This window comes from Struthio camelus, chromosome 9 (genome assembly GCF_040807025.1).
Source record: "Struthio camelus isolate bStrCam1 chromosome 9, bStrCam1.hap1, whole genome shotgun sequence".
Taxonomy (NCBI): domain Eukaryota; kingdom Metazoa; phylum Chordata; class Aves; order Struthioniformes; family Struthionidae; genus Struthio; species Struthio camelus.
Window position 1 is genome coordinate 19838980 of NC_090950.1, and position 141787 is coordinate 19980766.

Below are 141787 nucleotides of genomic sequence, written 5' to 3' on the forward strand. Positions count from 1 at the left end.
GCTCCTTGAATACTTGGAGATTTTTTTTAAATCATATTTCCCTAGATTGGGAATGTTTTTCTTTTTTGCTGTGTGAAAAGCCATACAACTAACAGAGCAAATTTATCCTCTGGGGAAGCAGTGTGGCAGACCAAGCTCAGGAGCTCTCTGAAAGCACTGGGAACAGGGAGGTACCTTGTTCAGATTAAGCAAATCACCTCCCCAAGTGCTGTCTGGTGAACAAGGCTTCTAGCTCCAACATTTACCAACTCCAAAGACTGTACGTGTCACTTATAACAACAGCAAGTTAAAGAACTCAGTTTTATTTAGAGAGAAAGGAGTTATTTTAAAAGTTTTGACCAAGTTCTTTTAAACCACAGTGGATAAAGCTCCATCCTGCACAGCACTGTCCTGCGCTGGCAGGGGTTCCTGTTGAACTCATCAGCAAAGTTTCACTCTTTACAAAATGGAGAGGTACAGGCTTGCAGGCCTCACACTTTTCCAGATGTTACTGCAAGGTGCGTTGCTTCTCTCTTCTGTGCCTTCCTCCCAATTCCCCATCAGGGGCACCTGCCCTCCCACACACAATCCCAGCAGCAAACATGCGGCAAACACAGCTGCAGCTGGGAAAAAGAACCGCCAGGGAGATACTCGTGTTTTCGGCTCCACTTTGCAATTTAAATTAAGGAGAAGGACTCGACAGCACACATGAACCAGAAGCTCTCAGCCACTGCTCTGTGTGTTACTGCATGTCCTCGGTGGTACTCTGTGGCATTGCTGCAGTCCTTCTGGCTGCTCCTGTGGGCCTGAGGATGAATGACACAACGTAGAAAGACACTAAGTCAGCCTGTGATATCATAAAAACATCTTAGCTGAGGCTCCAGTGAATTTCTTTTGCAGGCCTACCTCCTGCAGCGCTTTCAAATGCAGCCTGCAGCCTGTGGGCTTGGCTAGAGAACATAGAAGTCATTGTTGTTCGATAAATCACTGTAATGGCAGAGGGCAAGAGTGGGGACTTGCGCAGGCAAAGGCTCTGGCCGACTCCTGTCCTGAAACCCTGGTTCCTCAGGCCTGCCTGAGCCCGGCTTGCAGAGGTGAGTCTCCCATCTGGACTCAGCCACAGCCCGATGTTTGCGCTGGAGTCTGCTGTCACCATTGCAATAGGTCACACAGCACCGGCAGGCCAAGAAGTGCTTGGCTCGGTGTTTGGCTTTTGACCTGGGGACTGGGGCTGGCCCTCTGGGAGCAAGAGCTCCTGCTGTAGCACCCTGTGGGTCAGGCTGCCCTTTCAAACGGCTCCGCCGCCTCTGGATGGGGTCGAGGCTGATGTCTGACTGGGAGGAGCAGCTCTCATTCCAGCCGGAGCCAGCGTTCAGGCTCCGCAGTGGCAGGGCGAGACGCAACGCCTTCCAGAACTGAGAGCCGGACCTCTTGGACTTCTCCCCCTTCCAGGTGACAAAGGAGACAGACTCCTTCAGCTGGAGGATGCTGGGGTGGGTGCACTGCAGCGGCCTGTATTCCACCACAATGAGCTTGGTGGCGATGGCATTTTGGCACATGATGCCGAGCTTGAACTCCAGCAGGCTGATGCTCTTCTCTGTCAAGTAATCAGGACTCAGGACCACGATCATCCTACGGCTCCGCTGAATGAAGTCAAAAACTGCTTCAGTGGTATCTATGAATGCAAGGGCAGAGGGATTGGGGTGCACAAAAGGAAAGGAGCAGGGAGAGAAAGGCCAAGAGAAGCTGTTTCATGGCATACCTATGCAGATACCCCTTCCCAGAGAAGAAGGGAAATTGGTGGAAGCCCAGTGAATTTTAACTTGCCCACAATCCTGACTGCAGAAGCAATAGCAACACTTTTGTTTTGCAGCTGGTTTTTGAGAAGGCTGAAGTGGTAAATCAGAGGCCAGGACGACAGGATAGACATGTGGTCTGGCAGCAAAGTAATCTCACTTCAGCCCTGCATGTTATCACCTCCTGCACAGAGAAATGCAGGAGTTTCATAAAGGGCAGGTCTTGTTCAAGAACCATCTGCTGCAGCTCTGGCAGCCCTCTGCACCAGAACAAAGTGAAGCAATCACGTAATCAGGCCCCAGCTCACACTAGCTAGGCTAAAATCCACCTCCCTCCCTCTCATGCTGCTTATCCAGAAATGGAAGCCTCCAAACTTAGAAATCTGTAAATGTCAGGCTCAAACCTCTCCATCAGTTCCCCTAACTGTGACGTGGGGTGAAATTACTGTCCTTCAAAACATTTCTTATGGTTAATTGAAGTTTGCAAAGCACAGCAAGATGCTTAGCTGGAATGGTGCCAGGCAAGGGCAGCATCTCTTTTATTATGAGCACTGAAAAGCAGCAAACCTGAAGGGTGTCCTTGGACTTCTATGACTTGTGATGCAGTAAGCATATTGAAGGTGTTATGGCTAGTGGGTGAGCAGTGCAAAGGATGGGAATTAATAAAGCTGTGGGCACTTAGCCAATTAACTCAAACTGATTAACAGAATGGTTGTGAAAACTTGAACGTGTAAAAGCTGCCCACTTGCTGAGTGCTGGTGCCTGGTACAGGGGGACCTGAGGACAAGGTGGCGTACAACCAGGACAGGGAGAGCTGGAGTGGCAGCTCTTGCAGACTCGGTGAGAAAATCCCCTTCTAGGATATGGCTGGTAAAGAACTTTCCTGGGGAAGAAGAGCTAACTGCTGTTTCCATATCCTTTTGCATTGCTAAAGCCAAGAGGGGGGCTAAGCAATGGGAAGTGGAGGTGTTGCAGCAGCTTCCAGGTCTTTTATGCAATTTCAATGCCACTTTTGTTTACCTTATTTGTGATGAAGGGTTGGGGGCTGTTCCATGCAGTGAGAGTGGTGGGAAGGAAGAGGAGAGCTCTTTGAAACTGCCTCAGAGCAGGACTTCCACCCTGGCACATTGTCCTTGTTGGTATCAGTGAGAGCTGATACATGGGCAGATCACCACAAAAAAATCTGTAAGCCCTCTCTGATGCCCCATTTTGGAGACTCTCTGCCAGTGGAACGGTGGTGTTTTATGTAATAAAAATACCGTTCCTTCCATGCAGTGCCTTCTATTCTTCCAACACTTGGCTGTTTCTATTTCCTTTCCTCACAGTGGAAAGTGCACTGTGTTGCACCTGAATGCATCTTATTTTAAAACCACACAAAGAAATATTTTTTTCAAAGACATAAAAAAACTCATTGTCGCTAGATTACTTGGGGATCAAATACTTGGGATAAAAGAAAAGGCGAAACAATAACATCCTAATAGAGAAAGTAAGGCACTGTTTGGTTGTATAACGTAATATTGGAATTTAAGTAAAACTATTTGGAGTATTTTTTTCTTGTATGCGAGCTTTTTAGGGATTTCCTCCCCCTTCCCCCACAAGCACAGAGGAAAACACTGATTCATTGAAATCAAAAGCAGATGATGAAGTCAATTCTGTCAAAATCAGCACTTAAAGCTGTGAAACATTCTAACCACCCTATTTCAAAGGCACAAAGGATTGGCAGCAATCTCCCAACTTACTGAGTCCAGACCTCATACAAACCCTTCTATAACTGATTGAGATCTATTCTGAAATCAGCCAGGCTTTAGCATTTTGTAAAAGAAAAAGCTCCTTTGCTGGTTTGAAAGACCTTTCTTTTTGAAACTGAAATCACAGAATCATAGAAAAATGTAAGCAGGAACAATCCCTGGGAGGTCACCTTTTCCACCCTCCTGCTCAAAAGAACAGATTAAATTAATGTGAATGATTCAAAAATTGTTGAAATGAAATGTTTTAGACTGAGCTGACAATGATGGTTTTATCAGATTTTGAGTTTGCAATATTTTTAGAGACTCAGCATTTTTTCATCAGGGAAAATGTATGAATGCTCAAAGATACATTTTACTCCTGGGAATGGGATGCCCTTAGACTTGGCTGATCAGAACAACTTAGGTTTACAATCAGATGTCCAGATTAGTCATAACTCCACCTCACAAAAAATCCCAGGTGGCCATTTCACAGTGCGCAGGCAGGATGGTTCCTGCCAGTGATGCCAACAGAACAAGATGGGACAGGCAGGAACAACCCTGCTGGGGTCCGGGTAGCAACAGATTTGGAAATTAGATACTCTTGGATATCTGCCCTTCACTAAAAAACGTCCATCTTTATTACACAATTATCATGAAGGACTCTGCATATTTTTGTTGCGTTTCTTGGGTCTGTCCTAATGCACCCTGGAGATAGAACAAAGACATTTAAAAGCTGTGCATTTGTCTTAGCCCAATAAAATCTGTGGGGTTAAATCCACAGCGTCTCAAGTCTCTATCAACCAATCTCCTAGGACACAGTCACAGGAAAGTCAAACAATTATGGGTTGGAGGGGAAAAATGAAGATGAATGAACCTTTTTTTAGCCAACTACCTGGAAGGTGATAGGAGAAGCAGTGTAAGAAAGAGGCTGATTTCTGTGATTAAGACAGATTCCCAAGCTCTGCCAAAAACTCTGGCTAGTTGCTCGGTCTCTCAAGCAAAGGGATGGTGTTTCCTTCCCATTTTTCTATCCTGTGATTGTAGAGTGAGTGCTCCCCAGGTCAGAGACTTTCTGTGTGTTCATGTACAACTGCTAGGTGACATTTGGCTGCTGCATGTCTCCGCATTTTTGCCTTCATGGCCCAGGTGGCAGGAACGGTATCAAAGGCTTGTCCTGGGTCTATGCAGCTGGGAAAATCCCATCCTCTAAGGAGGTATCCCCAAATGATCTTGATGCCTGGACTACACAGTCATCTTTCTTTAACACCCTTTTGCAGATGTAATGGTCAGGAAAATGATACTCATGAGAAATGCACAAGGACTGAAATGCAAAAGTGAAAATGTTTTATTGAAAAGCAAAATAAAATAACACTGACACTTCACAGACCAAATAACAGAAAGGCAACATACAGAAAAGAGAAGGGAACACTGCAGAACAGCTGTAAAACATCAAGCAGCACGGGGGAAAATATCCTTTCCAATTTGTGCAGAGCTGTTTCCCCATGAAATAACAACGAGGAACTTTGTATGAGCTGCATATTGATAAATGCACAGAGACTCCAATGAATCAACTGAACTAGACAGACACTGTGACAGGATCCTATAATGGAAACCACAAGTGGCACAGGAAGTAATGGAAGGTTTATTTGAGGAGCTTTGCAGAGCTGCATTGCAGCTGGCATTTGGGTTTGCCCCTGGTCTGGCTGCTCTCACTGAAGCCAGTGGGCAAGCTCCAGTCCACTCCTTCCACACCGCTCCCTTTGGACCTCTCATGCCCCTTTTAGACCAGCTCACCCACCTTTTGCCTTGTGGGTGCTCTACTGAGCTCTTGCTTTGCGTCTCTCGGTAAACTTGTTCTGGGATTGCAATGGCACCACAGGCCACTGCACTGTATGCCAGAGAAACACCAGGCCCCTTATTTATTTGGAAAACTTTTAGAATAAAATCAGCAAAGTAAATGAGGAGGCTTTAAGTTCCTAAATAATTAGACTTAGTAAAATATGAGAAGAAACTGGTGCCTCAGACCAAAGTGAGATGTGATGTGGAGAGGTCTGAGATGTTAATTGAATTTATGCATATTTCCAAGACAATTTTTTAAAAATCAAATTGGAATCTAACACAGTTCTGCTTTGGCCTCAAGGCCTTCCCTCTGCCTGCAGATCTGGCAGCTGCTCACAGAGATGCTGAAAACATGAACAAAAAGATGTAGTTGGGCAGAATGATGCAGTTGCAATGGCTTCACAAAGCCTAACATATTTTGGGATGCTATCTCATACAAATGAAGCTTCATGGAGTTTAGGAATCTGCTCTGTCTTTCTGCAGATAGCCACAGCAGAAAGGCTCAATAAGAGCAAAACTTTTAAGCACCTCTGAGCAGATGAGAAGCTCCACTGCCTTCACTGATGCTGACTACAATTTTTCACCTGCTTAAAACAAAGCTTATCTCGGGGAAGGGGGGATGAAGAAGAAGGTGAGAAAGAAGAAAGCTCTTTGTTCCACATTTCTACAGTACCTGCACAGTGGTGCGGGTGGCTGAGTCCCCAGCTCCCCTGGAATACTATTAGTAATCATAAGATTATAAGATCAGAAGAGCAAGGGGGCTTTGCTGACACCAGGGATCAGCCCCACACCTTTAAAGCCGGGCTGTTTGCTGGGACGCCCGCAAACCTCACAGCCCAGTTGAGCGAATAGTGCATATATTCCAACTTGTAGTGGTTTTTTAATGCCATTATGGATGGCTACACCTCAGCCACTGGACACCAGCAGAGTGAAAGCATGAGTCAGAGCTGACTCAAGAGTAATCATTGTCTACAAAAACTAAAACATGCACTTAGTGCGTGTAACATCGAATTCCACAATTACATGAGAAGGCCCTTGCACAGGTAGCTACGGGAATATGGAGGCACCCCCCTATAACTTGTAGTATTATGTGAAAACATTGTGAACAACAGTACCAGCCAAGGCCTGCTGTGCTTTGGTCTGTCCTACAAGGGAAGGGACACTCCCCCTTCATGTGAAAGGCCTGTCTGCAGGTGCATTAACACACAGGCCCTTTCCTACGCTTGCTGCCTCCCATTTAAGCAAGGACTGGTACTCTGTGGCTTTTGTGAAAGGCTGCGGAAGCTGAGAAAGACCTTCTGTTCTGCAACTCTGGACTGAGAACAAGAGGGACAGAGGTTTGCTCTCTAAAACTGAGGTGGGTTTAAACCCGAGCCCTGAATTACGAAAACAGTGATCCTCACCATACCCAGGCAGTATCATCCTAGGGGTACTATCCAGATGGATAGACCTAATAGCTTTTAATAAGAGCAAGAAGAGTTCAGATAAGTTTGCAGGGTCCCCTGGAAAGATATATAGTGTTGTGCCTGCGTCCTTGGCACCACTTTCCACGACGCTTTCCCACTGGCAGCAGCACAGACAGAGCAAGGGGGTCCAGTAGTAAATTGCGGTTCCTTGCAGTGCTTGTGAAGTCCCTGAGTTTACTCTACAAATAAGCACCTCTCACACATGCTCCATGACCTGTGTTAACAAGACATTCCCCTGGATTAAGAGCATTACAGCCCCGAAGGATCTGGGTCACTCAGAAGACTGCAGAGTCCCAGAGACTGACCACTTATTAGTAGAAATTATACAATACAAATAGCACAATAGCAGAGCTTTAAAGAAACAAAAATTTTGCTTCTGTAACAGCCATTTCACACTAGCAAACTACCTGAATGCATCTGCTCCTACAGGAGTGTGGGGAGAGATGAAGAGGAGCCTTGAGAGCACAGCGGTTGTAGTGTGTTTCCCCGACGGAAGCAGAAATCTGCGATCCCGTAGGACTAGGAGGCAGGGACACATGGGACAAGCGCCACACTGGAGACACTGTTCAAACTGTCCCCTGGCCTCCATGGTGGGGACCAGCGAATGGGAAGGAGTAAGGCTGCTTAGGAGAGGAAAAGAGCCTTGCCTGGGAATTTAAAGACGGTCTGATAGAAATTGGTGCTAGGAGTACTGGCCTGTACAAATTCCATGCTATCACCGGGTGCTGGCTGCACCCCCACCTACACAGCCCAAATTCAGACCTTGAGCCTGAGACTTTTGTGGTTAATTAAAAGTGTTAGCATTTGCAGAAAGAAGGTGTGCGTGCATCTTTGCTCGGGGCAGTAGGAAAGCTGCAGGGAGGCACGACTGTCCTCTGAAATGCTTGGGACAGAGTCCTTGATGGGAAACCCTGAGTTCCTTCCCACTCCCCAGCCTAACTTGTGGATTTTTTTTTTTTTCCTGATAGTGTCAAACATTTCTCAGGGAGAAACATGAAGGCTCTTGCCCATCAAGGCTTGAACTCCTGCTAATTTTTTTTACCGGCATTTCCACCTGCAGCTGCTTCCAGAATCTGCCCTTTGGAAACTTGGATTTCTCGCCTTTCCATTTAATGACAGTCAAGGCTGCCTTGGCCTGCTTCAGCTCCTTCACCTTGCTCTTCTTGATGGCTTTGTACTGCACTAGAATGACTTTGATGCTGCCCTTGGAGGCCATATTCTCTAGACCAGCCTTGAGCTCCAGCAGGGCCTGTGTCCCCTGCAAGACGTAGTTGGGGCTCAGGACAACAAGCAGACGGCGGCTTTTCTGTATGAAGCTCAGGGTTTCATCTGTGACAACTGGGAGAAAAAAACATCAAGGTGGTTAGTGATGGCTGAGAATGGGCTGCTGAGCTGCTAAGGTGATACCAGATACCTCTCAAAGGGGACAATAAAATTCCTTAGAGGCCCTCTCCAGAGACTATGCTGCTGCTTCCCAACACTGCAAGTGATCCTAGGTAGGGCCTCCTGCTCCGCAGCTGGTACCACTGCCAATGATATCTACTGCTCCCAGCCTCAGTCTGCCTGTTTCTCCGTGCTACGTGGACAAGGTGCTTGAGGTAGCTGCACGTAAAAAGCGCTGTACTACATGGCAGTGACACCATTCGATTCCAGGAGGATGCCAAGCAGCAAAAGTGGCTGCTTTGGTAGGCTCAGACTGAGCTTCCTTCTAGAGATAGTGGAAAAAGAGGCTGTTCAGAGCAAAGCAGAAAAATTGCAGGGCCTGATCCCTGGACCAGCTGGACAATGCATGACCTCAAGTGAAAAAAGACAGTCTGAACAGACAGCAGGAAGCCTATGCTTAAATACTCCTTTGGCTGATGTCCAGAATGACTCTGGGTGACCCTTTCATCTCTCTTGCCTCGGTTTCCCAACACCAATCTCCAGAATGACTCTGGGTGACCCTTTCATCTCTCTTGCCTCGGTTTCCCAACACCAATCACACACAAGAATTACCTATGCCCTCCTTAAGTGTCCTTACACGTTAATTTACTTTGGAAATCCTGTCATGCTAACTACTGTTTTCATCCATCTGTTCCTGTCACCATCATTGATGAAAGAAGACTGTGTGCTTCTGGAAGTGACAAGTGCAACTGCACAGAGGATTTTTAATGAAGTGTCCAAAAATGACACCTTTAGTGCTGGAGACATGTCATGGTAACCGTGGATCCTCTATGATTTTCTAACATCTGCAGCTAGATTGTCCTTAGCCACCTTTCTGTAATTACTGTGAAGTCTCTTTGCAACTGTGAATCCCTGTGGTTGCTCCCTCTGTTGCAGGATCTTCCACGCTTCATTGACAAGGGAATGTTCTTGACTGGTCAGAAAATACAATGGAGAATAAAATAACACTGACACATAACTTCATTTAGCTGTCAAGCACGTTCGATTAGTTCCTGTCAGCATACTAGCACAATAATCCATCTCCCACTGTTTCTTCATCAAGGACAACATAATTCTCTACCTATGACACAGATGCACACACCGGAGGCAAGACACCAGCTGCCAAAAGCTATTTCCTGGCCTGGCGTGCTTCCCCAAGAAGCAGATTAGTCAAATCCCAGCTAAGAAGCGGCGGGGAAGCCACAATAGTGTTGCATATGGCACTGCAATTAAAAGTGACCCTCTCAGTGCTCAGGAAGGCTTGGCCTTTGAGTTCATCAGAACAAGGCAACCGGTTACTACTGCTGTGTGCAGAGACGGGAGCACTCCACGGGGGCGGTTCTGGGCAGAAAGTTGAGCTAGGAGGAAAAAAAAGATTCTCCAAAAGGAAAGGGGAAGGATAGAAAGAAGTGGCAGAGTGGAACAGGAGGGAGATGTAAGTCCTGAGGAACAAATCGTGAGAACAGGTCTCTCTGGAGGAGGTAGCTGGGGCTGTTTTGGGAGCTCTGAGCCAGTTGTGGTTCTGGAAAGCCCGCTCCAGCAGTTGGGCTGCCTGGTGGACGGTGTGTGTCTCCCTTCAACAATCCCACGTCTGTGCATAAGTGGGAGAGACGTGAAGGAATGGCAGAGACTGGCATCTATCCATTCCTTTCTCATGGATATCATCTATCCAGCCTTTCTCATGAGCTTGCAACCCTTTTATAGCAGAGAGTGGCCAGCATCTGTTCAGAAGAGCTTTTGCAGTAAAGCTGCAATGTCCTTCTAGCAACCCCCTTCAGGAGCTCTGCACTGGGGCATCACGATGCCAATACTGCTGTTCCACAGAGAGCAGCTGGAACAAGCCAAAGGCAACCTGAGGACACACTTCTCTGGACCAAGCACAAGATCCAAGCTTTCAGCAGGACATCTCCTTATGGCAAGCACAGCTCAGCGTGCAGCCATGCGTGTCCTTGACCATGCACACCAGAATAGTGGGGCAGATCAAAGTACACAGCCACAATCACTCTGCTAGCTGTTTGCTTCACACCTGCCCATGACCAAGACAAATGGCAGCCTGACCCGGGGGTTCTTCTTTTGCCCCATGGGCTGCTGTTTGCCACAGCATGGCTTGGCTGATTTTAATCTTTTAGCTCTGCCTGTTATTTTTTCACTCTCTCACCTGGCAGATTTGAGTGGGAGGAAGGAGGCAGCTGTCTGCCTGCAGCCCTGCTGCCATCAGTTGAGATATCCTCAAACCTCAGCAGCCAAGGAGAGATGGGTAGACACCACAATCTGGTGGGCAAATGCCGAAGGATCCATGGCTGCAGGAAGCACAGCTAGCCAGCCAGCCAACAGGCAATATTTGCAACAGGACAAGAAGCCTTACTAAGTAAACTGAGTTCCTTCACGCAACTGGTGAATACACTTCTGGCCTACAGCAGCACAGAGAAGGGGAAGCTGCTCTACTGATTAGCCTCTCAAATTAAACAACCTGAACTGTTAACACTTGCAAACTTGCTCTGAGCCTGACAGCGGCACCACGCAAACAGAGCCTGGAGGGTGACTTTCCAGAGATTTAGACTCTCTTTAGAACTAACAATGTCAGGATAACAGCTCTGTCCCCACCCCTGAGGCACTTGTATTTATTTGCCCTTACACCTTGAGGTGCTGTACTCCGGCAATGAGGTGCCCTGGTATCTTTCGGAGAGAAAGATAAAAGGATCCTGAACTGATTGTGCTTCCACTCACACAGCTCATGCTGGACTGGGACTCCAGCAGTTCCCCTCCTGTCTCACCCAAAAGTAAGTGAGCCAACCCCCCTCAGACTTTACTTGCATAAGTTCTGATGTCAGTGGGGTCATGACCTGAACCCATGAGTTCAAAGTGGGTGTGCACTGACAATGGCTTAGGCTTTTACCTCTTAGCTGGGTCAGGGACCCTACAGCCATCTTGGCCTCTCAAACACTGGAAACTGAGAGCGTTGGGTAGATTTGTGTCCTTGCTCTGGCACCTCTGTGACTATACATGTATCTGGAGAGTTTCACGAACTTCCATTCTTCCATTCAAGGATGATTCCCATCACCCTTGTAGGGGGCTTTTTGACCAGAACCTTGGCATACAATTTAGCTTGAAATAACAATAACGATATCTACATCTTAGTGAAGAGATTAGTCCCACTACATGCAACGAAGTACTCTTAATCATAGCTACTAATTGTATGCTATGTTAGACATAGACTTTCTAATTAGTGAGGGTGAGTGGGAGGCCTCCTGAGAGGGCACGTTATCTTCTCACTGATGCTGGCAGGGTGCTCTCCACTCTCCCTGAAGCAGACACTCCTGGTATTTATAGCCATTCACTAGTGCTGTCTGAGGGCTACCCATCTGGTTCAGTATTGCACTCTCCCTACCTATTTCCTTTCTAGCCTTGACTTTATCTCCATTTCTTAAGGCAGCTCAGAGGTTTATATGAAGGTCAATGGGCTGCTTGCCTTGTGTTGATAGAGCCATCACTCCCCGTACATCACTCTTGGAGAGAGCAATGGAAATAAGTGACCTTAACACAGCAGCCTTTCAGGTGGCCTGGAGCATCCGCTACATTGTAACGTGAAGCAAAAATACTAGACGATACCAACAAGAGATGATTCATGGAGATGGGGAAAATAAAGTTAAGCTGGAGAAGCCAGTTCCTATCAATTATCAGTACTGCAAAGACAATAAAGAAAAGAGGATGTGCATGCAGCACAGCACCTTGTGAAATACTCACTTCCCCCAGGGAGGCTGTCTCTGTCGAAGATACATAGTTTGTACCCAAACTCATTCTCCAAGACTCCCCGCAGCGTCAGCAGCACAAATTCCTCCTCTTCTGCGTTTCGTGCATAGGATACGTATACATCATACTCCTTCCCATCTGAGCATTGGGATTACAGAGAATCGCAAAGAGCAGAAGAGACATTGGTGATACTGTACATGCTGAGTCTCTGAATTGCTTCAGAGGAAAATCAAACATGAAGACCCGCTTTGAGCCCTCAGGGCTTTCCAGGTACCACAGATTAAGACACACTGATCTCCATGGTTACAGTGGTGCCCCTTTGACTACCCAGCCTAAATGTGCAGATACCCAGATACTACTGGGTTGTTGAAGCAGAAGACTGCAGCAACTTGATCACCTTGTTCTGTCCAGGGTTCCCCTTGTACTTTTACATCTCTGGCACTGCTTGCTCTTGTTGCTGCCAAGCCCCATTAGCAATCCCACCAAACAGAGATTTTCACCCTGACTGCATCCTCTGAGAGCCTCAGCACTCCCTCAGCAGGTTCACACAATAGGCTATGAGGGCAGGAAGTTAACATTCTCCTCATCCTACAGAGGGAGAGATCTCAGCCTAGAGTCCCAAGAGATGAATTCCCAGTAGCATAAGAAGGCTGTGGCAAAGCTGAGGATGGAAGGGTCATTTCCAGATCCTGTGCTCCAGATGCTTAATTACCTCCCATTTTCAGATGTCTTCCTCCATCTTAAAACAAATCACATCTGTTTCTCTAATCCTTACATAGAGTGACCAGAGAAACCATGGATTTGTTGAAACTTGATAACTTATCCCTGACTGTTCAGATCACATGAAATAGCTAGCCTTCAGTGGAGCAGTGTCCAGGGAGCCTGACATGTCCGCACTTCACCCCTGATGAGAATATGGAAGACTTCTCTCTCTCCAGCCCCGAATCCCAAGTCTGACTCCTCTTGCTCTAAAAGGACGCAGAAAACTGCAGGTATAAACACGGAATGTCAAAATGTTACTGTGCTGTGAAGAGGGTTAAAAATAGCTTATAGGAAAATTCCTATATACTAATAAAGGGTCTGGCTGGTAGCAGGATAAAATGAACATAACATCTTTAAATCTTACCTAGAATGGTTTCATCTGTTCCAAAATGGGCCCGATAGAAGAGAACCATTTCAAGCCAATAAACGTGATAGACAACTATCAGCACCACAATGAGCAGGATGGTTGCTCCCAGTCCGCAGGCCAGCTCCACGGTGTACTTCGGTGGCACAACTGGGTTTGAAAAGAAAGAGGGGTTCTGCTTTATGGAACAGATTGGGCCTTCAGCTAAGTAGGAATCATGTTCTGAGGTGCAAGAATGGTTAAAGGAGTTAGGGCATAATGAGTACGTCAACCCCGGGTGTTATGAGGAAATAGGGGAAGTAAATGAGTTTGACCCAAAGATACTCCGGGACCACTTCTGGGGACTGAAGCACAAACCTTGCGTGTAGTGAAGCAAGATTGTTTGTTTCATATTTCATCCTCTCTTGTATGCCTTATTGTGTGAGAATACAGCCGTGTTTGCAGATTGAAGTTGCTTTGCTACGTTGCTGCAAGCCACGCTCTGCATTGAGATTGTCTTCCCTCTCTCACGTCCGTGCCCTGGTTTCAATATCTGCACTCGGATAGCTCGCGGGTGCCTGCCCCTCTTGGCGCTGACTCAAGTCTTCCTGTTGGGCGCGCTTTCCCAAGGCTTCTGGTGCCGAGGGAATACTTTGTTGCTGCTCCTGGTCGTCTTCTGGTGCATGTCGCCCCGGGCATCTCCCCCTTTTTGTTTTAACAAAACTGCATATGAATGTGAATCAGCGACGCCCTCCGGAACAACGGAACCACAAAACAGGATGAGAAAGGAGGGAGCAGGCGGCGCATGTGGGGGCCGCCAAGCCAGTCAGCTGGTAAAGAGACTCGCATGGACATGGGCACTAAGCAATCCACAGGGAGTGGGGGGTGTGCAATAATGCGGATAATAATAAAAAGATCGCTTGGGGAAAGCTTCGGGCCTGCTGTGTAGACGCTTAAATAAAGAGCATGAATTCATATTGAATGGACTCTAAGTAATTCTTCTACCCCGGATTATAGCCGCCGATTATCCTGCAGCAATGTTCAGCCAAGGAGCAAAGTGGGAACACTGGGAAATAACAGCCAAGAGCTAAGCTGGCCCTTCAGAGAAACATGGTCAAGTCAAGGCTTTTCCGGTAGAACACGCGATGGCTGGCTATCGTAGAGTGCCCTTTCTAGGTTACCAGGTGTGGATGGGACTGGCAGGGCACAGGCACCAATACAAGTCAGAGCAAGGGTTGGACTTCTGCTCTGAGTGAGATGCTGGGAGCAGCCAGCTTCCATTCCTGTAGATGGAAACCACTTGCATAGTCCAAAGCGAGCTCATGGACCGTGGCCTTCTCAGGAACACATGCAACATCCCAGAGCAACACCACAGCAAAAAGCCAATCAAAGCTCATCTGCAGCAAAATAAAAGCCATGGCCACCATCTTCCCTCCCCATCAAACCTATACAGTTCTTCTGGCTTGTTCCAGACTGATAACAAGGATATAACTAGCCATGACCTGACTTTTTTCTTTCAGGAAAGAAGAATCTGCATTCATCTCAGAAAAGCTGAAATGCTGGCAAACAAATAGGACTACCTGCGCACACCAAACCACAACATGGCAGACTCCCTCCAAAAGCCAGCTCATACAGTGTCTGACATGGCACTGCTGTTTCTTTATATTAAGGACAGGAAATAACTCCGCTAATTGTATCTCTGGGCAACTCAGTTTTTATGGTGATTCAGGTGGCAGATGACAGGCACACTAGCAAACTGCACAATAAAAGAACAGCAGTAAGTTAAAACATCACCAATTTACAAAATTTAATAAGTTTTATTGAAAACCAAACCACCAAAAAGAAAATGGAAGGAATTTAACAAGTTTCATCAGGTGATGAGCAGCACCAGTACAAGGGAAGGAGAGAGAAATCATCCAAAAATCAGAAAGATATATAAACTAATATAAAGGAAGGGGTAGGGAGAGGCTTTCTTATAGCCAACACGTGCAACTACTTGCTAAAAACTAGAAGGCAAGTGGAGGATTAGGTTCTGGTATGCTTGATATTGCTATGCATGATGGGATGATCTCCCTTGAGCTTAGCTTAAGGTTGTTCTGCCAGCATTGGTCTGGGCCGGTTCTTGCAATCTGCTGTGGAGTAGAGCAGAAAGGAAGGGTTGTAAGTAACCAAGCTTACTCAAAGGAAACCTACTCAACTCAACTGGAGGGGAAGAGAAGGGAGTGGATAGTAAAGATCAGTCCGTTGGAAACAGCATTTAAGCACTGCTATATAGAGAAAGAATTTGAAAGTTTTACATTCCTGCTGCTACATGTAAAAACATAATCCCAGAATAATTAAGTATGTAGTATGAACATGCTGGTAGATGGTTCCAGCCTCTTTTAATTGTGTGCTTGGTTTTTTGTTCCTTCCTAATGAACCAGAAAAGGTTTGTCTCAGATGAGCGGGGCTAAAATGGAAAGAGAACAAGGACTAAGGATGTACTGGCCTTGGCGAAAAGGCGGCTTTGCAACCTATCCTTTCAGCAACCACACTGGTAAAAGACTGTATGAAAGAAGAGAAAGCTCTCTCAGTAAAGATCTCTGTGAGCCCTCCCAGGCTAAGAGGGCAGAATGGGAAGAAGAAAGTGTCTAGCATGAGCTACGCAAGGAAGTGCAGCATCTCTTATGGGAGAGGGGAGGTCTAAGTTGCAGGTCTCAAAGGTCTAGAGGAAGTTGATAAGGAGGCAGAAACATCCACCTTAGTCAGGAAATCTCACATACCTAAACTAAAGGCTCAGTTTTTACTAATGTCAGGTGAGTTTTTGAAACAGGACAACACAAGCACATTTGATGAAAGAAAGCTGTTGAAAGCAAAACTCACTCTGAATTGACCTTTTTAACTTTGCTGGATCAGTCCATGCCAACTATGCTGAGATACCTGTGTCTAGAACAGGGCATTATCACAGCAAGGAGTAAAAACCCTAGGCATTGCACTTAGGCTGTCCCACTCCCTGAGGAATGTCAAAGAGTTTAGTCTGCCTTCTAGTGGAGGTCTGTCTTGGGCCTCACGCTGAAAAGCTCAAGCCCAGCAGACTGCTTGTTCCTCGCACTCTCCTTGCTGCAGACTTGCTGGTAAATCCAAGCTGGTAAATCCAGCTTAGAGAGCTGTGGGCAATTCCAGTGCACACAGATTCCATTTAGGGAGGGTTTCTGGCAGTTTTCTGGGATAAAAACTAATTTAGCAATGTCTAATGCTTTTTTTCAGTAAAGTCCTACCTCAGGGGCCTGTTCTATGCAGCAAGCAAAAGATGGCTTGGTCCAGGTTGCAAATGTTAACGTTAACAGCAGGTGAACAGCTTTAGTTAAAATAACTCCATATTCAGTCCAGAATGAGTTTTCTAGGCCTGGGTAGTATTTAAAACTTGATGAAAGGTAACCCTGGCACAAGGAACTCTCTGGAATATTGACCCTTCCTAGTATGCAAAGGCAAAGCCAGCTCACCGTTCAATGTACCTTGATACACAGGCCCAACTCACCCATGCTTTTCTGATGGTGGTTGGGTTTGTGTTTCAGTTCCTACTGCCCAGCATGGAGAGAGCTGCTCTGTTCCATGCTGATGGCCCTTGCCATATGTAACCTGTAGGCCAGGGCTAAACTCTCCTCCCACTTTTTTATGCATTTAACGGACACACGACACATTTTGTCTGAGCTGCAGAACGGTGTCAGAGCACCACAGAAATAAATGAGCCTTGAGTTAGGCTACTGCAGGACACACATGCACATTCCCTTGCGTAGCACACCTGGAAATTGGAAGTGAATGTGGGGGCAAAGGAAAGCAGGAAACTCCCAGTACTAGATGGGAAAGCATCACCCAGAGAGGTCCTACAAATGCCATGCTGTAGCAATGCAGAACCAACTTCAGCAAGGCTTTTGACACTGTCTCCCATCACATCCTCGTAGGTAAGCTCAGGAAGTGTGGGCTAGATGAGTGGACAGTGAGGTGGATTGAGAACTGGCTGGATGGCCGAGCTCAGAGGGTTGTGGTGAATGGCGCAGAGTCTAGTTGGAGGCCTGTAGCTAGCGGTGTCCCCCAGGAGTCAGTCCTGGGTCCAGTCTTGTTCAATGTATTCATCAATGACCTGGAGGAAGGGACAGAGTGCACCCTCACTCTGTCAGCAAGTTTGCTGATGACGCTAAATTGAGGGGAGTGACTGACACACCAGAAGACTGTGCTGCCATTCTGAGGGACCTGGACAGGCTGGAGAGCTGGGCGGAGAGGAACCTCAGGAAGTTCAACAAAGGCAAGCGTAGGGTCTTGCACCTAGGGAGAAATAATCCCATGCACCAGGACAGGCTGGGGTTGACCTGCTGGAAAGCAGCTCTGCCGAGAAGGACCTGAGAGTGCTGGTAGACAACAAGTTAAGCATGAGCCAACAATGTGCCCTTGTGGCCAAGAAGGCCAATGATCTCCTGGGGTGCATTAGGCAGAGTGTTGCCAGCAGGTCGAGGGAGGTGATCCTGCCCCTCTCCTCAGCCCTGGGGAGGCCTCACCCGGGGTACTGGGTCCAATTCTGGGCTCCCCAGGACAAGAGAGACATGGCCCTACTGGAGAGAGTCCAGCGGAGGGCTACCAAGATGATTAGAGAGCTGGAACACCTCTCCTATGAAGAAAGACTGCGAGAGCTGGGCCTGTTCAGCCTGTGAGGAAGAAGACTGTGAGGCGATCTCATCAACGTGTATAAGTATCTGAAGGGGGGTTGTCGAGAGGATGAGGCCAATCTCTTCTCCGTGGTGCCCAGTGACAGTTCAAGAGGCAACGGGCACAAACTGAACCACAGGAAGTTCCGTCTGAACATGAGGAAAAACTTCTTCACTGTGAGGGTGACAGAGCATTGGAACAGGTTGCCCAGAGAGGTAGTGGAGTCTCCTTCCCTGGAGATATTCAAAACCCGTCTGGACGTGATCCTGGGCAATATGCTCTAGAGGCCCCTGCTTGAGCAGGGAGGTTGGACTAGATGATCTCCAGAGGTCCCTTCCAACCTAAACCATTCTGTGATTCTGTGATTCTGTGAACTCCTGGACTGGGATAAACTCCAGCTAAGGTGTTTTGACTTGAAGTTTATACTCTCTAAAGGATGGGTAGCCAATTGGTAGCTTCTGGGTTACAAAAAACTCTCATGGCTCTGACTATAGGACAGTGTTGGCTGAGGGCTGCAGAGCAGTGGGAATCCCAGCTATGCAATGGAGTGAGCCAGCTAGGCCTGTTAAGGACAGCACTGTCCCCGCAGTCACCCCAGATTCGCCTGCATCCAGTGCAGCCATGGAGCAGTGCAACCCCTGGGGAAGAAACATCATTTTCTGAAAGGGACGAGCCTGCGCGCCTCTTCCCTCAGCCCTCCCAGCCACACCATGGCTCCAGGCTCACATATTCGACTCCTATCTCAGCGCTACAGGAGATTCGTGTCTGTGTATCTGCTTATCTGTACATCCACAAGATCCGCATGGAGAAGGGATTTCATAATACCTTCCTTGCTCCTTCCTTGTTCAGAGGGAAATCAAGTAATCTGAAATCATTTCTGGTACAAACAGCCTGTACCCTTGGGTCTGCTTCAGTTGTAGCACATGGATGAGATGAAAAAACAGTTCTATGCCTCCTTCTGTGTCCCCAGGCCTTTCACCACAGTAGGATGTATCTGGTATGTGTCCTTTGCAAGAAGAAATGCAATCTGGGCAGCAGTAATACAGCAGCGTGAACAGAATAGTGTGTGTTGGAGAAAAGCACCTGATAGAATGATTTGTTCCCCTTTTGTTTTGTAGAGCAACATTCAAAGCAGAACTAACAGTCCTGTTTGAACATGCCTCATTTTACACCCATGCTCTGCAAGTATTTTACCTTTCATGCGCACTATGGCCTGGCTATGGTTCTCCCCTCTGGAGTTTCTGGCGTAGCAAGTGTAATTGCGTTTCAAGTCCTCTGGTGTGGCTTTTGCAACCATTAGGGTCCTCGTGATAGTTTTGTCTTCAAAATTTCCAATAATTTCACTGGAAGACAAAAGCTAGAGCATTACACATGTGAAACCGCAGCGAGTTCTTGGTGATGAATACTCCTTCCCTGATGGAACCTGAGCCTTTCTGTAAAGAACACCTGAATTGATACTTAAGAATTGATACACATTTCACATTTTAATATGGAAAATTTCAGCCTTGACTGTTCCTTTATCTGATTTTACTTACATTGTTTTGCCATTCATACTTCTCTCATTGCAGATATGTCACATTGTATTTTAGAGACAAAGAATTTCTTGCCTACAAAGCAACAGATTTTATGAACTCTGGATTCAGAGTCCATCTCACGTTCCCTGTTTAATCCTGGATGAATCACTTTGTGCCTGAACTTATCATCTGCAAAATGGGGATAATAATACTTCCTTTGCCTCTTATTTTCTAATGGATTTGCAAACTGATTGGGGCAGTGACTGCCTTTGACATGTTGTTCAGTACCCATCAAAAGGGATTCTGAACCTCATTTGGGTTCTTCATGTAACTGAACCTCTATTCTTACCTAAGAACGACTACATATAATACTACATTTTTGTTGTTAACCTCTGGGTTTTGAAACATTTTTTCATTTATGCTGTTTTGGAACATTGCTGGAAACAAAATTATGCCTGTCCATGTTTTAGAAGTAAAATCCCACAGTAGATTTGCAAACCTGGGCAATTTAGTATTTGATACTTCCAGTTGCTGTCATCCTATTAGGACCTGAATGAGTGACAGGGGAAAGGATTTCATAAAACCGTCTTTGCTCCTTCCCTGTTCAGAGGGAAATCAAGTAATCTGAAATCCCTTGCAAGGAAAAATGGGAGAAGTGGAGTATCTGGGCCCCAGTATTTGTGGTGGAAGAGCAAGAGTAGAGGGATGGTAGGAGACCTCCAAAGATTAGATGTTCTTTTGTCTGGAACTGTTCACCTAAACACTTCCCTCATGGTTAGGAAAGCCACATAAACACACATCTGCTGGAGTAGTCTTTGAAATACCACTCAGACGTGAGCTGTCTCCTGGCAGTATGGGCAGGACGCTGGGCAGCCCCAGTAGAACTACAGTACTTCTGCACATCTGTACCCAGGAGCCTTCTGTAGGATCCACAGAGAGGATGAGATGATACAAATGAAGGTCGACATTACTAAGTGTTACCTTTGTGTGACTTTTATCTTGGGGTCCATGATGTCATCTGTGTTTTTCCCATCTATAGTCCACCACACCTCAGTCCGGGACTCCTTCAAGAAGGTGAAGAAGACCTCACAGGACAGAACAAGCTCATCTCCTGGGAAGAGAACACAGTGAGGTGGATGGTACACGAGGAACATCACCATCCTGACTCATGCGCTTTCTGGTAACCCTGTTAGCCTGAGCTCTGCCTCTTCCCAGGAGGGAGTAAGGCCAGCATACACCTTCTAACGTCTGATAACGGTTGAACACCCTGGACACACTGATTTGTGACAGACAAGTAAATAGGAAAAAATGTCCTGCCTTCCTAGATACTCTAGAAATTCCTTGACTGCACTGGGTGATCCACCTATGGGAGACGGTCCGAGCCCACCACTTCCTTGGAAAGCAGGGCAGCGTTAATGATCCCAACTGCACAGGAGACAGTTGCCTTAGAGAACAGGGTCCAGTTCCACAGAATCATTTTGGTGTGGGAGCGCTTGCTCAAGTATTTAACTTCCCAGCAAGATCAGGCTTTGGAGCCGAAATCTTTGCGAACCAGACCGTAAGCGACTTTGTCTCACAGCTGGGCTGTGGGAGAACTCTGACCTTTGAGCCAAAAAGCACTGCTTTAAAAGCGAAGACTGCTATTAATCGTCATCGTTGGCACCACACTTATTACAGCAGTCAACTGAGATCAACTCATAACGGGACAAGTTTAGGGAACTGCTCCAAGGAGCTATCCATCTAAACCAATGGGACAGGGAAAGGGGTGTAACACACTATTACAAAATCCTGTGAGGTCAGCAAAAGGACGGTTGCCATTAATTAGGAAGCAACCAGCTAAAAGAAAAATGGAGGGGAGATGAGCAAAATGTGGCAAGAGGGTGAAGCCATTGAGGAGCCAAATGAAGGAGTGTTGGAGCAAACAGCCAGGGACAGGGTTGAGACAAAGTCCTACAGGAATTTCTCTGAGCAGCTGACAGTCTCCATTTTGTTTGCTTCTGCAGCTGCTCCAGCCTGCTGGAGTCCTGCGTTGCCATGCCTGAATATCTCAAAAAAATCTGTGCGCTCAAATAAACTTTTAAAGCTGTGCTCTCCTATTCTGTCACTGAGAACTGGCACCCCACACCGTCTGCCAGACAATCTGTGGCAGCTTGCTTGCTCTGTGAGGAAAACAGTCAGGGAAAGCATTGGGGGAGCAGAGGAAGGAGAACCCCTCTGTGCTTGGCTGGCTGTGTTTCCCCATCCCTGCGGGCAGGCTGCCAGGGCAGGCAGAGCAGGCAGCTGGCATTGCAATTTACCTGGGTCCAGCTCGTAGACAACTTTCTCGTTCGGAGAGGTGAATTGTGGTGGTAAGGCCTTGTTGGGAGACCCTGCAGGAAAGAGCAGAAAGTCCCCCACCGGGGACCCAGACTTCATGAGATTCTGGGATTCTTGCAGCCTCACTCACGATACCCCTCCCACTGCTCATGTCCTGATCTAACTTGTGATACCACCCTACTGCAGAGTTTCATCCAATGAGAACTCTAGTCCCAGCCCCCAAATTCAGTGCCAGACACAGAATCTGAAGTTCCTCTAAAGCTTAGGTACATCTAGATGGAAGGTTTTGGTCCCTCCCACATCAAAACACTCCAATGTCCCTCTGGGTACTGAAGGGTACATCTCCTGTGAGGCACAATCTATAACAGAGTTTCTTTTTATTGCTGCTCCTAAAAAATAAAATACAAATGTGATTTCCTGCCATGGGAATTTAAATCTGCTCTGAAAGCAGCAGTCACCACTAGACGGGACTAGATACGGGAGTGGAGCACATGCTCTACTGTTCCCCAGGTTTCTAAGTTCCTTCTACAATTCACTGACAGGTAGACTGAGCCCTCATCACTGGCACAGACCTCTCTGAGTGCTGGGCTGGGTAACTGGAGTCAGCAGTCCTGCCTGGTTGAGTGACAGTCTCAGCCTCAGCACACAAGCCTTCGAGCTTGAAGGAAGATTAAGGCAAGCTGGCTATCATGGAACAATCCCACAATTTATGAAAAGCAAAGGGCACTGGAGAGAAATATTAACAATGCCAGGGTTATACATTCACATGCCAGCAGAGGGTACCCCTGACCATGTCACGGGCTGCATGTCACCAGCCTAAGCCTGATAGCCTGCTGTGCTGTTTGGGGCATTTGGTATGGTAGTTGGTAGGACCTCCAGTGCCACATGTCCTCGGCAGTCACATGAGGTTGACCCCAGTAAGCAAAAATATACCAGTGACAGGGGAGAATCAGCTAATACAGACTGAACACATCCATAAGTGGAACCTGTGACTGACTTTTCTAACTGTTTTTACCACTTCTGTTGCTATCCATTTGAAATTTGCACTTTTTTAAAGCCATTCTTACCCACCACCTTCATCTTTATGGTTCTAGTGAGATTATACGTTCTTCCATGGTCCTTGAATGTCACAATACAAGTGTAATTCCCTTCAAAGACGCTGCGAACAATGCCAATAACAAGCTTGGACCCTTGTGGGTATCGCTCATAGAAGCCATCCACCAACTTGCAGTTCTAAAGTCAGGCAGAAAAACATTTGAGTTTTGGGACTCAAATTTGAAGATATTGATTTAAATACTACTACAAAGATCTGTTTTGAAACTATGAATATGATGCTTTGGATTCTGAGGTAGGCCAGACTTAAATGCCACAAATCCTGAGCATGCTGGAATAGGAACTGGTAGGTTCACTTGGAAAATGAGGTGATGAAGCAGATGATCCTAAGAGTTTTATCCCACCTTAAACATGGACAATTTTATAAAAGATAGAGCTATGATCTAGAAGTACATTTTCAAGAAAGGCGAGCATATCAGCAGAAGGAAGTGAGAAAGTAAAAAGAGAACGTGTCCTCAATTGATGTCAGCTTCTCCAACTCTTTTGGGGCTAATCAAGCTACCCTGACTGACATCAGCTGAGGATGAGGCCCCAAAACGGGTAAGTGGCAAAAGAGAATCCATAGTAGAGAAACTTTAATAATGCTTCTCTTCCTGTCAGATGAGGCAGAAAAACTCTGCCCAGAACCAAGCTTTTCAGGAAGAGGTTATGCAGAAGACATCTTGATTGTCATAACGCCCAGAGATTTGCACATTTCCTAAGAGATTACTTCTGAATGGTACATTTCCAAGTCAGATAAATCCTAATGTGGCAGTTTAAGACAGAGGTCATACAATATTTTTTACGTTTTTTATTAGGCAAGCAATGATTTGCTGCCTGCAAAATGATTTTCACGGGGCTTTTTGTTTCATTCTGCTAATTGATTGTTGAAATGTGAATTTCAGTGGCTGATACAATTAAGGCATTTCAACCACCGGAGTGAAACTGCTCCTCTTGGCTACAAATGCAAGTTTTTACTGAGGGGCTTTGGAGTTGGACATCTTTTTTACAGTAGATATATTTGTTGCCAAATTTCTTTATTATTAAATTCCCTCTTACAGCACCTTCTATCTAGAAATCTGAAAGTCTTTTGCAAGCAGAGAATTCAGTCCCATAACTGATGCAGCTCTGGCTGCACATCCTCTGAGAATTTCTTATTCTACCTTGACTAAAGGCATCCACCTGGAGAATGACACTGAGGTCAAGATTTAGTAAAATGAGCAGTAATTCTGTATGCTTGCCTGGAGATGGCTGGAAACAGTGTAGTTTTCAGAGCAGTGGGGAGGGGTGATTACATCTTCAGAAAAGAGGTCCACTGAATTGTGTCAAACTGGCTCCCCAAGGCCCTTGCATAGCCCTTGCATGTACAACTTCGTTATATGATCTCAAAGGATCTTAGAAGGGATGCTACTTTCATTAGCTCATGAGGAGGGTTTTTTTTTTACTGAAGAGGGGAAATGAGTCACAGCTTTCTTTACGGGGCCGGTGACTTGCCCACACAGCAAGTCGCGGATACCGCCAGGAACTGAATTGAGGTTCCTAAATCCCTGTTAAAGTGTTCTCCACTTGCACATACTGGTCAAAAAATTTCAGTGTTAGCTCTCAATTTTATACAAATTCCTCCAAGAGCAGTTTAACCCTTGAACTCAATGAAACAAAGTTCTTTATGCTAGCTTGGCGAATTTCAAGAGTTTCATCTCTAGTGAGACCCTGAAATATAGCTCTACAATTCTCATGCCAACCGTCGTTTTTTCAGATGAAACACCACACTCCCCCAGTGCCCAGATAAGACTAACATCCTTCTTACCTTGTACCATTTGACAGTTGGTGTTACACTAGCAGGATAAAACCCATCAATATCTGGGCATATAATCTTCTCGTTAGCGTGCTCCAGGTAGAACATCTCCTCAATGGGTTTTATTGAATGGCTGACACAAGAGTGTTGGTCTTTTGCAACAACTTCCAAGGGAAATGCAACTTTGCTGCAGTAGGTTGTATTTCTAAGGACAGAGGAGGATATGGTTGATTAAACAAGACTGGTTTACTTACTTATGTAGTAATGGAATGAAATAAAAAACATGTCTGTGCTAATGAACATCATAGCTCTGATAAGATATTTACAGCTTCAGTTGACTCATTTGCATGTGAGAAAGAAAACATCATCAGAGATGGCCACACAGTACCTCAGAAAATCCTATAAACATGACTAACAGGCAACATCCACTCCCCTGGTGGTAAAGCAGATAATAGGGTCAAAGACATGATGAACAAGAGACAATGTGAGAAAGAGATCAGAAAGAGCTCTTGTGCTTAGTGCATAGCAGATGCTACGTTCATTTTGTACCACACTTAGAGATACTTTTAATTTCCTAGAAGTCTGAATCTCATGTATCTTTACCAAATTAGCATCCAGTCAAAACATTACCACTGCATCTGAAGTTATTTTTTACTCCAGACATACAGAGCACTTCTTAATGGTGAGTGCTTGTGGATTTTGCCATGGGCTCAGTAATAATATTTTCATGGACACTTGCAGTTAGCAAAGAGAGCATGTTCACTAATGTTTGCAAGGCTCCAAGCACTATTACGATGTAAATTGGCTCAGGGCTGAGCATTCTTACAATTGTAACATTTTTTTCTCATTAATGTTTATGTAAATGATCTTCTCCCTACAGAAAGATCTGAAGCTAACAGCATAATTTTCCTGTTTCTATGAAAGTCCTTTGATTGTGCTGAAGTATGATACAGAAGCTGTACCACACAACCTACCTGAGCATGCATGTATAATTCCCAGTGTCATTGAGAAGGGCAGGCCAGAACCAAAGGGTATCTTTCTCCTTACTGATGCGATTGTCTGGGAGACGGAAGTTAATGGGCTCCTCCAGATCCCGGTCCTGCCCAATCCTGTACCAGATCAAGGTTAAGCCAGCAGAATGGGCTGTACTGTAGTTGTACTTCAGGAAGGTCTCAAAGAGTGGGCATTTGATCTTCGCAGGTTCCCCATCGTAAATCTGGATCTGTTTCATGGTGTCCACACCCCAGTCATCACAGCGTTCTGCAACCAGGAAGAAGAGGTGACTTAGCTTGCAAGTCTGAAGGAGAAAAACAATTCTGCCCACGTTCCCCACAGCCCTTGGTCCTGCCTCCACTGAAATCAGAGGTAATAATCTAGTGTTCTCGGTGGAAGCAATCCTGGATGTTTCAAAGCAGTGCAGGAATACTGTGTTTTGTTCTGGATATATCTGCAAGCCTCTACTTTTATTTGTACACCCCCTACACTTCTTCCAAGTTATTTATCCCCCACCTGGACAATATGATAGGCTATTCCTGCATAACACCAGACTTCCTTGAGATCGCTGAGAAAAGTCAAGCCTAAAAATAATCACTGTGGGAAAATAAATTTTGGCTGAAAACAACACTAGAGGTGTGCATGTGTGTGACAGGGGGATGGAAACAGAGGTGTTAGAAGAGAAAAAAATTAACACTGCACACATCAGCCTACCCTTAGAGCTATGAGCCATTGTCACTGCCAGAGGAAGTGGAGGAAGCTAGACTGTGTGTTCTGGGAGCAAAGATTGGCTTTTCTGCAATGTGACTGTCTTGTTGGTTACGTGACTCCTATGCACTATGGTAACACAAACAAACGGCCCGTAGGGACTGTTAACAGTGAAGTTTGGGAAGCGAGGCTGAGAGGCAGGAGAGACGGTGTGGAGGAGGGGACAACAGGTTCACCTGGGGATCACCACGCAGCCCCAGGTGCACTCTCTGAGCGCTGTCCAACAGAACTAGTGCGGCTCACTGCAGATGCTGACTGACACAGAAACTAGGCAGCGAGAAAAACGCTATTCAGTGATTTTTTATTGATTCTTGCCATTAGCGAATGGGATTGGGACCAATATCACATTCAAAAACCATTTGTCTTCAGAGAGCTCCTTTCCACCCCGTTCCTCCCACCTGTCAAGATGCCCCGTCACAAAGGGACTGGATGCAAGCAAAGCACGGTGCCAGGATGCCAGCTAACTTGTGAGCATCCTACACTCCCAGTGCCTGCCGAGACGCACAACCAAGCGGACATCCTTGCACTTCCCGTCTCGCTGTGCTGACAAGGCATGGTGTGGCACGGCACATGTCCCCAGCACATCTCTTGTGGCTGCTGGGAGGCATTAGCTAGGGCAGCCTGATGCCTCAGAGCCCTTAACGAGTCAAATAGAAAAGGGACGCTGCCCTTGTGCTGCCTACAGCTGACCTTGGGAGAGGTGTCTCAGTATACCATGGGCACACCAGAGATGATGTTGCAAAGCCTCTCTGGTTTGCAGATATTAGAAGAACTTGGACAGAGAGAAAAACAGAGTACAATACGCTCTTTGAGCCCAATTCTTCTGAACTGACTTCACAGGCCCAAAGCACGATTCTTGGCATTTTATCTTCCTTAAATAGATACTGCGAGGTAGCTTGGCCCCAAATTCATACTTAATTAAAAAAAGCAAAGGGACAGGCGTACAAACCTTTGAGAAGACGGGGCTCAGTGCTTAAAGGCAGCAATGCTAACTCATGTGGCTCAGCAGTGTTTAGTCACAATGAGGAGGAATCTGGGCCAATAAGAATAGAAATGCTTTCTGGCTGTTTTATATATAAATGTAAACGCAAACTGAGCTGCTCCTCCTATGGTATGCCAAACACCCACATGATGGAGTCCTGCTTCTGGAGAAAGAGAGTGAAGTGCGCTGGGAAGAGGTGGTGAAGCTAATGCGTACAGGTATTCTCTAATAGGAAACAAAAAAAACAAATTGCTGGAGAGTGCAACTAGCTCTTCATCTTAAAAACACATACATATTTCAACAGTTCACAGCATCAGCCAATGCCCCTGCTATCGCAGCCAGCCCAGAAACACATTCTGAATGAGAAAAACTACTGTTGAAAGCATCATACCATGAGAAAGTGCGTAATCACTGATCACTGCCATGGGCAAGGCCAAATGGAACCAGTATGCTGCTTAATACTGGCAGAGACAAGCTACTGGATTAGGCACCATCAAGTTTTCATAGAGTGGCAAACAAGACAAATGAGTCTGCCAGTGACTGCCTGCTAATTGCACGATAAAGCTCTGATTGCTATTTGTGTGAGGCCATTTGTTTTTATAAAGAAAGCCTGTCCTTTTGAAAGGAGTGAGGTCTCAGGAGTTTTAAGGTTCTGTAAATCAGGACATTGGGGTTTTCTTCCCTGCACCTGACTTTGCTATGTCCTCCTGGGCTGCATAAAGGCAAATTGCCCTTATTACTTCAAATGGCAGCACTGGAGAGCGAGAAAACTGTACTAAAAATTACAGCACTGAAATTCTTGGAGTCAAGGAATTTTGCAATCATGAACAGCTCTTTTCATTTCGTAACAGCTCATAAATCAGTACTGTAAAACTACTTACCCCTTCTACCTGAACGAGTAGTTGAAAATAAATACATTGCTTTCAGCTAATTCAAGAAAAAAAATGGCTGGGCTGGGTTTGCTTGTTTGGGAGAGGGAGAAGAAGCTGTTACTGCTCTTCACTATGATAGGAGACGTATGTGACAATTTTGTCTCAGAGCTGCCTAATTCTCACAACTTCAGAAACGCTGTCACACTGAATGGGTAGTCCTAAGGCTCCCCATGTCGGGATGCGGTCACGTGTGTCCTGCCTTAGGATGCTGTGTGCTCCAACCTCAGCCCCAAATGCCAATGTTGGTGTGTAACCACCCCAACAAAGAGCAGCTACACCACAGAGCCCAGAAACAGACACACGGCTTGAGAGCGCAGGCTGCGTCTGCCAGAACGCTAGCAAGGACTATTCCTCCGCACTGTTAGAGGCAAATCAGTTCAAGCCCAGGTCCAAGGGCTCAGGGAGCAAAGCCATGATCCATTGCTCACTGCGGGGATGGTGGACACAGCACGGCACGGGGAGTGGCAGGGAGACCTTCCTCATATGCAATACACTGGGGCCAGAAATTGTGACTTTCCCCATAACCTTTCTTGCCTTCTCCCTGTGCCAGCCTGACACAGGGAGTGCACAAGTATAGCAAAAGTATTTCAATTTATTAGGTGCTTCTTGCTTGAGACAGCTCAGCTCTGCCTGACGGACAGAGTGCATGGTGTCTCTCACTTTGTGAACTTTGTGAACCTCTTCCTCCTCGGCTGCAACATGGCTCCTTTCCCTATGTTAACAGCACCCTTTGACGCGGTGACATTTTTGTAGCAGGATCCTGCCAGATGGGTAAGCCCAGACAGCTGGCTACACTCCCTATATACATTTGTGCGGGACAGTTGGGTGTTTCTGTTATTGTTGTACAATTTTATTTGCACTCAACAGCTTCCTGTGGTGCTTTGTGCCCTCTCCGCTCTTTTAACCCTCATTGGAGATTCAAAGCCTATTTGCTGCTAACACTAGCATCCAAATATTTGGATATCAGTCTAAACTGGGGATAGCTTAAGAAAGGTTATAGGATTTCACACTGAACCTCAGTGGAACAGAGCAGCTCCCACTGTGGAAAAAATACATATACTTACATATCGATAGATCCTGACCCCAATAATAATATTCAAGAGGGTACGACAGATCACTGGGAGAGAACATGCAAGAACTCCGTTCTCATTATAAGAGATAGCACTAAATTCTATGGTGCCACGCCAGTTTGCACCAATTCATGCCCTCATTTTCACTGGCTGTGCTGAAGAAATGAATTTCTTCTCTCCTGAAATTTTTCCTGCAGAAAATGGAGCTGTTGGGGTTAGGAGCAGCAAAATCAAGTGGGATTGGCATTCACTCTGTGACTTAAGGAACTCACTAAACAAATGGAAACCCACTCAAGAGATGGAAGGAGGCTATATACGATTCCATGGTCCTTTTCACACGGTAGCAAGTGGAACACAAAGCGCATAACGGAAGGAGATGATAAAATTCTAAACATCCACCATCCCGCAAATGCGTTTTCCTCAAAACGCCTCTGCAAAACACCTTTCAAAGAAGTCACCCTTTTCTCATTACTGATCATGTGTACGGCAGAACTCTCAACTGACCCTTTTTTCTGCTGGGTGCTGCAGAAACACAAAGCAGGGCAGTCTATCTCCCATAATGCCTACCACTTAGAGACAGCACAGGAAAAAGACAAGAAAAAAAACATAAATGTTTTATTCATTTCCACTGCATTGACAGCAAACGCAGGCAGCAAGGGATTGACTCACCTAAGATCACAGAGAGAGACTGTGGTGGGAACCAAATCCAGTCCAGTCCCCAAGCCACCAGTCCCAGAGAGAACCAGGTAAGAAGTATCATGTGCTGCAGAAGGGTTAGGAGATCTGGAATGGGAGTCAAAGAGAAGCAGAGAGAGAAGGAAAAGCCAGGTGACATAAGCACTGGTGTGTGGCCCAGGCCAGCTGTTGAGAGGTTGTAGGCAGAACAGACGAGGGTGTTTCTGCAGTCCTGCTTGGAGAAAGGGATGAGGATTATAAGAGAGGGAAGGAGGCTGCATGCTAGAAGGAAAAAACCCACTGCCAGCACAGACAGGGTCACAGTAAGGATGCTGATCTTGTTTCATGTGCCTGGAGATGAAGATGAGAGCAGACTGCTGCCTTCTACTGTTCTCCTCTGATGCTAGTTTGCATGGGGAGGTGAACTGGCAAAGTTAACTTCAAATGTCTTCCTGGCTTGCACTGTATGTTGTGACCCTTGTCCGTGGAGGACATCTACTACTGATAGTAGGGACAGCAACCTCTCCTGTCAAAGAAATTGTCAAAACAGCCCTGTTTCTAAATCTGGTGCTACAACAGCTTTAAACATTGGTCATCTCGAACCAGATTCTTTCTCAGAAGCCAAAAGAACATGAAGAAAATGGCCCCTCCGGACGCAAAGCAGAAAATGAAAGGATAGAAAGGAAAACAACGATGCTGCTCAGCTGCATAAAGGTGAAAACAGACATTCTGGAAACCTTCCTCAACCTTTCACTTACTGCACTGATTTATCCACTTGGGAACAGGCTCTGAATATACATCCAAAATACTCCCTTCCAAGATGCATCTGCAGCACCCAGTAGAAGCACCCACACATTCAAAAACCCAGGTGAAATTGGTGCAACTCTCTGGACTGTCAAGGGAGACAAACTGCTGAACCGGGGGATTAAAAAGCCATAGACTAAGGCCAAATCAAGAAATGCTACACCAATTTTTCTGCACTTAGGCAGTTTTATGCAGTCTTTTTAAGTATCTGCACAGTACCTCCACTTCAAAAATTCTCAGCCACTGAAATTCAACTAGCTCTGCACTGCCTACACCCCTTCTCTCCCTATCCCTCCCCTGGGGCTACAAGCAAAGGCTTCCACTAGTTAAAATTTCTGTGAAGAATTAATAAAGAGCGACTCTTATGACAGGCCATCCATCATGTCGGCATAAATTACTCTTCTATTTGCCAAATCGATGAGTCCTTCTTAATTGCGTCTGACCCTCGGAAGGGGGCCCGCCCTGCACACAGAACTGGGTTTGCAGCGACAGCAGGACGTGAAGCTGTGTTGGTTGAATTACACAGTCAATTGCTCTGAGATCTCCTTCCCCACATCATTTCAGCAGCAGTATCAGATGGGGTGGCACTGTGTTAACAGCTTCTCAGTTTCTTCAGCTGCCACTGCTGTGTTATCATAAGGTAAAGCTAATATGACTTAGCCTCCATGTAGGGTGAGCTCGGAGAGCAGGCAGGTCAGGGGTTAGCTTGACGGAAGAATCAGCATCAATGAGGCAGAAAAAGCTGGTCACACAAAGTAATTCTCTGTGAATTAATCATTACCACCTTAAAAAAAAATTTCCTCCACCCTCTTTCAAGTTCACAGCAGATAGGACAGTGACAAAGCACTGGGGGAAGTTGGGTTGAATAAAGGAGCTGCATTTTGAATAACAGAGGTACCACTTGTGGCCAGCAGCCACATGTGGGTGCACCTTCTATTTACACTGGTAGCAGGAGCAACCACTCTTACACTGCATTGATACCAACTCTGTCTGCATTTTTATGTTTACACTTACATCGGCACAAGTCCATCCCACAGCAGCCTGCTCTGTGACTGCGCGCTTCGTTCAACAGCTGAGAAATACAGCAGTGTAGTAGGAAAGCATTTCCCACTTGGTCTGTATCTCATCTGACTGCACAACAAAGGGGTGGGAGGGTGGCACAGAGCAAAAAGAGATAAAAAACTATCTTCCTGAACTGGAAGAAGACAGGTACTGATTCGGGCCCACTGAAATCAGAGGATCTGGGTCAGCCCTAAGCAAATCAGCTAGCTGATTTTATTCCCAGTATTTCCAAAGTGGCAATAGTGACCAGATGCCTAGAAAGTGAATGGAGCTCAACACTGTCTTGGAAGCTTACCCAAGAAATTTTATGAATTCTGCAGGAATTTATAACCTGAATTCCAGGGGGAGCAGGTCAAAAAGGCCCTCCCATAACTTCAACTGCCTTCTTCACACAGCCTCTTCAACAGAGCAAGCAACTGGAAGTGAGGGGTCCCAGCATGAACCTCTCCATACTCAGCACTGCACCCAGATCTGCACCCAGATCTGCACACACAGCAGCATGGTCTAGCCCTTTCCATGTGATTCTGCTGCAATGGCACTGGCAACGTGACTTTACATTTCTGGCATGTCTCTCAGCATTCATCACGTTTATTATTTAAATGGACAGAACAGACGAAAAAAAAGGAAGAAGGAAGCATACTTTCTGTTGCAGAATGGCTCAGCATTTCCAAAAGCGGTTACACACTGTGGTTGTTCAACTCTGGACACTGAAAAACTAGTTTAAACAGGTGTGACCATCTGCACTCTTTGCCAGCGTCATGAAAAACAAGCTGGTTGTGTAAACTTTTGCTGACTTCAGCACAGCCAGGACTTCAGAGGAAGAAACAAAAGCATGACTTCCAAAAATCATGATTCTGTAATAGAGCCCTTAGCTCCTGACTCTGAGTTTCCTTACACAAGCCAGCACAGCCTGTAACACATGAAGTAGTTGCTGTTTATTTGTGTCTTTTAAAACTCTCCTCAGTGGGCTTCATGCCTTTGCTCTTTATCTCTGATTAAAGCTGTGTTTACACTTTGTGGCACACAGTGTTTTGGTTACCTACAGCAACTGGACAGAAAAAAAAAAAAAAAAAACTATTCTGTTTTCTGTGGCAAGCTAGCAAGCTAGACTTATTTTCCTGGAGGCCTTTTTAAAATGGAGATCAAAACAGTAAAGGCTGGGGTATGAACTGCCTCAAAGCCCGAAGGAGAAAAGGAGTAAATAGCTACTTTCTGTCCCGCTTCATTGAGGAAATAGCTGCATGAAGCAAAGCAGAGCAGCACGGGAGGAGGAAAGACAGAAAGAGGAAATGGAGCAGCCTGTTGCAAAATCATCGGTAAGAGGAGGCAGCATGGAAAGGTGATGAACCTGATTAGCACCGTGCTAGAGCTGTGCTGAGGCTAATGGGGGCTCTTTGGGCAGCCAGGACATCAGATGCGATCTTGAGAAGGTCCAGGCTCAGCTCCTGGCTCTGCTAGGAACTCATTTAATTAAACCTTAGCAAACTAATTACTGCACTTAACGAGGGCCTTGGTTGCCACCCACCCCCTTTAAAACAGTTAACAGTTCTGCACTGCCCACCGCCAATGTCCACAGTAACGTCCGCATGAAGCAGCTCCAGCAGGGGATGCCAGAGAGGTCTTGATTCAGGCCCCATCTCTAAACATCCATTTTAGCCAGAATTTCCTCAAGCCCAGGCGCTCTTTGGCTGCCAGGGAGCATCGCAGTCTCTCCAGTGGTACACAGACCAGACCAAATACGGCACAGCACTATGAAGTGAGTGGCAGCTGTACGAGATTTGCTAATAGGATAGCACAAGCCAGCCCAGCTCCCGAGCAGCTACTTCGAGTGGGGAACTGCAGGGGCAAGCAACGACGAGGACAGGAACTGCAGAGCAGCAGAGGGTGAAACGCGCAGGAAGGGTCCATGGCTAGCTGGAACGCGAGTCTGCGCATTGGCATCAACATGCTTACTCCTTGTGAAAGCATCTACATTTAATGCCCTCCAGCTCTCTACTCTGCTACAGCATCTGCCTCTCCCATAGCCTGGCTCAGCGCACTAGAGAACAGTTCAGTAACTGTTCAAACAAGCAGCGCTCCCCACCGATGCGCACCCCCTTCCTCTGTTCTTCTCAGGGCCACGCACGGTGAGTGGCAGCAGCCCTGCTCAGTTTAGCCAAGGACAAGAGAGGCCATGTGCCTGCAATGGGTGCTCCTCTCCACCACCGTTTGCACTGCTGTCGTGCCGGTGTCTTACCAGTATCTGGCAGCTGGGAGAAAAGGCCAGACATAGATGGAAGTGCCCAGGCAGCCTGGCAGAAGTCACCTGTGTGCACTCAGTCTCATTCACTTTACTATACAACTGTGAGTCTGCAGCTAAGGGGAAGTGATGGACAAGCAGGGTAGAAGACTGATTGCAGATGTTCCCTGATGGCCTATTTGATACACGTGGAGGAGCAAAAGCAACCACACAATACCATGTCAGTGATGCACACAAAATGGGCTGCTTTCTTCTACACATTTCTGCATTTCTGAGAAGGTTTGAGCAGGCAGGTCACATCACTTTCTCATCTGCACAGGAATCACCCCTCGCTATCTATTTCCTCTGCTGGCAGGAAGCAAAAGCTAGCTCTCCTCTCCAGTCTTCTCCCCAGGCACAACTCTGACTGGTTAGGATGGAGGTTCCTGACTCCAGGTTACATATCTGCTCCCAGGCTAGCTCTGCTCTGCAGGTTTTCTCTCCACTTCAAGGCTATGCACCTTTGCTTCAGTGGTGAATAACTTTATCCCCCCGAGCACCATAAACTTCTACTATTGCAGTAACTCACAAAGTGGTATGGGTCGTTATAAAATCATGTCCTAAATTAGGACAGCAAGAAGGTGAGATTGGAAGAGTAGGAGGAAATCAGGAAATCCCAGGAGAAGAAGATGGGGGAGGGATTTAGTCTCTTTAGAAAACAATAATGCAATTTAATCCATTTTTCTTTTGACTTTACACACTGAAATAAGCTTCTCAGCTTCTGGGGCTGTCACAAATCATAAGGAAAATAAGGCTATTGGAACCCCGTCAGTAGAATAAGAGCTATGTAGCAATAATCCTGAGGAGCTGTGCAGGGCATTCTATCTTCAAAGTGTTTTACAGACAGTAATTCATTAATCTGCAAATTTCCCCTGGCCAAAAGTAACTACTCTGCCTTTCTACTAAGTGCAAAAGAGACTTAAAGCCCAAATTGGCACTCGATAGAGATTGTGCAGGAGACAGCTCTGACCTCCTGAGTCTGATCTTGGTCTCTGGTGCACCGTGCTCAGATCTTTGCTACTCCAGCGCTGGCCTGAATTCAGAACCGCTAGTGACGTCCAGCATTTTGGTGCTGACTTCAGAGGGAACAACATTGGTGTCTAACAGCCTCTGGTACGGGGGAGTGTAACAGATCTAGTCACAACTCAGCAAATCAACAACAAAACCCCAAATAAACCGCCCAGGGCAGAGGCTCCAAGCTGCCTTACCACCACTGTTGTATGGCTAGGAGTGTTAAATCAGTGCAGAAGTTGGCCCCAATCTTGGGCTCATCCTACTGTACAGCCTATCTGATCACGCCCAGGGGAACTCACAGGAGTTTCCTATGCAAACACAGTGCTTCCTGGCACAAAAGCATTATTTCTGTACAGCAGTTACTTGTTAACATTAGGTGAATCCCTTAGTTAATCAGCACTCAGCACAAGGCTATTCCTTCCCTCCTGGCAGTAATATTCTTCTGCCTTTGCCCAGTCCTTTCCAACTCCCAAGACAATAACTCTAGCAGTGATTCTCTCCTGAGCTATCACCCTGCAAAAGCTGGAAGCCCCTGAAGAATAAGAGAGCAGCCTGGGTGGCAGAGAGAGAATATGAAATGTGGAGCACGCTACAGCCAGTTCTTAAAACAAGACAGTTTCAAAGATAGGCCAGCTTTGATGGAAAACAAACAGATAGTATAATTTCTTGTTCATACTGGCCATTATGTTCTTTGTCCGACCGGTTTTTCACCTCTTTTAAGCCAGTATATATATCTAAATCACTCCAGTACTGTCAAAGAGATCATTGTAAGACCAGAACTGGATACAGAGGATCCTTTGCCATCTTTCTTTGTCTGGATATGAAAACATTTGGGTTCATTAAGCATCCTACAACACAAGCCTTATTTCCATCTTAAGGATGGAAAATACCATTGCAAATAATGCCACAAAGGTCACAAGTAAGGAATTCAAACTGAGGCACTGCAGATCAGATATACTTTCAAGACCAGAAGAGATCCGCTCAAGCATATAGCATGAGTTAGTAGTAGTGCTAGGCACAAACTCAATCTCAGATTCCAAGTCTTTTACTCTACACTGAACAGAGGACACACCTCTTTGCACTTCCAACTTCCATCTCCCTTTCAGCAAATGATTTTGGTCCAGCACCAACCTCCACACAAAGCAAAAACAGCAGAGCCAAAAGGATGGATGTTTGGAGCCATGGTGCTGCAGTCAAAATTTTAGGTAAAAAAAAGTTTGCAGGTGTGTTGTTCTAGTGAAGAGCAGGGTGAGACGCAACACTGAAGCTTTCTGACATGCTGCCAGGGAGACAGGCAGACACGCTGACTAAGCTGGACGGAAAGGCTTTCTGTATTACAGCTGGAGTAGTGTTGATTTTATAGCTGGAATTTTAATAAGTGTTGGCTCTTCATCCCCTCTGTAAGCACAGAGAGCTCAGGATCAAGCAGGGTGGGTACCCCTGGCTCAGGACAGTCAGTTCAGTGCTGTTGCATGCACTGCTCTTCCATGAATGAGCATCCGCAGAGGCAGGGAGGAGAGGCAGCAGCAAACCAGGCCAGGACTCCTGCACTCTCCTCCAGCCTTCCCAAGCACACTGCCAGCCCCAAGGCCTGGGCCTGAGAGAGGTCTGGCCTTGAGAATACAGCATTTTACCATGATAGCAAAGCATGGAGAAGGTAACTAAAGTAACTGGAATAGCCAAAAAGCAGGAAATTCAACAGATTTCATCATGTGAATGACTCCACAGGCCTGTTCCTACCGCAGTCTGTATTGCTATTTTCACCAGCCTGCCACTTCCATTCATCACCTCTCCTCTTCTGTCCTTCTCGAGCAGCTGAGGCCCTTGCACAAACACAACCCAACTACCTACTCAGAAAGACATTTTAGCTGGGGCTCAGCCTTGTCCTAACCAAGTCTGCACAGGTGCCTGGGCCAATAATTCATACTGAGTTGGCTGAGAGCACACACAGAGCAAGCTCATATCCACTACAAATTCCTGTGAAGGAGAGCTCCAAGTTATTCAGAAAACTCAGCCAAACACACTTTAAACGTTCGAGAAGCCTGGTAGCTCGGTGGCAGGTACCCCTTTATACAAACTCAGTCAGTATTAGGAGATCACTAGGGCAGCTGCCAGACTGCGCACAGCCCTTCTGGAATCACTCCAGATAACCTCCACCCTGCATCTCTCACCTATAATCCCTGCACTGGGAAGAAGAAAGCTCAAATGCTGTATCAGTATCAGAGCATGTCCAGTCTTCCACATTTGGCTGTATTTATGACTTTGCAGGGATGAAACAATCTTTAGTTGCCTTTTGGTGCCAATCCCAGGAAACTACACTGCAAAACCGAGGGCTGCCCAACCATCCAAACACAAACGGCCATACAAGCCCTTTAGCATTAACAACAGATGTTTTGACAGCCCAAAGTGGTGTATGGTGTCCATGGAAGAAGAAGAGAGCTCTGAACTGAAGAGCGGGTCTGTCATCCACAGACGTTCAAAAGATTAAGCACATATACTACGATGGACTTGCAGAAGAAACATATTTTAAGTGTTCACATGTCCCGTGCAACGCCCTTCAGTCTTACGTTACGCTTACGTCTTTGAGGCACTCTCCAAGGGCTCTAACCACCCCAGCTGTCCTGCACAGAAATCCTCTGCTAAAGGATAAATGTTTAAAAAGCACTGAACGCCTCACAGAAATGCATGGAGAGTTCTACCAGATCAGCTGGCATGAGCCTGTGTGACCCAAAGGCCAGGACATTCATAGGACGTTCATTTTGCAGCTCCCAGTTGACAGGCTTGGCCTAGAGCTGCTCTAAAATTTCCTGGACAGTCCTGACTCAGTTGCACGTACTTCCTATTTCTGAAAAACCCTGAGATGATACCACCTCAGCAGTGGGAGGATATTACGTTGGTAGAAAGCAGTAATGATGCAGAGCAGAAGGGCACGTCCAGAAATGCATGCAAAGCAGGGAATTTCCAGGAGAGCAACAGCAACCTGCGCAATGGGATCCCCCCCTTTCCCAGGCACTCTGACCACACAGGGCTCAGTGCTGGAGACCTGGGCCATATATTGTTTCCTCTTTGCTGTTTCCCCACTGCTCGCCTGTTCCACAACTAGCCAGGATTTGCTATACCCTACTAATGACTATACTAAGTATGCCAGTAGCACTATGGCAACCTACGGAAAAAAAGCCTCCCAGCCTTCAGCCTCTGCACTGCACTGAGATGAACCTTGCCGAGTCGGATGTTGTGAATCTGGCCCTGGCAGTGTAGCACGGTACAAGATGCAACGATACAAGAGCTGTTTGTCTGTGCTGGGCATTGTAACCAGTTTGCCTGTGCTGCGGAGGGGCAAGTACTCTTGGGGGGACCAGCTAAACCCCCTGCCCAGCCTGCAGCGCTCGTTTCTGAATGCTTCTCCCTCATAAAGCCGGTGCCTGTTCCTTCCTCCCTCCCTCTTTCCACTTGCCTTCTGCAAATCGTGCTGTCTCCCTTCCGCCCCCAAATAGGAAGTCCAGAGCCGAGACACACACAATCTGCCTCTTCACAAGAGCTCGGCTGAATGTGTGCCAGAGGAGTTGTGAGCATGACAACATATTTCCTGTCAGGAAAGTGACTCAGTGAGACGGCTATGAGAGCTCATCTTATTCAAGAAGTTCCCTTCTCCCCTTGCGTTACTGAGGCATGAGTCAGAATTCAAGAGCCAGAATCTCAACCCCCTCCGGATCCAGGCACGAAAGGCAGGTTTCAGGTTCAAGCCCAGGTCCTGCTTGTAACTCACTGACAAGTCGCTGCCACATGCTGGGCCCTGGTTTCACCCCTTGCAGAAGGAGAATATTGACCAAGTGTGGAACTTGAATTTCCAAGCACTTTTAGCCGTTGCTCACTCCCGTCTGTTTGCTTGTTGAACCATTTATACCATACTCATAGCCATTATGCCTGAGCATTATACAGTACCTACAAAGAATTAAAACAGTGTTCATGCATTTTCCAGAAGTATTTTACACACGACAATTTCATCCAGGATTACTGTAAATGCTTAAAATTACTTCAGCTAATTTTCTGGCTTTAGATCAGCTCTTCCCATGATAAGCAGACATACCACATCCTTACCGGAGCTGCTGCTGAGGGTGATCATACATAGCCATAGAGTAACTAGCAGGGCACCGATCATCTTCATCCTGTTGACAGGAAACATGCAAAGAGGTTCCGGTTATTTTATAAAATTTTATCACTGCAGAGAATTTCTTAACTCTGAGTGCATGTATTTATTCTTCCGCCCTCCCACGGATCCTTTCATTCTGGTATGTTCTTTTTCATTTCATTAAGATTCCTTAAGAAAAGCATTTGTATGGAAATGCTGTCCTGGCTGCAGGCAGCGGGGGAGCTTTCCAAGCTGGGAAGGGGACAGCGCAGAACAGGAAGGCTGGCTCACTGACTTCAGTCACCAGTATAGCCTGTGGCCATGTGCACGTGGAGTATGGTAGCTGCTTGTATGTCACATATGACAGAGTACAAACCTCAAGTTTCGGCTCCCAAAACAGCAAGGTCCTTCCTTGAGACCTCAAAGTACTTGCTTGTTTATAAGAGCAAGTGCACATAGCACTCATGACAGTGAGCAGTGGCTGAAGCACCTTTGCTCTGAGCACAGGTCCAATGGTTTGGAGTAATAAATGCACTCGCACAGTCCAAATCTGCAAGGTCTGTTTGCTGATGGGCTGTGCCGTGGCCAACTCTCAGGCGAGCTTTGTCCCGCTCCTGCAGGCATTTTCTGCTCAGCACACTGCTCCAGCTACTTCCAGTCAAACGCTCCCTGAAACGGGCACCTTGAAGGAGTCAGTAAGTTCCAGATGTTTATGCTTTTCCAGAAATGACCTGAACAAGCGCTTATACTTCCAAAGCAGCACCTATTGGCAGGCAGAAAACAATCCCAGATTGTTTTTCCCAATAGTTCTCAGCTCCCACTACAGAGTACAATTTCCTGCTAATTCAGATAAATGAGGGCCACCAGTTTAATTTGCCACAGGCTCTGGTATTTGGCATTCTGACCTCGGAGCTGCTCACTTGCTAGAATTAAATTTTGCTGTGTTTTCAGGTTTTCCAGGATGCAACCCATTTAGCTGCTAGTCACGAAAGATGACGTTTACTAGATGCTCTCATTAAGGGGGTGAAGGTTACATTGGATATTCCGAGGTGGGATCGCAAGGGGAGGAGAGATGGTTAAATGGCTAAACTTCATCACAGAATCTCAACTCTGCTGGGCAGATGTGGTAATGAGGACAGTGATACCGTCACGAGCATGCTCATGAGATGACAGGAAAACCTGCTCCATCAGGTTGTGCTAAAAGACGGGGGAGAGAAGCCCTAGAGTTCCCTAAAACATGTCCCTTAGAAGCGTGTCCATAATATATATGCTATACAAAAGCTCCTCAAGCATAAGCAGACAGCCCCTAAGACCACACAGGTTGCAGATATTAACAGGAATGGAATGTGTGAACGGTGCTACTGAAAATCCTGCAGCAGATACTGAATCCTTCATTTTCAGCACTTGCATTTGAAAAGCTTTGGCACAATGCTTTCCCTCTGTTGGGCTCATCTTTCTACGTGTGAAGGAAATTTGGAGCAAGCTTGCTCTTCCCTGCACAGGCCCATGCAAAGGGTTGCAGACTGCTTTGGAAGTCCTGAGGCCTTCACAAACCTGCAAGAAGCAGGGAAGAAAATTAGTGCATTTTCTTCCCCGAGATTCGGCTAAGAGGGCTGATCTTCTCCTACTTCTTTAATCCGAACTGGAACGCCAGCTGCTAATCAAACCCTTCTTTACTGCCATCTACAACCAACTCCCAGTGTCACATAGAAGACTCCACGGAGAGGAAACAAAATTAAGTATTCCTACCCTCTGGAAACGCTCAAGAAAGATAAAACATCTTTCTGCCATAAGTCTGAAGAGACAAAGAGAATCAATACACTGCATCTTTGGCTGGAAATTTAGAAGCTTTGGGGAATCTGGCTGCTGGAATGCAAGAAGTGTAAACACAATGGGGGGATCATTTTCATAACAAAGATTCCTTACCATTCCCTCTCCATTGGTCATTAGATAAATGCATAGTGTGTCCTAACTCACCCTTATTTTCCACTGATTCTCTCCTACATTTGCACAAATCAGACTGAATTCAGCCCTCAAGCAAGCAGGAACAACTACTGCCTTTGGACGAGTTTCTCTTATTTAGAGCAAGGCCATTTATGTGGCCTGAGGCCAAAATAAACTATTATGTTTTACCCAGTGATACATGAACTCTGCAGTGAAATAATATTTACATCCACTAACTATGCTCATAAGAACATGCTCCTTGCAGTCGTCTCAACAGAGATACTGGCTATCTGTTCCTATGGGCAAGGTGCTGTGCAAGGTATCTAACGTTTCCATGCTCTGCCTGCTAGCTTGAAAACCCTTGTTTCTTATTCTACCCAGCTACAAAATTAGAAGCGCTGCATGGCTTGATTTACTTCTGGCTCATTCCAGGCTCTTCCAAGAAGATCTTATCAATGGAGACAGATGGACGCAGAGCTTGTCAGTTTACAGCAATTTCTCCATTACGGGAATGGGACTCATTTGACCATGGCCGTGGCTGCTCTGACACTTTGCAAAATATAACAAAATACAAAGGACCGTGGAACGGACATGCACAGAACTGAAGGCTGAACATAGGGAACAATCTGCATCTCCTGGATGCACTGACCATGCCACCATTTACCATCTGAAATGAAAGAGGCTTTTCCTCCCTTGGTTAAGAAGCGGACAGCTCTCATGCACAGCGAAGAAGGAAAAGGGGACCGTATGGCAGGACGGCTCCTAAAGTCCAGATCTTTTCCTTTGGCACATGATTGTTCCAAAATTAATTAGTGCCACATGATCTGATGGTCTGTACTATTAACATAGCACAAGAACCAATTCTTGTGCACTGGAAGACCTCTTAGTGCTGCTGGTACTCTAAGAAGCTTTAATTTAAGTGGCCCAAAATCTGTGATATGCCCCAAAGAGAAAGGTGTGCCCAGAACAGTCCTGGGGTCACAGAGTGTGGTCATTTCTCACCACGAAGGTTAACGTGACTCTGTCCATCAGACCACGAAATGCACCCATTCATTTGCAAAGAAAGAGGGTGGGTTTTGTAACACTGTAAAAACGTGGTGCCATACTATGACCCACCGCAGGCTTGCCAGGAATGCAAGAATTTTCTCAGCCTTTTCCAGCAATCTGCTGCTTTGGTTTGTGACACCAGACAGCCTGATGCCATCTTGCCTGTAAGTGATGAAACTGCAGCAGGGCCTGATTAACGTCTTACACAATTTCACATCACCGCTCTGAAACACTGGCACCTCCAGCTGTAACCGAGGTAGCCAAAGGTCAGTGAGTACAAATCCCAATCTGCAATGGCTGCGGTCACCCAGCTGCAGTCACCAAAAAGGTCACAGGCCTCACATCTAGTGTGCAGGCAAATAAAATAAAAAGCAAATACTAAAGGGAACCAGGAATAAATTAGTGAGTAGATGCCAGTTCAGAAACTGTACCACAGCTAGAAACCCAGATAATCAGGGCTGCGAGAAGACGACTGGAAAGCTCAGATACATTCTCAGTGTTCCAGGAATGTCTCATGAGACCAATATACTCTGAGGTGTTCTTAATGCCTCCATAAAGTCACATTTTAATAACAGTTCATAGAAAAAATGAGGAAAATAATCCATTACTGTCTTTGATAAAAAAAAAAAATAAAGAAAATTTGAAATGTTCATTTTGTTTCAAATTAGAAAAAAAATTTCTAATTTAACAAAATTTCTAGTTTTATTTTGGTTCCTGAGCATTTTCCTCTTCAGACTTTCACCTCCTATTTACTGGAATCAAACAGTATGGCCATGAAAGAGAATTCTGTTCTCAAAAGCTGAAGAGGTGGTAAGGCTTGTTTTTTTATTAGATACTAGCAGGAAGTGGACTTAATGTCACAAAAAAAATGCATATTTTCACAAAAAACATCTTTTATTAAAACAGCCTTTCCAAACAGACCTAGACGAGGAATTGTTCACTTCCACCTTTAGCGATGTGTACCCCACAAAGCCTCCACGCTTTCCAAACAATTTTAAGAACCGAGACAGATGTCAAGTAATTAATAGAGACAGAAGCAGTCAAAGTAACTACTGCACACTTATTCTCAAAGATATTGCACCAATTCTAAAGAACAATGACGCAGTTTTCAAGGAACTGCCTTTGTCCCTTCTAACCATGGGCACCTATAGAGATCTGACAGATCTTTTGCTTTTCACTGAGAAGTCACACTACTGTATGCAGAACAAAAGCATCCTTCAAAACCTTGCCACTAAGTGCTCTGCCTGAAAGGGCATTTAAAATAACAGAATAGTTTTGGAAAGAGGAAAAAAATAACACCGTTCCAAATGGCCAGAGCAGGTTTTGCATATTATTTTCTTCACATAATTCTGCCCCAAGCCCCTGAGTTAAAGGGATTTGAGAGTGCAGGACTGTCTCCAGGGGAAGGCAGGCTGATACAGGATAGGCGAACTTAGGAGTTGTTTTCCTTTCTAAGCCACATAAACTTGGGGCTGAAGGCACCCAGTCTTGGTCCTGTACATGGTCCTGGTCTCACTGGAGCCAGGCAGCACAAGGGCTGCTTCCCTCTCCCTTCTCCAGCACTTGCCTGCAACAAGAAGGCTAGCAAACAAGGGGCAGGCGGCACAAGCAATTAGCAAACTTCTGGGCTGAGGCTACCACAACTTCACAGCATGTTTGGGCTAGTGAGGTCTGCTCCCTCCATTAGCACTCGGTTCGCCCACGGCAGGGACATGCTGCACAGTGGGGCTGGCGCTCAGGGGAGGGGCACAGCTCCTCTCCTCTCCTGTCACTGCATGCACTAAGCCTAGATCTGTGCATCTGCACATAGACGCATTGGAGAAGGCTGCTCAATGAGTTTGCTGGGTTTTCTTACAAGGAAAATATATGTACGGTCAAAGTAAATTAAAAGAATCCAAAAGGCAGACAAAAGGCAGTCAGCAAAAGCAGCTGCAGAAAAGCAATGGAAAAACACTAATGGAAACTGGGAAAAGGCCCTTCAGCCCTCCAGGAAACATTCTTACTTTTCAGTGCATGCAGGAATCAGTCAAACAATGGCTGGAATTATTGTAGCATAAACCATCTTGCTGCCATTTAGCTGGGATTTGCAATAGCTTCTTTTTGACCCTGCCTCTCTTCCGGAGGCAATTTGGGCACTGAACGGCACCGCTATTTCTTACATATTCAGTGTTTCCACTCATATCCCTCCCCAAAGCAAATCACTCTTGTAGTGAGTTTGCCTGTCCTATGGAAAGTCCTGAGCAACATAATGTCATACTGAAATCTCCCAAAGACACGGGTAGAAAGACAGGCAAAGGCTTTTCAAAGTCCAGTCCTTCCTTTCCAGAAGGAAGCAGCACATTCATTAACATTTTCCTTCCCAGGCTGCTTCTCAGAAGGGAACAAGGGGAAGAAATCAGCAGCAATTTGGTGATGAATACAGTGAACAGTTCAGTGCGCTTCCCTGTTTGTCTGCACGCTATGCCACACTCATCATCTCAAACGCAGGCACACTGACCGACAAAGGGTCCCAAATGCTGTCCTCAGAAAATCATTTGCATCTCTCCTAAGGCCAGAAAGCTCAATTTGTCTTGGCAGCAGCTCAGTAACAGCCAGGCGCTTTTCAGTAGGAGTCAACCAGGGCTGAAACCTGGCCCTGCATCAGGGATACTGTGAGAACGGGAGTTTGATCCCCACAGTGCAGCTGATAGCGAGACACAACCAGTCCAGGAACCCGCGAGATTGATGCTGAAGTCCCACTTTTGTCATAAGTTTTGTGTATTACCTTTGGCTGCGCCTATAGCTTCTCTATGCCGCAGCCTTCCTGCCTGTGGGAATGGCGGTAGCTGCACTCACTAGGGTGTTGTGTGCATAACACTAAAGTGGGCTGAAAGTATTTTGTTCTGAAATGTTTCTATTCTAAAAGCAATTTATATCATCAAAACCAAAGGAAACATTTAGATTTTATCAAACTGCAACTTTTTTGTCAGCTAGAAGTGATTGTTTCACAGAAAATATTATACAATTGCTTTTGCAGAGGAAAAATTACTTCAACTAGTGGGAGTGAAATGGAAAGCTACCCTGGTGAGAGGTCTCCCCCCATCACTACCACAAAGCATCTCCTGCCTCCCTCTGGCCAGGACTGGTCACCTTCACATAGGACCTGGAAGTGATGCCTTCCTACGCTCGAGATCAGCAGTGTTCACAGACAGCTAACAGTCTTTATACTCAGCTCTGTTGGATAGCCAAAATTTAGTGCATGGATGCTAAGTCAGAAAAAGAAAACTTGGAAGGAACCAGCTGGGTCAGTAAGCCCAAACCCCCTCTACCCCAAATAGGAGACAGTGCTGGCATTTAAGCCAGCAGGACCCACAGGGTTCCCGCACGTATGAGATGCCCCCTGGCCAGCCCCACACTGCAGCAGCCAGGGGATGACAACGAGACGCCAAAGGTGGCCTCTGCATCCACCTGCCATCACTGCGGCCTCTCCCTGGCCTTCTGCACCGCACGTCCAGGCATCCAGGCCAAGGGCTCTAGTCTGCTGGCAAGCTCTGTTTGGCAAGAGCTGTCCGTGCCCTGCCTGAGATCCTAGGAGAAAGCCATAAACATTGGAGCCGCACTTTGCCACGACTCCCCGGAGTCCCAGGCGCCTTCTGCCAGCAACCTCGCTTGGCTGCAGTGCGTGGCACAGATCCAAAGGCAAGCTGGTGTTCACCACCCCGCTCAAAGCCAATCTGCCCACACTAAAGGTGCCTGAGTGGGAGGAAAAAAGGATTTTGCTTCTTCCTTCTCGTCATCTTAAAGCCCTGCTATTTGAGGACATCCGATCCTTATTGTCATCTCAAGGCAGTTTTAAAGATATCCCTTGAAGCAAGATGGGGGGAAAAAAAAACAATCAAGGAACATTTTTTTTTTTTTTGCTCTGCTCTTTAATAATTGTTACGCATGCCAACCTGGGGACAAATGCACAGAGCATTTGGGATGACTCCCAAGCTATTTCTGCTTTGAAACAGCAATGCAAACTGCAGCAGCAACACCAACCTCTGCAGAGCACCACAAGCTCCAGTGGGCAGAGCACTCGGCAGCCCCACCTCAAGTTCAGAGGCTTGGAGAAAAGTTGGAAGATATTTATTAACAATGAGTCATTTCTGGGCGCCTCCATGGTAATTCAAGATTTGCCTCTGCCAGCACTGACCTGTTTCGGACACAGAGGTGATTGCTAGGCAATTTGTGATCCATTATTGGCATTCAGATCCCATCGTCTTCTAGTATCCTTTAGGATCAACAGATTTAAAACTAATAATCCGAATTAATCAGGAGTAGCTACCTCTCACAAGAGAAAAGGAAAAAATTGTGACCTAGGCAGGTGGAGGGGCAGAGAGAAGTGTAGGTGGCTTGAAAATATATCTGAAGAAAGTCAGAAACCTCTCCCTCCCTTTTCATTTCTCAGGAGGTCCTCTCAAGGCCTGGCTAAGCAGAAATGCTACAGATCTTTCACACTGCTCCGCTGGAGCCTAGTATGCTGTTGATTATGCCCTGGCAGCTGTTTAACAAGCAGAGCACGTTGCATTTCATGCATTTGAAATAAACTAGCTCAGTAATCTGTCACCTCTCAGAAATATGCCCACCTGGACAAGACAAATAAACAGCTGTGACTATCACTGAGAGCGCTGTGGAGTGGGCTGAAGAGGGGCAGGTCAAGCCACAGCTATGAAATCAAACAGCACAGATCACAAATGCACACATGCCGGCTACCAAACAGTTCAAAAATCTATCTACAAGAGCACTTCAGTGCTCAAGCAAAAGGTATCCAGCCAGGATGGTCTATTTTTTAAGTCTGAATAGCCAGGGAATGAAAAGATTCCAACAGAGCTTCAACAAGTGCTGAGACCTTCCATGAAGCAAGACACAATGCTTCTATTTTGGATAGCAATGCTATAGTGAAAGAAGAGCTCTGAGAAATACCCATGTATTACGCTATTACAAAATAAATTGACAAACTAATCTTTGCATAGGAAAAAAGACATCTACAGGCAACACGGCTCAAAGATCTGAGGAGACTTAAAGAATCCAGGGTGCGATTCCTCCCCCACTGGAAGAGTCTGCATTAGCTCGCATGGAGCAGCTGTAGACAACTGAGAACCAGCATTTAATTTATGCACCCTTCCTTCACACCATTTCCCTTTTTAATGACTTTTAAATGCAAGCAAAAGGCTATTCTGCTCTCCTTGTAGATACACTAGCATGTCCACGCTGTGCAACAGAGTGCACAAGAGCAATTCCAAGCTAGCTCAGTCAAAGTCTCTAAAGCCAAAGGATATAATGCAGACTCAAGCAGGCTTATCAGCTGGGCTTTGCAGCTTTCACAGGACCAGCTTGGACCTTTTGGATCCCAGAGCAGACCTCCCAGGAAAGAGAGGTGTCTCCTCGTAAGCACTGCCTAGTACTGCAAGTGCTGGAGAGCAACTGTGCCACTGCCCAGCATTTGTCATCACAACTGAGGATGCGCCCAGCACTGCTGACCCCTTGCTGTAATGTGCTGTCAGTCTCGAGAAACGCACGCAAGACTTCCTTTTTGTAAGTGCAAGCCCTTACTGCCAGCTACCTGCTCTTTCATTCCCTCTCCTCCCCTCACGTCCTGCCGCGTTTGCAGCCTGATTCCCAGGCTGGCTGTTCTATATTCAGCACACACATCGCCTGGACCCTCAGTGGCATCTCTATGCTGTGTACCGGCACCCCGCGGCACGCCAGCATCTCGCTGTTATCCCAGCCTCTTCTCATTCTCTCTTCTGCCAGACAGGGAAACAGCAGGCAAAAGGCCCCCAAGCAACACAGTGCTCCAAAGCACAACATTACAGTGTTGCGCTTCCCTTTTCAAACTCCTCTTTTACCGTGCCATTGCTACAAAGTCCCCATGCAGACTGCAATGCCTCCAGCTCCGCAGGCAGGTTTACCTCGGCTGCTGCCAGTGGCAAAGACCTGATCTCCGATTCTCTCTGCAGCATAAAGAAGGATTTCATTAAGCGAATCCAGATATCCTGGGATGAGCAACATATCCAAGGATAAAAGAGAGTCAGTTAAGTCTTCCTGACTCAAATTTTGGCCACACAGCGTTTCCACACCTGGCACTTCTATCAATCAGATTAATTTAAACACATTTAGCCTTATGAAAAAAACAAACGAAAATAAGATGTGAAGATGCTTCATCTCCTTTCCCCCAGCTCAGACAGGCTGCTTTGCACATGCGCTTTACACATCAGTCAAGAAAAGAAATTAAAGTAATATGAAAACGAACAGCAAAGGAACTGAAAGTCCAGGAGTCACCTGCCTCCCCCAGCACAATACCCACTTACAAACCATTCTCCAGCGGTCCTGCCAGCCCTCCCTGGGCCTCCTACTCTATGTGTTCCCAACCCACCCACTTGGTCCTCCCGGTGATAACCAGGGCAACTTGCTTCTGCGTCTCTGCCCCTTCCTGGACTACACAGCACAGCTGCACTCTGCAAAAGGGGTTAGACAAACCCAGGTACAGAGAGAAACAAAGGAGGAAAAGAGAAACAGAATGAGAGACTCATCCACATGCCATGTGTACGACATTTGCTCCCGGTGCGTCTAACATTTCCTTCTGCAAATACGAGGTTGCTCCATCACAGGGAACTTGCTCTGGCTCTATCTGCACTCACCGTACCAGAGCAACACTAAATTCAACCTTCACACAACAGGATCCTGAATTTTTGAGGCCAGGAGCTTCCCAGGAGGAGGTCTGCTTTGTGACCCACAGCACCTCCATGACAGGAAGGCTGGGACAGAACTGCAGGCAACAGTATGCTGTGATTGTCATCAACATTAACTATTTGAGGAGAATATGATCGATCTCAAGAGGGCAATGAATTCGTTTCTCCAGCTGAATGACAAACAAAAGGCAATGTATGCGCTGCTGACATTTCCAAAGGCTACAGGAGAAAAGACCTCTTTGTGTTAAAATCCTGCTACAAAGGGCCAAAAATCTGAGCAGTCTCAAAAATTTTCATTCTGGACCTTTTTTAACAGCAGGAAGCAGGTGCCTTAATATTCTTAAATTTGTTCTGGCCAGACAGACTCTAGTCCTGAGCCAGTTCATCTCCTTGCAGGAAGAGAAGGAGTGATGAACCACTGAGCATCTTTGGAAAGCTGGGTTGAGCTGCTTTCTCACTTTTGACACTTCTTGTCAACAGCTACAGAGTCATTATACCTGGTTGACAAGGAGAAAAAGCTTCTTAGAAAGGGGAAAACACTGCCTTCTGGCGTAGCCACAGCCCGGGGCTATTCAGCAGGGCTGAAATGCCAGGGACACTTGCTGGAGGGTGATGCACCGCTGCTAAGATGCATCTCCTCTATGCGAAGGAAGAGGAGGGCCCAATAGCCCTGGAGAAAGGCATTGCCCCTCTCTGTGGCCTCAGATTAGGGGTGTCTGTGTGTGTGTGCTGCCTACCAAGGAGCCAGAGTTGAGCTGCGGCTCCTTCAAGCCCACACAGCACCTCTAGAGAGAACAATGAAGATGGATAAAGATAAATGCATCGCAGCCTATTTTTGCAGGAGGACAAAGGAAGAGGAAATACAACCCAATCTGCTGGGCTGTCACTCCAGTGGGATATGAATTTTGTCTTTCAGTTATCCCAACACATTAGCCCCAGCTGGCTGAACTATAACTGCCACAGTTTGCTAGAGCAACACAGTTTGGGATGCAGTGGGGTATCTGCACCCATTCAAAGAAAGTGGGCGCCCTACAAGCCCTTCAGAGCTTGCCAACACAATCACATTAGGCAGCAACACAGGCATCCTCCTCCCACTATCCAGTTCCCTTATAAACAAGGGCTGGAAGATGTTTGTGCTTGAAGGGGGAGGGGGAGGCAGCTATTTCTCAAGAAAACAAATCCAATTATTTGTATTAGAGTGAATTTGTATAGCCCTTGCTATCAGAATAAGCATCTTCTGCAAATCCTAGAGCTTTAAATCAATAAGTCATTGCTATATTTATGTGGGTGGAGGACTGGATGTTACTGTGGTGGGACGGAGGTGAGGTGGTTTTACTTTTGGATCTTTGTTGAGTTTTGCTTTTTGCAGGAGGGCTTATCCGGGAAAGAAACAACTAGAAGTTTGGACTGCTGCCTCTGCCATTTACCATGCTCTCCTAAGTCTCTAAGGCTGAAGATTTTTAACCAGTCTGCTAGTAGGGTACCAATATGAGTTTCTGACTGATCTACATGAAACCTACAGAGGCACCACGCAGCAACTGTAGTGCTTGAAAGACTGTAGTGAGTTCCTGATAATCAGGCACCAGACAGCTTCCAGATGACTATCCCCTAAACTGAACACATTAGGAGAGGCTTCTGAAATCTGTGCCTCTGTTTCCCTAGCCACGTTTAGAATAACCTCTTCCCACCTCGCACCAGAGCTGCGTGCCTTAATGTCTCTAAAGTGCTTAGAGATGCTGAGATGAAAGATAACATACGAGTGCGAAGTATAGCTCAACTCCCTGAGCTCAGCAGTCACTGGAGCTGATGGGGATAAATGTACCACGTATCCGCCACTGAAAACGTGGGTTCTGAGCCTGTCCTAAACAGTAACTACTTAAGCAGCAGCTCCCTTCGAAGAAGTCATCTTTGGGTTGGTTGGCTGGGCGAAAGGAGCCCCTGCAGAGAGGAAACACAGAAATGCAATATACCACTATGAAAAATAGATGTTTCTTCCAGAAAAAAGGGCTCTGATCTGCTCTGATAGAATTTGGTGGCGAGATTTCAACTGATTTCAGCAGGAATATGATGGAGCTGTTCAGGTTTATTAACCAGCATGTTAAGAACCCAGCCAAATATAATCTGAAAAGCTATTTTTATCTCTGTTTGTTTTCTAAATGATTAAAAACCCAGTTTAAATATTGCAAGGAAAACTTTAAATCGAGCAAGAGAAGTTTTGGCTTCCTTCCGAGTAGAAGGCAATTCCCCAAAACGCTACTGCAGATCTAACAGATGGGAATTGTTTTTCACTCTCTAAAAATCTAGTTCCATTGCACTGAGATTAACTGTAATTAGCTCGTTATTTACATACAGGACAAAGGTATGATGATAAAGAAAAACAACCACAAGCAGAAATAACAGGCAGAAAAAGGCAGAAAGAGGTAAAAATTCCCTCTGAGAAGAAAATGTCATGTCTTTCTCACCAAGCAACATAATTGTTATAAATATATAGTTAAACACAGTTCCACACCATCCTGTCAGCACTAAGGGTAAACATTTAGGTCACAGTTTTCAAGATTTTACATACAAAATGATTGAATGTATAAGAAAGAATAGTCCCTCTGAATATCATGAAAATATCACGTCCCTATGAGCGGACAGGATCAGGCCTAAGAGAGAAAATGTTTTATTTCGGTAATGCAAGGGATTAAGCAAAACTGCAAAAGAAACATACTGCAGCTTTTCTGTTAAAGAGACAGAGAGGTATTAAAAACTTTTTCCTGCTCTGATAACACCTCAGCTTAGTAAAGCCGAAGAGGCTTCTAAAGTATTTACACGAGTGTGTGATCCATGTTGTCTCTTTGCCTTTCAGTCACACAACAAAACTGTCCAAAGAGTTTCATGTCAAACTAATTATCAGTCTTTTACCATGCTATTTCTAAACTATGACTGAGAATTGTGAGATTAGCCTTCCGCTTTGCAAAAACACTGAGGGGGAAAAGAAATCCTAAATAGCACCCAAAATAAGAAGCTGTTTTGTTCCAGTTTAGCAGCGACCAAATCATGGCCGTACCTTCTGCTGACGGCAGCAGCTCAGAACAAAGCGGTTACAAACTGCGGGGGGAAAGAAACCCGCCGGCACCTCGGCCGCGGAGCTGCAGGCAGACAGACTCCAGAGCTGGTGGGCGGCAGCAGGTCACCCCTGGGCAACTTTGCTCGCCTTCTGCCCCTGTGTCTGGCCCACCTTGCACAGCTGGAGGGGCTGCCTCAGCCAGGCAGCACAGAGGACCCAGCTCCAGGCTCTGTTTACAGAGGCAGCGAAATCCATGAGCTGTGGCAGGAGACAGGCAGGGGAGGAAGGAGGAGAGCGGGCAGTGTCTGAACTGTGAGCTCCACTGTGGAAAGTGTTTCAGTTCCCATATAACATGACACTGTTCACAGATTTCTACTTATATAGGCTTTTCCATACATCTATTTTTATTCCCAAAGTATCCCCTGTCACTGTATGATAAAAAGCAAGACTGGACAGCACAGCTGAAGCTACCAACAGATATCTGAACGCCTTCACATGCTGGTTATAATCTTCCTAGCTGTCCACCTAGCTGTCCACCAGATTGCTACTGCAATCTGTGCCCTGGGAGTCAAGCTAGGACACCTTCTCTCCCACACTGCCAGTTGCTAGGGTCTCCATGGCAAGTTTTTGCAACCCAGAGTCTTGCTAAAATGGGAAGACGTTTGACAGCAGTTTTGTGGAACCTGAGAGAGATGGGGAGGAGGAAAGGAAGTTATCTGCTTGCCAAAACAACCAACATAAAACTCCAGAACATAACAATAAAAGAGAAGAAGGAATAAAAGAACATGTTCTTGCCTCTTAATCTGAAGGAGCGAAGTGCTTTTCCCCTAATGCTGGCATCTGGCACATGCAGGTCTTGTAGGAATAAAGCTGGGACAAGCTTTCTCTCCTTTCTCCTTCCTGTATGAATATTTCAGAGGATAAAATTACAGCACCAGGGCCAGCAAGGAGGCATTCCGCATCCCTCCACTTTTCCAGGCACCATCCGACCTCCCACCACACTGCTGTCCCAACCCCTAAAGTCTCTCTGACCCGTAGTTCTTTCTAGGCACCTGAAGGTCAGGCTACCCTGATGCGTGACCCTGGATACGAGCCTGTTCAAGTCCAGCCTTGTGCAGCACCCACCCACTTTGCACACTAGCAAACGCTCAGATGAAGAATACCTGTGCAGAGCCCCAAAGGTCTGGCCGGTGAGACCCCGGAGCTGTACAGCCCCTCAGCATGGGTGCAAGCTTTCCCTCATGGACTTTGGAGGGACTGGGCATGGGCAGACCCAAGCATGCACAGCTCATCCTATGCAGTATGTCAACGCTTTGAACTCAATCTACGTCCAGAGACAAGGGAAGGAGGTCACAGGGCAGCATGCGTGTAAATCTGCTCTCTGCCTTGCACAGAGGCATTGCTTCAGCAATTTAACCTCTCATCCCATAGCTCCCTGCTTCATCTCCGTGCAGCAGCTCCCACCTTCCCGGTTCCATGTCTCCAGATCGTTTTGATGCCCTGCAAGCTTCCACCACCCCAAGTCCCTCCTCATGGCTTTACTCTCCGAGTCCCCCATTATCCTACCTCCTTATCCTTCCAGGAATGGAGCAAAGGCTCCTACAGAGAAGGTATTCCCACCAGCAGGAACAACTCTATATCTATTTCCAAGTAAGGAGAGCTTCCGAGTCTTAAAGATTAACCTTTTCAGCTTGCCCTTCCCTGCTCACCAGACCCAGGTAGGATACAGAGGCAGAAAAGCAGGACTGCCTCCAGCACTGAGCCCTCTCACCACAGAGCTTTTGGGTTGGAGTGATGCTCTCCCCTTGCAAAGAGGAAAGACATTTCCTGCAAGGTACACAATACAACAAGTAAATCTTCCGGAGCTGCCAAAAGCAACCCGTTATAAATGGCCCTCTACGTTATGAGATAAGGACTCTCTACAACACAGCTAATAAATAATATCCTGTGATCCTCTGTGTATGGAAGTGTAAGTTCAGTGACAGTTCTGCTTACCCAAGAGGGACCAGAGTTAAAATCAGAATGTCATAAAAATACTATTTTTTTAATTAAATTGCAAATATTTTGTAAAACAGATAAGGAGCTCGCTGCAATCTCCCAAGTTCAGAACTAAAAAGCCCTTCCTAGGACAACAACACTAAAAACATGGAACAAAGGCCATCTTTTAATAAGAAAAGAAGATCTGTAAAAGAAAACAGAATTTTACCCAAGCATTATTGCCAGCTATTCACAATGCTAGGATGGAAAGAGAGTGTGCATGTGAGAGTGGATTTATAATCTGGTTTGCAATAACATCCTAGGGCCCTGAGATCAGGATCCCATTGTGCTAGGCACTGTACAAACACACAGAGAAACCCACCTAGGCTGACGAACAGGCACAGCCACTGTAACCAAGGGAAGTGACACTGGTACAGAAAAGGGTCACCTGAAGCACTGGGGCCCTGATGGTCTATTTCTTCCCCTTCCTTTTCAGGAAAGCATTCCCACCAGCCTGTCTCCATCCAGACACCCCCACAAAGTGCTTGGCGTAAGGGGGCAACTGATCCCAACAAACACACAGCAAAAAGCATCCTGCTGCCAGCATCTAATCACTGTCAGACTGCTTTCTCAGATGTGCCTTTTCCACTTCATTTTGCTGCTGCAGCTTAAATCTGACCCCCTTCCTCTCCCCCCTTCATTTCAAAGATCCATTTGACAGCAGAAGGGGACAGGTATCACAGGCTCACACATTTGAAATGCAGCTGAAAATTAAAGTTGCATTCATCAGCGCCGGTAGCAGTCTAGCTAGGGAGGAACATACCCAAATCTCCCTGGTCCAAAGGAGGGAATTTAAGCAAACCGCTCTGCATTTGATGTAACGGAGCTGCAGGAGCGGCTGAGCTACGCACTCGCGGTCCTGCAGCTTGGCTCCGAGGCGCGTTCAGAGCCCGCGCGTCCTCCGCCGGGGGACGACGGTGCCTAGCGGAGAAGCCCCCCCGGCTAACGCGGCCTCTGCCTCGCCTCCCCCGCCCCTGCACCCCGCCGGGCCGCCCCGCGGACGGGGGCAGCCCACGGCACGCTGCTCCCTCCGGGACGGGACGGCTCCACCGCGGGCGCCGAAGCCAACTGCCGTAGGCACCTCCGACCTCCCCGCGAAGTGGCGCGCCGCTACAGCCCCTCTAACGCTTTCCCCCAAAAAACAAACCCTCCCCCCGCACGCCGCTTCTTCTCCTCCCCCCCCCCTTTCCGCCGTGTCTAATGACTACCCCCGAGCGTGGGTTACGGCCGGCGGAGCACAGGGCTTCTGCCTTACCCCAGCTGCCGGCAGCGGCGAGGCGCGGCGCGAAGCGGGCCACGCTGGCGAAGCGCCTTCTCCGGGCAAAAGTTTCCCAGGGAGCGCGGGGAACTTCCCGGCCGGGCCGGGCCGGGCCCCGCCGGCGCCCTGCGGCCCGGCACCTCCGGCCGGCGGCGGCGCGCAGCGGGGCCGCGCGCGCACCGCAGCCCGCCCCGCGCGCGCGCACCGCGGAAACCGGCGCGCGACACCCCCTCTCCTCCCCTCCCACGCGCGCGTGGCCCGGCTCACCTGGGCGCGCGCAGCCACGTCCCGCGCGCGCTCCTGCTCCTGCTGTTCGGGCCGCCTCGGCCCCCGCATTCCCCCCGCGCCGCGCCGCCCCGCCCCGCCGCCCCCCGCCTCCCCCGCCGCGCTGGGCCCGCTATGCAAATCAGGAGGATTTCTCCTTTTCTAACTCCCCCCCTCCGGGTCCTTTCCAGATGTGCAGGGCAGGGGCGCGCCCGCCAGCTGCGCCCCCCCCCCCCGCGCCCAGATGTGCGAGCGAGCGGCGGGGGCGGCTCTCCCTTCTCCCAGATGTGGCCGCGAAGAGGTCTCCCGTATCCGGAGGGGGGCCTATTCCAGCTGTTGAGCGGGAGGCAAAGGGCCTCCCCCCATGTTCCCCCCCCCCAGCCTCCGGGGGGGAAGCGGCGCGGCCCAAGGGCGCCGGCCTCGCTGCCGCCCCCCCGCAGCCCGCTCCTGCAGCAAGGCGGACGGGGCCCTTCACACTTTGCCGGGGGCTGCAAGCGCAATTGGCCGCGCAGCACCTTCCTTTGGCCCTAAGCGAGCTCCGGGCAAGGCAGCGTAGCCCTGTCTCCTGCAGAGAGTGGTGTCCCCTGCGGGGAAGGAGCAATTCCTCAGGCCGCGGGGCTGCAAAGGTCCCGCGATGTCCATCTCGCAGTTTGCACGGTCCTGCAAGAGAGGAGTTGGGTTACATGGCCGTGCAAGGGCCATGGCTCCCTCTCCTGGCTCAATTTGTTCTCCCAACTTTGAGCTTCTCGCAGTGAAGTGGGAAGCCGGAAGCTGTCTAAAATCAGAGCTCCCTCTCCCAAGCGGCTAAATGACATTCGGAGTCTTGTCAATAAAGCACCAGCATAGCGTGCAGAGTCCTAATATTACTGCTCACCCTCTCCGCTGTCCGCCTGTCACTCGCCCTGTGAGAAAGCAAAGGGCTCAGAGAAAAGGTGTCTTTGTGCTATTTCCACTTCTCCTCTCCATAGTGCGCTAAGAGTGCAGAGCTCTCGTTAGCAAGAACTGTGGCACTGCACAGGGCCTAGCACGATGCAGTGCAGCCTCACCCCAGAGAAGTGGTAGCTACTCAGTCCAACGTGTTAAATATGACATGTCTGCCGTGGTGGGACACGTCTAGAGGTACTGAGAGGAACGGCTCTGCCACCAGCTGGCCCTTCACTTAGTGCCTGCAGGTCTTTTTCAACATCCGTAGGAGCCACTTGGCAGACCTGGTGCACAGCTCTGTATCAGTGATACCAAAATGGCACGCACCCTTTACCTTATCTCTGCCACAGACATAGCCCTGGTGAGACTAAAATATTTCCAAGGAAAACAGTAGTGATGCTGATGAGTGGAAGAAGAGTTTGCAGAAATTTGTGCCAGCACCTTCTCCTGAAGAATACAGCCAGAAATAATCAGTACAGTCTCTATTGCAGGAGTGCTCTTACCCTGAGCAGGGATGAAAGCTTTCTGTCCCCCCAGGTTGGCCGGGAGACTCTGTTCCATCCTGGCAACAAATGACCCTGCCTTATGCATGCTTTTGTCTCCTCTTGGCAAGCTGACACCAAAGCCATATATCTGGACACAAAGCCTCTAGTGCTGAGGAGGTTTCTATTAGTTCAAAGTGCTGCAGCACATCTTAGCAATATTGGCTACAATATTCCTTCCACACTGGACCAAGCTCAAGATCTCAGTCCTTATCTCCAGTCCATGGGCCCAGGAAATCTAGAAGACCAAAGTTCACTCCATCTCCTGAAGCCGCAGTGCAGGGACTGCTCCTGGGAATCCTACTCCCTGCGCAGTGGAAGCATCTGCAACAAACTTGTCCTGGAGAGCAGGGCCTGGTCAGGGTACCTGGTGCGTCCTCTCACAGCTTCTGCTAGCACACATCTCCGCACCCATGTAGGTGAACACTATCGACGCGAGCTGTTGTGAAAGGAGGGCCTTGTCCTCATCAGCCCACCCCAGCTTGTCAGGGTCGGCATATTTGAATTTTCCTCCTCCAAGGAAGAGTGACTGTGGCTGCTGTGCCACAAGGTGAGAAGGTGTTATGATGGGAGGCCAGGCTGGCTGCTTGCTCCTCCTGCTCTTATGGTTCATATTTTCCACCTGCACTACCCTGCAGGATCAGCTATTCCTCTTGAACCTTTGTACTCTTCCCTTTCCAGGGCACAGGAAAAGCAGGCAGAAACTTTCTTGTCTCAGCAGCTTTCTTGTCCCTTTGGTTAACTGCCCTTGAAAAAATGTCTACTTGACTCGTGTCTAGAGTCAGCTCTACTCAAGCCATCTCTAACCTAAATCCATCCAAGTATTTCAAGCAACATGTTAAGGCAGAGCTCTTTATAGGCTAATCTATCACACTTTTAGGGCGGATCAGTCTGTGTTTTGCCCCACGCTAATTGCACAGCTCCAGGATCTGAGCCAGCTTGTCTGGAGTTACTTTATGCGTCTGTACCCTCAGCTTCATTATTGAATATAGACAAAATTGGAGTAGCAAGGCACATTTTGTGACCTGTATTTTCCACCATACCTGTATGTGGAATATATGTGCTTAAAAACTTCTGTTGAAACAAGACAGTCCACTTTTCCTCAGAGCAGGAATAACAAAGGCATTACGTATTTCAGTTGTGATACTTCATACAGTTGTGGGAGTAGCTCAGCTGCTCTGGTGACTGATGTGTTATAAGAGTTAAATAATAATGATAATAATAATAATGATACCCTGTCCTATATAGTGCCTTCCATCCATAGATACACATCTGAGATAGGACATGCTGTTACTCTTGCTTGGGAGGATCTAGGCACTGTTGCAGTACTAGTAACGCAGGTTAACAGTCATCTATACATACATGCACCCTGAGAAATTCGCACCATTCCAAAATCTTAAAGCCTACCTCCATCACTGCATATGATAGGCTTTACACTAATGTCATTAATTTTCTCTGATTTTGGTGGAAAGACAGAATTCAGTGTTAGACCCTTGAAAGGCTTATGACCTAAGGTTCAAGGCCAAGTTTCCAGAGACTGTTTTCAGACTAAAGGCGTTATCAAAATCCCAAACTACACCTGCTTGCTTGTTTTCATGGGAAATATTTCAAACTCTTTTTGCTTACAGATCAAAAAAATCAGCAACTCCCTACTGTAAAATGAGGGTAATATTGCTGTCTTGAGCTCAGGGCTGTCATAAGGCTTATTTTCGTACTGCTATTTTTTCTCCTATCTGCTCTCTGTGCCAGTGTGTGCTATTTCTATGCAGGGTTAAAATGCAGCACGGTTACACCCTAGAGTGAATTATACTACAGTTTTAAGAGCAATTCAGTAAACACAAAACATTTTTAAGCACAAAAAAGGCAGCATTATGCCACAATTTTAGGCAGGGAGCAAAGAGTAGCATTACTAAGTGCAACCACAGGGGAGGACTTTAATAACAGAGGAATGTGTTGGAGTGTAGCCAGGACGCTGGAGCTGCCAGTATTACAACTGCTGTGAAAATATTCCACAGACCTTCAGTTACAAGTGGCCAAAGACCTCAGTTTGCTGCTATTCTCCTTTTCCTGTCAGTTAACTTTAGAACTAGATACACACAAGGAACCTGGATCACACAGTCCTGTTCTCTGCCACGTGCCCCACAATGTCATATAGTCCTTTCCGTGAAGAGACTAAGCTCCATCTTAAAACAAGTTCATGTTTTCTGTCCCTGTTACTCGTCCTAGAAGATTTTCCTAAACTGTCCAACTCCCTTACGGTCAGAAACCTTCTTGTCTTTTCCATGGCCAGCTTATTCCCACTTGTACTGGCACCAGCATTGGCTCTCATATCAGTTCTGCTCCCCACTGTTTACTCAGGTATTTTTATAGAAATTGTTCTTGCCTCCTTTTCCTCCTAGTTACACAAACAAGCTTTTCAGTCTTCTTTCCTAAACGACTCTCCATTTCCCTTGTACCTCTTCTCTGCATCTGCTCCAATTTAAATTATTCTTAAATAATTTAAGAATATGGATATGCATATGGATTACAAATTTAGTTACAGTATTAAATGGGAGGAAGTCTCACTGATGCTTTGCACAATAACATCAGATGCGCAATTTTTCCCCGAAATACCTCACCTTGTAATCCCAGGATTGTATTTATCTTTTCAGAACTAAACTGTAGTGGTGGCCCATTAGTCATCCTTTGCTCCACTATTAGACTCATATTTCTCCTCCACTCCCGCTTCCATGGTAAATTCCCAGATTATATCAGGAACTTGTTATTATTCTCTTGCCAGGTTCCAGTTCTCCTACATGTGTTCTAAGCCTCATCCTGCATGTGGTTTTCTAATTTGTTCCTAGCCAGCATTTCTGATACTGGGAGACCAAGGCAGTTTCCTAACTTCTGAAAGACATGTTCTTGCTTGTTATTTTACCATTTTTCCTCCTTCCCAGTTCAGGAAACAAGCCCTACGCCACATATAATTATAGTCTATGTAGTTATAAATGAATGTGCCTTCTGTGTTTTACACCTACGCTTTGAATGGCATGGAGAAGAGTATGCCTGATAACCTGAGATACAGGACATAGAAGAAACCAGAGAATGAAAGATATTCCTAACATAGCTGCACATGGACCTCCCATCGCCATCTGTCAAGGAAGCTGAGGTTAGCCACACGCAGGTGTAATAGCTGAATACTGTCTGCTGAAAACATTTTCCAGTGAGGAACCTGTGCCTGGCGTCGCAGACGTATGGCTTTCAGGCTTGCTCATTTACTAAAATGCACAAGGAGTTGTAACTGTTCCTGCTTCAGATGATTTTAACTAATGCATATGATGTATTTATAGGCCATATTGGCTATATCTAAACCAGATCTCAAATCATCTTATTTCCCAGGCGAAGCATGTTTTATGAACCTCTGTACATGAAAAAAACTAGTACAGTGATGAGGGACTGGAAGTGCAGCTTCATTATGAGTTCATCTACGTTTATTCTTGAGGATCTAGTATATAGCTGTTGTCCATTGTCATGCGCTGAGTACTGTTGGTGTCTCTTCTCATCGTGTTACTGTAGTGGTAGGACTGCTAATGTGAGCAGTTCTCGAAAGGGAACTTGACCTTACATGACTCGCACCTAAGCCCATTCAAATATCTGTCACAAATGGTTTGAAACCACCTCAGGCCAGAGATCTTTTCCAGTCCTATGAATCTGTGGTTCATATAAACTAAAACTATTTAAAATCAGCATCGGAGAGGAATATCGTCTCATCCTGCCAAAGGCTTCTACTTTTGCCAGGTGTTTGATCCACAAGTATACACATGTTGAACAAAGTTCATATTCAGGATACCTGAACATCCTTTAGCACAATGCATTCAAACGTACAGAATTTGGACAACTTGTCTGACCTTAGAGTTTGCAGGAACACTTGTCCTGCGTGCACAGATATAGATTGAGTTGGTCACTTCAGCTGAGCAAGCCTGACTTCTGTCTCAAATAGCCTTTAAAGTAAGCATCTAAACCTGGGTGCTAATTAGCAGCAGCTGACCTCACCTGCCCACTGAGACCAGTAAGAAGCAACAGGCTGTCAACAGATTAACAAAGCTAGATAATCTGAATACTTCCTTGGCCCTGTGGACAGTTCTCTACTGCTGGGCATTTCTTCACAGAGCGGTCTCTGCAGTTGTTTTTTGATACCTTGTCTCTCTGTCCGATGGTTCACTGACCGTACTTTACTTGATCATTGCAGGAGAAAGGCACTGAAGTAACAATGTCTTTCCTGAGCAAACGGAGCCAATTAAAATATCTCTTAGGAAAGGATCTACTTCAGAAAGTAGGAAAAGCCTTGAAACATCATGTTTTCATCCTATTTAATTGCAAAGTTTCTGCCTGTCTTGACACATTTATATATATGTTTTGAAGTTTTGATAGTTTTTTCCAAAGTCTTATTTTCTCAACAAAAACAGCCTTTCTGAGTAACTGTCCTATAACAAACTGCAGTGGTCATAGAGAAGAGAGAATATTGTTTGGTGAATGAAGAAACTTCTATTTGTATGCTCCAAAGGATTATTATTATAACCAGTAACAGGTTATTTTTTCCCCTAAAAATGCAAGATCATTCTACAGAATGGCCTTTTAAATCTTTGATTTCACGTCAGTGGTGATAAAGCAACATTAAGTTAAGGATTTCTTAAGGAAAACAATCCTTTTGTGCAACTCCTCGACAGGTCATACAAGTAACAGAAGATTTTAGGAGCAAACTCAGAAACTGCAGAAAAACTTACACAGTCCCTGGAAAGGGCAGCTGCAGGTTAGTGAGGCCTAGATATACAGAAATTCTATTATTTCCCAAAAACTAGAATTCCTCGTGACGTGCTGGCATGTTTTAACCAAGAGGCAAGACCCCCAGCTCCTGTTAATCAGTGCTGACCTAATGGAGCTGTAGCAGCTCATGCTAGTGGAGGTTTCTGGCAATGTCGAGTGCCGTGGTTAGGCAGAACACCCGTCTGCGCAGAGAACAATTCTTGGCATTCTTGCATCTCATTTCATAGGTTAGTGTATTTCCAGGCATTTGAAAGTTCCTTTCTCTCAATAGCTGTTGTCCATTGTTATAACAATGGGCATAGCAGTCAAAGCAGAATGGCTAGTTTTGCTCTAAATCCGTTGCCCTCACTGGTTTTACGTCTAATGTGAGTGTAATAGGTTTGTATTTGCACAGTTACCGAGAGTGTGCTCTCATTCCTCCCACCACAACTGCTTAAATGGAAACTGGTATGATTATAAATGACATCATGTGCTCTGTGAGAGCAGAGGACAGGATTCAGGGATGATCATGGCACCTTCCAGCCCTGGGCTTCTTCTTCTATCTTGAAGGGAAAATTAGGCTATTTTCTTTCCTATAGCAGGAAGAGGGATTGAGCCAAAATTTGCAAGGTTGCAATAAGTTTTATTAGTCTCATAGGGCATAAAAAGGTTGGGCAGAAGCTTTTGAAGCATTGAGTGAGCCACAAGAATATTTTATTAACTGTGGGTGATTTTCAGAGAACAGTTGTAAAGATCATCAGAGGAAGTATTCAATTTGTATGAAGAACAAGGAAAGCAAGCTGCATGCATATGTGGGTACAACAACCTACAGCTCTGACAGGAGTGTGGGCACCTCTAAGGAAAAAACTTTGATTAGGGCAGTTAAATTCTGCAATGTAAAAAGACCAAATTAAGCCAAAGGAAATTGAATATAATTACAGGCAGCCTTAAGACACAAGCCACGCTTTTTGGGAACTCTCCTTTTTTTTTTTTTTTTTGGTTTGGAAGCAGATCACCCACCTGTCTATTTCTTTATAAAATGAGGGATCTTAAAGATCACTGAAGAGGAGGGAATCAAGAGCAATGCATTTGTTAGCAAGTCATAAATTTGCAGGGAGAGAGTGAAAGGAGCAGAAAAAGAATGAACCTCAATTTCACAGGGGCAAGAGGCTCCCTCTAACCCAGGCAGTTGCCAGGCTCATGGCAGAAAGCCATCAATGGGGAGATGCAAAGTTGCAAACAGCATGTGACAATGAGGTTTACAAGTTGTTAACCAGATATGTAAAGATGTGCTTGACGGGCTGTAAGTTAAAGAACCTCATAGGTTTAACACTTAGTCTTCATAATATGCCAGAGAAACTTTTGATGAGAGTAAAATGAACAAAGTGAAACGAACAATAAGCTCACAATTTACCCTGTGATGGGAGTAAAAGCTCCTAAAAACTTTCATTATTTTTCATTTAAATTTCCCTATGTTATTATTCCTCTATCTATAGCACGGATGAAATAACCTATATGAATTGCTCTGCTGATGTCTTCCGCCCATCCTCAGAAGGCTGAGGTAGGAGGAAGTTTCAGAATAGAGTCCCTCATCCTGTCTTGCTGACCATGACCATGACCGTGGAGATACAACCAAAGGACCAGGGAGCCTACAGCTGTTCTCCTCAATGGAGGCAAGGTCAGATCTGCCAGTTCCTGCTGGCAGTGATAGTGAGAGTGTCACGCGGACGCTGGGGGAAAGACTGCCAGGTGCAGTTACTACTGCATTTGGGTTTTGTAAGAGCTGTAGACAGACATGGTGTCGGCCTATGAAATTCTCTGTAGTGTTTGTGCCTGCAAGCGAGAGGTTCTTTCTTTAGCTCTGATGCTGGCTGAAACAATGTATTCCTCACTTCCCAACCTAGCCTTGAAAAATTCTGTACACTAAAATCGATGTTTAATTCAAATATCTGCAAATTTCAGCATTGGGTTCGCTGCAGTTAAACTTGTACAGAGGGGATGAACAATGATTTTTTCATTCTTGAAGCCAAAATGTAGGTGGAAGAAGTTGATACAGGTCAAACTTAGACAGAAACTTTGCAATAAAGACAAATAAATCATTTTAGCTAAACCAAAAATCTTTATTTAATCTGAAACAAAAAGCTTCCTTTCATGTTTGAGCCATTCACGTCTTTCAAAAAATTTTAAATACTTTAAATTTGGCTTTTTTTCTTTAAATTTTGACTTCTATTTCAAGCACATTAAAATTCTCCCCTCCTCTCCTTTTTAGTCAAAACTCTTCACTGAATTCTTCTTCAGTTTATAAATAGTTTTGGTCCCTCAAAAGCATCATTTTGTGAATTTCACATTTCTGGAAAAAAGGCACTGCTATTATTAGTCATTTACAGTCTTCAAGACATCACCCAAAGTATTCTCAAACAACTTCTGTTCCACTATTACTGGAAAAGCACCCTATTAAATAAATAGTTTTTCTTTGACCAGTCAGCTGAGCCAGCTTTCTCACTGCTATGCAATCAATTAGCAAATTATTTTGAGGTTGAAAATACCCTTAGAGGAAATTTCCAGTTTGCTCTCACACAGTTCTGTTCTCCTAGTCACCTTTCTCTCTTGCTGAGCCCAAATCACCATGTTTGGGTTCACCAAGGATGACTCCTGTCCATAGGACGGGGAATACGTTAAACCCACACCAGAGATCCCGGCTTAACGGGAACGTAATGAGTGCATTGCGTTGGGCCATATTAAGTCAGGAATATGTCATGTGCCTGGTGCTACATTATAACATGGGGAATTTTATGTTTTTGAATCGAATATGGCTTTATGGTAAGAGCGCTGTTTGGATAAGCTTTGGACAAGCCCTCCATAACTTTCTAATCATATCTGTACACACTGTCTGGCTGGGGCCTCCCCCAGGCTACACTTACCTGCTCTCTCTGTTTCCCTTCCAGTTGCCATGTAGGTTGCCACAACTGAGATGTAAGTACAACATATTTCACCTGTACTTAAGTCAGGTTTAGAGTGCGATATTTAGCAAGTTAAAGATCTAAATAAAAGTCTACCTCGCAATGGGTGATATTAAAAGAGTGTAATGGAAAACAAACGTCTGCTAGTAAGCCAATTAAATAACTTGTAATCTGGACTTCTGTGTGAGGATAAATATGGGAATACAACTGTTCCTTTCCCAATGAACACTCTACTCTGCCGATGATAAAAGAGACTTCCTTTAAGCCTTTTATTCTATGAAATTACCTAACCTATCATTTTCAAGCAAGGATTTTTTTTCTGCTCACATATGTTTGTCCATTGTTCTGTAGGGTTATTTCTCATGCAAACCAAAATAGTTCCTGAATTAAAATGTTCCTCAACCTGCCTGTTCACATGATAAATAACATAATATAGTCGCATTCGTTAGCATCAGAAGCGAACTCCAAAATAGAACTAAACAATTACTAAACAAACGTTCTGTAATTATCTTTTCTTTCCTGACCAGCTGAACGAAGAAGAGAGTGGCAATGTGTGGAGCTCATGATTAGAGCTGGTCATTTAGGGAAGAAAAAACATCACTTTCAAGTGTATTTCATCAATCAGTGTTTGGAGGGAGCTGGCTTCAGCTGATGGGACCAATACTGTGGCGGATCTTGATTGTTTCTCCCAGTGCTGACTCCCACTGACTCCCCTTTTTACACTTTTGATTTCCCTCTCTTACATCACTTCATGCAGCCTCCTCTGGCTTATTTTCCTCGATCTTCCATTAAAAATTTATTCCGTTACTTTTAGGCATGCCCTTGAACTTTAACCATTACCAACATCATGTTATAAATCTTTGGACATGTCATGCTATATGCCATGTTATGCATTTTTGGATACTACATGTAGATGTTTCCCAGTATGCACATCCTCATAAGAACTGCAAGAGTCTACTTTGCCTTTCTTTGGAGCTCATTTCCCTATTATCTGGCAATATACCAGTCTTATTCTGAGGCACATCATTATTTCAATTACATAATTAGGATCTCTGTTCATTAGGACTTCATTGCTTAGTCTACAGATGGGAACATGCATAAATCTTAATTAAAAGAAAAAAATGCTTATTGTTTTATGTGAGTTCAACCTTTAACACTATCCTTCACATTAAGGACAAGCTTAAGTCTTCTTTTACATAGAGAGAGGGTAAAAAGGAAAAGAAGGAAAAGAAATGATCCAGATGTTCCAGGCAAAAGAACTCAAAGATGTTCCACCTGCTTGCAAAAGAATGTCAGTATTATGGTCTCTATAATAAATAGTGACCCTGGGCAGATGCCTAAAATCAATTACTACCAGTCTCTGCAATGAAATAAGCAATACCTGAGCCTCACATTCAACACAGTAAAGAAGGTTCAATATGCAAAGCAATAAGTCACAAGATGTCTATCTATATCCCTTTCATTAACCTTTAAAATTAGCCTAGAAAAATGTGGAAGATCTGTCCTTTCCTCGTCCCGTCATTCTGTTTTGGTACCATGTCCACGGCTTTACTTGGTAAAGTGCTATCAGGCAATGAGCTTTATCTTATATTACCTTTTAATAAGCAGTGGATTGAGGATGCAAGCATGGCTACTTCATCACAGTAATCTAATGATATTCAGTAAATCTGAGTGCTTTGAACTGCTTTGACTTGAAAAGTAGGGGAAGCAATGATTGATTAAAACTTCAGTGTTTAAGATCAGAAATAAACTTAGAGAGATACTGCGAAAGGCCAGGAAAACTGCAGGAAACACTGATTGAAAGCCACTTCAAGAGTCAGAGAGCATCTCTCATCCTCCCAGGTCCAGGGAAAAGGTTTAATTAATTTCTTACTTGTAATCAGTCAGTAACATCAATCTCATTCTCCTGATGGAAGAGAGAAACTGTTTTGGTCTTCCTGATCTCTATATACTCAGCAGAGTATGCACTACTGGATCAAATATTATAGGCTAGAGATTAATGCTTTATGGCTTGAAGATGCGAGACACAAGTGGAAATGGTGGAACGGAAATGGACTCAACTGTGTTCCCCTTTGCCAGTGGTGAGATGGTGACACAGGGACTGGCATGGCCAGTCATGGCCCAGCTGCCCAGTTGTCAGACCACACAAGTATGCCTGGGAGAACTGGGAATTTTTTAGCTTTGAAGATGCATCAAAGAAGTGGAAGGATTGGCCTGATCCAATTTAAAATCAAATTCTGGCAGTTTTGCCGTTTTTTGGTGACTATTCTCCCACTGTTTGTTTTTGAATCCCTCCCAGTGCAATACTTTTTGTTTTATTGTCCATTTTATAAAAGACTTATGCAAGGGTTCAATTAATAGAAAAGATAGATTCTTAAGAATAAAGTTATAAAATACTTATAAAATTGAATTACAAATGTCAAAATCAATCAGCTTTTTTTCTTTCCTTTCTTTTTCAAAATATCTTTTTCACTGTTTTTTCAATCAATATTATTAATGAAATATTACTTACATTAATTTAGGGATTTTCTCCCAAAATATTTTCTGAGTAAAAATTAGAAATTTTTGTTTCTCTCCATATACAAATGATTGTTTCAAGCTATGATCTTCTAACTCCTGAGGGAACTAACAAGTAAAGGAAAGCACCTCATAATTCATATATGCATCTGTATATGTCTGTATGTCTATATATAGATATTATATTGTTTATTTATTGTTTATTTTGTGGGATCATATTCAAAACATCCCTCTTCTGATTTCTTTTTTTTTTTTTGAAAACACTCATGTAGAAAAATTACTGACCTCTCTGTCTTGTCCTTGTCAAGGAGAGCTGACTTTCCTTTTCATGACACCTCAGTGGGCTTCAGTGCAATGCCACAGCCTATGTCAAGCACAGGCTGAGAGCTAGATGGCCTGAATCATTTTCATGGCTCCAGTTACTGCCACAGCAGAGATCTACTATGTAACAACAGATAAATCATTGCATTCCTGGTGTCTCCTGCAACCCTCCTCCGCAATGATGGTGATAATTAGAGGCACCCTGAGACCCTTACGAGGCAGCTCACAGCCCCAGTGGAGCAGCCCCTGCACGTGCAGCTCACCGACACTGCATCGGGCCGTGCAGCTCCCCTTGCTCCCCAGCTGGAGAGCCTCAGCCACTCCTTGGTGCGCCAGGGCCAAGATTTCAGCTTATCACTGGAAACGCCAGCTTTTGGAGGTAGCAAGAAACTCTGGGCTCCTTTGATTAAAAACAGGTCAAGATTTGATTCAAATGAAGATATATTTTCAAATCTGCACAAATGTGAACAAGCACTGAACCTTTCTTTTATTCTCCTGTTTGATGCTCCTGATTTCAAAGTTGAACAAAATTTCTGAATTTCCGGAGCAGACAATGACCCAATAATGTAATAAACATCTCCCCTCACTGTCCCCCTCTTCAAAAAATTTCCTAAAGTTTTATTCATCATTTCACACATCACTAAGTAAACATTCCCTTTCCTGTCACTGGCATGATGGAGACTTGATGCATTACTCTGTAAAGCAGAAAGCTCATGATATGAAACTCAATCCAAGAGGCAGAGGCAATTATAGTATCCTTGAAGTATCTCTGCCAGGAGCATAGAGAGCAGTTCAATTTCAGACCTAATGAAATTCATTTGCAAGTCACTTTTTTCAAACCCTTTGTTATTTTGCTCTTCTCTCCCAACAATGAACAGTACTATTATATGTAACAGGCAGTATTTCTGTGTCTGCTTACAGTGCGGCTAGAGAGAATAGACTTCAGCTTGATGTTTCTAATATTTTCTAATTAGATGGTCAAGCATTAGTGTGCAAACATTCTCCATTCAGGTTTCCAATCATGACTCCTCAGCAGCTAAAGTACTGTTAAATTAAATTGATAAATGATGCTCTAAAAAAGTGAAGCACTCCAGCAGAGACATTAATCTGTGATGCCCTTTTAAGAAAGATTTACAGAATGTGATGTGCATTTGCTATCTGTCAAGTGCAATTATTCAGCACCTGAATACACAAGCTTTGTAAAACTATTTTCTGATGAAGTGTAAAGTTAGGTCTACTCACCCTTCCTAGCTATTGAGGAAATATTTACCATTTCACTGAGGCTGCACTCTCATTAAAGGCACGGGCTAGCTGTCAGGCCCTAGGACAATGTCTCCTAACTCACTCCGGCGTGACGCTAGGAACCAACACTCTCCAGCACTGACTTCTACCATTTCCTTTTGCAGTTCTTTTGGTTCATGAGATACGGAATGTATAAGCAAAACAAAAACACAACCTCCTAACCCCAAAACTACATTTTACCACTCCTCTTTCCTTTCCTCCTCAGTTTAATTAAAATCATATTTTGAATCTGGCATGTGGAAGACTCCTTGAGATCAAGCCAAATAATTTTTGCCATAATGATAGATAGCCTGCTCCCTCCATACGGAGTGGTCAGATGGCATGTTCCTGCCTCGTAGGAGCCAAACCTCAGGATGATTTCAGGTATGATAATGACGAGATCAATGAAGGGTGGAGGCAGGAGGAACGAGGTTTGGAATGGACCTGTTGCACACGATGAAGTTGTCCTGGGACTCCCTTTCCAGAATATACCCCGGGACCCTGCCTTACTTTATATCCCCAGAGAAGGACAATCATAACTGCGTGTGCCCTTCCTGAACTGAGCTCCTCAGGCATTTCCATGTTTTTCCTGTGGACTACCCTTAAACGTGCCACTGCCTTGCCGTGACTTCCAGCCCCTTCACAGTGAAGTCTCTAGTGAGAAGCCACTTATTTTATATCCTCTGGTTCCCTTTTTCATTTTCACTGACTGTTTTATATTGCAGGCAATCCTTCTGACATGTGCACTTAATCAATTTATAACAGGCAGATAGGCCAATGGGACAAGCTCTGAATAAACAGCAGGAGCCCAAAATAGGGAATAGGAGTTGCTCTGCTGAACACAGTTCTGGTGTCCTGGCTTCAAGAAAGGCCAGAGGAAAATGTAGAGAGTAAATACAAGATACATTTCTTTTTCACCTCTGTTAGTGTGAATCTGGCTTATGCATCAAAATGGATAGGCTCTCCAAAAAATACTCCATTGCTCGGCACATTCTCCTTTTCCATGCTGATGTCCAGTTATTTTCTGAATTGTACTTGGCTCTTGTCTTCAGTAATTTCTAGCAGCCTTGTATTCCACAGGGCATTTATACACTAGCTGGAAAATCAGTTCCTTTTGATGAGCTGTAAAAGGTTAAAGGATTTGACACCCATGAACTACCTGCTAGGTCACTGGCAGTGAGTTCCAGCTTCATTTCCTTCTGTTGTTGCTATCAAGCAAATTCTTACCCAGAGAATATTTGCATTTTGCCTTGACAGTGGCAGTGATTCTCAAAATATTATCTTCAGGCTCTTCACCTTTAAGAAAGACTGTACCAACAACCCCAGGCTGACCTCCCTCAAGTCAACAGATCTACTCACACGGATCGGGGTTTATGCCTCAATCCTCTCCCCTGGAGCCAAAAACATTAGAGATGGAAGCAGCCATCTCGAGGTTACTCCATCCGTCTCTAGGTTAACTAGTCCACCTGCTTTCCCAGACAGCATGGAATTGAAATTTACAACAATTTTTCCTTAGTCCACTCCTCTTCTTAAGAGCTTTTTTAGTAGGACTTCTGCTTCTTGTCTTGCAAGAATATTTCATAGACTAATGAATAGGTAATTTGCTCCAGATAGTCACCTCTTGCCTCTCATGACAGTCCTCTATGATCTTTCCCTGCTATGAAGGATGACTTACATTTTCCAATGTCTGTGTACAGTACTAGTTCTCCCTTGGGTCTATACAGCCAAAACCTTCCTTCTGGTTTGAAAACACAGCCTTTCCGGGCTTATCTGCCCAACAACCTGCAAAGAGCCACAGTATGGGACACAAAAAAGGTATAGGAAGCCCTGCTAACCCACTGATTTTAGTTGAATATATCCATTTTAGTGCAATGTTGCTACTGTAAGGCAGTTCTGCTTATTTTTAGAAAATGACATTAAAATATTCTTAGACTTCTTGGGAGCCCCAAGAGACCAGGTGCTTTGTTATGGAGCAGAGAACAGTTTGTGGCTCCCTCTCACTTTTAATTTCCTCACTAGTGAATTATGTTTGTAATGTCTTGAATATAGTCTTGCATTCCCTTCTCTCCATGCAGTTCTCAAGCTCTCCAGGCAGACAGCTACACTATCAGAACTTGATATGATGAAGCTCCCCTTCAAGGAAGATCGTTTCCAAGTAAAAGTATGCTTGGGGTAATTCTAGATTTACTGAATCAAGTCTTTAACCTCAAGAGAGAGCGTGCTGTATTTTATATAGAAAACAATTTTCCATGCCAGATGAAATCTTAGGGCAGAGCGTCTCTTATTTTATGTAGCTGCTTGGATATTTCTCTATCTTGGGATTAATAGTGATGGTGTAATTTAGATTCTGTAACAACTTGAGACAGATGGATTTACTGAGTTATCAATCTAACCACATACACGCAGCTTTGCTTTAATTGAATTTAGTGCTGGGGAAAAGAACTTTATGAAAGAAAGTCCTTCTCCACCTGCCTTGAGAATAAACATCCAGCTGAGGCAGGACCAGCACACTCTGCCTTGTCAATGCAGGCAGTAACTGCTGGGGGGGGGGGGTTGTAGAGGGACAGTGTGTGGGCATGGAAAGGGTTGCAGTTAGAGTTTGCACAGAGAGGGAGGGAGGTCTGCAGCTACATGGTGCCCATCCAGTGCTTGAGCTGAAAAGACTTCTGAAGCAGTACAAGGGGCGATTATAACCCACCTGGGAAATCTGTACTGGAGGTGCTTTTGTCTTCATTGCCTACTCTCTTAAAGACACAGGGTTACATGATTGTACTGCATCTCTGTTTGTCAATCAGTCTCATTCCCATGGCTCTGGAAACTTGTCCAGTTTCAGTCCAGTTTGAATGCTCTCAGAAAATTCCTACACGTTGAGGAAAAACAGCTAGCTGAATAGAAAAGAGTTAACACTCCCCTGACTGCAGGTCTGCAGTATGAGCTCAGCCCTTCTTGGACATCAAGGAAGAGAGAGAAACGGAGAGAGAAAGAACGAATTATCTGTGGCCCCACGGCAGGGAAAGACCTGTCTTATCAGACATGAGAGAATACAACCACGAGGTACTGTCAGAAAACAAAAACAGCTCTCCTGTTTGTGGAACTGCATGCTTGACAGAGATATCCACCCACTAGGAAACGGCTTAAGGCCACTAATCCATTTTCTGTAGGCCTCTGAGGACATATCGAATGCAGTGATCTTGGGACAACTTGAGTCTGGAGCTGTTAAGCATGGACCTCAGTGGGAAAGGACATCTCCCTAAACAGGACAGGCTTCTCAGCCTTCCCCAGTGCAGCAGAGATGCCAGTCTCCCTGCTGCCTTACTCAAAGCCTGGCCACTCTTTCCTGTTTCTCGCTGTGTTGGCAGGAGATTTGTGAGTACACCACCATGTGCCATTTCAAGCTTCATTTGAATGAACGTCCAATATAATAGACTTCTATAGCTCTCTTTCTGTGAATTCTAAATAATGCAACAAATTAAAATGTTCCAAAGTTTTATGTAAATAACTAATTAGCATTTGAGAAGGAATAGTAAATTCACAGATGGTTGTGCTCCATTCAGGACCCATTCTGCCCTCTCTGACTGTAGCAAGTGCAAGGTTAAGCCCCTAGTGTCTCATCGGATTGGGGTTAATTGATATCTGTAGCACACTGGAGAAATTCAGAAAGAGGTGCTGTAGGAGTAATTATTTATCGAGCTTTCCAGGACACTTCCTCTTTTTCCTTGTGGAAGTTGTGTCCTCAAAGAACTTTGTAGGTTTCTCCAGATTTCCAACAGGGAGCTGCTCCTGACAGGTCCTGTGACCGTAGAGACCACAGAGGTGAATCTCAAGCATGTGGATGCTGCACCCACCCAGCTGCTGGTCCAGCCACAGAGCAAGTCAGAGCCCCTGCCCTGCTGGTGGCACCCTTCCTGCACAGCCAGACAGGGTGCCTGCGGTGCCACAGATCTGTTGAGCTAAAAGAGATGAAAAACAGAGAAAATGAGGTAAGATTTTGAGGAGGAAGTAGAAGCAGTGGGCAACAGCTTGAAATCTCTTTTCCGGCACAGTCAGAGAACAGACACATTTCCTTATAGAGGGGTAGTTTTGCATTTCCTTCCTTTTCCTTCCTTCACCTCATGGGGCCTGCAAAGGCACTGGCCTAAGATGATTTTGTAAGAATGGGGAGGTTTAAAATATATGTCTGTATCTAACATTGATTGTTGGCAAGGTGAAAGCGAGAAGAATGTCAGTTCTCTGACGTCTTGACTATTACAGGAAGGCTTAAAGGCCCAGAAGGGGGCTGATAAATCCTTCTGTCCTAAGTAGTAAAATACTTTTATTTCTTACAGACGTTCTCAGCAGAGCCTCCAGCAGACAGCAGTTCCCACAGCAGAGAGCACCCCAGGGCCTAAAGACTTCCCTCAAGTGAGCTACTTACCTGGGTCTCTCAGGACACACTCCCAGACCCGAAGGGGTTATTCACGTGCCAGGCCCCAGGGATGGGCTGCGATTGTTATCTCTCAAACTGACAGAATAGGTCATTTGTTCCCTCTCTGTCACAAATATTGTGCTCACTGGAAGACAGAAATAGGGATTCTCATGTACACCAGGACTGTTACATGTATACAGCCCCTAGCATCCTTCAGCCTAAACCTCTACCTGTTATTATTAAGACAAAAAAAAAAAATCCACAAAACAAAAAAGACTGCAAATACAAGGAAGAAGTTTATAAAAGTGGTCAGTTAGAACACATTTGCTAGAGGAAGGGAAGATTACACCAGAGCAAAGGGGGAAGGAAATCCTTTTTAGCTCCTGCTGAGCAGGTCCTACACAAACATCCTCAGCTGTTTTAAGAGCGCCTCTGAGTATTTGCACTGTTTGCTTCCAGAGCTGCAAAGGCCTATGGGAACTGAGGGAATTATAAAAACCTGCTTCAATACACATTGAAGCTTTCTGGTGAATTTAAGCCAGACTTCTGGAGAGGGGAGATAGGCGTAGGAAGATTCATGTTGTTAGCAAGATGTTACCTGGCCAGGGGGAAGTTTAGAGAGCAGCAAACAGGAGTCAGTAGGCAAATGAAGAGGTGAGTTTTAAGGAACAGTTTAAGAGAAGGAAGTATGTGGAGTCTGGCTAGAAAGCAGTTAAAAGACAAGAGTATTCTAGATGCATTTGAATGTGTTAAACTTAAAGAAGTAAGTGTGTTCTTCAGTAATGTTGTCAGAGAAAGACAAAACTAAGAGAAGAAGAACAGAAAATCTGATGGGGGTGGGGGGGTTGCAAGGTGAGGGGAAAAAGGGGTTATGTTGAGAGGAGGGCCCTTTGAGCTGTCTTGCTTGCAGTCGCTGTCCTCACTGGAAGAACCCCCCTGCCGTCTCACTCTGTCTCTAGATACATGCTGTGAACCCCTGCAAAACAGGGAGGAAAAAGAGAGCTCTCCATCTATCCTTTTAGCCAATGTTTTACTCTGGCATTAGCCTGGTGAGGAGTGGAGCTCAGGCTTGGTGGCAGGACAACAGCCTGGCTGTGTGGTGCCTGCTGCTGGAGGCTGATGGGGAGGAGGGACCCAGCTGAGCCTGGCTGGCTCTTCCCCACCCTGATCCTGGCCTCAGTCCCCCCTGCACAGCTGCAGTCTGTCTGCAGAGCCGGGGAGAGTGAGGCAGGCAGGTAGCCAGCTGTGTGCTGTAGGCACCAACCTGCCTTGTTTCCAGGCACAGCTCTTGAGTCTTCACCTGTAGCAAGAGGAAAATTAGCAGCTTGCTGTCACCACATTTCTTGAATCCATAAAGACTGATTTGAATCCTCCCTATTTCTGGGTGCCCTGAGCTGGCTCTGCTTGCCAGAAACGAAGTTCTGAAAGAATTGCTCTCCTCTCCCTTGAGCTGGGTGCCTGGAGCAGGGCACAGGCTGCACCTTCCTGAGGCCCCCAGCAACTTGAAATAGGCCTGTAAAGGGCAACTGGAAAGCATTCAAGATGCAGCGTATGGCTAAGCAATCAACTGTGGTGACAGTCAGTAGATATGTGAAAAAGCTCAGTGGAAAAGCTGCCCTTGAGCTTAAATGCTAGTAGTTAGTTATCTTCATTTAGAGGCACAGCACATAAAGCTTTTGGTGCCCAGGTTTTGGGGTTCTGCAGGAGGCACTGAGATACCCCCATGCCTGTGCAAGCCCCTCTTGCCCTGCTGAGCCCAGGTCTGTGGGGTTTTTTCCACTATATAGCGTGTGTGCTAGCTGATAATGACCATCAGCTGTGATACATTTCAGCATTCATTGCTAAGTGATTCTGCATGGAAAATTGACTTGAAAATGTGTTTCGGGATGTGCCAGATATTCTCATGCTAATTTCTCAGCCAAAACCGCCCATGTGGTGTCCAATGTGATATCAGTAACTCAAAGGCAGGGGAAAATGAAGCCTCTATCTGCTTTCAAGCAATTTATTTTCCTTTTGTCTTTTTACATCCAGCAGCTAAGTAAATTACAGGGATTAAAATACAAAAGACATTTAATTTTTTAACTGTAATTTCTTAGCTCTTGGCAATGGAGTAACGAAAAAAGAAGGGAAATTAAGAGAAAGAATTAAAACCCAAATACAATTTCTAATGATTTAAAAAAAAATTTTCTCCTGATTAAAAGTAAGAGGACCTGTTTGAGCACAAAGGGGCAGCAGCAGGCCTCAGGATCTGAGTAGCTGTAATCAGCTTCAATTTCACATTTAAAAACCTGAAGGGGAAAATTTCTGCTGGTGATTACTTTAACTGTATTTCTGATATTCTCCTTCATCTTTCTCTTTATTCAAGCTGCTTTACATTTGATCAGCTTTATCCCTAATTCAGGTTTTCTATTAGTGAAGTCTCAAGGGCTATCCAGCCCTTTGAACCAATTTCTGACATACTATAAGGGAGGGACAGTGCCTATCGGAAGAGCTTGTGAGATGAAAGAAAGGTCTGTTACACCTTTTTTACAGGTAGGCTGTAATATCTAGAAGTCCATGGCCACATGGGAAGTCAATGACAGAGCTGAGAATTGTCTCAAGTCTTAATGTCCAAGCCAGAAATAACAGAAGTCAAACTACTATTTGTTCCTTAGGTGTGGCAGATGTTAAAATACGATTCTGTGAGTTCCAAGTTCTCCTACCTCCTGTAAAGCCTAACAGCTTTTAGGCTTAGCCCACATCCCCTTAGGTGTGGCACTGTCTTTTTAGGATCCAACTTAAGCTTTCCAAACAAAACACACTGGAAAAGAAAAAAAGAAAAAAAAGTACTTCTCAATTCTTTCAGCTTTCCAGTGTCCCCACGACACAGCTTCCCACAGCACTGCAAACCACACATGGCTTCCTTTAACAGCAAGGGCAGAGTCAGTACTAGAATCCTAGGCATGTGAAGCATGCTTACTGGAAAGGTGCAATTGTCAAAGCTGCTTCCCGCTGCGAATTGTAGAGCAGGACAGCTCTTGCCTAAATCCTTTTAGGTATGCTCAATGCTTCAGTTGTTGCAATATCTATTTGTCAGGTGTTTATTATAGGATTGGAACAGAGATATTTTGGACAGTTCACAGCAATTTCTCACAACAGTTCAGTGGACTTTATACTTAAAGGTTGGACTTCCCATGAACATACAATTTAAGGGTTTGAGGACTCCATGAGTAGCTACATGTTTAAAGCAGTTATCCTGTAGTTCTCAGTCTGAGATATACAAAATAGAGAAGTCCCTATTACAAATAACTAGCCTAAATGAAGATTCCTTTTTCTTTAGCTTTCTGCTGGGCAAAAGGCTTCACTGAACCCTATTCTCTGCCAAATTTTCCCTGCTGATATAGCAAGACAAACAAAAGGGCTCTCCAGACCATCAGAAACAACAGAGTTATCTGAGGTTATCTTAGATCCTAATGTGACTTGCAGATCTTTCCTCCTGGGGAGGATACATCAGAACAATGTTATCCTTGTTTGTGCTCATTTAAATTAGTGTCCTGGAGTCTTTCCTCCCTCACTGCAGCACTTCCCCCATACATACGCACAAAGGGCCATATTCATCAGTGAGCAGTTATAATCCTTTTGAAAAACAACAGACTGTGCCAGCTCTTCCAAGCCTTGTTCTGAAGAGCTCATCCTGCCCTGTTCGCACAGGCCCAGAACTCTCCTATCTAACTTCTGTACGTGCGGATGGGCTTGGGGATTTAAGAATCGTCTTGGAAGGTTTTTATGCCGTGGGAAAGGACTCCCTGGGTCAGCGAGCCAAACTGAAGTGATCACATCCTCTGTCACAGCTTGTAGACTTCCATCCAGGGAGCTGTTTGGTTTTGTGCCTGCACCCTTCCAAACGGTGGGCTGCTGCACAACCCCCTTGCTCCCTGCTGGAGTGAACCTTCTTTGCATTTCCAGCCTCATTTTATTCACGACCAGTTAATGCCTACTTGTTCCTGTGCCAGCACTGGCCATTAGCTTAAATAACTCTTCCCTGTCATTGGATTTATCAGTCTCACCAGTGTGTTTGTAGACAACGAGCAGCTGCTTGCAGCTTTCTTTTCCCTACTGCAAGTAACCAAATTGCTTTAGTTCCCTTGCCACAGAGGGATAAGGTCCGTTCCTCGGTCTTCCTTGTTACCCTTCTCTTCTCTTCTCTTGTGCTAATGTGGATTTGCCTGCCTTGAGTCTTCCCAGGACAGGCAGGGAGGGAGGATCCAGCCTGGCTGACCCCAGAAGAGGACAATGAGGCTGCGAAAGGGAAGACCAAGCCAGCCACAGCAAGGGACTCGGCCTTGGAGAGGAAAACTCCTAGCAGACTTGGGCTGGAGGAAAAATGAAAGCCTGCATGCACTTAGCTACCTCTTGTCAGCCAACCTCAAGGCGGAAAGCAGGGCTGCCCTGAGTTTCCTGATCTCCCTTCTACCTTGTATCTCTCCACGATACCATACTATCTCACATCCCTCCTACAATGCAGGTGTGTGTGTGTCTGTCCTATCCCTCCTACTCCTGCTTTTCTCTTTTCTTGCTTTCTTTGTGGAAAAGGATATTTCACAGTCCCATTCTGGACTGAACTGTGAGTGTGGTCAGAGCTTAGCAAGGTGGTTGCTTTCCCAAAAGGCGTCCCAAGCAGCCACCAAATGTTCTGAAGGCAGCTAAGGAGTTAGTTTAAACTGCTTGCTGTGCTTATCAGCTGCCAGGGGATCTGTGTGGGCTCCTAGTTGCCCACAAATTAGTTTCCTCCTGTTCTTACTAGAATTCAGAGGGTCTCTAGGGTGTTCCCTGAAACTTTGGATGAAATCAAAAGCATGACTGAAAATTATTGTATTACAGTCAAGCAAGCAAAGGCGTATTTTCTAAGGCATGTGCACACAACAACAAACTCAGTTCCTGAAATTTGGACACCTAATCCTGCCATAGCCCTGTCAGATTTGGGAAGTTAAATCAACTCCCCCCCCCCCAGATTCCTCCTATCTCCCAATCTTACAACTCTTCTCTTGAAGCCCAGCAAGTCTCAGCCCTAGATGGAGGTGGTTACTGTGGCAACTCTGAAAGTCACCCTTTGGGTGATTCTAGAATTGCACGTCTTCCTCCTGTCAAAAGGACCATGTGCTTTAAGCAAAGAGATAATGGGCAGTCATAAATTGCTGTATGTTTCAATAGTTCCTGTTGCTGAATAGGAGATGCATTTGTCACCTAGCAACGATACAAGGTGACTAGGAAATAACAGATTTTTAAGCTAATGGCTGTGAGTTAACATCTATTAGAAAGCAGCTTCCAAAGTCCACTGATGAGGTGTATGTAATTGACTGAGGAGGAAGGAGAAACCAAACTTTTTATCAGTAAGTGCATGAGGAGGCATCAGGGTTTACTTTTCATATACTTACATGTATATGTGAATATCTCCTCTGGGGGAGAAGATGACAAAAAGCCTAGAAAAATCTCTCAGACTGGAGTTAACCACTGGATACAAGGTTATCCAGAAGATGAATATCCCACTATTGCAAAATCTGAAGGCAGCAGCATCGTAGTAAGGAGAGCATGTACCAGGGAGCTGGCAGGAGGGTCCATAGTCCGCCGCAGAGTTCATTTCAAAGCTCCTCTCGGCTCTCCCTGTCAGAGCCTAGCTTGCTCAGAGCCAGTGCTGGGGCTCTTCATTATATTCAAGTATTCAAGCTGATCAACAGATCACAGGCAGGAAGAGTTTTCCTACTAAAGCAACGTCTTTTTTTGGTATGTGGATCACCTCTTAAGCAAAAGTCAGGACTGTTCCTGGGCCCTCTTTTAGCCAGCTCTCTCTCCTCCATGACTGGTTACTGAGAATAGAAGGACAGGATTGACAAATTGCCACCATCATTTGAAACATTTCTGTGGGACCAACTAGCAGAAAACTTCAAAGTTTGCCTTTAGGCCAGGAAGCTGAGTAGTGACAGAACTAAATTCTTTCCCTTTTCCTCCAGAAATAGACTCAGAACAGAAGTTGCCTGTTATTTTTCAGTACCAGGAGCTCATTGTTGTACCTGCCCCCCACAATACTGGGGAGTGATACACTGAGTGTCTCTAAATTGAAAGCATTGAGATGTTCTGCACTGGCATGCTGATAGGGATATCTCACTGGAGCATGGGGTGAGCTTCGAGGGAAGTAATTGTGAGAGGAAGAAATCTGAAATTAGTTCACTGATGGATGAGCTCTCTGAAGCCTGAAATTGTAAAAGTGACGAGGTTCCCAGCAAGGCTATGCACACTTTTTATTCTGCTGGATCTTTTCCCTTTAAGAAAAAAGCTAAGAAATGGGTTTGGCAATTCACTATTGAACAAAATTGAACAGAAATCACCAGAACAAGGATACCAGCATGTTCAGACCATTTACACTGTGTAGAGTGTGCACTCAGCAGCATTACAGGAGATGCTGTTTCTCAGAGAGCATCATTTCAGAGGCTTACCTTTAATCAGTAGTGAGATAAACATAAATGTTTGAGAACATCGGGGCCTGGACTGGGTTTATGGAAGCTTAATAAACGAATAACAAACTTGGGTTGAGTATGTGTATCAGGATTGGTTAAACTTCTCAAACTTTTAGTTGAAGAAAAACCACAGAGGTACACCTCAAGATCAGTTTAATTTTATCAATCATTACTCAAGTAATGGCATCACAACATAATGTTTAACTTCTGAAGCAACGACTAAACATATTCACAGCAACACCTTTTGTGTTAAACCTGGAAGAACCAAAGTTAATGGACCATTTGAGCCATGGGCTGTAAACTTTAGTGACAATCTATTACTAGCTGTAGAACAAAATGGGATTGTCCTTTCTGAGGTGATCAGAGCTGCAGTACAAACCATTTTCCAGCCCTGGTTTGCCTACCTCATTTAGATGTATCTATCAGTCAGGATCAAATTGATATCAAAGCCATATGAGCTTTTGGCTCCCAGGTGGCTTTTGCTTGTATTATATGATGAAGTCTTGTGTCCATTATGAAAAACATTTGGGATGTGGGTTTTTTTTTTTTTTTTCTGATGCATTTTCCTGGGATAGCCAGCCCTGATAGCTACATATGAGCTAGTTTTCTAGTGCTGGAGGAAGCTGTCTCAGGTGGAAAAGGGTTTCCTACATGCTGGGTGCAGTGTTTGAGATAGTAGCCCGCTGGCACAGTACATGGGAGATGGATGGAGGCAGCACTACTTTTACTGCAATGACAGAACCGCGGCTGAAGACAACGTATAACAAAAGCGTGGCCTCAGGATGTGGTCTCCAGTGGTTCTTTACAGGTAGCAGGTCCTGTTAAATACAGCAGTGGATTAATATGGAATTGAGCTGCAACAACAGGAATTTGTGAGTGGCTATGAAGGAGCTGAAAAACCTGCAAGGTGCTGACCTTAAGCTAGTGCTCATTTAACTTCTAGCAGCTATTTGAGTGTGTCTGTGCAAACCAGAATACATTCCTGGGCTAGTGGTAATTTCTGAAGCACAAGAAGTCATTGGATAACGTATTCTGTGGCTAAAGGCACAATGTGTAGAGTTTTAAAAGCTCCAGATCACAGAGAGTAAAACACTGCCGCAAACAAAGCTCTACACGCATCTCTTTTGTTAGTGATGTGGAGACCCCAAGCTTTGTGTTTCACTTCATGGATCACAGACACTGGAATTCTGTGTTTAACATTCTTCCAGGTAATCAGATCCTTCAGTGGGAGCGGGCTGATTTTAGGGATTTGTGGGGGGAAGATTTCCACTTTGGTAGAATTTAGTCATCAGTGGTTTTATTAAAAAAAAAAAAAAGGTTTTTTTGGGGTTTTTTTCAGGTTTTTTTTTTTTTAGGACCTGGTAAATTTGGGGAAGATTTAATATTCACAACAATTCTTATTAATGCAGAGAAAACATGAATACATTGATCCTTTATTCTATCTACGGCTATTGAAATGGAAAATCATGAATCTTCAGCAGCAAAGGTGGGAGTTTGGATGCATTAATAGATTACTGCCTTAGAGCGCTTGCACCTTGCTGCAGTATAACTAAGCTGTGGAAGCTCTGCTGAGGTAGTTTAAAGAATGATAAAAGAGAATCCAGAGGCTGTCATCCAGCCGTGAAGAGTACTCTGCCACATGTAATCACAGCAATCAGCTATCTGCTTTTGACCTGTTATTCTAATAATCAGTTGAAGTGCAAAAAAATATGTATATATATTCTGCACCATGGTACATGTATGACATGGCAAATTAGCTCAATTTTGAAAGGACACATCTGGAAAAGTTCATTTTGAATTGTCTATCTTTTTCCCTATTCTTCATTCAAGATTCAACTGTTCATGAAATTTCATGGATAATATTTTATTTGAAAGATTTGTTATACCTAAAGACCTCTGTTGAAACTGGGAAGTGATTCTGCTCCCATTAAGCTGAAAGGTAGTGTGCACAGGATCAGGCACGTTATAGAAATTGGTGGGGTAATTTCTTTTCGTTTGCAGTGATACAGGCTTTGCATAATAAACCCCTTACAGAGAAGACCTGTTAATTAGAGATATAATGTGTGATTTGTCCATATACAAATTTCTAATACACAGCAGAGCTTTCTGTTGACTCAAAGAAAAACAGAAATCTGTATGTGTTTTGGATGTATGCAGAAGGAAATCCAAAGTAAAGTAATGATCTGCAAATTATATGCTGATAGTTTTATCCAAGAAATAAACCTAATCTCTTCCATCTTGCTTATTCTTTTTCCTAATGTTACTGCAATTCTGTGCCTGATTCAAGGTATTTTGTAGCAAAGTTGAGAGAATGTTAAAACACATCTAAAGTGAATCATCCAAAATCTGTTTTGAATTTGATTCCATCTTACTATGAACCCTTGTGGTAGCTTTTCACCTAGATAATCTGAAACAGAGGCTAAGATCAGTGAGGCTTGCATAAATAAGCTGACTTGAGAAGAGAGTAGAAAATATACCTGAAAAACAAGTCTCAGGTTCACATATTTGCGATTGCAAGTACACATACCTGAAGCCTGACTCTGGGAATGATGCACTACTACTAAAACAGAAAGTGCTGGGTAGACCAAAAACTGGAGTCAAAACAGCTCCAGTTTAGAGCTACGTTCACAGTTAACCACAGGAGAAGGAGCTACTGAACAGGAATTAGTTGTGGAAATTCTTCAGCAGTCATTTCTGAATAACCAATTCTAGTTCTGTAAACACAATCTCTGATACTGCTTGCATCTTTCTGCTCTTGGCACTTCCCTCTTTCACATAAAAAGAAGTGCTTTCCCCTCGGACTAGCTTTCATCTGCAGACTATTGAATTTATCGAGCTGCCTATGAGATTATGCAATATCAGCTAGATCAGACCACAGATACGCAGTTAAAAGCTCAGCCTTACTGCCTCTAGGGAGATGACTGGTTTTCATCTGTCAGATTTATACAGCGCAGGAGTCAGCTCTTCCTACCCAAGTTCCCACTCTAAGACAAGATCAGTAATTATACTGGTGAGAAACCAGGTTTGCCCTCTCTGATTTACATGTGTATTTTCAGTTAGCAGACTCTGAGCCCGCCTGTGAGCTTGTTGAGAGGTGAGTGCTCTCTCTCTGCTTTCTCACCCACTCCTGCTTCTGCAAGGGAAGGCGCAGGCAAAGCAGAGCAGGGGCTGTACCCAGCCAGGTCTTCCTGAGGGTGCGGTGCTCTTGCCAGGCATGCAAATGCAGAAAGAGAAAGAGGGCTTGCAGGAAAGGTTGCTTGTTTTTTCTTCCAAGAGGGGCAGGAAGAACAGGGAATGCTGCAACTGTTTGTTCTGCTGGGGACCCAGCGAGGCCACTGGTGGTGGGTGCGTGTGGTGAAGGGCAAAACAGCTGCATGCTGCTTCACGCATCGTCTGCATCTGCTCCCATCAAAATAAAGAAACTTCTCAGTGGGACCCCTCGATGGAGGAAAACTTCTCAGTCCCATACTTATGATATTGCTTTTCCTCAAGCTGATGAACGTGTACCTGGACCAATCATACTGAGCTGAAGATCCCTTTTATTTTTTCATTGTTAGGTGTGTCGGGCAGAGTGATGAAAACTTTAGCATCTGGTATGTGTGGTAAGTTTCAAATCTGTTTCAGAGGGAAAACTGGTAAATAATGTTCTTTGATAGATATATGAAGAGAAAGGCATTAAGAGAGACTGATAGCCGGAGAGCATTGCTCCTGGGCTGTCCCTGTGTTCCGTCTTTATTGACTGATGGGAATCATTTATACATATCCTTCTCATTGTATGCTGACAACTGAGCTGGGAAAAACCAATGAATGGTTTCAGGGAGAAACGTTTGAATTTTCAGCCAGCACGAAGCACTGTGCATTCAGCACTGAGAAATTGTTTTCTACGGACTTTGATTATGTCCAGTATGCTGGTGGGCAAAGCACAAGATAACAGCTATTTGCAAAATATATTAATGAATATATTAATTTCAAGACACACAGCCATCTGTCCGTGCTGCCTGCAGATGGTGATCATACCCCGTCCTCCCTGTTTTGCCTCTGTCTCAGGTTCCTGCTGCTGTTTTTCCTGGCCTTGCTCCTGTCCTGTGGAATCCTCTTCTGCTTCCAGTGTTGGCTGAAGCAACGGAGCTGCCTTTCCCACCAGCGGACCCTGGCTGTGTTTGCACTCAGCAGCTCTGATGCCTTTTGCGGTTAGTCCTCTCTCTACCCACTGCGGGATCCCGCTGGCCCCAGCAGGCTCCTCAGAGGCCCCTCCAAAACCCCATAGTAGGAATCTAGGCTTGGGTGGGAACTGGGCTGCAGCCAGGAGCTGTGTTTCTCATTCACTAGCTCAAGTAGTGTGGTGCCCAATTTGGGGGTCTTGGAGGGAAGATCTGACCGTGGACTTAAGGGATAAAATTTGCCAGATCCTGTTCTCTCCCCCTGCCACACCTTCAGCTGAACTCAGTGCTGCTGGTGTGTGTCTCGTGTCCTGACCGTACCTAGTCGGGGCTCAGCCACACTGGCACTGGTGGGGAACAGGATCTTCTCCTTAGTGCCAGGTGGACTCTGCAGCCTGATGTTTCTGAGCTGCAGGCACTGCCTGGTGTCAGGCAGCCCTTTCCAATACGTAACCTGAATTGCTCGCTCAGGTCCTCTTTAGCCACCCCAGCAGTTGGCTTGAATGGCTGGTACACTCTGGGATGAGTTAGAAAGTTGTCTTAGTGCATGCTGTTCCTTGCAGTAACTGCCCTCAGCATTTCTCCAGAAGCATCCAGACCTTCTGGGGACCGGGCTATAATGACTACACGGAGCACCCAGCACTAATTTAGGTTATTGACAGTAATACCAGCAGGCTGGGCCAGGCCAGAGTCCCTTAAAGAATAAAGCCCATTGTTCGTTGTTAGACTAAGTCCTTCTCAGAGGAAGTTTTGCCTGCTTGCGGGCGGCCGAGGACGCCGTCTCCATAGGGAGAAACCACCCCAAACCCACCCAAGTTCCTCTGTTCTGGTGTCTTGTATCTGCAGTTCATGATGAGATGCCTTGTGATGCCATGCTTCAAAAATGTCTTTCTTGTTTCCAAGTGGTTTGACAGCTCCTCCCAGATTCACATCTCTAATCCTTGTGCTTCCTCTTCACTCCTGCCTACTGTACAGTTACTGTTTTGCTTTTTCCCCAGTGAGTGAAGCACCTCAGTGTCCATTTTCTGGATCTCCGAGCTCCTGCATGAATGCAGAGGTGTCTTCTTCTCCTGCCCCATGTTTCAGCCTTGGGGAAGCTGAGTTGCCTCCATGCTATGAAGACATTATGAAGGAAAACAAACTCTAAGTGCCGCATGCTGGTTTACTGGAATTCTACTTGCTTTGTTGGAGATCTTCCATTACACTACAGTAGTGTGAGAGCAAAATCAGACCTTTTCTCAAGTTGGGCAAGAGAATACCCATATTTCGTTTTAAATTAAAAGGGAAGACAAAATGTAACAGAATAAATGCTAAACACGTATTGAATCTGTCACAGGGGCTCAGGTTAACATTTTGATGTGGCTCTGAATTTCAAGAAGCTCCATCAAAGGTCTGTCTGTACACAGGGCTTCCGGCTCATCCCTTAGATTTGCCCCTCTAAGGCTGCTTGAGGAACCCTGTGTGTTTTAGAACTGAGCACTGACTAAAGAGTTGATAGTTACTTCTCCAACTTGGGCTGCCTCCTTTACTTGGCATTGTGTGAGCAAAACACCCTTTGGCAAAGTCACATCGTTCTACTACATTGTAGTGCAATCATGTCGCTCTGTCGATCAATTGCCGTATTGAAAATATTTAGCACCACATATTAGATTTGTCCAGTGCAAAATGCAGTAAATTTACAGTCAATAGAAGGAAAGCAAGGAATGGGGATTATGGGAAGAGTAGCAGCAGCAGCAGGAACTAGCTACAAAACACAAAAGAAGAGGTTTTGTTTGCCTGAGCTGTTCTTAATTTCGTGGTGATTATCTCCAATTCACTACTCTTGCCCTAGCATTGCAGGACAACAGACTTTGTACGTCTCAGGACCCACACAACAGTTTCCCACAGGGGGTCAGGGATTTGGTGCTTAGTTATGGCTAAAAAATGTTACTTTCTCTGAAGTAATCGCTGCAGAGAGAACTGGAAGAGACTTCTGGAGGTCACCAAACTGCCTTATGCCCTAGCAGGATCAGCTCTGCCTAAACTATTCCTAAAAATTATCAGTCTGACGAGTTCTCAAAGTAAAGTTGTAAAATTTCCCCCTTATCTGAATTCCGGATGAAAACAAACATTTCCGTTTCTCTCAGTGTAGAGAGCTCAGGACTGCATTCAGACCCTTTTGTGCAAATGCTGAAGGGTAACATCACACCTGGCATGATTGCGCCTGGGGAGCCACAGTCGATGGAGATGGGCTTGCAGTTAGGACCATAAAAGACTAGTTGCAGCCCACAGTCCACTTAGTACCGCAACTGCCCACCTGCAGAGTGGGACTAGTACCAATCCCCCTGCTCGGGAAGGAAACTGAGAAGATAAATCTGTTAAAGGTTGTAAGGTTGTGAGGTGCTCACACATTCTCCTAATGAGGCCCTGTAAGTACCCTATTTAGGTAGAGAATAATAACATATTTTGAGAGAGAAATTCTCTGTCCAAACCACAGTAAATTATCTCCATAAAATCTTATTTTAGAAGCAGCTTTTAATATTTGACTCTTGTGTGGAAGGAAATAAATGTTACTGTAGCAAAATGAGTGTTTGTGCCAGCAGGCTAAAATATTACAGGTTTTATTAATAAAAATTAGCAAGTACAGATTCAGTCAATGGAGAAGTTGAGTGATCCCTGAGTGTCCTCTCACTCGATGAACTTAGTAGGAATTGCAGGTAATCAGCACCTCTCAGGATCAGACCCTGTATATACATAACTGCTTCCTCTACTCAATCCCTTCAATTTATGCCCTGAAGCATGAGATTTGATTATGTTTGTCGCCTCAGCTTGCATAGCTGGCTAGCAGGCATTAAATCAGCTATCGCTTCCTTCAAAGCTACACACTGCATTTGCTTCAGTGACCCTTTCTTGGAAGTGAACTCTACAGGTTGTCTGCATTATATGCTGTGTGAAATGTTATTGTCTCCTACTTATTAATTGCTTGCTTCTAAATACCTTGCTGCCTTTATTTTCCTTGAATGTCACCTTCTAATCAGATGACAGGAGAGGTTAACAAGCAAGGACTGCTTAGTTTTCAGGGCCTTCATCAGTCTGAGACCTGCTTTCACAAGGTCCAGTAAGCAGCATTCATTATCAAGGCTGTAAATTCTTCCCCCAACACCCAACAGAGGGCAAGCGAGACTTTCAGCAGTGCACCAAGGAGGCTGCTGCTCTTGCAGAAGTGTGCACAGGCATAGGCTTGTGTTTCCGTGCTACTAGGATGCATTAAAATGCATTTGCAGTCATGTTTGGGGTACCTTCTTTACTCAAAAGAACTAAAATGATTCAGCCAAAATTGTGGTAGGTGGCTCATAACAGAAGTAGTCAGTACCTATCAGTAGCTATCACAAAATTAGGCTCAAGCTGGAATTGCCAGCATGAGAGCACCCACCTACTGAGGTACTTGTGCAACCTGGTGGAATGCCTTGCCTCCTCCAAAACCTGCACAAGAGCAGGAGCCATCTGCGAAAAGATTTCACAAGGGTTTTTGTTTTGTTTTGTTTTTTTTTTTGATTGGGCATAAACCAGCCTTACTGCTGACGTTGAGCAGGGAAGGAAAGCACGCTGAGAGGGCTCTGATTACCAGAGGGTGGTGGCTCTGCTCCCATTAAAAGCTTATGGGAGAAGGATATGGGGAAGGGATTAAAAGGCTGTGAGAAAGGAGGAGTTTCCTCACCAGCCTGGCAGCAGCTTGGCATAGTGCTGTCCTACACGTGCTTTCCAGTAGATAGTGTGCACCTTGAGGATGGAAGGCAGCATTGCCTGGTGGCAGAGCTCTGAGGCTCATGACAGGACCTGCCCTACTTCTGCCACTGCCTTCCCTATCACCCATGACACTGATTTTCTTCTAGTAAAATTCAGAAAGTGTTGGTTTCCCTCCTTTTGCAAAGTTGTTTGGGGTGGTCCCACCAACCTACCATTACCCTGTGAGCATGGCTTCTCCCAGCCCGCTTCTTTACTCCTAGGCACTCCAGCAGAATCAGCAAGGTTTCTCCCATTCTCAGAAAAGCAGCAATTTTGCTTGGTATCTTACGCTTTTATAAGCACTTAGCCCTAATGAAGGCAGCTAAAGCAGTTTGGTTGACATTTCTAGAGATATAAGGAAAGATGAGATGTTTCTTTGCAATTCAGCACCTTAGAATTGGATCTAATTTGGAAGTGCTGAGAAAATGCACTTGTTCCACTGTTGCCCTCTGACTTCCACTTGTTCTATAATTTACAATGCCTATTAACTTTGAGAGGACATGGCAAACTGCTCTAGAAAAATCCCAGAAAACACTGGAAGGCAGATATATTAGTGAGGGAACTTGTCGTCAGTAAGGCTTGATAGGGGAAGACGGAAGCAGGGCAGAAGAGCTAATTGCTTGGTGACCATCTGGAAGCAAAAGACAAAAGGAACATGGAGAGGCAGCACAGCTGGACTTTCACCTCCACACGTCAAGAGCTGAATAATAAGTCATAAACTGGCTCTTAGGCAAAACAGAGTAAAAACAAAGGCAGATGAGTCATGACAGGGGATCAGTCTGAGCTGCCAGGAGAGTTGCACATGAAAGAGCAGAAAATAATAGAAATGCTCATTATTCTGTTTTGGGGGGGATTTTTTGTTTTGTTTTGTTTTGTTTTGTTTTGTTTTAATTATCATCTGAAGACTGTGGATTACAATCTAAATTCTTTTGCATAGGGAGCAGGAAGATAAGATCAGGGACAGATGCTTGTTCTCTTTGGGTCACTAGATGGCACAATTCTGGTTCTTTTCTTTCTCCGTGAGAGGTGTTTCACAATACGGACCAAACAGCTACCAGAACGTTGACCTCAGCAACCTGTAACAGTGCTTGAATAGAATAAGGCTCCAGCAAAGTCTGGTTCGAGCTTCTTGTTGCAAATCTCTGAAGAAATGGTATCTTTGTCTTCCTTTCTCCCAAACTGAAGCTCTCACTCCCTCAACAACCCCCTGCAAATGGCTCTTCCCAGCAAGAGCACCCCATGCTCCTCCCACTTACTGGGTCAGAAGATGAAGCTGTTGGATATACCAGTTTTAAAACTGCAAATGTTGGCAGAACCAAATCTTCCCTGCCATCCGAGAGTGCAGCCCGTGTGCAAAAAGGAAAGGAAATGTTTCTTATCAGCATGATTATAAGCTTATGATCTGAGAACTCCTCTGTTCAATCCTGAGCTCTGGTATGAATTTCTTCTGTGGTCTCTGGCTATTCATTTAACCTCACTGCCTCAGTTCCCCTCTCTAGGAAATGGGACAAGTAGATTTAACTGCTCTGGGAGTCTGGTATTGGTCACGCTTATGCAGTTTTGAAAGAAAAACCCTCTCAGTGCCATGAGCTGTTCTTGGTGATCAAGTGCTTGGCCACAGTATTTAAAAGCTGCAGAAGACCAAGCTGTGGGGGTCTAGCCCCAGCTGAGAGCTGTGCTTCCCCAAACCTATATTTTGTGGTAGGATTTCATTTTCTTTTTCTTTCTCTGCATATTTATAAAATGATTAGAAGTAGATGTGCCAAAACTGGTGATAAAGTCTGCCGGCTGTTGAAGAGCGGCTGCTACAGGCACGCAACGGGGCCTGGTGCTTGCAGCTAATGCCACAGTGTCTGGGCAGCCACCAAGACCAAACTCCACTTTCTCAAGGCCTGGTCCTGTTAGTACTGCTGTCTTTTGTTTTATTCCAAGTCAGAAGTGGTGTCCCTTGCAGCAATCAGAGCAAATCAGCACAAAGCCAAAGCACCTTTCTAGGTGAAGCTTGGAAGTGGGGTTAGAGACAAATGCAGCTTTCAAAGGCAACTTCACTTATTGCACTTCATAATATTACAGCTATGTAAGAAAAATAGCTTGCTGAAGTAACAGTCTTATCTGATGAAAACAGTTATTCAAATCTCATGAATTTTGCACAAAAATCCCACGTGCATGAGAAGAGGGGAAGTCCATATTTTATCCATGCATCTGCACTGGGAGACGGTCTAGTTCAAAAACTCACAATAAGAGATCTCTATTAACAACACTGATTGAGACAGTGAGAGGATGAAATATTACTTGCAGAAAAGGACAGCTACTGCAGATGTCAGTGTTTTATTATATAACTATTGCTTACTTACTTACATCAATAGGGGAAATTGACGCCTACTTGCAGGGCATTAAATAAACTTATCAAAGAGCTCACCTATAAGACATTGCTATTTTCCATAACCCGCTACCTGCTCCAGCTGCAGCCCTGACAGGCTGCACCAAGTGGTGTACAATCAGTGGAGAGGGCGATGAGGAGCCCTGAGTTCAAGGAGACATCACAAGACAAGTACAGCAGCAAATGTTTTAGTCACAGATTTCAGCTAGGTCCCTGACTGCCTCTGCCTCTGCCCTGGGAAAGGAGGCAAAGATACTAAACCAGACTAGATGCCTAAATATGCAAAAGTATTCTTCAGAAGTTAGTGGCGATTGCTAAAAGCTTTCCTGTTGGAACTGAAGGATTAAATGTTGAGCCTCAGCTGGAAATCGCATCTAAGCAAAAAGCCCTGTTAGGCCATCGATAGCAATTGGGAAGACAGAGTGAGTCTATTGTAATATGGTGACCCCCACTATCCCCAAAGCAAGCTGTTGCTGAGTAGAATGTAGATAGGAATTTGGAAAAACCAAAGAAAATGCCTTAATACCTGAGCTCACCTGCAAGCTCTTTAGCCTTAGGGATTGGTTGTGATTTTGAAAGAAAAAAGTTCTGTATACTTTCTGGGGGTTTTATTGCTAATGAATAAACAACCAAACTAAAATAGATTGGCATCATAATATGACAACAAACTAATGAGAACTGAACACTGCAGTCATGAAATCAAAGTTACAATTAAATCAATCAGTGAATTAACAATTATATATTAACAACTGATCAAAACATCAGATAGACTCTCAGTAAGATTTGAATAATGAAGCAATACAGTACTGGACTGGTTCTTACAAAACATTAGCCCTGCAAACCTAGGGGTGGCTGTGACCTGTTCCTAATCTTCTTGTGCAGCAGTAGATCCTCCAGAGTTATCATACAGTGGCAGAAGAATGGGTACAAGATTAAAGAGTTAACCCTTATTCTACCTATAGTCTGTAGAAAAGAAGGGCTCACAGAGAGTCATGCAATTTTTTTTTTATATACACATATATTTGAGGATAGTGCATCCTAGCTTAGGATAGTATTTAGAGTGTGCCCAGAAGTGTCCACAGAGCCTCTGCTTGTTGGTAGGATCCCTGCATTGCAAGTCCCAAAACACCTCCCATCACCCTGAAACAAGCTGAAGACCATTAGGACAAAGGCCCAGAAGCCTCTGAAACTGCAGTGTGCCCCAGAAAAAGAACAGGAAAAATCAATGGTCTGAGATCTGTAATTGCACCTGCGTTAGCAGGTGATCCTGGGTAATTCACCTTGGACTAAAAGAGAGATAAATCTTCCCAGCAAGAGGTGATCTCTTCATGACTCAGAAAGACCTATAGGAAACAGCAATAAGAGTCTGGCAGGCATCCCTGAGTATTAATAGTGAGGACTAACACATTGTCTGTGTAGTCTGGGAAGTATTTGATTCAGGACTTTGGTCCAAATGATGCTGTCTTTTGCTCAGCACCTCCCACTGAGAAACGTCTCAGCACTGGATGAGTCAAGCTAGTGCAGCCTGTGGAGTTATGGCATCTTTTCTCCTTTGGACAGCCTCCCAGGAGAGGAGCAGGAAGACAGGAGCTCCCTCCTGGGGGCAGAAGCTCAGCACAGCTCTGCCTCTGCAGTGGATTTACTCTCCTCTCCCCCGTGGCTTATCCCTGAAAGAGCAGGGGTTCAGAGGTACAACCCAAGAACTGGACAGGCATTTGGCCCCAAAGCTGGCTCACAGAGCCCCCAGAACATCACTCCCTGTGCACACGGTTCAAGTTACATCTCTTCTGTTCCTGAACAACCTGCAGCAAATGCATGCTTCTGACATGACCATGGGGGGGGGGAAAAAAAAAAAAGAGGTCTGAATGCAGCCTTGTCTCTCCACCTTCCTGGACTAATAGGCATAAATTGCTATTGCTTCCAGGTCTCCTTGTGCATTCTTGCTATAACCCGTAAATTCATCACGTTGCACATAACTCTTGTATTCTCCATCTCTCGGGACTTTACTGTAAAGAAGCTTCCTTCTCTTCTCCTACTATGTTTTCATCTATTCAATATAGCTCATCTCTTGGTAATAAATTGCCATCAGTTTGGCTAAGATAAGTGTCTGAACACTGAAACAGCATGAACTTTGCAGGCATGAAGCCTCCCTTGTCTGGGAAGCAGATCTGCAGCTAGAATCTCTTGCTGAGGCAGTTACATTAAGGTCTGAACCTTGTGTAAGGGTGGTTGAGCCTGTAGCAAAGACATTTGGACCTGCTGCTGTTCCACCTGCTCTCAGGGATTATTTTTCATTTGATTAGGAGCCAGTGACCATTCATGTCAGCACCGCCATCTATATTTTCACCGCTGCTTGTCAGTGCTGTGCTACAGCACAAGATAATCTGCTTCTGGAATAATCTGTGAGAGGATTCAGCCCCTCATCCTCTATCGTGGGGGCTAGCAGAGGTATCCTTTGGGACACGGCCCACACAGGTCTCTAGCCTTTGCCCTCTCCTCTGCCTCTGGCCCTGATAACATAAGGAGGGCTTCATGCTACCTTGGGGAAAGAAGACAAAGTTCCCCATCTCGATCTCTCACTGCATGCTCAGTGGAGAAAGTCTATGTCTGGTGAAGCCAGAGTTGCTGTATTTCCTAGGAGTGTGCACGCCCCTCTTTTGACTTTACTAATTTTAATCCACTGCCACTGAGGAGGTGCATCTCTACAGAGGGTCTCTAAGACTCTTCTTAGTCTCTGGTGCCTGTGACTGTATGAGATGGAAGAAAGGACTGGACTTGGGCATCTCCTACCAACCCTAAGTAAACTGTGGGTAACCTTCGCTTTCCTTCAAAAGCATTGCAGGGCAGTCAGCATTTCTGCATCCATCCTTGGGGAATGTGTTAAAATATACGGAGTTTTTTCAATCCCTTAATGAAGACACGGCTGGAGGTCTAGCCTCCCCTAGCCTATGGCAGCCCAGATTGCAGTAGGTGAATGCAGTCCTTAATTAAATTTAAAAATCTTTTGATAGAAAGGGATAGAGGATTTTATAACAGTTGATCCTAGTTTCTAGCTGGCATATCTGTCGTGCATAGGAAAAGATTTCATATCTTTGCTCACTTCATCTTTGTCCAGGTAAAACTTCTACTAAGCAAAAAAGAAGCTGGCAATTTCCAGATCTCATCAAGTCTAGTGAATCCCTACTGTACATTTTAATGATTACTGAAAAAGACTGTATTTTAGGGGGAAGAAGGTACCTGAATTTACAGCATTTTCTCAGTGTAGGGGTTCATGGGCCAAGGGTACAGCCAGGCATTTAACACAGCTTTTTATCTTATGCTGGACTCTCAAGCTGTCCTTTAGGAGGAGAGCATACCCACATGACAGCTGCACGGATTCCAGAAGTTTGCCAGATGATCAGTTCTTCTCTTAGCAGAAGCCTACATTATCTAGTTTGTATGTTCTTTCAACACATTACCAGACACGAAACAGATCCATCTTGTAGTACGGGGATCTTTACGCTGAACACTGGGGTCTGATCCAGGAGCGGCTGATTTATCTCACTCATAAGGAGCCAAAAGCTGAAAGAGTTTGTGTATTTTAGTCTGTGCTTATGTGAGCAGCCTCAGTACTCAAGACAAAAAGGAATCCCTAAAGCATGGTCCTTCTTGGAGATTACTGTCTTGAAAGAGATTTTTTATTTGAGGCTCTCATAATGCAAACACTGTACCATAAAGCTCATCCTTGAAATGTAACTTAGCATCCATATCTCAAGCACCTTGGGTATCTGTACAATCCACAACAAATAAACGTAGAGCTTTTTCTGGTGTTGCCTATTCCTCATACTCTTGTGTCCATTGCATACATTTTGGCAGTAGCTGTTTGCGAGGATGGCAAATGCACATTTGTTACGATTGTTCCAGCTGGGGAATAGTCTTTCCTCAAGGACTGAGCAGAATGAAGTCTTCCAGAGTTGGTGCCTGTGATGCACAAGGAGAGAAATAAGAGCTGCTAACAAGTGTTTGGTGACTTTCAGCTCTAAAGCTCCAAAATGCGGAGAAAGAATCATTCCAAATACCACCAAGATACAGTGTAATAACACATTTTTTGTCACCCTCACACCTCAGCTCCCACCTGAAGACCTTGATGTGCCTTACAGTGCTGCTGAAATAACACTATTCCCATTTTGCAGCTGAACAAACTGCAGCTGGGGCTGAGCAATCATTTAGGGAGATCTGTGCAGTACTGGAGCTCCAGCAATGTTTGTGTGAACCCGTTCATGCTCACACAAGCACTGTCAGATTTCCTGGAGCCCATAATACAATGTTTATGCTGGATGTATTCAGGCTGCATGCAGGAACACAGATAATTCTTGATCAAACATAAAGCCTGTCAGAATAAGTGCATTTATATAGGGGTCAGTAGTTTGGGTTGTAGAGCTCTTGTGTTCCTGATCCAGGACGAGGAACCTTACCCACTATCTCACCAAAGCTCTGCTTCCAGCACACTGGACCTCCTTCAATAACAAAGCCAGAGACAGGGGAGCAATTGTCCAGCAGCCCAGCAGTGGCTTCAGAATCCGATGCCTCTCCAGAAGCTGATGCAGATCAGTGTTCCTATCGCTCCCTACAGCACCACACCAGTACCCCAGCAGAGAAGTCGAAGTTGTAGAGGGCACAGAGACTGAACTATCCCTCCTTCCCTCCCTCCTAGAGACAGTCCCAGAAGAACTCTCCTGGCTCTGTGCACCTATAGCAGACCCCGAGCCATCACTCTCTCCCTCAACTGTGTTCCAGCACTGTGATGGTTCCTCACCTCTGAAGAGATACACGCAGCAGGTTAGCAGAGCCCCAGACAAGAAACACCCAAGCGACCCAGCCATGCCAAGCCAGCATGACCAGCCAAACTTGTACTGGATGCCCAGAAACACGTTATGGAAGACCAGAGAGGAGCGCTCCACGTAGACATCGATGGCGTACCACAGTGAGCCAGTAATGCCTGGGATACCTGCAGGACAGGAGAGAGATGCCACACAGTGCTCTCACGTAGACCACAGCGATCACGAGGAGATTGCAAATATAAAATACTTGAGTTATAGCCTGCTGCCTCCCGGTCCTGACTTTAGACTGGGATGAACCTCCCAGGGCATCAATTTTTGGCCCCAGCTCTGTCTCAACCTGATCACTCTGCCTTGTGAACCTTGGCTCCTACTGATGTCGTTTGGAGTATTTTCAGGGTAGAGTTTGTACCGTGTGGATTTGCACTCTCTCAGATATCAGAAACTGTCATCAAATTTTTAAATTTCTGTTTTAAAAGGGGGAAAGCTCCTCCCTTCATAGCTTGTTTATCAACTTGTAAAGTTGCTTCAAGATTTTAAATTTCTAGTCTGTTTATTTTGACTTTCAAAATTTTGACCACACTTTTCAGACAAATTTAGGGATGAAAAACAGAGGGCATTTAAAAGAATCTCTCCACGTACTTTACATGTGCTATCAGTGTTTAGGATGGATTATATATTAAATCTGCATATGCTAAAGTAGAGATAGCTGTTCAATATTGGCTTAAAGTCAAATGAAGTGGCTTAGTACCCTAGCTGGCAGTCTGTTTATTTTTGTATTTAAAATTCTCCCACTGGCTGTAACAGCAAAGCACCTCAGTCCGTCAGGTTTTATCACCTATAAAGGAGAGCTGTGTTATTATCCCTTTATTACAGATCAGCTGCAGAGATTTGGAGCTAAGTGACTTGCCCAAGGTCACACAATTTGTGGCAAAGCTAGGAACCAAACCAGGAGGTCAACATGTTCCTAGCTCTTCAGTAATTCTGTCTCTTTGCTATAACAATACTGACTTCCTCAGAGTTGAATGGCAGTAAATGAAGTCAGTCAAGTCAGCAGTCAACTCACCTGGTCAGTAAATGAAATAAAAGCAGATACACTGAACTAGCAGCTGTTAGAGGCAGGCGGTGGACAGTGGGTAGGTTTTATACTGTACAAATCAGAAGTAAATAAAATTTCCTTCTCTTGTGTTTACCCTCCAGGAGATCACATGCTTCTCTCCCCAAAGTAAGAGAAGGCTTAACAGCTCCTCCTTTTGCAAAAGGGCATCCTTCAGGATGGATCCACAGTGGAGGAATACCTGCAATGAGCAAGGTAACTCCAGACACCAGGCAGATGCGCAGCTTGGTATGTGGCTCATCTAGAAGGAATTTCACACAGTCTAGTCCCAGAAGGAGGAAGACAAAACCAAATCCTGCCAGGATATCTGCCGTGATCATCATGGCTCGGGTCAGCACCAGCTTCACTGTAGGACAAAAGCAGATTGTTCTAGTGCACAAGGAATGGAAATGCTAGTGGGGTAAATGGGTCAGATCCCATGAGAAAATATTTTTCTCAGTGAAACTTTCTTCAGCTTCCTCTGGCTGTAATACACTACTGAGAAAAGAAAAACGGCTGTCATTTGTAGATGTGCCAAATTACCTTTCACTGACAAGAATAAATGCCCATTCTACACGCAGGGCCCGTGAGTGACCACCTGTCGTGCTTCTGATTCAACCACACTACAAGCCTGTTTTCATCTACACTTTTACTTGCAAAGAGTCTTTTGCATCCTTTCAAGCAACAGACACCCTGTCACCTTCTGGGTGCTGTGTTGGCAAAGGATGACTATCAGCAAGAACTAGACTCTGAATTAAGCACCTGAGGATTAGCAGATACCATCTTTATTGATAGCCAAAGCATGGGCTCAGGCCAAAGTGTGCTGAAGATCTGCTGACCTCGACATAGCCTGGTCCCAGCAAGTGACTTGAGCTTCTCAGCACCTCATGGGCGCCTTGAGTCCCAACTACAGTGAGATGGAGATGCTCACACCATCGGGATCAGGGTATCCCCTCTCTTTGTGGAAAAATCCTTCATTCGTACATACCAGGGTGCTCAGCGAAGATGGAGTCATACTCATCGCAGGTTTGGATCCCGTCAAAAACATTTGTGACACATTCCCACCACAGGCCACGGCATTTTATACTCACCTGTGGGTAAAGAAGAGGGAAAAAAGACATTAAATGAATATATATCCAGCAACCAGCAGATGGTCAGCTAAATTGTTCAACAGAAATCCTAATCCAGGTGTGTCAATGGTAAACTGGAGCTGTTTAGCCTGAAGAAGAAAAAAGTGGCAGGACAAACTGAAAGAATGGTGTTTTCTGTGTCCTTGTTAAAGTTTTAAATTAGAGCAAAGGAGATTCAGATTAGGCATTCCGGGGGGGGAGGGGGGGGGATCCTATTGGTAAGGAAAATATCCTGAAGGAAACTGTTGCAAAAGGCCACGGGGTGACTGTAATCACAGATATCTGAGAGTGTGTTTGATCACTCCTGCCAGATGCTTATCTAGGTGGAGCTGGGCAGGGCTATGGACCAGATGACCTGTGAATTTGCTGTCCATGCCTGCTTTCCACCCTCTTCTCCTTGAGAAGGAGGAGAAGGAAGGAGGCTGCACGGCAAGGCGAAATGAGTCACAGAGGCAGGTATTTTGCTAGAAGCTGGGAGTGCTGAATGGGATATAGCCGCAATGTGATGAAAGAGTGTTTGTTCTAGATTGGAGGTGTGAGCATGAGCCCCTGTGCAGGTGCCTGTGGAAGGCTGCACCCAAATGCCTCAGCTGTAAATACAGTCTGGAAAATGAGAGGCAGCTGGCTCTGACATTGGCCCTAGGGCTCCCGCACGCTGCTGGCTGTAGGTCCGCATGCGCCACGAGTGAGCCACACTCATCACTGACACATCCAGACTCGGGTAGATGTAGCAGTAGCATCATTACTAATCGTCTCAGTGCTGCTGAAGACTTAGAGAGCATTCCCAGGCCAGCCTTCCGTAAATCAGTTTAATATGGGAGGAATTTTCATTAGCAATGCAAATACGGCAACAAGCACCTCTAAAACATTCCTGGGATTGCTCATACAAGGAGCAGAGATGCTGTCAGTGCAGCTTTGGACTCAGGGCTGCCTTTGTACTGCAACAGACACCCCACTGCAGTTTATTAACAGAGAAACTGTCACAGGAAACGTGTTTCACTCTGGGAAAGGGAACCGCACTTGTTTGGATGATGCAAGAAATTCCTTTTCCCTATGCTTTGTACATCACAAAGTAGATAGCAATGTATCTCAAACACTTTAATAAAGTCCAATATAGGACACATTTAACTCTTTAGCCAACTGCAATATAATACACAAGCCAAACTGCACAGGTTTTCAATGATACTGCAAAATGGATTAAAGGAGACTAAAAATGACTCACTATTTCAGACTTGCAGAAAAGACACTGTTCATGTTTGAGTGAGAACAATATGCACAGTTTGTTTTGTAAACGTGAAAAATAATTGCTTATAATTTTTCAGATTTTTTTGGTAGATTTGATGGAAATTATCATGAAAATTAAAAGCATTGAGAGAAAAATATGGTATAATTGAATCTGTATTTTTCAAGAGAACAATTTCATGCAAAACACTTTGACCTATTTATATTAGGCACAAGCTTTTACTGTCTCCCTCTTACTTCAGCTGAAGTTCCTCTTCTGTCTTAATTTACTACCACTCAGGCTATGCTTGAAATGAACATTTTCATTAAATTGCATTTTGTTCCACTTGTGTTTATACCATTTCATATTCCTCCCGTATCACCTTAGCCTTATTCATATTACTCTACATTCAGCTAGCGCTGTCAGGTGCTTCCGCACTTGCTGATATCAGTATTGCTTTTAAAATCTTACACACAGCATCTTCACCTAAACTATTTGTGAAGGAACTAGCAGGATTCAAGATGTCATTAGCTTCCAAACAGAATAGAGGTCTTCGGGTGTTAAATTTTAAATCTTGGCCTAATCTGTAAAGCAACCTGCTTCCCAGACTAGAAAACCTTGCTACACATGTTTTGTTTCTTGGGATGTTTTAATTGTCACCTACTAGTGCTAGTGCTGAACTTAAACCCAGAAAAGATCAAATTGCTGCCAGAAGACTCCTGCTCGTCAAACTTTAGAAACTCTGCATTTCTCCTGCCAGAGCTGTGCTCGGGACTCATTTCAATGCTGCACATGCATAGCCAGGGATAAGAGTCCCGTTTCCCGGTGCAAGAGTGAGAGGGGGGAACCCGGATCAGCCTGAGCCAGCACTGCGCTGCTCCAGTTTTGTGTTACCTGCGTTTTAACCTCCTCAGCCACCCCCTTCTCCCTTCTGCTTTGGGCACTGTTTGTCCATCTGGCTTGCTCAGCTATTCCCGAAGCATCTGCATGTTCTGTAGCAGCAAAGCACCTTGAGCAGGGAGCAAGGCTAATTAGCAAGTACTGGCTGACAAGCACGGGCTCTTTGGCCCTCTCTTCCCGCAGGGTTTCCAGCAGAGTGGGACCTGCCTTGGTGCAGATGGTGCACGGATGGCATGCACCAGAGCCTTGCACCACATTGGTAGCACTAATTCCCCATCACCTTTTCTGCCCATAGCAAATCTGCTCCAGCTTCCCTGGGACTGGCCAAGGACTCCCCTCGGACCTGTGGCCAAAACGCCTCATCTCCCAATCTGATTATGAAACACATTCCTCAGACCTGCTTTCCCTAACACGAGTGTGCATGTAAAACATAAACTGCATAATGACTATAATATATATAACTATAGCCTATTCATAATGTATAATTAATAGTAAAACACGTCTAATATCAAAAAAAAAGACAGAACGAGCACACACTTCACATTCTGGGGAAAGCAGAGAGGACAAACATGAGAGATGTTAGTCATGGCGTTTTAATGCATTGTAAGAAGGTGCTTGCACACAATGATTATGAACCTAGCACGAGACTAAAATAGGCCATGTTAAACAGTAGTGGTAATATTTTAAATCCGGCTGTAACAGGGAGGGATTGAGTGTACACAACAGTGTCTTTTGTGAAGCAATTGTTATGATTTTTAGTAGTATAAAACACTGCAAACTGAAGGAAGCTCTGGTCAACACTGTGAGTGGGTAGGCAGGGGGATGAGTTACAGCAGCGAGATAAGCTGTTTCCAGTCATCTGAGCTGTGGCAATCGAGGTTTCAGGCTGCCCGGATGCAAAGGAAAATGCACCAACTCAAACTATTTGCTCTATTTCAGTAACTTGCTCTTTCCTGAGCCAAGTACCTGTCCTGGCGGCAAGGGGCTCTGAGCTGACCCTTGCCCAGGCTCCCCACAGCACTTCCAGATGCTGCTGCTCCAGCGCTCCCTGGCTGGATTCTGCCAGAGGTCACTCCTCCGTGGCCTGAGCGTCAGAAAGAGGCAAGGTGGTGATATCTGTGCTGGAGGATGACAGTCCTTTCTCTTGAAGTCAAAAGTTGCCTGAATTACTACTTTTCCAGATGAAAACAGGACTCATTATGGATTCCAGGCTTTCTGGCCATTGATGATTTACCTACGTTCTCCCACCTAGAGAGGCAGTGAGTCATTAGAGCCATTAGGGAGCTCGTTCTGTCACTTATTAAGGCTGCGGGCATTTTGCTCCATTACTTAGTATTCACACTCAGAGCAGGAATGTGAGAACAGCGGTTGCTAATGGCCAAAGTTGGTGTTAATGGAGCACTTAAAGACAGCCCAGCACAGGTGTATTTGTGCCAAGAAGACAAAGTGAGCTGGCAAAGCCTCGGGACTTGGTTCTTTCCTGGACTCAGGAGTTGGACTTTCCTTGTCTGTTTTGTTTGGAAATGATGGCAGTTTGGGATCCATTTGGGTATACTGCGCAATATATATAATATAATATATAATATAATATATATTGATATCCTTAGCTGACTCCAGACTGTTCACAACCTCCTGAAATGAATCTAGAATATCTCCTAAATTAAGAGGATAAATAAAGAACAATATCCTAGCCAGCATTAGTGGGTGCACTCTGTTTACCCTGCAAAGAGGCTCCATGATCAGACTCACTGACCATCAGCAATCCCATTACATAAGAACTGTGACCACCTCAGCCAGAGTTTCTTGTGGCATAGAGAAAAAAGGTACTTTCCTGGTAGTACTTTACCCTTTTCTTTGCCAGATAATTCACCAATTTGTCAGAGGCAGCAAGTCATGGCAATTCCTCTCCAGCCAGTGGTCTTGAGCCTGTTGTGTGTGACCCTGCACTTCATTCAAATGGCTAAACATTGTATTGCAATCACTGACTCCTGAGGAGCTTTGGTTTTCCTACACTGGCTAGCAGATAAGAAGTTCCCTCTTGATATATGCAGCCAAAGTCTGCCTTGGAAGGTGTTTCACCTTCGTTGCATAAATCATCAAGTTTTCCAGCGGTCAGATTCCTACACTCTTGCCCTGCAGCCCTTAAACTGTTTGGGGTCTGAAGTCTGTGGGCACAGCTTGCATGTATACGTTGTTCGGCTCACTTGTCTTTTGCGGTTTATGCCTTTGTATAATGTGAGAGTGCACAAGTTTAAGCAGATGTCTTTGAGTCCTGGATCTAAGACCAGTTCCCATGCTCAGCCTAAACTTCTGCTAGTCCAGTAGATCAATGGCTGTGGAGAAAAAAACTTGAAGAGCACAAGTGCACGCTGTGGACTCTTTAGTTAAAAAGTCTGGTGTACAGAATTAAAAACAACTCCGAAATATCCATGCAGGCTGGAAATGGAGGATAACCACACTCCAGTTTATACACATTTGAACCTAGAGCCTGTAGACTTTTCTTGGACTTAGTAACTGACAGCAGAGCGTGAATAATAGTCTAGCAGAGAGAATTACACAAAACATCACTTTTCCCCTGCTGCTACTGGAGTCATTCTTTTTTTTTTTTTCATCCATTTTCATCCAGGACAACAGGGGGAAGGTACATGAGGGTGCAGCAATGATGCCAGGAACCCCATGGCCACATCAAAGTTATCCCTAAGACATATTTGCTTTGGCAAGCAGGCTGACCTCACCCCGATCTTACCTCCAGGGAGTCATCAGCGTTCACCATCCAGCAGTCTGTCCAGGTAGATGCTATCAAAAACCCAGTAGAGAAAAAAGCAAAAAAACAGGCAACATACTGGAGGAAATACCTCATCCCAGCAGGTGATTAGCATATCCGGGGGCATGAGAAAAACAGTGCCCAGCTCTTGCTCTTAAAGCTGGAGTAGAGGTAGAGCCTCAGCATCCCACGTCACCACTACCTTCTTCCAGTGACCATGAACAGTGAGAATTTCAAACTTCCACCAGTGCTGTCAGTTGACAGTAGCTGCAGGAGCAATGTATACCCACGACATGGAGCGGAGGAGGGTCAGAAAGACCTCACTGAGCACGGGAACTATTGCAGCCAATCAGCCCTGCACAGTTAAAGATCTTGTCATGCCTGGGTGAAGAGAAATGGAACTATGCAGAAGTCACATGCAAGTAGCTGGAGTCCTGGACCTCCAAGGAAAGAAAGCGCCATTACAGATCTTTGCAAAGTAGGGCTGTGGTTAAAAAAAAGAATCAAAACTTCTTCTTCATGGCAGAATTTTTGAGCACTGCTAAGGTCACACACAAGAGCACCAATGTGCACACGTACACCCATACACACATGCACTCGCACTCTTATTTATTCCTGCACACTGGTCCATGCCTTAGCACTGGGCAACTATAAAGTATATTTATGTAAATTCCCAGCTCCCTTTGGTTATCCTGTGAGTCTCTGATGCCCTGATGATCCAGTTCAATGCAGAAATGCCCTTAGGAAAGGAAAGAGAAGGTCACATCAAAGGCCTTCAGAGCTAACCCCAACAACCACCATCAGCCAGCCCAGCACAGACACAGAGCTTCATATTCTGCATTTAATCCAAACCCGTATACTCCTCATGCCCAGGTATTTAATTTGGCCATGGCGTGAGTTCAGTTCACATGAGAGAAAAGTGAACTGTTCAATCCAGTGACAATTTAAGGGATCTGTTTTTTTTTTTTTTTTTTTAAATTTTACCTGCTTATTTACTGACATTGTAACATACCGGTTTTCCTGCAGGCTCTCGGGGTCAGTAGGGAAGGGGCAAGCCACCAGGGTCAGAAGGGCAGGATCTCTGTAAGGAGGCTCCTCACTCAGAGCCTCCTCTCACACAGCGCAAAGAAAACTGGTAGGGCTACAGGGCATCTTCCAGGAAAACCAAGGGGAGAACAGCACTAGAAATTCCTCCTACTCCAAAGGTACAGATGTTCAGAAACCATCACATCTTCAACAGCCTTTATTTTTGGAAGGAGAAACCATAGAAGACTTTCTGGAGATTTGTCTTTACTGCACAATTCTTCAAGGCAGGGCTGAGGACCAGATTCTTGCTCTGATTTTGGCTCTGCCTGTAACCTGCTTTCCCAAACAGATCCTGCCTGTCATCTCAGCTATAACCTGCAGATGGAGCCAATCGGTACTTTTACAGAGTTGCTCAAAACTTGCATTCCCTTCTCCAAGATTTCCCTCCAAATATAACAGCAACAATAATAATAACATTACTGTACATAATCTATATAATTCCTATCACAACCTTGTGAAGAAGCATTACTGTCAGAGTTAAAAATCTTTTGCCTTGATCCTAGGATCACTCAGTTCTTCACAGGTCACACCACAGAAAAGGCCCTCAACTTACTTCTGGGAGGCATAGGATAAAAAGGAAAATTCCCAAGTCAAAAAGCTAGAGTGTGTAGGAGGCTGTACTGCTTTAGCTTTTCTGCTTTGCGTTTGCTAATTCCATTCTTAGAAGCTGTCAAGTGAGAAACTTTTCTTCTTTCTTCTCTGACAGATGCTTGTCCAAGAGGAGCCATGTCTTGATATGGTTCTGCGGATATGATGCCTTTTTGCTGTGTTTTCATTTCCAATTGTCTATTAGAATAAAATCCCCACGACCTTCGCTTTATGGTTTTCTGTGACAAGGGTAGAGTTGTGTTTCCAGCTGTTCTGACCCACAGGGACATGGTGTTGGTCACGCAGGTCCCATAAAGGATAATAACTTTCATTAGCCAAGTATATATACCTTGCACTGATATCAGACAGCTGCTGACAATATGCATCATCTTCTTATACTAGTTTTACACTTTGTTAATTAACCTGTGGCTGCACCCATTTTCAAAATGAGGTGTTCTAGCCAATTGTTATTATTAGCAACTAATAAAAAGTGGTGTGGTGAGCTCAGAAAAGACCTGGAAAATCTGAGTGAGCCTTCCCACAAATAGAATTAAGTCCTTACAGGTGGCAACAGCAGAGCATGACAGTAGCAGAGCCTGGACTAGCCAAGAAATGTATTATAGCCATATGGATTTCCATACTCTCTCATGCTGTCCTGAGCTCAAATACAAGCTTCTTTGAGAGAAGGTAAATTCAACTGGGGAGAATGGGGCCATTTTTCCTCGTTTGGTGCATGGTGGAAGTGTGCCTGAACAAGCATAACCGAGGCGGAAAGCAAAAAGCTCCCAAGGGAGAAGCAGGACCACAGTAACAGGTAGAGTGGAGTTTCTAAGCTTTTGTAATGGGCATGTCCTAACTTAGCACTTCAGAAGTCTGCATAGGTCAGCTCAAGGAGCCAGCTGCACTAATGAATGAAGGCAGCGTACTCAGGTGTCAGTGCCTGTGCTCCAATCCATCTGTCCCTGGCTCTTGCAGCCATTCTGGCAAAGCTTTGTTTATTTTTTGCATGCTCAACCATTCATGTTTCTGTCCTAGCTCCATCCATCCCCCTGTGCTTGCTCTTCCTGCAGGGCAAGGCAGGTGAGTGACCTTTGCTGGAGCAGGATGCCAGCGCTTCCCTGGCCCTGAGTCACCCTGGGACAGGAAGTGGCTACACATCGCCTATTTGCATCTAGCTCAGGGCTCAAGAGCATCCTGGCCTTGGTAGCAGAGCAGGTCGGGATCCTCCAGTTTTCTGGGGTAAGACTGCTCCAGAGCATGCAATGCGATGAAGGAGGATCTGTTATTCTTGTTCAATGAAGAGATGAATCCAATATCTGTTCCTTCGTTAAACCCATCTGTCCAAGCAGTCCTACAGAAACTGCTGGACTTATTACAAGGAATATGATATCCTTATGAAGTAGAAAATGACAAGGTACTCATTTAACGCTTTCCATTTAAAACAAATCAGCATCGTTATTACAAAGCAAAGTTTCTCATGACACTCTGCTTTTCTAACTTAGCACGACAGGTGTCCCTTCATCTTTGGAAAATAGCTCTCTCAAAATAACCTCCCAAGATGTCTTTTTATAGCCTAAAACCCGGTTGACATGACCAAGTGTAGCTTTCAAATGGATCTGTAGGATGTAGTACATATACTAGCTGTATCTTATTCTTTTGGCTAATCCAACACTTACAGTACTTTGACACTAATCACAACATTAGGGTGTCCTAATATTTAATTATCAGAGCTTGGCCTTGTAGGCCTCTTAAACAGCTTGGTATCAATACAGCATAACTTCACTAATGTAACAGTCTTATCACCCAGCCTACACACACTCCCAGCTAAGAGATGAACGTAGTACAGGTCAATTGCTTTTATTACTCCATTAATACAAGGTGGTCTGTGCTCTCCGTTAAAGGCAAGCTGTTATATTGTCATTTCCATTAAGGCTGTACTTATAGACAATTATAGAAACCAGCACCACCTGTGGTGTAGGATTGTAGCTGTTTTTCACTAGAGCACCTACAAAATCTTTCTTGCAACAACACCCCAAAATAAGTAAGAAATATCTTCGTCTAAGAGTCTCCTTTGAACTCAGGGCCTCACAAAGGGCCACAGTCCCATGAACAGGGAAAAACTGTGGTCTGCCTTTGCTTCCACAGTATCTAATATACAGTGGAGCAGAGCGCCTTGAGCAAGAGAGAAATTGTGATGCTGAGCATTAATGCATAAAATACAGACCTAACTGCAAGCACGCAAATAGTCAGTGGTGTGACTGTCATGTTCAAGGCCAGAGAAGCCTGTCAGATGGGCATGGCCCAGGGCTTAGTTGGATGGAGAGATTCAGTGGGTGGTTTCCCCTAAGAACCATTCTGCTGCCATGAAAGGCTTAAACAAACTCGAGGTAGTGAGGGACCCCTCTCCAGCTTTCTCTCTTGACATCAGTGCACCATCAGATGTCACAGCTATCTTAGTGAAGAGGTGAATATGAGAGAATGTGGCTTCTGCACATAAACATACATGACAGGGAAACGCTAGCAAAGGACAAGAGCTGCTTGAGCTGAAATGCCATATTGGCATTCAAATAGATGAAGGGCTTCCAGTAGTAGTAAAGGGGACAAGACGCTAAACTATGATGATAAAGCAAGTGTAATTGGTTTTGGGGGGAGATTTTTATGGCTGGTTGCCTGAGATAGCAGGGCTTGCACTCAGCAGAGCTCTCTACAGCCCCAGGTTGTAAGATGATATGAAAGTTTTCTTATAAACTGTAGGTCACTTCGGTCCACCCTCCTTAGAGCTGCCAAAGGAAAGTGATTGTCTCTGCAGGAATCTCCACAGAGCACAGACTTGCACTCCACCAGGAGCTCTGCACTGGTGCAGGCCCTGAGTGGAGCTCTGCAGGACCCCCTCACCACCGCAATGTGGCCTTGCCACAGACTTGCTTGCTGGGAGCCCGTGCTGGCTTTTGCAGGTCAACATTTGTATGTACATCTAGGCTGGCAGCACTCTTGCTGGCAGGCTGAACTCCATTCAGGAGGTGCAGCTTGCAGGACTGACTGTGGTGACGCCCATGTCCTCTGGTCTGAGGGAAGAGCTAATCCACTTCCACCAGCAACAAGCTGTGAAATAAGCTTGTCTGCCCACCTCTTCTCATGTCTCCCTCCTGGTTCTACCCCTTCCTTTCTTCTTTTTTTTTGGTTCACACAACACCACCCATGACCACTGAGTGTCTTGATCTCCAGGGCAGGAGGCCATGCTTATTGGCCCTGAGATGTGTACAAACATGAATTATAGCCTTAACATGGGGGAAGGGTTCTGTCCATAAAACTGGAAAAGTCTACCCCATCCAACCTGTCAGTGGGGTGCTATCCAGAGACAGGCAGCTTTTTGTGGGGCTGTAGAGAGCAGAGCACATTCATAGTCAATGTTGCAAAACCAATTTAAAAGCTCTATGATAGCAGACAGCTTCAGGAATATCTTGAGCAGGATTTGCACAGCGGCAGTAGAGACAAGATCATGAATCTGGAACCCATTACACTGCCCAAAGGGAGGCCAGGAGACCCTCCTTGCATCCAGCAATGCCCAGCAGAAAGCAACACCTTGTAGCAAGCATTGCTGTGGGCAATATGTGTCAGTGCGCACTTGCTGGCTGGAAACTGCCTAATTTGTATCCATCTTCTCAGGAGTGAGGAGGGCTTCCCCGACCTATGTGCTATCCCCAGGAGAAGGCGGGCAGGAGACGAACTTTGAGTAACTAGTATTTTTTTTAACTTCTGTGTGTGTGCGTGTGTGTGTGTGTGCCTGTGTATGTGTAATATACACATGGGTGTGATGCCTGCGTACATAACTTTGAAACAGTGTTCTCAATCACTCTAATGCAATAAATAATAAGATAGTCATTTGAATATGGTCTTTTCGGGCTACCAAAGTAGCCTGCAACCTCTCTTCAGTACGATACATTTTGTTTTATAGCTACATATTAAATCCCACACCTGAGAAATACATATTCTTGATGATGTATTACTAATCCCATTTTAGAGTTGGGAAAACTGAGGCACAGTAAGTCACCTACATCAAGAGCAAGGACTCATGTTCCTACTGCTCTTGTAACACCCTGCCAGGACTCTCTGCATGGGAGTGGTAAGATCCTTATTGCACAAAACATGTGTGACCACTCCGGTTTCCTGAAAGCAACCACCAAGAACACGCAGTGCTGTCTTTACATAGCAGGTTCAAACAGGTGTGTATGGGCAGAGGAGCTGGGCAGCTCGTTAGACACACCTTTTCTTGGCATGTCGGTAGCTCCAGTGAATACCCCTCATCCCCAGGCTCCCTGGGAGTTGTTGATGCCCTGCTACATCCTGGAATATTGTCATACTGCTCCAAGCATGTGTGTATTCCCAGCATGAGTCTGAACTCTCCAGTGCCCCAATGTACAGAGAGTAAAACGCAAGCGAAGAGTTGTACTGGAAGGGAATGTGGAGTAGGGTAGACATTTAGGTGTTTCCACAATACCAAAGAAATGCAAAGGAAGAGAAGGGACGTGGCAAAAGCGATTTGCATTGTGTCTGTGCTCTGGCTGCTGCTTCCAAGGAACTTAGCTCACGTTTGTCTAAGCGAGAAGGGCTGTGGTACGTGCGTTTCACCCTGCGGACTGTCCTGGCTGAAATCCAGCCCCTCTTGTGACTCACTTCACAAGAGGCATCCGCTTCAGGCCTCTGTGCCATTCATTGCTGTTCCTCCAATCTTCTTATCAGAGAGTGATGAAAGACCCCCAAGGAGACTCACCGAGTGGGGGATAAAAGTAACTACTCAGAAATGCACGGTTTGCTAACAGGATGTTTGATCTGCTATCAAGGAGCAAGAAGGGCAAGAGTTGGGGCTTGGAGAAAACAGTTGCTGCTGTGATTCACTAGCACGGGACAGTTTTCAAACCTGATTAGGTGAATATAGGTCAGGTACCAGTATGAGATCAGCAAGGAGTTTCCCTGCAGAGCACTGAGGCTGCAACTCTGCTAAAATCAATGTTTGTTTACCTGCCTGCGACCAGTCCCTCATCACATACTCGCTGTCCCTTTCTGCTGAACACCTGGCATCTTAGCTGAGTATTTAACACCACCCAGAGCCAAGGGAGGTGGGACCCCCTGTTTGCCCTACCGCGGGGCACTGTGTCTAGGAGCAGTGCTTTGCACACAGCCACGCTACAGTGGAGCAGCAAAGCTGACTGCAAACACCTCCTTTTCTTAGTGAAGACAACCTTTCCTTCTCCCTGTTTGAGCAAGCTGTTAATCATTACTGTCCCACGAGGTCCTTGTGCGTCAGCCCACCCCTGGAGCCCCTGCACCAGACATCTGAATAAGGGCGCCCTGCACCTCCCTCTGGTATCAGCCACCCCCTTGCTGCAGCCCTCTCCCGGCACAGGGAGGGGGCCGGCACAGGAACGCTTTTGGCCTTGCTGCCACACAGGCAAGTTTGAACACAGCCCCATGGTTCATGTACACCCCATCGCCTTCACTTCTCAGCTGAACAGTGCTGTCAATAGGAGGAATCACTGAAGACAAGGAGGAACGTGAAAGGAGAAAGGGGTAGGGCAACCTAATCCTTGATGGAAACTCCCTGTACGAGTGGGCACCACAGGGACCAGGCAGAACTGCAGTCACAGCTCTGGGTCAGCAGAGAAGAGCAGGGACTGTAGATGCCATTTATATAGGGAGTGTCATCAGAGGCCTTCTCTCCTCTTCTCCCTGCTGTCCAGTTCCCTTCTCCACTTTGGGGCCTCTTTTTGCATTAAGAGATGGGACCGTGACATATGCTTTGCTTTCACTCTTTCTCCTATTCTGTACCAAGGGACCAGAGTTTGCGCTTCAGGTAGTGCTTGGTTTCCCTTGCTGTTCCTTACACAGATGTACCGTTCTCCATCTGAGCTCTCCCAAAGGAGACTCCCTGTATTGTAAATGCATCCTAAATTGATGAGAAGGGCACTCTCCCTTCTTTCCTAACAAGGGTCCTGGACCAAACTGCCCATGCAAGCTGAACCACTTATGTTCCTCTCCCATGGTCTTCTCAAAGTGCTGAGGCTCTTCTCATTTCATGCATCATGCCTAGAAGCCCAGCCTGCTCCCGCACTCGCTGAGCTGCTCCTCTTACACCAATTCTAAGTAATTTCATCTGACTTTAGAAGTTCTAGTCGCTAGACTACACTCTCATAGTCCTCGTCCGGCAGCCAGATAGGTCCTTGTTTCACTGAAAAAGGATCCAGAGATGGCATATTCCACGCTTTCTTGCAAAACACATTCTGACCATGTACAGGACACCATGCACGATATCTATCTGCCTGCTTCTAATTCTGGCTTCTTTCATACCTTCTTTGTCAACAGCACAGGGTGTGGACCAGCCTGAGTGCTCCCAAATCACCCATCAGCCAAGCCTGTTGTATACACAAGGCTTAAGGAAGAGTTTTCATGAACAGAGAAGTCAGAAACAGCTGTGAGAGAAACACCTACAGCCTCTGGCCTCCAGCCAAATAACTGGGGTTTCAAACTCCCTCCAGGCATTGAAATATGACCTTGGGTTGCCAATGCTCTTTCCCGGACTTAACGATAAAGGGTATGTTGGAAAGACCAGGGGAGAAGCTCCTTCCCTCCTCCTCTACTTTGCACACATGTGCACATACACTCTGCTTCCAGCGCAGATGTGTCTTGCACTTAGCAAAGGATTTTCAAGAGAGTTTCACTCCTACATAGGTACTAGAAAAACTGGCCACATTCCAAGACTTCCACAGGTTTGGCCCTGCTCCCCACTGAAAAATCTAGCCGTGCCTGTCACAGCAGCAGATACTGGGTGCTTCAGAAATATCTGACTAAAGGGGACTGAAGCATACTGAATATGAGTACTTAAGAATCCCACCCTAATGCTCAGCTCACTTTCCAGAGACAAATACTTGTAGAACTGCTGTACAGGATATCTGTGAGGATGCTGTGCAATCAATTGCTGGTTTTGGCCTGTCATAGGATTTTCTACAGCATGGTATACTCTGTGCACTTTGAATTGCTGTAACATCCAAACTACATCTCAAGTTGATCAGGTCTGATGGATCCCCGGGTGGATTACTAGTGATATGTACAGCAGGTTATGGCAGAGCCTTTCTAGAAAGGACCTTGGATCACTTTATCTTCCTAGCATCAGTTATCTGACATGTCATAGGGGCCAAGGAAATGGATGGAGGTTGTGGTCCTGGCACAAAGAGGTGAGACATAGCCATACAGTGGGGTGGGAATCTTTGAGAAATCTTTAAAACCCTGACTACAACTTGGGTTTTTCCCTGATATGAAGGTTGTCCCAAAACCACATTCACAGGTACTCCACTGGGTGAGTAATGTAAATAGTGGTAACCCTGGCTTCAGTCTTGGCTTAACAGCAGCTCCTGCAGAGTCGTTGAGACCTAGTCATTAGGCATCTTCGCTTTTTCTTCCCAATTTGTTTTATCTTTCCTCCAATCCTTCCTTATCCTTCCAATTCTTCCTCCTTCTTTCATCTGATTTCAGGAAGAACCGCTACAGCAAAGAGGAAAATTCTGCCGTGGTGGCCCTCAAGGTGATCAGATTCTTGACAAGCTCAGGAAATTCATTCCATAGCTAAGCCATCAAGGTCATACATGAACACAGACACCACTGATTCCCTGGTAGATACTTGGTGAGATGTGGGTAGAAATGTGATCCCTGCTATAACTGGTTCCTGGAGGATCAGAACTTGCCGGCATCCAGAACACAACGAGAGCTAGAAGGAAGAATGGATGCCAAGGGTTACGTCTTCCTCCCCACAGGAGCTCAGTGAATGTTTTCATAACTGCACTTAAAAGACTTTTGAATGGATATGCATGTACCAATGATGAATTATAGTTCATCAGGACCCTGGTGCACGTCTGTCATGGCTCATGCGCTGACTATGACACTCAGATGCTTGGATCTGCCTCCCTTTCCCTCTCATCCAGGCCTGGATCTCACTTGTTCACAGTGGTGAGCTGCTCCCTCTTCCTGCTCTGTGATTCCAACACCAGACCCTGCTGTAATCCACCTGGCCTTCTGGCATATGGGAGCCACTGAGGGGAAAGTGGCCACCCTTTCCCTGCCTGACCCTTCCAGCAAGGCACACCCTGCACCTGCCACTTAGCTATTGAGTCCATTCCCTAAATGTACCACCACACCTGTCCCATCATCTGGTACCAGAAGTAGAGTTTCATATACTTTGAGAAAGAAGTCTGTTTACGGTGTAGCATAGAGTCACCCTCTACTGAAGCCATGCAGAATCAAGTTTAATAACTCCCTGCATTTCCCACCTTCTACCTCTCTATACTGCGAAGCCCAGAGTTCTCATTAATTTAACTGTGTTTGACTTTTGTTTTCTATCTGGCCTCTGGTACAGAATGTCCAGTGAAAGAACAATCCTAAAATAGAAAAATCCAAAGCAAAACAAATCCTATCATGCAGGTCAAATCTCTTGGCCTCCATGGGATGGGTTTCGTGCCATGGAATCTCCATCAGATCTTCCCGTATCTCTTTGGAAAATAACACGTGAGCAGCCAAATGCAGAGCCACATTTGCTTCTCAGCAGCTTGTTGCCTTGCGCAGATGGGCCTGGCAATCTGAGAGCTGTGGATAATGACAGCATGATGCAGCTTCATACTTGCCAAAACCACTTGTTTACAGACGGGAATGATTTCAGTGTTTTGGGGCTTTCTGAGGAATGTTCCCAACCCTTGTGGACATCTGTGGGTTGCTGATTCAGGAGACAAGGAAAAACAATGGCAACAGGTGAAAACTGAGTAGCTGGGGAGGAAATATGACCGCTTCCACAGCCTTCAACAGAGGGCACTTTGGAGGGGAAGCCAGGAGTTCAGCCAGCCTCCAACCTCCTGCAGCTTCAGCACTTTGCATATAGGTGCGTTTTAACTACAGCCGGATGAAACCAATCATACGAAGGTAGAGTGAAAAATTATTACCAAAACTGTAGCGTTATTAAAGCTGGTGAGGAAACATGAATGTTTGAATGACTGTGAGAAGAGGGCTGGTTATTAGCTTGGTTCATCTGCAGCAGATTAGGAATAACAGATCATGTCCACTAACCAAACATGGAGTGGTTGAATGTGTTTCCGAGCCACAAAATTACAGAAGGAATAATTTATCTAGCCCATTCTTAATCTGGTTTTGGCAATATACTCTCAATGTGCACTCAGCTTCAAATAAGTCCAGTCTTTCCCTTTACTGATGCTGCCTATATCAACCACAGATTTCAATTCCAAAGAGGAAATCTGAGCCTTCCTCCTGGAAATAGAGATTTCATCCTGGGAGTGCAGGGTAAAGCTCCGATTCTGGTGTTATATTATGTTGTTTTGTAGGCCGTAAGAGTCATTTTGTGTAGGTCTTTGCCAACAACCCTTTTAAAACTTTGTTCTGAATTTACTGTAATGCAATAGTGAGCAGCTGATGAAGAGTTAAGCTTTCTTTGCGCTGCTGTGCTTTGCAGCCATGCAAGCTGTGATATTTGGCTACCTCTGCTGCTACCATGGTCAAACACTACATCCGCCTCTTGCTGTAGACTCTGGTTTGGACACATTTTCACACAATCCCTGGCTAATCCCAAGGACCATTTGCAAGAGTCTCCCATCCTTGTAACAGCTGACTAAAGTCAAAACAGCAGTGTTGCCTGCAAAACAATGCTCAAAGCCAAAGGTTTAGCAGGAGTAGTTTTCCTGGATGGATGGGAGAGTGAGAAAGAAAAAGAGAGGAGAAAAGTCAGTTGGGAGATATACAGCAAAGATATTTTAAGTCCTTTCTAGGCAATGCAAACCAGAACTAAATCAATGTGGTCCATCCAGTCTGCCCTCTTTTCCTGGTATAGAACTTTTAGGACATCAAATGAACTAGCAAGATGTAGGGTTCAGAAGAAACAAAATGCCATACTTTTCCATGAAATGCAAAGTTGATTTGTAAAAGTCCCTGCTGCAGAACACTGCAGGTGCCAGAAGTTTCAAAAAACAGACAGACAAATTTATGGAGAAAAAATCCAATGAGGAAAATTGAATTAAAAAGCACCATCACTGGCTCAGGATGTCCCTTAGACATGGATCAGGGCAGACCACAAACCCATTCTGGGAAAGCATCACTATGTTTGTGTTATTCCTTGGCGCCACTCTTGGCTGCCATCGGACACAGCAGGATGGGCTGTTGTATGGCCATAGCCATTCTCATTTTCTGGTCCAGAGGTGGAGCTTGTGTCTTTGCTTTGAAACCCGGCTCATGCAACTGTGCCTGCTTTGTGCACCTAGTCATTGTAGCTGGACAGAGGAGCAGACAGGGGTGTCCTTTCTTGATTCCAGCAGATCCCCTGTAGTAGACTCTCCATTACTGGCGATCTTCAAATCAGGAAGAGATGTTTCCCTCTAATGTATCTAACGCAAGGATGAATTCAGGGCAGCCGCAGGGCCAGTATTACGGAATGCCAGGACAGAGGCTCACACATGAGCACGTGTTCTCTGAACACAGGCATTGCACAGTGACACCTTCCTGAAGAAATGCCCGAGAGAAAAGGAAAACAAGCTGCTCTCCTGCAAGTCCTGGCAGGTGTTAAAGCTTGTTTTTGCCAGAAGAGCAAACAGGTATCGCTAACTACCCAAAGAGCACAGATCCCTGCTTAGCATGAAGGTGAGGTTGCTGCTCTGACTAACAACACCCAAAGGGGCAACATGACCAGGCTGTTAAACATTTGCTTAGTGTAGACAGATGCAGCAACGACTGTAACACATAAGGAAAATCTCTGTGAACTATTAGAGGAGTTTATTTACCTCAACGCTATAAAATCAGAGTTTGATTCCAATAACTGTCTATATGCTTGTGCTTTAGCATATTCTCACTTTATCCTGCTTTTGTAAAGGAAGAAAAGAGGAGGACTAATATGCTTAGCTAAGAACAGGCCAGTCACTAAAGACTGTCAGTATTGGGGTCCCTCCAGCCTGGGGAATACAGAAGAGATTGCTACATCTTGGACAAAAACAGGTCTTTCAGCTGAGACTAATGATTTGAAGCAACGGTATTTTCCCCAAAAGTCAGGTAGAAAAATTTGGCACTAGCACATAAAAACTCTAAGGGACTTCCAGAGAAGAAAGAACCCCAGCAGAGGAGAAAAGGCAGTGATTATTGCATAAAGAGGGGTTTGTTTTGCCCAATAAACTAGTGAAGATCACTGGAAGCAAACAGAGAAGATATTTCAAGTGTCAAAGAAAAGAAGGAACCCCAAAAGAGAAGACTTGTTGGTCACAGGAATGCTGTAAAATTACCAACAAATTCCAGAGCACTGAGAACACTGAAGAGTGATGAAGGAAAAAAAGCAGAGCTTCAATGTTTTATCTTGATCTGTAAATTCTTTGTGATGTCCACAGAAAGAATTGCTCAGTTTTGAAGTCTTTCATGAAACATGAGAGTAATAAGCATCAAGTTTAAACTGTCACTGGAAAGCAAAATGTAGATGGGGTGTTCATAATGCTGGGACTCCGACATGGAGTGTTTTTACTGATTATCATGGTGTTCAGTGGTCGAAGAAACATGAGCAATGGACTACAAGCTCTTATTTCCACAAGGAAGGAAGCAGACCTGTGCCCAGAAACAGGCTACATAGGCACAGAGAAGAGCCTGTGTTGCAGCCAACTTACACTATGGGAAGTCCAAGAGCACTTGGATATATCTCAGCATGCCAGTGGGGCATGCAGTTCAGCACAGGTTAATGCATGTCATATTCTACATTTATTCCTTCACAAGTCCTCATCACTACAGTAGCTCGAGAGCATGCACCCAGAAGTGAAAGTACTCTCGGTTGTCAGCCCAGCATGAGCTCTGGCACCAGTGAAACCTTGCTGCACATCAAGCCCTTCTAGGAAGGATCCAAAGTTGATGTGTATGATACCTGCAAAATTAGCCCCAGACAAATGGGATTTTGAGTGGGCTGGCTCAGGGTGAGTTCACACAGCCATTTCTCCAAGTGGGAGCGCAGTAGAAGTACTGTGCTCTGGAGCCTTCCTAAGGCCAGTACATGAGCACAGCCTTACATCTACTTTGATGCAAGGCCAGCCTGCCGTGCTTACAGCCCATTAACACTGCCTGGTGCAGCACTCATTGGGGACGGAGGAGCGATGGGACTGCTGAACAGCCCCTCAGTAACACAGCATCCATCCCCAGGCAGCTGCAGACTCCAATCCCACGGAAAGAACCCCTTGCAGAATAAGGCTGTCTTTAGTCAAAGCTCTCTGACCTTCTGAAAGGGGAAGAAACTGAAGATGTGTGTTGTCTTAGTATATGCCCAAGCAGTCAGATTCACACCACCAGGACATATCCCAAGACTAACTTTTCCCAAGGCCAAAGTGAGCCTGGGTTGCGGTGCCTCCCAGAGCCAGCAGCACGGACAGAATGCTACATCATGGAGCTCGTGCATACGTGTATGCTACATGCATCTCCTGCTCTCAAGCCCACTCTTGATCTAGCAGCACAGATTCCTTCCCAGTACAAGTGCAGCCAGATTGCTGCCACCCAGGACCCCTCCCCTTGCTTTCCTAAAAGGTTCACTAGGAAATTCAAGTCCTTCCCACACAAAACAGCTGTTACCCTTCCTTTGGCTGCTCAGGGCCTGCAGCCAAAGGATCTAAACCTTCTAAAAGTATCTTTGGGACTTGCACACCTGAAGCCAGGTTCAGAGCTGATCTCACACTGCAGAAGTCAGCAAGGAGCTGCCTGCTCATCTAGGGGGTGGTGTAAGGGTCAGGAGCGGGGGTGAGTCAGTTCATGCTAAAGCACCTGGGAACACAGTCTACTCCTTCGCAGATAGACATTATTGGACCAATATGATTGGTCACACATCAATGGTCAAATGCAGACACTCCTAACCCTGCTCTCGTTGGGTTAGAATGGGTTTTTGTCATCCCTCCTCTTCAGGCAGGGAAGGCTTTTCCCAGGGATCAACCCTAATAGCCAGCATCACTCTGGTTTTTCTACCCCTTGTACAGAAATCTTGGTGAATATGCACAGTGATGCATCTGTTTCATCTCTGCTTTTCCAGAGAAAGCTTTGCTTCTTTCGTCTTCTTCAGCTTCCCAAACCTGTAAAACTGCGGCACACAGATACCAAGTAAAGCACCGTTTCTACAGTTGCAGCCCCATAGCTACCTAATGTCTTTACTTGCAAGTGAGAAAAAATATGCATTCACCAGGGACATAACTGGAAGTATTTGCTACCATGTAACTAGCAAAGATTGATCTCCTCATTAGCAGTGCAGATGTCCAGAAGTTGGGGATCAGCAGCTGAAAGTGTTTCCAGAGCAAACTAGACTTGCTCTGTCTCTCTCAGTGTGTTTAGATTGCAGTTGGTTTTCTCCCCTTTGACACCCCCCCCCCCATCATTGCACAGTACCGGTTAGGTAATCACAAGTCTATTCATTTGCCTGTTGGCAAATCTCAGGAAGCAGTTCCAGCAAAACCCCCTAAGTCATCAGAATGCAATAAACCACAGTGTCAAAACAATACAACCCCATCCCCACCTTCAGCAAGGCCTTTATCAGTAATTACCGCCTGGAATTACACCAGACACCCACTGAATGTCCCCTCCATCTACTTTGCAGTAGGAAAGGAAAGCAGCACCACCCCGGCCATGCCATGAGCTCCCTGGGCCCTCTGATGCAGACAGTATTTCCTCACTCCAGCTCTTCTGAGTCCAGATCTGTCAATGTTCAAATATTCAGATAGAAGAAAGGGAAACTGAAGTAACGGGACAGATACATGACTGAGAAGAAGAACAGCTCTCTTCCTGGTCTGTAACCAACCCTTTTATTCAATAAACTGGGGCAAGTCACTTGGCTCACTGAAGCATCCAAAATGCTCAATCTCTCCTTTAACAGAGACCCAGTAATGCTAAGAGGTGCAGCACATGGTCCTTATTAAAATGATAGCCTCGAAGTTTGGATTTATGGAAGCATTTGTACATGGATGATCAGTGTTTGCTCAGCAGCCTCTGAAACTCCTTTTAAATGCTAATAATTTCCCATTACTTCTGTATGGTTTCCTTCACAGGAGTTTATACCCAAGTGTGCTCCATGCTGGAGAAACCAGGCAGGGTGTGTGCCCAGTGGGAAAGGCCCCCTGCCCTAGCCGTGTGGTGGGGAAGGCCTCCCCTCCCTGCACTGCTGGAGGTAGGTCACACAGACACGAGCAGGACTGACACAATCTGGTTTCTACCTTTGCTGTTTGCTCCATTGGCACATGCAACGTTTCTTCACCAAAAAGGCCTGTTTATTGTCTGGCTGTTAAAGGACGGCAACAGGCAGCAAGACCCAAGGAACATAATTTCGGGTCCCTGCTCTCAGGCCCCTAGCCCTAGAAGTGGGGAGAACCCTGAGCACAACCAGAGGTGCCAAAGTGTCCAGAGATGCTAAAGCAGCGCCGGCGTGCCGTGGCAGGCACCTGCGGCCAGTCCCCTGAGCCGCTTCCCCACGGGCACTGCTGGGAAGAGGGTGCCGCCGAGCGCTGTGGGTCCTGGCGAAACCCTGAAGGATGGGGGGCACTCTCTGCCCCGCGGGAAGCGGAGAACATTTTGCTGCCCTTCTCCCCCCTCCCCCGACGCTGCAGCCGCCACCGCTGGCAGTCCCGGAAGAAGCGGGGGGTGGGGGTGGGGGGCCGCCGCGCCCCGGCTCCCGTGGTCCCCGGCCCCGCCGCACCGCGGGGGCGGCCCGGGCCCGGCCCGTCGGGGGAGCCCCGCGGGGCGGGGCGGGGGCGCGGCCGCCAGGGGGCGCCCTTTGCGCGGCCTTAAAAGGGGCGCGGGGCGGTGCGCGGCTGCCACTGCGCTGCGCGGAGTTGGTCGCGCTGCCCTGCTCGCTCCGCATCGCCCCTCCGCCGGCGGCGGCGCCCCCCGCGCTCCGCCACCCCCGCCGCGGCCCGGCCCCGTGCAGCCATGGCCAGCGGAGGCCTGCAGCTCCTGGGCTTCGTGCTGGCCTTCCTGGGCTGGATAGGCATCATCATCAGCACGGCCATGCCCCAGTGGAAGATGGCATCCTACGCGGGAGACAACATAGTCACTGCCCAAGCGCTCTACGAGGGGCTCTGGATGTCGTGCGCCATGCAGAGCACGGGGCAGATCCAGTGCAAGGTGTACGACTCGCTGCTCAAGCTGGAGAGTAAGTCGAGGCAGGGGCGAGGGGTGCCCGTTCCGTCCGGGTCACCCTGCTGCCCATTGCGGCTCAGGCTGGGGGTGTCCGTCCTGTCGGGACTTGGACGGGGCTCTGGTCCCGTCGCAACGGGACTGGGTGTATGGGGGTTTGGGTGCCGATCCCCGTCAGAGAGTCTTCTGCACCTCCCATGGTGCCTATTCTGTTGGGGGTACAGGGGGGGGTTGGTCGAACTGGGGTGTCTGTCCCGTTGGGGTTGGGTGTGCTGGAGAGCCGTCCTGCAGGCTTCTGGTCTGCCCTGGCAGCTGTGGGTGAGCTGGGACCCGGTCCTGCAAAGTGATGAGACAGCAACGGTGACTGTTGCTCCCCAGTGACATCTCCACGGAGGGCAGATCCTGTCCCTAGTGCTGTTAAGTGAAGTGCTGTGATTGTGAGCAAGTGCTTGTAGGTGTAGAAAATGTCTTTCTCTGGGTATGGTTTAGCAGTAAAGTAATATTCATAAAACGGTGCTGAAATTTTTCTAGCAAGGATCCTTTTCTTCTGCATTTGTCTATTTTGATCTTACTGTTAGTCTTGTGTAATTTTATTCTCTTAGTAGATCACTGTTACCCCTTTGGGGCTTTTCAGCAAAGGGTTGGCAGGTGAGCTGGATTCTAGCCCAGGTAAGGATAGCTGGTAGTTTTTAGGCAAATCATTACTTCAGGGTAGTTTGTCTTTACATCAGCCTGAGATGGCAAAAGGTGTCTCTGGCATGTGAGAACTGTCACTTGCCCTGCTGGGGTACCACTCTGGGTGGTTACTCTGAGCTGCAACCCTAGTGAAGGTTGTTTCTATCCTGTTTGTCTGCTTTTCTGCACTGCTCTCTTGGTAGACTCTCACAAGGTCTGAGTGCTGAAACAGCTTTTCAGACTATGACTACCCTGACACTCAGTTAAACAAACAAACAAAAAACTTAGGCCTGTCCCAATATCTTTCCCTACATCCCAGGTCTCATAAGACTATGCCAGAGAGGTGAATGTGTCCTGGGACTCCTTCATCCTTCTCTAGCCATAATTAATAAAAGAATAATTGCCCTTTTGGTCACCTTCTCTTTTTCTAAAGGAATGAGCATGCAGTTTCCCGTAAACTGTAAAGAGGGACCATTGGGAGTATCCCCAAGTTAGAGATTGCCACCATCCCTTCCTGTGTGTCACGCTAGCGAAGCTGAACACCCTGAGCCCCACCTTCCTTGCTGTTCCATGTCAGTCGTGCTCCTTGCTCCCCTGCCTTGAACACCCATAGGCTTTGCAGCTGGTGTAGGTGCAAATTACTCCCTTCAGGAGTGTGATGCACTCACTTAGCACTAACAGCGTGCGAGGCTGTGGGTAATCAGGGCTGGGCTAAGCACACAGGGTGTTTTGAGTAGTAATTATGTATAAGACCAGTTTCAAGCCTTTTATCTCTGCATTGGGGGGTGGGTGGGAGGATACAGCAGGGCTGAAGAATCTCCAGCGACCCATGGCTCACTTGTGAAAGGTAAATTTGCCTGAGGGGCTCTCTGGCTGTAGCCTATTGTTGTGTAAATTAAACCTGCCTGCAGAATCAAATGCAAAGCTCTGCCGGACAAATTCCTAAAAACCTGACAAAAGACCTCCCGACCTACCCCATTCATCTCTAAGGGCTAAATAACAGCTGCTCCCCTCACCTTTGTTCTGCAAACAGGCCCTTCCAAGGCCACAGGGGAGTTGTGAAGTGCTGGTGACCGAAGTTGAGCTATTAGCGGCCTTGTATCCTGTTACAGAGCCCCAAGCCCTATGGAGCATATTTGCCTGGAAATTTTCAGGCAGCCCAAGAAACACGAGTATCTCTGTGGATGTCTTTTTCCTTGAAGTCAGCAAGGCGTGGCTAAAAAACACCTTTTTCTTTTGGTACTCCAGCTTTCTCAGGTTGTGCCCTTCCCACTCACAAGCAGGGCATGTCTACTGACATAGTATCTTCTCTGACTGTTTTCCCTGGCATACTTCAGGGTCCTACAGGCAGTGAGAAGCTTGGATAATGACAACCAGCATTGCTGTTTTGGTTGGTGGGAGGCAATCACCCAATTCAGCAGCCACACCCTGGAATGGATGCAGCTGTGCAATAAGAAGAGTTTTCATGTCATTTATGTCACAGGGAAGACAGTACAACAGAAACTTCTAAACTGCGATGCTTTCCCTGCCAAGGTTACACATGCCCTAACTGCTCCAGGCCACGTGGCAGGGTCTCAGGCAGTGATGGGAGAAGCTCAGATCCTGCAATTTTACCTCCATAGAGTGGGCTGAGTGTCCTCACACCTACAGTAGTTTCAAGTCATGGGAATGATGGAAAGTTTTGCCAGGAAGCTTTTGGATGTCTGGTAGCTATTGCCATTTCTTCAGATGCATCCATGTTTGGCTGCTTTGACTGATGCTGCACATCAGAGACTGGGCTGGCATAAGCTGACATGCCCTGTTAGTGACTGAGGGGCCTTCAGCTTCCAGCATGGCCATGTTGCTGGAGTGAGACCATGCTGATGTTCTTCCAGCAGCTGCATTCAGCTAAGGGCTTAAGCTGGCAAAATGCAGCCTTCCTATTATCCGAATAGGAGCACGTCCCAGACTGACATATGTGAAAAGCTGTGCATGGCTGCATGTAGGCGTAAGAGGTGCAAAAGCCACCCTTGCAACAAGATTTTGTTACACAGCCTCAGTGTTGTTTTTGTCGCCCTCTGCAATCAACTGTGGAGCTAGCTCAGCTTTGTGCTCCTCTAAGGCTGTGGGGAACAGGACCAGGCAGGAGGGAGAGGTGTACCTGGTTCAGTCTCTGGAAGTCCTCACTGAGCCACTCCTCTGCTCAAAGTAGAGGTTATTCTGAGTCCTGGCTAGGCTGCTTGAGCTGAAGATACTCGTTGCCCTATTTGGTGTTGCTGGGAGAGATTCTGTGCTTGAGACAAGCTGAGACTCATCTCCTGCTTCATCACCAAACCTAGTACCTTCACAATGAGACTTTGTGCCCCAGCCCGGAAAATAAACAAAGGTTTGGATGCCCTCTGGGTTGAACAGCAACATTCAAATGTGAAACCTTCCATCCTACATCTTTACCACCCGGCTGAGCCTGTTCCAACTGCTGGGGGAAGGGGGACAGGAGCTTAGGAAGGGTTCATCTTTGGGTTGCTGCTGCTTTACTGTGATGCTGGGGGAGTTGGAAGGTTGACCTTTAAGCTAGCAGGAGGGACAAATGTATCCTAATCATTTGTCACCTCATCTTCAGATCTAGAATAAGCAGGTAGAACCTGATAGTATCTGTGCTTTCATGTGGGTTAAGATTTAATTTGATCCAATGTTTCTCAATCCCTATTCCACCTGAAACTGACTTATATGAACACACTCATTTGTAATGTGCTTTCTCAACGTAGACGGTTACCTGGAATGCCACTGAGTCTGTTCCTGTTTAGGTGCCAGGTTGTGTCTGTAAGGGGGACTAGGAGTCTGTTGCAAGACATTGACGTTCTTGCTCTGCAAGCAGCTTCTCCTAAGCAGCTTTAGTAAAGTGTTGCTAAGTCTCTTGGTAAGAGAATTTCCAGGCCTCGTGGGAAAACAGGCTGCCTAGCTCTCCTCTGCCTGAGTATCTGGAAATGGTGGTAATACATGCTGTATGTTTTACAGGCAAGCTTTCTCTAGTGCTATTTCTGATTCATTGCAGGAGGGCGTACAAATTTATTTTTGTTCCCTTTGGGATTTTTACTTTCCTTTTCCCTTCTCACTTTCTGATCCTGTCTCTGGTACTGAACACACCCTGAGGCCTTCAAGCTGTCCCGTTCCAGCAAGAAGCAGGGTCTTTCTTGTCCACTTCCTGCCCAGGAGCTCTCTACATGGTCTTCTGGCTTCTGGGAGAGAGGTTTTGAAGGAGTCCAAGCTGGAATATCTGAGGGTGGTAGGGTGTGCCGGGTCCCTGCAAGGGCTGGTAAGGGAGTGAAAAGCCTCCAAGTCACCAGCAGGCTTTTGGGCCCACTCAGCATGAATGTAGAGCATGACAGGTCTCTGCTGACCTCTGAATTTGTTACTGCTGGCTCTGATCTTCATTGCCTTGCAAAGATCAACTTTCATGTGCTGGCTAGGCAGAGCAGCAGGATTTCAAATCTAGCTTGTTTCATGAAGCCCCAGTGGGAAGGCTCTGAAGGCTGCTGACTGCTCTTCTAGGTAGACTGTGTAGCATGCTTTCTCCACTACAGGGTTGCTTGTAACTTTTGAGGAACGAACTTCCACTGGCAGGGATCAGAGGGAGTAGCATAGCATCTACGTTTCACCTGTATCCTGCCATCACTTTGTTGCACAGACGCCCATGGGAGAGGAAGGACAAGTCCATGTGAAAATATGCAGACAAGTCAGTAAACAAGAAATTCTCATTAGAAATCTGTGTGTGGAGCTATTGTAATGCCTCTTTCCAATGCAAAATTATAAAAATCCCATAACGCTTTCCCCAACAGCTTTTCTATAGCATAGATAATATACACAGGATAAGGGAATGTAATGACAGAAAAATACCCCCAAACTTTTGCCAGTGAGTCCTTTTTTACAACTACGCAATTGCTAGCAATTACTTCTGTACCAAATGACAGTTGTGGGAGGGGGAAAATTTTTACCTAGGGTTCAGATAAGTGTGCATCATGTAGGTTGTATCCAAGTCTACTAAAATAATAAGTCAAAGCTGCTTGTTAGCATGTTTTTTTAAAGGTTGGTTTCACTATGTGGAGCCAGTTGGAGCTGCTATGTCTTTTTTATGGGCATATATAAAGCTGTGATATTTATAAAGGCCTGAGGGATTCACATGTGTGTTATTAACCATTCTCAGTAACAGTTTGAAGGCTTTGTCCTTCTACTACTTAACTGCTTTATTGCTAATAGGTATTTTTGGGACAGGCTTATAATTACTAATCAACAATAAAGACTTGGCTTCTGAGTAAATAGTGGTTTATACTGATAACACATTGTTACCATCTGACAACTGTTTTGGGTGCCTAGTGATTTTTGTCTACCCTTATGCAGGACTTCCTTTCCCCTCAGCTCCCTCCACCTCCTTTGGGTTCCTGAGGTTGCCCAGATTTTGTATGTCGTAGGAGGGAGGCTCTGAGCACTGCAATACCTATTCCCTTTGAGCCTGTTAGAGTGGTAAGGAATGCAGGGGAAATATCATTTCTCTGTAATACGATAGATACTATAAAAGGTAAATTGCATATTTCTGCCCATTGTTGCTAGCCCTCCTATTGAACATGTTAAGGCAGCTCTGCATGTCTCTCTCTCTTGGAATTTTTAAAGTGCTGGTAAATGCCTGTGTGAACAACAGAACTAATACTAAACTAGTTTTCTCAGACTCTGGATGTGCAGAGGCAGCACGGTTGTTAATGTGTACATAAACTAATCACTTGTATGATAATTAACCACAGTAAGTATACCGCACACATTGCAAAACTGATAGGCAGACAAAAGTGCTGCCTCCCAGAGAACCTGCCTGAACACATGGCAGCCAGTTTGGGGGAAGGGGAGGGTGCCTGGTAATACATTGGTGCTGCACTGAAGCACCTTGAAATAATGGGAGAGTTTGTTCTGCAAACACTACAATCTGATCTACTGTCCCACTGTGTTGGTTTCTTAAATGTCTCTGTCTCCTGCCGTGGAGTGAGGAAGCTTGAGGAGGCTGCGAGTGAGGACTATTTGGGATCCCTCCAGGCTCAGCTGCTGAACTCGAGGGGCCCCGGGAAATGCTCACAGTCTCCATTTTGTACCTGCTGCTGCTGAGATGCTAATTTTTGTTCAAGTGTTCCCGCAAAGCTCTTATGAGATGCAACCAGTTAATACTTGTGCATTTTCAGATTTTTAGCAAGGTTCTATATCACCTGAATCTGTCTTCTGAAGCCACATAAACTTTTCATTCATTCTCCCTTGTTTATAACCTGGCCATTATACTTTGAAGGTGTGAGGTTTCTGTTTCTCATTATATTTAGTTTTCTAGTTTAAGATCTCCTTCTGTCAGATTGATCCTCTTGGAAGAATTCTTTCAAAACCCTTGTTTGTCTAGGTTTTTTCATGCAGCAAAACTAAACTGAATTTACTACAGATTAGACTGAACAGACTTGATACCTCTACAGAAAATGTCCTTTTCCAGTGCAAAGTATCAATTCATGTTCAATATCTCACATGGGCGATTTATCTCTTGTAACCCCAGAGATTTGTGTGGGGATTCCACTGTTGTGATTTATGCTAAAGTGATAAATGGCTTCGTAAGTGGGTTCCAGCAATCAATGATGCAGCAAATGTTTGCTTAACACCTGGGTGCACCCTTCCCCTTTAGAGGAAGTGAGAGGAAAAACCATTGTGAGATTTTTCCCAAGAAAGCTAAGCCTCCTCTTAGGAAAGCGAGTCACTTCCTATTGCTCTGTGCTCTGAATTTTGGCTTTATTGTGTTTTTTTCACTAATACTCTCAAACTACTCTTATTTGTTAAAACGCAGGACCAGGTTTACCTAAAGCAGAATTAAAAGCTGATGGGCTGTCTGTGCCTTCTGCCTCAGCTACTGTGTACTCCTGGGGCCCTGTGTTCCACTGAACTTCTATCCCGATTTGTTCCTGGATTTTCCCAGGACTGTATTTTAAAATGCAAACTGTTCAAATGAGCCTGACTTGCCAGGCAATAAAGATCAGCCTCTTATTCCTCCACTGCTCATTGTTCCTCCAGTGTTTTGTCATACAGAAGTTTTTATCAGCAATGACTTATTTTATTATTGTTTTTTTCCCTCTTTGCTATCAAGAAAATCTGTGTGCTCAGATATGTGCCTAGAGTTAGAATGTCTGTCTCTTTGGGTGAGTCAATGTAAAGCCAAGTCTTGGGTAAAGAAGCCTATTGAGTTTGTTTGCTCAGAGCCTGGGCAAATGTAATTGTAACCTGTGGTAGGCATCACCCTGCCTTCCAGTTCTTCAAAAACCAGGAGGCTGTTAAAGTACTTGAGTGTTTGAGTGTAGCAAACTAAATATTTCAGGCAAAAAAAACTATTTTCACTTGATTGGAAAACAAATCACTGTTTCTATCACAATGGTAATTTTATACCTTCTAGGACTAAAGCTTAGGGTTTTAGAGCAAAAATGCCTAATTTAACACTCAAGTATCTATAAAGCACAGACTTTGGAAGTGTCGAGCAATAAAGGGGCCTTGTTGACTGCTGTGGGACTATTCATATGTATGGCACTATTCATATTTAAACATAGGTCTAAAGGCTTTGTCAAGGGGCAACCTAAATCTGAATACTGCTTTGATAAACAGATATCCTTCCAATTGGAATTCAAATGATCAGGGAACAGAGTTGTCAGAGGGCAATTCCCAGGTCATTTCCTGCAGAAAGCTGCATGCTCTTATTTTCCATGCACTTGAAGAGGTTGAAATTTCTCTGGTCCTGATGTATGACAATTTTGGGGTTCAAAACTAAAAAGGAACGTCTTGATTGTATCCTGAAAATCACAAAGCAGAGTGTTTGGATGCATGATATCAGTAGTGAAGCCAGTAACTCGAGCTTCTGTTTGTATCTTCAGGGTTTCATTCTGTTTGTGGTAACTCATATCCTAATGTCTTTTAGGCAGTCTGCAGGCCACTCGGGCATTGATGGTGGCTGCAATTCTCCTGGGCCTTGTTGCCATATTTGTTGCTGTGACTGGCATGAAATGCATGAAGTGCATGGAGGAAGACCAGGTGAAAAAGATGCGGATGGCTGTCTTTGGTGGAGTGATTTTCATCATTGCAGGTTGGTAACATACAGATGTGCTAATCTTAAAAGTGCTAATTCTAAATGGCAAGCAGATATAGGGTGTGCTGTCACTGCTCCAAGAGCATTTGGGTCTGGGAACTCCCTGGAGGACTGAGGCACTGGCTGTTGGCTCTCCAAGGCACCAGACAGGTCTCTTGGCTCTAGCATTGTGCTGCTTGTATTTGGGGGGGGGGGGAGGGGTGGGCTCCGTGCCTCCCATCTTCATCAGCAGAGCTTCACACCCTGCTTCAGTAAAAGGCTACCAGAAGTCCTGCATTGGTGTGACTTGAGTATGGGTAGCCTTATACTCCTTTTTGACTTCTTTCCTGTCCAGGTGTAAGCAACACCACAGATCTTCCTGCAGTGGAAGCAGCTCAGCCTAACCCCAAATGCTTGTTCTGTGACACTTATTTTGCAGTGATTTTTGTTGACTTCTTAAACAATAAGATCTGATGTGGTGTTTTTTCCCCTCATGTACAGGTATGGCAGCCTTGGTGGCCACAGCATGGTATGGCAACAGAGTGGCTCGGGCCTTCTATAACCCTTTCACCCCTGTCAATACCAGGTAATGCCCCCTTTTACATAATACGTAAACATTTCATAAAATTTGTCATGCAGAGCATGACAAATGTTCACAGGGTACAGTTATGATCAACAGTGGCTCAAAATAGAGAAGGGGAATTTTCTGAACTGTCTGGTTTGGTTTCCTACTGGGCAGAAGGAGCATTGTGACCACATCTCATCACCCCTGTGGCTCTTGCAGCAGCACCAAGGCTTAAGGCAGCATGACTGCAGCAGACCTAGCTTATGTGACTTCTAGCTTTTTCTCCAGTAAATATCTGAGGCCTAGTTTACCCAGAGCTTGGTGGTCTTGCAGAGCAGACTGGAATAACCAAGTGTGCAAAGCTTTCTAGGCCTGAAGGTCAGCAAAGTCTCAGACCTCTGTCACTCTAAACTGCCTGCCTTGCAGGAAGCCACTTCCGTAAAGATTTCAGCCCCCTTCTGCATCACATGAACATGATAACACAGGTAATGCCTGTAATCCAGAGGCACTGCCTGTAATATTTACTTTCTTCCTTGTTTTTCCCCACAGATTTGAATTTGGATCAGCCCTCTTCATTGGCTGGGCAGCTGCTTCTCTGGCTATGCTGGGGGGAGCCTTTCTTTGCTGCTCCTGCCCCCGGAGAGAAACGTCCTATCCACCCACCCGAGGCTATCCAAAAAATGCCCCCTCCACAGGGAAGGATTATGTATAATGAAACAAAGAAGAGGAGCCACCAGCACTGGTAGTGCTCTGGAGAGCTCTGAATCCTCTGGAGAGTACACTACAGTACCACTGCCCTGAGCAGAGCTCGGACTTTCTAGGTTCTGCCTTCCTCTTCTCCCCAAAATATGTATATTTTTGTATCTTCTTTGCTACTGGACATAACTTCTCCTTTCTCTCCCAGCCCGTGGAGGAAGGCTAGCCTAGGTTCATTGGTATTGTCACTGGAAAGATGAAGCCTCTGAGCTTGGGTTAACTTCAGTATTTGGGAGTAAAAGGGAAAATGATACTGTTTTTAGATGGATGTTGGTGCTTTTTTAGTTTTTTTAATTAGATGGTAACAATTCAGTCCCAATACCCATTAAGTTAGAGCCCAGTGTGGGTCATGTAGGAATTAAAAGAACATATACATATATAAACTGATAAAGCCAATGCTAAGGGGAAATACAATTTTAGGGCAAAGACTTGCGTGTAGGAATGCTTGAAGAGATTCTAAAAAGCTCTTGTACTTTCATTAGCACCCTCATCAATACCTTTTCTGTACAGATGGGCAAGATGAAGGGTCAGACAAGACATGCAACTGTCCATGTACATGCTGTTGACCAACAGAAGATGCAGTATAGTGTGACTTGGCTTAATCCCATGTCACTCTTACTGAGATCTCATAAATTGATCATGTCTGCCAGAGGCTGCAGAGTTGTGAACTCCCAAAGCAACTGCAGGTTTCCCTGGTGTCAGGGAAGAGCTAGTGAAAAACGATTCTTTCTGCTTTTACTGGATGTCTCTCGGTGGGGCTATCGCTGCCACCCCTTAGAGATGCTGAGTGCTGCCAGTGATTGTTTCTGACATTCTAACCCTAAAATCTAACTTTAAGCTTGAAGTTTTAGTCTCTTGTGTATTACAAGGTACTGCTAACAGATTCTCCTTTTTTGAATTCACCTCACTGAAGTGTCAGCTCATACTTGCTCTACCTCTGTTTTTGGCCCTTATTTCATGTTTGTGATGTTTTCCTCTGAAGCCACCCTTTCAGCTCTTTATTCAAGTCTATGTCCTGGTGCTCCTCCACCCTACCGACATGTTCCAGAGTTTGTGAGAATTCCTCCATCTGTTCAGTCCCAGGCCAGCGTCCCTGCTGTAACCTGGAGAGATTAAGAAATGCCTCATTTATCACATGAACACTTTCCACATGGAGCACAGTCTCAAAGACAGGTTTTACTGCTACGTACAATCTCCTGTTCAAATTGCTGCTGTTCATCTATCTCAGACTTCCTTGTAACCACTTAACCTCTGCCTTTTTCCTCCCTCACACATACCAGATCTATTAACTTAGTTTGTCTGGGTTGTTTATGCATTTAAATCCTAGTCCGGTCTCTGGATTGACTTTCATGTTTCTCCGTCCTCTGAAGTCTGCAGTTCTTTCTAATTTGGAATGTTACAAATTACTGATCTCAGTGTTTGCCTTACACAGCTAAATATGTTAAAGCAAACAATGCACTGCCAACCCTTGCTATTTCCCCAAGAATACCTCACATAATGCCATTTGATTCTGTCTTTTCTCCTCTAAATGTTTTCAGTGATGAGATATGAAGGCATATTCCTAGGAAACTAACCCAAAGGTTATAGCATTTTCTTTTAATCCAAGCTCACCAAAGAGGAAAAACCCAATATTTTAAAGATGAAGCCATCATTGCGTGTAAAGTCATATCTGAAAAATGCAGTTGTTAGAAGGTTCCCACCCATTCTTCTGAAGCACCTCATTTTCAGTGTTATGATAAACTGTATGAGGTTGGCTGGAGTTTAAATCTCATAATTCCTAGAAGAATGGTGTCAGCTCTCCAAAGCTCTTCCTTCCTGTTCCTAAGGAAGGAAGCTAGTTGCTTCTGACTAGGCTTTATAACCGTGTATGTTCAGAGGCATCAGACTGCTTGATTTCCTTCTGTAGATAGGGAGGGCCTTGGGCTGAGCCATGTACAACCATGCTGTTAGCAGTTTGTATAAGCCTTGTACCTCTGTTTGACCTGACCTTCTGCAACATGAATCAAAGTTACTAAAAGAAACCAACCAAAGCATCTGCTTCTGACTGGAGATGATGTTGGCCTATACTTGGAGATGGCTCATGCCATGTCTGTGGGGAGCTGCCTGTGCGCAGTGGCTGCCTCAAGCGACCTTATCTTGAAGTGGCAGCTCAGGTCATGTCAGACAGCTGTAGAGGTCTGTGCTTTTGTATTCGCATTAACCCTGAGCCAGGCAGCAGGAGCTTGTATTGGAAACTTGTATAAAGTGTTTAAACAATTTCAATAAATTGACTTTTTTAAAGAAAATTAGACTCATTGCATTTTTATTTTGAGTAGAACTTGGATGGTGTGCATGGAAGAGAGGAGCAGGGCCTGGGCTTTTAGCAGCTGCTTACCAGGATGGAGTTTACTATGGTGTGTATAGCTTTGCAGCAGACATAGGTGGGGACAGCTCTTCTGCAGTGAGTCAGGCAGTTGTGGCCTCTGGCACAAACTCCTCCAGTAATAATCAGCTATGATTGCAGCCTAGGAACGTAGAAGGTCTGTTTCTCTTTACAAGGCATGCCGCACCCTGGGTGGTGCAGGGAGACAGCAGATGGGCTCCCTGACGGGGGAGTGGGAGCTGCAGGAATGGGGACGGGACAGGGTGTGGAGCCGTGGCGCTCCTTGTGGAGATGCTCCATTTCAGTGGTGCTTTGTGCTCAGCAGCCTTGTCTAGGGAAGAGATGCAAGCTGTGCTTTTCAAAGTGCATTTTGTTTTGCTTTTGTGTGTGTTTTTTTGTTTTCTTTCTACATACCTCACTGCCTTTCCTGGGCTAATAGGATCATGACAAGAAGGGCCCCTGAAGGTGCTGGGAGGATGTCTCATACTCCAAAGCCTCTTTGGAAGGCTATTGTGATTCTCTTGACTGTGATAGCAAGCACAAGCAGTCAGGTAAATTTTTGCAGGCCAGGTAAAGAATGGCTCCTAGCTAGCACTAGTCTCTTGTTATCTGTACTGCTGTGTCCCCCAGGGAAGCAAGGATCTAGCTTCCTTGCTTCTGCCTGCCCTGGAAACCTTCTATTCACACAGGACTTTGGTGTTCACCTTTTATGTTTTGAGTACATGTAATAAGAGGCAAACTTTGTGTTCAGAACTTTCCTATAGTCAGTCAAGAAGCTGTCTGTGTTCCCTCATTTTCCAAGTGCTATTTCCTTTTCTGCTCCAAACAAAAGGAATGGAGCTAATTAGGGTCATGTAAAGCTGGCAGAGCAAAACAGCCAGGCATGTGGTTGGCTGAGAGAGCTTGCACTGCCTGGAGCAGACTGGTTGCTTGACATAGTTCGAGGTCTACAGTCATTCTTATTCCAACTTGTCAATTAGTCAAGGATTTCCATTGAGATTAATTTTTTTCCCCGTGTTTTCATGTCCCTCCTCTCTCTCTTTCTCTCCAAGGACTCTTGCAAGTTCTGCTCTGAAGTTTCCTGTTGCAGAAGTGAGGTCCTAGGCAGAATAAAAGGAAAGTAATCCCACCTATAAAATGAAGAGTAGGACTTTTTTGTTACTGGTACAAGTAGGGCACTCTAAGTGATGTGTACCTGTTTGAGACAGCAATTCAGAGAAGGAGCCAGAGGGTGACCTCTTTGCTCGCTATACTTCTGATTTAACAAAGCTCACAGCCAAACTAGCTGGCAAGTCTTGAGCTTTCCTTGTTCCTGGTCCAGTTGGAACAGCTCTTGCTTTCCTCATCTCCTGCTTGGAAGCGAGGGTTCTTTCAATGCCCTTCGCACAGTCACGCAATTTCTCTTGTCCATGTTTTCTACATCCTTTTGGCCATCTCTACTGTAGGTTTCATGGCAAAGGGAGTGACATGGGTTGAAAGTTGGTGGAATTTCCCTTTAGATTTCAGGCTTTGCATGTCACCATGAGATGTCTGGTGCAATAAACTCTCACAATGAAATGATGGCATTTGTCTGTGCAGACAATGGGAACTTTGACTGCTTCTTGGCATCTTCCTCCACATGCTGTTTATTATTCACATGGTGCCAGAGTTGTGTATATTGTGCAGGGAACTCCACTGTCAGTGAAAATTACATGCTCATTTGTATTGGTGAGATACCATTTCAAAATGGGAAGAGAGCTAGAGATGCTTTTTGGGATAGCACCAGCCTCTTGGATTTCTTGGTTTCTGCAACTCAATCACTTTAAGAAACTGCCTGTGCTAAAGCCTTTATCAGATTCAGCTTCTGGTTTACACATAAGTTTCCTAGAATAAATCCACCTTTGTCTTCTGTGCTGCTCTGAACATATAGTGTGTTAAAGCACTGAAAACTCTGACATTGGAGATCCCAGAAATAACCAGTAGAGCTGGTGACAGATTCTGATGAGAAGTGTCTGCGAAATATAGGAGCTCAGACTCTTTTTAATACGATGCAGAAGCAGAAATAATGGCGTTACAGAGGAAATGAAAATAATGCAAGACTGCTTAAGAACAAAACCCAGAAATGCCAGTATCTTCCTGAAGATGCTCAAATTTAGCAGATTTACAAATCTAGATGAGGTATCAGACTGAAAGACTCATTTATCCTGAGCATGGAGATGTATAGAATATCTCTGAGGTAACTAGTGAATTGACAGTAGCGTAAAATGTGCTCATTTCAGGCTCAGTGCTTTAGCAAAGGGCATCTAAAAGATGCCAATAGTAGCAGCAGCTTCTTCCTGTGTCTTACACCAACATCCATCTGAAAAGGCAGCTCATAGAGTTGGTTATATTAGCACAGTGGCAGGACTGCAGTCAGATCTTGCAATATAAGATTTCTCAAGTAGCCATACACAGTCCGGCCACCGAGCAGCACCCACCTGTCTGTACAGGCCATCAGGATCTCTCCTCTGTGATATTCCTTGCCCACCATGTGGCTTAGTGCCAGCTGGATATCAGAAGAGACTGCTGGTGTCACCCAGAGCAGAGTGTTACAAGCAGGTGAGATTTTTCTCTCTCCTTGTCCACGAGAATAGCTGTTTGGAGAGATGAAATAGAGGAAGGCAGACCTTGCCATCTGGGGAACTCTGATCTCTTTAGCTGTGTCCCCAGAGGGAGCTTATTGCTGCCTATGACTACACTGCTGTCTCCCCTTCTTGAGGCTTTTCTCCCTCTGAAGCTACATATGATCCATGTTGCTTAGACTCCGTCTGTGAGGGTTTTACCTCTCACAAAGTCCTCTTAAACTTTCCATCCATGAGCCTCACCACTCTACTCAGATCAAAAATCCCCTTACCAGTGACTCTACTTGGTTGTCTGTTGTCTCTGTAGACAATCCAGAGGAACAGGATTGCTCTTCACAAGCGTGATCCAGTGCATTAATTTTTCAAATTTTTCAGACAGGACTAGTTTGCCCCATCAGCCACAGGCTCACAACAGCCACTCAGTTCAGCTGGAGCTGTGCATGCAACTGGGCAACCCACCCAGACTTTCTAACCTGGCCCTTTGATTGAAATATAGACAGCTTTGCCAGGATTTCCTCGTTATCCCCATGCATGTGTCTCCTTATTCCTCCAATCACACAGACACTTCAATTTACTTGGTTGCCATTTCCTTACTTACAGAGGCCTAGCCTAGCTTGTTCTCCTACAACATGCTGCTTTCCAGCCTGTTTGCAGTTCCCCCAGAAATCTTGTACATTGTGGCATCTGCATCAGTGAGCAGAAAGTGAAAAACACTTCTTTGTTGAGCCTCATGTGCTTGTTTGGAAAACATCCCAACTCCTACAGCTTTTCCAGAAAAGCCCTGCCTGGATTCCTAGCATACTGCATCAGGGACATGGTGTATCTAGGGTCTACAGTTTCTACAGAGACCTGCCAGAGATAATGGGCCCCCCTGTCCATGGGAGCCTGTGGGCAGTTCTGCCCTGCCACCATAAGGGCTGCAGGCAGCCCCCAGCTTAGGGTCCCACTTGTGGCTGGGGGCTGAGCACTGGACAACCCACCCAGCAGGTTTGCCTCCGAGGCACAGCAACTGGAATCTACACCTGTCCAGTTCACCAGCCAGGCCCAGGAGCAGATTTCAGTTCAGAAAGTTGAATTCTGATGTTAAGTTCCTCATATGAAGGCATTTCTGTGTGTTCTTTTTTTAATCTTGATCCAAATCAGAACCATTTTAATAAAAAAGAAGGAATTTCTCGTTAGATCACTGCTTTTCAGCTGGATGTAGCACTGCGCTCTGCTCCTCTCCTACCCTTCTTCTGTACAGTTTTCCAGGTCCCCCTCCTTGAGGAAAGGTTTTTCCGAAGTCCTTGCACCACTGGATCCATCTAACCATACTAGGCTGCCCCTGACAAGAGCTGCGTTACACAAGCCAGGGGCACATTCTGGAGCATGGCACAAGTCCTGCTCTTACATTGATATATCTGCACTTCACCTACCACATCACAAAATGTCATACCTGTGAAAGATACATTACTGGCTTTTGTCCAGGAAGGTGAAGGATATCACTGTATTTTCATACCGAGACTGAGAACAAACCACCTCATCACAGCTAAGGACCTCCTTTGGCATTCCCAGCAAAGGTACCCAGGACTGAGGAGTACAAAACCAGCTTTTGCATATGCCATACAGTCTGCAAACGACTTTCCATGGAAAAAAGAAAACCAAAAAAAAAAAAACCCATACACTCTATCCTGCAGGTGGCAGGGAGGGAAGCACGACGCGAACAAGCTAGTGTCGAGCTTTCCTGCTTCCCTGGCTCCTAAGAAAGACCCAGCAATCTGAGTGCTGCTCCTGCACTGTTCCTGCTCCCTCTTCTCGTGGATTCACCTCCTGCTGCAGATGAGGATCTTTATTTTTAATTTGGGAAACACACAGCAACGTTCAGCAGGTGGGAGGGGTGGGATGCTGGTACTCCCAACCCAGCGCTGGGTCAGCCTGGTGGCTACAGCCTCCTGGCTGCCTTCGGAGCCAGCTCCCCCAGCAGGAGAGCAGCAGGGGAGCCATAAAAACAAGCTTGGCCAAGAAGAAAAAAAGCAAGAAATAGCATTCTTATTACAAGGTAAACAGCATTAACTCCATCTTGGGGGAGTAGAAACAATACGGCAGCGATAGGCTTTTCTGCCCACGAGGGCGGTGGAACGCACTCCACCCTTGTGTTATGTAACGCTCCTCATGCTGCAGCTGTAAATAATCATTTACCTGTGAGTGCTCCTCTTTTGCTGCTTTTATAGGCTTTTCTTCTTAAACGCAGCTCCCGGTAGAGTAGCCACACTGAGCTGAGCAGAGGGTGTGCCTGGCATAGCCTCACTAGCGGGGTGGGCTGAGCTTTGCCAACCTGCTCCCCAGGGCCAGAGCTGGAGCAATTAGCCCCGGATTATTCCTGTGAGCAGTTTCCAGTCGTGGCAAGGGGGATGGGAAAGTGTGGGTTGGATTTGTTTTTCCAGCGAAAAGAGCTCAATAGTTCATTTTAATTACTTTTTCCAGACCTGTAATGGCATTTCTCCGCGCTTTGCAGTTCTCCAGAAATGGCCCAATTAAAACACAGCCGCCAAAACACGTCTAACAGAGAACCAAGCCTGCTTGTTTACCTCACTTTGGGATTTTAAAGCAGGTTCTCTGGGGAGTTGCTCGATCCTTTCCCTGCGTCAGGTGCTCAGAAGCTGTAAGACAGCAAAAGCCTCAGTACCTGGGACCCAGCAACAGCTGGTAGGAGCAGCTCAGTGCAAAGCATGGGAGAGGGTGTGCCCACAGAGTGAGCGTGTCTCCCTGCTTGTGCCCTCCCATCTTCCAGCATGCAATGACTTTACAGCTCCCTAAGCCTCCCAAAGCTGGGAATTGGGCACCGAGAGCTTGGCTGCTGCGTCTTCAAACCACTACGCAGTGCTTCTTCAGAGGGTAAATCTTCTGAGGGCAAGTCACACTGCCCAGGACTCCCAGATCACTGTCCTGCCCAAAAGCAGGAAGGGAAGCTAGGCAGATGGTTGTCAGACCTACCTATCTATCATTGATCCCAACTCCTTTATTTTTTAGAAAGAAAATAAAAATTCTCTTTTCTTTCTTGGTCCCAGTATTTCCACTTCCTACTGCTGCACTGTTAATCTGGACAGATATCGGCAAATAATGCATGTAGATCCTTTCTCTGTGGAGTGAAGGGATGGATGGGTGTGTGCATCCAAATGGTCAGTCCCTCTATATGTGTATGCTTACTGGTGAACCTTACCTACCACTGACACAGACCTATGGGTAGTCTCTTTTGTGGAGTTTTACAGGACATTGACACAATGCAACAGGACAAGAGCCTTCTCTCCCCTCCCCCCCCCCAAAAAAAGCCTTTTTCCCCAAAAGAAGGCTCCGTGGAAGAGATATGCGCGGGATGGGTGGGCTGGCTTTCCCTCACAAGAACACCTTCAATACAGTCTACCCTGTCTCTGCAGAAACAGTTGTTTTAACAACAGCCCCTAGCAAAGCTTTCAGAAGGGCTGGGCCTCAGTTTCTGCCCTGTGGGTTTCTGAGTGGAGCTCCCTCGGGAAGGCTGGCAGTCTGCAGGGGAGTGTGGGCACTCTGGGAACACCACCAGGAATGCAGTGATGTGACGGACGATCCCTCTGCCCAAACACACAGCTCCATGCAAGGGCCAGAGCAGACAGACCAGTCTCAAAGTCCCTGCCACCCTGTTTTGTGAGGGAGGGACATGGTCCTGGCCCAGCAAAAAGACTTTGCACAAAAGGGAGTCTAATTTTCAGGGTGTCCTGTAATAAGTTGATGCTGTAATATGTTTAGCTTGGGGAAGAGGTTCTGTTGATGTTAACACGTTCACTCACATCAGAGATGCAGTACGTTCTATCGTTGTGAATAACAACAATAGACTGGGCTGTGGCTAGGTCATCCTTGCAAAAATAATGGGGCAGTTGCTCAGCTGGAGCCAAGCTATTAGGGCTTTCTTGAAGTGGGAGCAGTCCACTGAGCCTTCCAGAGCCAGGCCAACTGATGCCAGCCAGGCATCTGTCATGGTAACACTGGATCCTTGTTAAGAGTTATTGCCAAGGTTAATTAGACTTAAGGCTTCAGCACTGGCTCAAGCTACATTGCCTAAAAGTTTGGAACTGGCCCCAGATCACTGCTGGCCATATTGAAGAATAAAGCTCCATCCCCCATCTACAACCTTTCCCCCAACTACTGCTTTTTGAGTCCAGATCACGATGTTGATGATAATATTGTTGAAAGCAAAAATAACATTAATAACCTCAAGGCACAGACGTGGTTACCATTGTGATATATATACCCTGTATAGACACTGGACAGAAGGACTTGCATTGAGATCTCATAGTTACAGCTTTGTGATATGGAACTGCTCTGGGATACAGCATTGTCATGGTACAAACACACCTCTCCATTTGCCTAACAGATTTGTTATTAATAATTACTTACACCTATGCAGCGCTCAAGCTCATGGGATTGCTGCAGGCTTTCTGCTTGATATTTCAGGCTAAGTCTTCAGGATTAAGCCTGTCAGATAGAGAAAGCAGTTGTCTGAAATTCAAGCTCTCTCTGGAGCAAGTATTTATCTACATAGGACTTACATGACTTTTTACTATTTTATTTGCACACCTAACTTCTTCATCATATAGCTCCCCAGAGTGCCTGGTGAGTTAGGACTGTGTTGTTGCCCTGCTAACAGGTGGGCAGCAGGCAAGCTATAGCCCTGAACCTTAAATCCTTGAAATCAAGGAACGTCAAGTGCCTACAGACCCATGAGGCTTTGAACTTGAATCTCTTGTCCTCTGTGCTGGGGCTCTACACCTTCCTTCTCTTCTTCCACAAATCCACTGTGCGCCTGGGGGGCTTCTCACGTTTCAGTTCAGGAATGACCATCAGGTCACCACGCTGCGATGAGTTGTGCGGTTTAAGGTGCAGGTATATGATAAGGCTGGACCTTTTTGCCCTCAAGTTGCCCTGCAAAGCGGGATTTCTCTCTCACTGCATCCTCGTCAGCTGCATGCTCTTGTCTCCTCCTTTTTGCCATCTCTGGAGTGCACTGAGCTTAGCAAATAGTCTTCTGCCCAGTTTGCCATGTGTATGGTCAGACGAGCACAAGACAGAGCAGGACTGGGACCCTTCGGCTCAGCATGGGGAAGAAAAGCAGAGCAGCATCTCGCTTTTATCTCGCAGATAGCCCCAGGGCACCACAAGCCAGCAAAGCTCCTAGGCTTTCTGCAGAATTTTGCAGGAATCTAGACATAAAATAACCAGGACTTTATCTGGTGTTTACTGGGGACAGGGGCCACTACAGCAGCAAAAGGACCAACTTTTTATTGCACGCACCTACATTCTACTGAAGGCCTGAATTGTCCCTGACACAGGAGCTCTTATCAACACAACACCATGCATTAATAGGAATTTCCTTACAATCTTTCCCTGGAATCAGGTTCGGGCCAGCTTTGAAATGTCGTAACATCGTGACCGAAGTTAGGAGCAGATGAAAATTGATGATAGTCACGCTTTCCTTGAACCTCTTCCAAGAAGACAGACAGGTCAGGTGTTTCAGATGGAGTTAAAAACATTAATTACTACAATAACATAAGTGCAGAATTTGGCAGGTCTTTCATAACTTTTTTGTTATCGCAGATCACAATGCTAATATTGCAAAAGCGTATTTTGTTTCCATCATAATCAGGTCGTCTAGCACTGAATAACGGATTAGTGGAGGCTGCTTTTTTATATCTCAGCATACACAGAGCTTAGCAGTGCATGTGAACACCAAGAACACTCCAAGGATTGCATTGCTTTGTCTGCTTGGACCTGAAAACAGCAGGCCCTTGGAGGAGATTCAAGCTGATTTGCAAAGTACATGGTCTAAGCCAGCTCACCTCCTCCTAATACTGGCAAACTTATGTTATCTGTGTCCTGGCTTTCAGAAATTAGCCCTCCCTTTCCTCCTATTATCCACCTGGATAAAGAAATCTGTACTATGTAAAAGTGGCAGTGCTATACTCTGCACAGTTAACTGGCAGTTTTCCATCAGTGCTCTGCTAACCCTAATTCTTTCAGTATTATTTAAATTATATCATTGCTTACTGATCAGTGCTTCAGTTTAGTTGTGCCACATGCTGTACAAATAGCTCAGAGCCTGAAAAAATAAAAAATATGGTAAGTATGGGACAGAACCAAATATATACATTTAAATCAAATTGCTCTTGCATGAATAAAGACCCATTGTATCTCTGGTGAAGCAGGAATATCGCATTCACTGTCCCCCAGCCTCCGCACGGAGTGCAGCATTTGGACTGCCTTTCAGAAGTGCAGGTCTTACAAGCTGATGATGAAGCTGGTTGGAGATGGGGGAGGTGTTCTCTGTAGCTACAGCTATGGAACAGGGCAGAGGAATCCAGAGTCTGAGAAACACTGCAAAATCTTTATTGCTGGCAAAATCTCTTTACTCCAACTAATGATCATCATGATGCTATCTTACTTTCAAATCCCTGTTCCAAAAAATTTTTATAATGAAATGAAATGAAATGAAATGAAATGAAATGAAATGAAAAGTCTACCTGGAAGAACTGGAGAACTAGAGGTCTAAGATAGGCTCTAGGAAGCTGTTCCCATTGATTTTAAATAAGAGATGCCTAAGGAAATGGCAGAACAGATAAGGTACAGAGTGACAAATAAGGTGTCCAAGGTCACACAGTAGTCGGGGACTGTACTTTCTCATGCTCTCACATACCAGGTATTAGACAAGTGGAATTGCTTGCCAGAGGATGTTGTGGATGCAAGAAGTTTACCAGCACCAAAGGAGGAAGGACAAGTTCTTGAAAGAGACATCCTTTGAGGGTTACTAAAAACACAAACAAACTGCAACAGGGTGCACTGAAAATAGCTGGAGACTGTAAGAGTGGGAGGGTTGGGGATGGGTTTCATATGTACTAACCTTATTCTTACTTTTCTTCGGGAATGGTTGTGGTCACTCCCAGAGACAAATTAATGGGCTAGATGGCCCTTGATCTGTATCAGCAAACTCTTCTGGGATTTTAGATATCTGTCCCAGGCTTGACCAGAATCCCACCCCTGTTTTGGTCAGTTAACATTCCTTTCAGAAGAGTTGCAAATCACCCATGAAGTGCAGGGCATGCCCTGCTCCCTTCCTGCTGGAGGGAAGATTTGTAAGTAAAGGACTTCAAGTGCTTCCATGAAGACCTTTAGAGAAAGGGCTTGGGTTTTTTGTTTTGTTTTTCTTTTGTTTTGTTTATTCTTTTCCCTATAACATGGGCAAATTTCCTGGCAAAATGGGAGCTAAAAATAGATAGTGATGACAACATCCTTGACTTCCTACAGGAGATTCTTTCAGGATTTTTCTGTTTTCACTTTTTTACTGAAGAACTGAAAGATGTTCAGGAGGAATGTTGATAAAAGCTAAATAAACATTCTTCCTTTCCCCCCCTGGAATTCATCTTCAAAATAACTTCCAATGCAGCTAATCGAAACATGAAAGGTTCCTCTCAGAGTGGTGCCTTTTCCTCTTAAGAGCAATTGAGGTGATTTCCTATAGAAAGCTGTTCTCTGCTCAGCGTCTGTAGAAGTGTTTTTCTTCTCAGAATGGGTGGCCACGCACGTTTGCAGAGACCGCAGGTGCACTTGCTAATGAGTGTAGTGTAATGCACAGTGTGGGAATTGGAGAGTGCAGCTGTCCACTCAAGCACAACACAAGGGCCAGGCAAGGGGCTGTGCTTCTTTGGTCTGCCATTAATGCAGTTAACCGTGATGCAGCTCCTTCTCTTGCTCCTTGACGCCCCTCAGTTCTACAGCCTCTTCCATATCAGAGATTTCTTTTCCTCTAGAAGTGTTTGTCATGTAGACTAAATTCTGGCAGAAGTCAATGAACTCAGATTTGTGGAGGCGGCTGTGCGCAGACCAGACCAGAAGAACGCACACAGACCAGAAGAACGGGGTGGGGACAGTGGCAGCTTCTCACACATAGTCTCTGGCTGACCGGGGCAGGTGGGGAAAGGCTCTGTGCGTTGTCCAGCTCAGAAGCTGTGCAATGGCTGAGGATGGTTACTATAACAGTGATACTGCTCTTCCAGAGAAGATCAGAAGAATGTGGTGGGTGCAACCTGGGACCCATTCCCACGCCCATCTATATATACTTACACTCATTCAGCTCAAATGTCCAATTAAGCTTAATGGCGGCAATTAAACAGGAGCAGTAGTATTTGTTCTTACTCACCTGTGGAAACCACTTAGAGGGATTCTCTTAAAGAATTTTAGAATAGTCAAATTTTAAGCCCACTGTTGAAGCTAGAATCTCAGGATAATTCTGTTGTTTGAAAATTATGCCCATATGTGTCAGTGTACCATAACACAACCTAACATAGACAGTGTCCTGATAGGATGAAGAATGGAGAATGAGCATCCATTCTGATTAGAACTGCCAAAAAATTAAAGTGTGTTTCTGCGAGTATGCACACGTATGTGACATATGCACGCATTGTAAGGGCAAATTCCAAAATACAAGGCAAGACCACTGTGTCTGCTTGAAAAGAGGTACAAATGGCATCACAAGGATAACGAATGCTCAGAGCTGTTGTCATTTATGGGGCAATTTCTTTTTTTTAAATATATTTCCCATTAGGAAAAAGGCAAAGTCCTTTGTTGTTGTTGTTGTTGTTGGTATAGTGCAGGAAGGGAAGAGACTTTCCTTCTATCTTGCTATTACCTTTGTCATCCCATCCCCTTTCTCAACAGACAGAGGTCTATCTTTAAACCAGCAAAAGTCTTACCCATAGTTAAACAGTAACAAACTGCAGTCAACTTTTATCTACATTAGATTAAACAACAGCAGATCAAAAATGCAACGCATTTCCCTTTTCCTCTATAAGTGCCAGAAAGGGTACGTTGGAACCCATTAGGAAAGAATCTCATTCGGTTCTGGTCATATCTAGTCCCAGG

At 45.6% G+C, this 141787-nt stretch overlaps 4 protein-coding genes across 21 annotated transcripts; 2 read left to right on the forward strand and 2 right to left on the reverse strand.

The window, feature by feature from the left end:
* Positions 1-286: 286 nt before the first annotated feature.
* IL1RAP (interleukin 1 receptor accessory protein) lies at positions 287-55601 on the reverse strand. Of its 15 annotated transcripts, none has more exons than XM_068953633.1 (12): positions 55507-55593; positions 52740-52844; positions 39158-39225; positions 25456-25741; positions 24494-24686; positions 22662-22827; positions 21576-21647; positions 20260-20389; positions 18959-19107; positions 13106-13255; positions 11974-12117; positions 287-1654 (listed from the first exon to the last, which is right to left on the reverse strand). In XM_068953633.1, the coding sequence occupies exons 3-12, from the start codon at positions 39222-39224 to the stop codon at positions 930-932; spliced, it is 2082 nt and encodes a 693-aa protein (XP_068809734.1). In that variant the 5' UTR covers position 39225; positions 52740-52844; positions 55507-55593; the 3' UTR covers positions 287-929. The 15 variants fall into 15 exon arrangements, with proteins under 15 accessions (XP_068809734.1, XP_068809737.1, XP_068809735.1 ...); XM_068953636.1 differs by lacking the exon at positions 55507-55593 and adding an exon at positions 55237-55390 and having other exon boundaries at positions 39147-39225; XM_068953634.1 differs by lacking the exon at positions 55507-55593 and adding an exon at positions 55237-55380.
* A 25170-nt stretch (positions 55602-80771) lies between these two features.
* On the forward strand, positions 80772-87151 carry TMEM207 (transmembrane protein 207). 4 transcript variants are annotated; one of them, XM_009682134.2, is made up of 5 exons: positions 80772-80934; positions 82783-82820; positions 83284-83328; positions 83774-83916; positions 84885-87151. In XM_009682134.2, exons 1-5 carry the CDS (start codon positions 80860-80862, stop codon positions 85031-85033), a joined length of 450 nt encoding a protein of 149 aa, XP_009680429.2. In that variant the 5' UTR covers positions 80772-80859; the 3' UTR covers positions 85034-87151. The 4 variants fall into 4 exon arrangements, with proteins under 4 accessions (XP_009680429.2, XP_068810696.1, XP_068810695.1 ...); XM_068954595.1 differs by having other exon boundaries at positions 80793-80934; positions 83284-83319; XM_068954594.1 differs by lacking the exon at positions 82783-82820 and adding an exon at positions 81136-81212 and having other exon boundaries at positions 80824-80934.
* Positions 87152-93696: 6545 nt separating this feature from the next.
* CLDN16 (claudin 16) lies at positions 93697-102215 on the reverse strand. Its single transcript, XM_009682135.2, has 5 exons — positions 101943-102215; positions 96933-97035; positions 96147-96311; positions 94827-95018; positions 93697-93991 (listed from the first exon to the last, which is right to left on the reverse strand). The coding sequence occupies exons 1-5, from the start codon at positions 102054-102056 to the stop codon at positions 93852-93854; spliced, it is 714 nt and encodes a 237-aa protein (XP_009680430.2). The 5' UTR covers positions 102057-102215; the 3' UTR covers positions 93697-93851.
* A 16210-nt stretch (positions 102216-118425) lies between these two features.
* CLDN1 (claudin 1) lies at positions 118426-130188 on the forward strand. The gene is made up of 4 exons (XM_009682137.2): positions 118426-118824; positions 126436-126600; positions 127084-127168; positions 127697-130188. The coding sequence occupies exons 1-4, from the start codon at positions 118602-118604 to the stop codon at positions 127857-127859; spliced, it is 636 nt and encodes a 211-aa protein (XP_009680432.1). The 5' UTR covers positions 118426-118601; the 3' UTR covers positions 127860-130188.
* The last annotated feature ends 11599 nt before the right edge of the window (positions 130189-141787 follow it).

What these genes read in the sequence shown, in the direction of transcription:
- IL1RAP (XM_068953632.1), bottom strand. Translation starts at nt 38,640, where the DNA reads ATGTTGTCATGCTCACAACTCCTCTGGCACACATTCAGCCGAGCTCTT. An exon ending in GACAGCACGATTTGCAGAAG is followed by an intron (nt 25,742 to 38,513) that starts GCAAGTGGAAAG and finishes TCCTGGTTGCAG; the next exon opens with AACGCTGTGATGACTGGGGT. An exon ending in AAGATAAAAGTCACACAAAG is followed by an intron (nt 19,108 to 20,259) that starts GTAACACTTAGT and finishes TTTGTCTTCCAG; the next exon opens with TGAAATTATTGGAAATTTTG.
- TMEM207 (XM_068954594.1), top strand. Translation starts at nt 80,860, where the DNA reads ATGTGGAGACCCCAAGCTTTGTGTTTCACTTCATGGATCACAGACACT. An exon ending in TTTAGCATCTGGTATGTGTG is followed by an intron (nt 83,329 to 83,773) that starts GTAAGTTTCAAA and finishes CCTCTGTCTCAG; the next exon opens with GTTCCTGCTGCTGTTTTTCC. An exon ending in CAGCTCTGATGCCTTTTGCG is followed by an intron (nt 83,917 to 84,884) that starts GTTAGTCCTCTC and finishes CTTTTTCCCCAG; the next exon opens with TGAGTGAAGCACCTCAGTGT.
- CLDN16 (XM_009682135.2), bottom strand. Translation starts at nt 102,056, where the DNA reads ATGAGGTATTTCCTCCAGTATGTTGCCTGTTTTTTTGCTTTTTTCTCT. An exon ending in ACGCTGATGACTCCCTGGAG is followed by an intron (nt 97,036 to 101,942) that starts GTAAGATCGGGG and finishes CTTTACCCACAG; the next exon opens with GTGAGTATAAAATGCCGTGG. An exon ending in CATCTTCGCTGAGCACCCTG is followed by an intron (nt 96,312 to 96,932) that starts GTATGTACGAAT and finishes TTTGTCCTACAG; the next exon opens with TGAAGCTGGTGCTGACCCGA.
- CLDN1 (XM_009682137.2), top strand. Translation starts at nt 118,602, where the DNA reads ATGGCCAGCGGAGGCCTGCAGCTCCTGGGCTTCGTGCTGGCCTTCCTG. An exon ending in AGTGATTTTCATCATTGCAG is followed by an intron (nt 126,601 to 127,083) that starts GTTGGTAACATA and finishes CCTCATGTACAG; the next exon opens with GTATGGCAGCCTTGGTGGCC. An exon ending in TTCACCCCTGTCAATACCAG is followed by an intron (nt 127,169 to 127,696) that starts GTAATGCCCCCT and finishes TTTTCCCCACAG; the next exon opens with ATTTGAATTTGGATCAGCCC.